The sequence below is a fragment of the Saccoglossus kowalevskii genome, chromosome 14, assembly GCF_978046115.1.
Source record: "Saccoglossus kowalevskii chromosome 14, keSacKowa6.1, whole genome shotgun sequence".
Taxonomy (NCBI): Eukaryota; Metazoa; Hemichordata; class Enteropneusta; family Harrimaniidae; genus Saccoglossus; species Saccoglossus kowalevskii.
This window is the reverse complement of record NC_140654.1, coordinates 15126143-15270321: the sequence shown is the minus strand read 5'-3', so window position 1 is coordinate 15270321 and position 144179 is coordinate 15126143. Positions and strand designations below refer to the sequence as shown.

Here is a 144179-nt window from a genome sequence, read left to right as displayed (position 1 = left end):
ATATACAGTCACCTTGTTAACGGTTAAGTTGATATGTTACATTGTCTTCGATATGTTGACTGGCATTACCAAGATAATTGCTCGTCATTTTACCACTATGTTGAGATTGAGATGTACGATCATTCTGACTCTTTTTATTCCATGAAAAATGTGCTGAGGACAACTCGATTGCATTATACTCATAATCAGGTTCCATGGTGTATGTTTGGATTTCCTCCGTCAGCAATAATTTCTTTGAATGCACTTGAATAGTATATTAACATATTTATCTCTGTGCACATATGTATGGGGATGTTACATTGGCTGAAACAAAACTTATTTGCATAAAATAATATTCATAAAAATCGTCTTTTCAGTAAAACTGTGCCAAAATGCTTTCCGATAGCTAACATGGTAATAATTCTAACTTGTATCGTCACGAACTGAATTTTTTTTTTGAAACGCAAAATTTTGAAAGCAACTACCCTCCTTTCCTGTTACTTGATCATAGCAAGTTACAAAATTCACGGATTTACCAGTGACAAGTTACCTAATTAATATACATTTCGACAATTTTAAACGCAATAAAAAGACGTATATAAATCACTCCTGCACGAAACTAGTAGCACCGAACTGGTTGTTGGTTGAATAGTCTTGCAATAGACACAATTTTAATGCATGTTCTATTTTTGTTTATAATTATTCTGCTAATAAAATGCAGAAATGACTGCATATGTTGGTAAAAGTGACGTTACTGTTGCGATTGCCTACGGACGACTGAGCTCAAAATGTACCAAACCCCCGCGTCCGATTGGCTGAATGAACGTTTAGAGTGTACAAACTTTGTGAAACTTACTATATAACCTACTATATGTATATAGAAGATATGCTTTTGAATAATGAGCATAACTGGTCAATGCCAATTTAGATGAACTATTGCTATTTCATTGTATATTGAAATAAGTTGGTATGTCTAGATCAATTACCGATGTAAGCCTGTTGTCATAAAGTTTATTAGTAAAGCCTCATATTTAGTATAAATAAAACATATTTTTTAAGGTTGTCACAGGTTGGAGTATTCTTATTAAAAATGTCATCAAGTTATTGGGCCAATCTGACCCAATCATAAACTTATAAACTCTCATTTGCGAAAACATTATTACAGTTAGCTAACATTTAGTATATATCCTATTATATGGAGTTGTCTGTGTGAATGCCTTTGTGTAGTTTGAATGAAGCCCATTTCGTCGTCATCTTTTTAGGGATGTATACTTGGAAAATTTGTGTTTACTTAACACAACACACTAAATCAAATAACTGCAATAGAGAGAGATGAGTCTGTTGATCTATAGTCACATCCTTTATCTTTTTGGTCAATTAGTTGTTTCGTTTGTATGTGTCCTTTATGGACTACCGGACACGTATATGTATGTATACATATAGCGCCAGAATAGAATATGCCATTCCGTAAAAAGCCGTATCTTAGTTTAAATTGGACGCAGAAGCACTGTAGCGTGAGATTAAAATATAATCCCATCACGCACGCAAATACTCACGTGGCTGGAAAAATTTCTCATATAATAAATGAATAGTTACCGGGGAACGTTTTTTACTCTACTCCCTTTGATATTTACAACTGGATCTCTTCTATCAAAGTAATGTTGTTGGTGAGGAATAGACGGTCAAAGTCATGGCACTGCAAAGCTTCTGCAAAAAAGGTTCGACGATGATCCATATAATGATCTGGAATAGCATCCATGTTTTCATCCATTGAAATATCGTATTAACAAATCATAATTAATTCATGCTTAATGTAATAAATAATATCAGCATAGGTCTGTAAATCAAAATTATATACAGTTAATAACATACATATCCAATAAATAAAGACATTATATTTTGAACTCTGGGAGAGAATAAAACCCCATTTACAAGGCTATGATATATTTATTGTCTAGAAATGATTTTTAGACCAATGTGTATATGGGACTTTGCATTATGTTGTCCAAGATAATGCTCATTCAATTTCGAATTATGAGCATTCATTAAAAACAATGTATCGTATCAAGTGATCATAGATCGTCAAGTAAGGTGTCAAATTGGGGCCTATGTAAATAAAATAATTAGTTAATAAATAAATAAAAAACTAGAATTTACTTTAGAGACATTGCAATGTTAGCAGTCCCCCATGCTAGTTATTAGTTTACACCAATTATACTGAATACATTAACCGGGTAATTCTAAAACTCAAACTTAACCTATTATGCAAACCAGTGTCATAACCAGTATCTTAAAAAATATATCAGCTAAACTGACATGCGCGTATACAATGCATACAAACCATATTTATTATATACTAAAACAAGTTTGTAGTGGCATATTTTTCACAAATAAACTAAACATGATTAATTATACATTTTATATTAGATGTGATCTTCCATGTGCAGATGAATATCACCACTGCAGTAGTTGTGGAATGTTCCTAGTTCTTCTCAATATTTGGATTCAATACAAACACGGGTCTCAGTACATCACCTAACTGTGTAACAGCTTCTACGGCAATGTATTAGTGGAAGACATTTTGGATACATATCAGACCATGCTTTGGTAGGCTGCACGTTAATTTGTGTTACAAGGATAGATGTGTTGGTCGCAACCTTCCGGGGTATTTGCTGATCTTAAAAAGACTCTGTAGCAGACATCATTGAGTCAGCAGACAAGTTTTGCACTTTTCCCATTGTCGTATCAGTTACGGTACCAACGCCAACCTTATTTAGCAAATTATCATATGCTTCGAAAAGTTTCCAAGTGAACGTTTGACCAAGACAACAGAACTGTCATCGTGTTACTTCGTGATATGATGGCATTTTCATGGGAATTGCATTATTTATCTTGATTCCATATAGTAAAACACAATGTTGTTTATTTGCTGTTGCTGTTGATGGCTCAAGGATTTTGAGAGGTCAGCTTTATTTTTATCTCTGCAAGCAATTTTGCGCCGAATTGGCCTGCTACCCCTAGCTTTTCTAACTCGTGTAACATCTTTTATTGTATTTGGATTATCATGGTCAAACACAACATCTACCCTGGAAGAAGTACCAATAAGGTGATCAAGCACATCTAGTAGGCTTTGTCTGTTTGTTGCAGCAGCTCCAACGTAACGGCTGGAACTAGGAATGGTGACAGTTCTTGACAGATCATTTGATTCAGATCATCTTCAGCAACAGCATCTTGGTATACTATTAAACACTGGACATGGATTTTGCAGGGTTTGACTCTTGAATTATTCTAAATGGAATTCTGTGCCGAGTTTTCACAAAGTGATTAATCTTAACTACACGACGAATGTGCAGTCGATAATAGCAATTTTTAAAATCGCAATATCAAGTTTATCCAAACGCACTACGTCTTGGTTATCTTTGCTGTTAACGCCAAACCTTTTTAATATTCTGCACATTATGGTTGGTTATCACGTTTTGTTCTGGAAGGTCCACCATCGTTCATTACAGGTGAGTATTTAACATCTTCTGCATAAATCTCATCAACAAAACGGCTCCGCAAAGTATGTTGTGATCTGGTTATTCAAACGAGGTCACGTCCGACCTTGTTCTTATTTCTGTACATGTTCTAGTGCTTGGTCAATTGTTAGATGACTAAATGTGTTTTGTAATTGCTTCATAACAAGGTGGTAGCACTATGTACATCTGATTGTGTAGTTTCTAGCAGCATTACACTACAAGAAACACTGATACAAAACCATTTTTTGCATAGAAGTAAAACCTAATATTGATTTAACTAAGGACAGCACAACTTAAAAATTCCTTCATTTATTTATTTATTTATTTATTTAACTTAATAATATTGATCATTACCTATCAAATCTAGCAGCGACGAATGGCCTAATATAATTGACGCCGAAAAACTCAAGCCTAGACAATTCAGTAAAATGGTATTGTGATGAAAATGCTACTTTACAATACAGTGGAAAGGTACGTATAAGAAGTATATGGAAGCTACATTGACTGACTGAGGGGACATTTTTCATTGACCTTATAAAACTGCCCATTGGTGACAGTATGATAGGCTACTACCAGGAGTACATATACATTGATTATCAAGGGTTATATCCAATTATCATACTGCTCCCCCGTGTACGTGGTTTTTGAAATTAAAGGGGTCGATTCACACAAACAAAAAAACATGTTGAAATTGCCTCAACCATGAATATCAATAGGTATACAATATAAAATCTAAATCCCATTTTTCGGACATTAAATGATCAGACAGACTGGCGAGACATAAAAAACAGTGCAACCATGCGAAAGTGTTTTATCTAGTTTACAAAGGTATGAAAAACGTTTTCAACTTAACTAGCAACTCATTCTCGACACATAACGTCCATAATTACACTGTTGATCATGTTATGAATACTTATTTTCGGGTCTACACTAACACCTGACCAGTACACCTGACTGACAGCCAATGGTTTTGAATATGTTTTGATTTAGTCAGGAGAATTTTCCCTACAGCACAATGCAATAGACACGTACTGCTACACCATGTCTGACAATGAACACAGTATTATGGTGTTTCTCGCATTTCTCTCATCGTTACTGCGAACTCTTTATAAAGCACAATGCAGATCGAAAAAACCGGATAGTACCATAGTTTTATTCAGCTGTTAAAACCAAAAACGTCTTTGCCAATTCATAGACTTCAACACACCGTATTTCTTACTTATATTTACTTATTATGTTTGCTCATACCATGTTGACTGAAATATAAAGAGTGAGCTCGTGCTGCATATCTACAATTGAGCAGTATTCGCAACATGTTTAAACGTGCCATGCTGGCTGCTATGTTTCAGTCAGTCTTGATTAATATAGTTAACACAAGTAATCAAGCTAATTTAAACTGCATATTACTTACTTGAAACAATAATCATATTAATATGAATTTACATAACATACATGAAAGCTGTAGAAAATGGAAAGGCTTATGTTTATTTGTATCTATGCATAGTAGTTTATATTATTCCTAACAATTCGTAGTTGTCCTGGTATATATCACAAGGCACACATATTTTTTAGTTATTTTAACTGAATTTGTGAAAATTAGATTTATTTCATTATTAATTTGCTATTTGAATCAGTTTGTGTTACATGGATCTATAAATTTGCCTCGTGTAACAATTTTCTTAAATAAATATCTAAGTTTAATAACAAGTATCCTGAAATGTATAACAAATATTGTGTTCACTGATTGCGTAAAAAATACGACAGAGACAGCTGAGTTGTATCTACAAATGTCGTAATTATCCGTAGCTACTGTCACAATTCAATGTAAGCGTTCATCATATCCTCCAGTTTAGAGGCTATTCAGTTAAATAGTTAGATATCATAGAGCATGCCTTCAAACTGGCGATTTTTAGCGCGCTCGACATTTAACGTTGACTCGATATCTTCGACGTTGGATGCATGGAATTACATTATTGTAACCACCTTCATGAGGTTGATATGAAATTTGATACGATTCCGTCACAAAATAAAACACTTACCTTAATACAAAGATTAAATCACACAGAGTGTTTAGACTATGTCAGTTTTCTAGCGTCGTCAGGGGTTTTGCATAGCCAGGTTGTATTCCCATGATGGTATGCAACTTACATTCTCTTAACATTGAGGGCAGTTTACCGATAGATGGAATTTCAATTTTCGGCACATATGAATAGAAACATGAAACGCGAGACTGGAACTCATAATTTTGCACATGTGAATCGTCATTGTGAGCAGATTCGCTCCCTGTTAATTACAACATTACATTGCATATTGTCACACAATGCATTAATTGCCAATTTATATAATATCTAACACTAAAGTTTGTTGGAACTGTCCACGGATTATGAAATAATAATGTTCGCAAAATAATTAGATAATAGTATGCAATTTCTCAGACAAGACGAATATATGTATATTTAGAATACTACACTCCAATCTACAATATTGACATGCACGGAAAACCTCCCCACTACCTGACTGGTTAGTATGACCAGATTATTGACACAACATAGCGAGAACAGGATAATCACACTACTACATGATCACATCAATAACAATCAGATACAATCAGAAAAAAAAACTGTTGGCAAAAAAGGCATACTTAATTATTGCAATTATCATTTTTAAACACTGCCAACTTTAAAAACTCCATCACTAATTTAGCGGTGGTCTATGAACATTATTATTATTTCTAGAAATGTGAATCAGTTACTTTCACATTTACTTTCAAATTGTATCTAATAATATCAAACAAGGTCATCGATAGTAGTGATCAAAATTAGAGCATGATCTCAGAAACACAAATCCATGAAAAACCTGTTTCGTGAGCACTCCATTTCTAGATTGGCCACCTTGCCTAATAGGCTATATCACAGAAAATGACTCATGGACGCAATATAATGAAAACTTCATCAGCTTTGATTTTCTGAGCAATGCCTTTGCTAGCACAGTGATTGTCTTTCACCAACGGAAAAAAATGACACCATTTTTAAAAACAGAGTCATTCAGATTATCTTCTAGTTTTCGCACCAACATAGTAAATATACATTATGAGATATAGAATAGCACAACCGAAAAAAAAAACATTTTTTAAATTACTAACAAAATTTATCTAGAAATTTAATAATATTAACCTTATTGAGAATAACCTAACATGGAAGGGTTTGACTCGTTCTTTAATACATACTAAATTTACTAAACTATTTTTGGGACGATATTATTTTAGAGCCATATAACAATTATATTCATAGCAACTCACAGTACCTGCAACAATTCACCTTTCTAAAACGGCAAATCACGCCCTCTTAGTTACAGTTGCTACGTCCGACATCAATGTTAACTTATCGGCTATGGTGGGCGCGGGAGAAAGCAGAGAGCTTTATCTATTTATTGATAGCCTTGTCCATGTACCAAATGATATTTCCATCATATATATTGTAACTGGGAAAGGGTGTCTAAAAAGGTCCAAGAAAAATGATTGAATTATTTCGAGCAAGGTTATGTGCACGATATCAGGGTAAACGGCGAAGGTTCAGTCAGTGCGCGATGTTGGAGGTCAAAATGTCAAAATCGAAGCCTCCGCATAGAATCACCATGGATATAGGTTCCGACAGACGACTTGCGACTTCCTACTGTTCTTGTAAGGCTAGGTAAGTTTTGTTTTTATGCCGTACATTTGTGAATAATATTTAAATTTGCCAGTATTTAAATCGTGAGTAGCGCCATCGAATCAAAATCATGATCTATGACTTTTGTATAGCGTCCCCTCGGGTAGCCAAATGTTTTGTTTTTGTTTTCAAGATGGTTCAACCGAATTGTTTCATTGCTAAATAAACAATGTATTTTATTTATTTATTATCTTTTAAGTGTAGTTTGTATTGACTACGGCCTAAAGTGATGTATGTTTTTTTTATTTCAGCTTGAGGGGACATTGCTCACAAGTTATTGGGTTTAGTAAAATCTTTACAAGATGCACAATTTGTCAAGGGTTCCACAACAATGGAATGTTGCAAAAGGTTCTAATATCAATGCAGAACCCATCAATCATGTAATTGTAGCTAAACCATCTGAACAAAGAAAGAGAAAACAAGTGCTTTGCCAGATAGACAGATGCAAAGTAAGTGTTGATTGTCACTAATTATAATAAGCATTATGGGTAAATACAACAGAGGAAACTATATTTAACTTTGTCACTTCTTTTTATAACTACAGAGGTGAAAATTCGAAATAAATTTACATATACAAAGAGCCATTACTTTATAGTTTTTAAACATAAAAAAATATGTGTATTTTGTTCTGCAGACTTCCAAAGGTCACTTCAGATGATATTGAAACTTTGAAAAAACTGAAAGGTACACCTGTATCATACATGGTATCAAACAGCACACCAGTGAAAAACACTCCACTAAGTCAAGTGCAGCTGGGGTCATTATTATCTTATCAGGTTGGTTCTGCTAGCTGTAAATTAGTACAGCAAACAGATTAGATATTGTTAATTTTTTTGAAACAGTTGGTACAATTTTGAAGTTTTTCACTTTACCCATAACTCTTTCTATGTGGATCCTATGCTTTGCAATTCGTTGAACTAGTTTAGTCTCAGTAACAGATATTTGTTTTGAAGATGATACAAATGATGGAATATTGAGTCTTAAACCAAGCGCTTCCAACCCATTCTGAATAGTGAACCCTTTGTCTTCTATAACAGCATTGTGAAGTTTGTCACGTAATGTAAAAATTGTTGTCAATTCCAAGCAGTATATTTGAACCTACAAAAACAAAATGGAGAATAATTATAATGCAGATGCGTCTGATATTAAACTCCTGAATACCTGTAATACACATATTCATACAACATCATAACTTGAATGTACAGTTGATAAACTTATTTATGGTCAATAATAATAAACTGGTTCGATTTTGAATGCATTTACTTCATCTGTTGACGAATTGTATGCAGAAAATATTATCTGTTATTTTATTTTCTATTTGAGTATGGCACTCGGCCTGTTTTTTTTTCGTTTTTTTTTTCCACTAGTATATTATATTATACATCGCTTCATATATATGTCATTGCCTGTTAAACTTACGCATGTTCATCCAGTCACTCTGAGGGCGCGTTAATTAAGACATTGTTTTGGAGCCGCTTTTTGAGATTGTGACTTTGGCGTACTGAAGTGAATGTATACTTGACAATATACCTTTCTGTGTTTGTAAGTTTCGTATTTCTATAAAACTTAACGCCATCGGTGCGTCTGCCGCTGCTATTGCATAAATGCCGATCACTACTAAAATACATTGTAAGTTTTACATTACTTGTTTCATATGTGCTTAAATATTGTGTTCGGCATCACCGCTAGTTCGTTGAAACATACTAGAATTTATGTCAATGCGTATCTTCTATCTATTCGTATGCAGTGCATTTTGCCTGAGTATTTGAAAACACTACATGGCCGTTAAATGTTGGCCCCTGAAAATGTATAGAATTCCAGATCAAAAAAATAAAAAAAAATAAAAAAAAAATTAATAAAAATCAATATATTAAAAATGTGTCCATATGCTGAGTTTATTTTCAGCAGCCTTAGTAAACGAGTCTAATTACACATGGCTACGTGATGTAAACGGCTATGTTCGTGCTCACTTCACCGCCTTTCAGTTATAATTCACTGCTAGAGGGCTATTTCCACTGCCCCAACAACATTGTTGTTTTTCATTATGACATGTAAATGTCACATGGACTTTAGATCACACATCATTCATATCGAAGATACATCACGGTGTATGAATCATATAATCATCGAATGCCGTGATTTATATACATATTTATCGTTTTTTGTTAAATATGAAAAAAATTGGTTTTATGCTTCCCTCTATGTTTTATCAGTGTTCATGATGTGTACTTTCGTTTTCATCGCGTGGGTCATGCCTATGAATCATAGAAAATACGTGGACCGTAGCCCCTCAAAAATGAGTCCGGCTATTCAAATAGTTCCCCTCTAATAACCTCGAAATGTATTAAAAGGCGTTTGTTTTCTGTGTAATGGCTGGTGAGGGTTGACTACATTGTAATATCAAGCAAAGGCGTGCAGCTTTTGTATTACTTTTCACTTTGTCATGGATATTGGCGGATTGGTACATCTTGGCAGATAAAGCGTGCTTCAAAATATGACGGCCTCTTATGTAGGAGTTGCATTGTTCCAAATAATTAGTTTTCACTTGGAGTGAGCTAGCTTACACAATATTTCTAAGCCAAGTATGTTTGCATGTATGTATGCATGTATGCAGCAAGTACAATTGTAGATACAATTTTCTGTCAGGTCTTATTCAATAATGTTTAGGTCTAGTAACGTTAAAATCAGTCCTGTATTTTGTTTTTGTCCGAGTTCAATGTGATATTAAATATGTTGTTGTTTGGTGTTTATATACAGTGACTGCTTGTGAGTTTTATCAATGTCAATTCTGCGAAAATGTTGCTTTTCTATGTCTTAATTGGAATATGTTATTTTGGTGGTGTCATGCTATCGAGACAGAACTTACAATATGTGTGATAACAACATGGACACATGTTTACGTGAGTTAGTTGTCAGCTGAAGACATTGACCTATATATGTGATACATGATACCGGCTAATTATAATTGTACATTTTATTCATGGAAGCTAGTGACTGAATACCTATTCATATGGGTAAATATTGTACAGTATGATTTAGCTGTAATGAAATGATTTTCATTATACTTACTTAGTATTTTATTTGAATTATCTAATAGTATTTTCATTGCATGATTTGGTAATTTTGATATTTGTTAATCTGAAATAAAATTACTCTGCCATTTTACCATGATTTTCATCTATTCCCAAATTAATCAGTGGATTCTTCAAAACTCCCCGCTCTATTGTTTGATTAAATTAGCTCTGACAGTTAAGTATTATATTCAAATTTGAATCACTTTTAAATTATGCATGCATTATAGTTAAGGTTGTAACTGACTGACCAAATTTAGATTTTAATTGTGTATGCAAGCTAGGGTTCTTACACTTTTGTCCGATGGGCCATGTTTGCAATCCCTCGCTATATGTTATAATACGTCTCAATAAATTTTGGGTCATTACGTAACTGACCGCCGAAATTAATTGTGTATGCAAGCTCGGGTGCTGACCCTGTGTTTCTTTTTCTGAGGGCATGCGGACAATGTTATGAGCATTGATTTTCGTCACAAAAATACTACAAGATATAATCAAGTTACTAGAAAATATTAAATAATAAACATCTTGGTTAGTATATCGCCCTCTGTCACCGCAACGTTATAAGTTACAGCGTGCCGTAATGTTGCGGTATTTTACTGGGTATTTTAATCCTACCATATTAGGAAATGCGAATTTCATATATGGGATGAGTTTGCCCGTAATTGTCCTCTAATAAGAAAAAATAAACATTCCTGCCACGAGTGTTTGACCGGACTCCACGCAAAGAAGTTCGCTGATTCTGTTCTAAACTTTTTGAATTTCGGCATTCCCATGATGTACCTTTGCATAGAATACGTATAATATGAGGTTATTACAAGGATACCTCAAATTATGCTCTCAAACAGTACACTGTCGAATCTGCGTCGGTCGATACTCCCTCTGTACTGTCATATTTTGAGGTATCCTCGTAATAACCTCATATTATATATATTCAGTAGCAAAAAAAATACGTGTTATGTCTCGCAATCCTTGGACTCTAGTTGGGAACATGCTAAAAACGCAAAGGCTCATGGGTGGACGTTTGTTTGTAAACAATGACACGCTTTAAATTGCATAGCCAATTATTTTCCACAAAGCTAAGGAACGATTCTTCAGTCATTTTGATTAGTCCGTAAAACTATACATATCACAAATTAACCACACAGATATCAGTAAAGGAGATAAAGAAGTCACGTGTCTTCTTACTGATGCTTCTCCATTTCAGATTATGCCACATTTGAATGTACCTGCCATCATGCATTTCCGTGATGTTGACAAACCTGAAATACTGTATATTGCTTTTTTGTGTTTTGCCATGATACATCGTCTCGTTATTTCGTTTTGTATTACGGTGTTACGAGGCAGCACAGCGATATATTGCAATAGTATGGTCGTTAAATATATGACTCAACCAATTTGACTCTTGGGCGTGTATATCTGTGTAAATCTATTCAGTTTCAGGAATTGAAACTCGAATATTGTGTTGATGCAGATAGACGTCACAATGACTACATTACATTCATGCAAGGCAGCATGAGAAAGACATACTTTAACACTACGATAAAGACTTTCCGTTTTGTGAAATTCTTTCGTTTTTTATGGGAACAAATGATTTTGAGAAGATAATTCAGAAATTTATATTAAGAATAATTCATAACGAATGCATCTACAAATATTTGTCATAATTACCAACTCGTGTGTGAACAATAACTTTGATATATATGATTTTACTTGGTAAAAATACTGTATCTTCTGCATAAAAACGCAAGAATTTTAAAATGTCGAAAACGGAAACACTTTATCGCAGTCTTTTTAGTGGTGCTGTGAAAACACCAATGAATATAAAATGCACATCCAATTATTTTTCTTACAACTCATAAACGATTCTCCATTTCCTCTTTATTAGTCCGTAATAAAATAACGCAATTTGCAGTATATTATTTGTCATGTGCCTACCGACATATATATCTACATGTTTTTTTATGGAATAGACATATGATAATTGCAATGAAATCACCTTCTTCTTCAAGGAAAGAGCGTTGTATTTCAATATGCAAGAAATTTACTGGAAGAGCGCCATCTGTTGACAATATTTACTGATGACATCGATATCTGACTTCCCTTCATTGCTGAAAATAATTTTAAGTGAACTAAACACATTATTTCACCCAGGCTAACATCGGAAATATATACGGTAAATACCTCATTAAACCCCGATGATATTATGTACCGCAGTTCCGTCATATCTCAACTTATCCTGTTCTAGTTACGGTGTAGAGAAGACGGTCTATAAATAAGGCGGCAACAAAACAAACCTAGAGGTACTGAACTGGTATTATTCATATGAGCGGGGAGCAACTGAAGTAACTGAAATAAAATCACTAACACTCACACATGTTTCAGGGCAAAAGCGAATTCGTATTTAATTCGCTTATGCAAGAGCAAGCGATGAGTAGAGTCATGTGGCGTAACACTCAGTAAACACGTAATATATATTGAATTAACCACGCATGTTAGGTAGAATGTCACGTTTTCAGAAGTGTGTCCAACTGATAAAATGTTCTTTCCTTTACAAGATGACACCTTGGAATCCACTGGACAATGTAAATTTCTTCGATATGGGAAAATCTGAATATATTTATTTGTGTGTTTTTCTATGATACAACACTTCTAAATCGGTTTTGTATTACCGGACAGCACAGTGGTAATGGACAATTGTTATTGAGTCTTACAATGTCACCTGACCGGATCACACTTCTAAACAACTCAATAGTGTTGTACGTGTACATCTGTTCAACCAACACGTTGAACTAAAACTCAAATAATCTGTCGATACAGAAACTCACCATATTCACCTTGCTAACCAGACAGCCTCCTTTGACATACACAATCCTTGTTTCAAATCTAAAACTTCATTAACTGCGTCGATTAGGGACCCACTCAAGCAACACATTTTGTTCTATTTTTAAATTCAGTATGCGCCTCAGAATGCACAGTTATCGTGTCATTTATCAAATATCGCAATTCAAGTTTACTGTCATGAATTAGTTTTCGCGTATCTGTTGACCGACTTGAATATTACACTAGCGTGGTGAATAATTTGAAGATTACACAGAACAGATAGTAACAATAATGTGTTCAGTTGTTATGTTTTACTATACGTGAATAGTTCAACTCAAAGAGCAGCATATATATATATATATTAGAGGATATATATATTTTCCTGAGGAAACAGCAATAAATATAAATTTCACGTCCAATTATTGTCCTCGTAACTTCTAAACGTTTCTTCCGTTTTCTTTATTAGTCCGTATAAAATAACACAATTTGTAGTAAATCATTTATTATGTGCAAGCGGCATGTGTATCCTGTTTCTCCGTGGAGTATATATACATGCTAATTGCAGTTAGCTTACTCTGCATTTCAATATGCAATACAAGTATTGGAAGAGCGCCATCTGTGGACAATATTTGCAGATGACATCAATATCTTACTTCTCTTCATTCTGAAAATGGTTTTTAGTGAACTAAAAACATTATTACAACCTCAGTAACACGTTTAAAGTAGGTAATCTATACGGAAAATATCTCCTTTAATCCTGGTGATATTATGTACAGCAGATCGGTTATATCTCAACTTATCTAGACCCCGGTGCAGCGTAAAGAAGCCTGAGTCTATAAATAATCTAGCGACAGAACAGATCTAGAGGTTTAGGTCTTTTCAAAACTGCTCTGAGCGCAGCACAGGATGTAACTGGGGTGTAATTACTAACACTAACACAAATGTAACGCCTTTAATTGGCATATTTAATAGCAAGCGATGTGTAGAATCATATAGCGTAATTATTAGACCCGTGGTATTTTGTAAATTGTCACGTTTTCAAGGGTGTATCTACCCGATGTTATCGTTCTTCTCTTTGAAAGACGGAACCTTGGAATGCATCCGCTGATGTAAATTTATTTGTGTGTTTTTGTTGAACCTCGACTGTTAGGTCGATGCAAACAACCAGTACTCCGACGTCACACTGACTACATTCATCTTGCCAAGCAAACAATCTCTTTTGACACACACACACACGCAATGCTTGTTTCAATTCTAAAAGCATCATTAACTGTGTCGATTAGGGACCCACTGAGGCAACACAATTTCTCTATTTTTACATTGAGTTTGCACCTCACAATGCATAGGTTTCCTGTCATTTGTCAAATATCGCGATTTCGTTTTATTCAAGACATTTCCAATGTTAAAGCCATACCCGATATTATAGTAGATCCTAACACAGTAGAGTAATGATAATTAGACTAAAAGTAAGTACAATACGACCTAAAAGGCAAACATGATTTTTTTTACTTATTCTCGAGAGCAAACATCTGGGCATTTTCACCACCTGGCAACCATCACCGATGAAAACACCCTGGAAACACTGCACCGGTCAAAAACTCTCTGAAAGTGCGCATCGTAATGGTTGTCATGACTAACCATTATACCACTACGTGTGCACATATACCAATTTGGTTTCTCAGAATTACCTCATTACAAATTGAGTTTGTGCTATTTTCTCGATTTATTTAGGAAATAAATGGTGTGTTTATTATCACATTTGAAACATTCTTGTCAAACACTCCATAGGACGTGGTACAAGAATCTTGCTCTAAATGTTCATATAGGTCTGACGTTGGTTTACTAATTTACTAGATAGTTGTATCCTTTTTGAAACATTGAAGTCAGACACGTAGACATAGCGTTGCCGAAATATACACCCCATCCCTACAAACGTGTTGAACATCGACGGATTTCTTCAGATGCATTATTGCTATGTTCATAATTGTGCCCACATTCATTGTATTTAAACTCTAATCAGTAACATTAAAAAGACATTTCTACGTGAAATGTTTGGTTCTAAAACCAGACTGATCAGAGGACAATAGTTTATTCACACATAAATATTTATTATTTTTACTGGCGATCCGCTCCGCTAGGATTGCCCTTATAATCACTTTTGTCGTTTTGTGTGTGTGTGTGTGTGTGATTTCCAGTGTTTTCACGTATTATTTCTTCTGTGATTTTTATGCCTTGGCCGATTTCTTTCAAACTTAGCAGGTAGGTCACACCTTCACCCTAGTTATTAGGAAAAATCTGAAAACAATCTTTGGTCCACCGTTGCCATAGCAACAGCCAAAAAAACTGATTTTTAGATAGCTTTGCGCCAAATATATCTCCTCCTACAAATTTGGGATAAAACACAGACATAGCTCATTCTACTCAGATTGAGTGTGGGCACAAAGTTACTTTTTGAATTTTTGATATCTTTTTTTCATTACCGAGAAATTTCACCCTCAAAGTTGGGGTAACTTTTCACCAGCAACGGCTTTTAACTCCTCTGTGATTTGTTCGGCTCGGCTGATTTTGTTCATACTTCACAGGTAGGTCGTGCCGTCACTAACTTGAAAAAAAATTCTGGCCCACCACTGCCTTTGCAACACCCAAAAACTTGTTTTAGAATACTTTCGCCCCTACTGTATTACCTCCTACCAGTTTTGTACACAGTCAACTGGCATCGGTGTCGCTGGGTGTATATGATAAAGGAAAGTTGTGCAACCAAATTTGCCGAGTTCGCAGTTTTTCGCCAATAAGAAAATAACTAAGGCAAAAACTCACGGTTTTTCAGCATTTTTGTAATAAAGACATTATTCTCTATCAATAATCCGCCCAAAACAAGAACATTTATACTAATTCTTGTGTTTTTTCGACGTTTTTCGAAAAACCTGCGAAAGGCTGCGAAAGTAGACATTCCGGATGGGGTGAAACGGAAGAGCCAAATTAAACGCGTAAAAATAGAACGCGTATTTTGACCTCTATGTGGCCAACCAATGGCTGGACACGATACGTTTGCGGTCGTTGCCAAAAAGCCCCGCGTCCATCGCTTTTTGCAAACTTCGTATATGGGCCCATTTAGTTATAAACCGACGTTAGCTTCACGTTTATGTCACCATGGAAACAACCAAAAACATGTTGCTTGTTCTTGAGCGGAGTCGATCGCCAACCAGCCTACCGGCTTGTACTTATTACAATTCACCGGCCACAAACAACACGAATTTTGGTTTAAAATTTTCCGGATTCATGATTAGGGTCGTAATTTTGGCACATTCTTATTCATCCCGGAGAACAGTAGTATTTAATGATAAGTCATGAACCATTCCTTTAAATGGTGTGATATCACGTTTTATATACTCTCTCATCGGGTCCTGTGACGTTCAACCACGCATCGAATGACCGGAACATCAAGAGTTCTCTCTGTAACATCCTGTGAGTATCACTTCCGCGTGATAAATATTTTGAAGGCTGTACGTGACAAATATTGACATTGATGTTTAATTGTTAATTATTGCTATTACACGAGAGTGTTCAAGAAAAAAAATAAATTATGGGGCGTATATTTAGCCGAAAACGGAGCTATAAATCTGTATTACACACCCAATTATTCACCACATAACTCATAAACGATTATTCCGTGTTTTTTTTATTAGCCTGTAATAAAATAGTTCAATTCGCAGTAAATTATTTGTCATGAGCAAGCTGAAAATGAAAGTTATCACTCGATCAATCCAATACACGTTATTATATTAACTTTACGTGTTTTATTGCTATAATTATTGAAATAATTCAAAAAAGAGCAATGGTACATTTCATGGTTAATTAAAATGCCACAGTCTCGATATGGTACATGTTTACAGCGAATGTAACAAAACACGAAATATCAGCGGCCCGATACACGCAGACTTAGGATTTACTAAACTAAATATATACAAGTTCATAGTCTGAGTAAATACCTTAGCCAATAATAAAAACAATGAATACATATCATACACTGTACACAATGCTTAACTTGTTTTATTTATTATAGAACCGTTGATTCAATATTATATGATGGAAAAAATATATTTTTGTTTTGTTTTTTAGCTTTAAGATTAAATTAAGATATTAAATTCAGCAATATCATGAACGCTCATAAAATCTAATTACTATAAAGATTTATAAGGATAAAGAAATTCACACCGTTGAATATACATTCAAACACCATTAGCGCTATTTTATTATTTGCAATAATACTTTCATTCCAGAGGTGACGATACAGAGACGGACGATTTCTTGAGTAGAAAACAATAACAAGCACAAATATACATTATTATGTTTATAAGGTCGTAGAAAATGAAATAATACCCCATGAGTAAAAATCTATCCCACGAAATATACTTTCCTCAACTTCCATGCATTTATCCATATCACGTTATTGAATTCTCGCGACCATTGAAGATAGTTTCATGCAATATCAGAGCAGAAAAACCTTTATTTACCTAAGCTTCCATATACTCTGATTGCCGATGGACCGCTTCAATATTGACAAATTTATTCATTTAATGAACACCACTAATGTGACTGTTTTTATAAACCTTGTCAAATTTATTTTCTATGCAACAAAGAAACGTAATTCAACAAGTTAGATTGTTAGTATTATTGTAATGCAAATTTCTGTTTATTTGTGTTCTGGGTTGTTACCATGCAAATTGTAGCACAAACAGTTATTAAGCGCTCTGTGATACATTCTTGAAATACGTTACGGTGGCCTCTGTACCTTGAATAAATAAATATAATAATAATATTCCATTCGTGACAAATTATGTTTTATGTAGCTCACAATACCTATATTTATGAAATACACATTTCAATTGCGTCAGTAGGTTGCATAATAATCTTATTCGTTTGAAATCCCTACACATGATATAATGCTTACTTTTTTATGTCGGAGATGTGTATTGGCTTTCACTGAATTCTAGATCGTTACTTGCCAAGCCTGTTACGTGTTTACCTTATTAAAGTGATAACAAACTATTCTGTGTAGGTGATGGACTATTGAATCGAAAGGTGTTATGACAGCTAGTTTATGACGCCAACGGTCACCACGTATCTTTTCTATCAGATGTTTCATTTAATGATATTTTTATTCTAATACCTTTCACCGTATGTGTCTGGCAGTTAGGTTTTAAGGTGAACAAGATGCAAGTTTTCTCCATCTGTTCCATGCATGTAATAATAAGTCAAAAAATACGTTTATGGGAACAAATGAGTAAACACATGAAGATATATACACGATAATAACATGCGTAATAATATTAATTAATATGCATATTGTAGCTGTGTCGATGAAGTTTGCGCATGCGCAGCATGAACATCGCAAATTTGTTGACCTTTTACATGTAACTAATATATAGTGTAAAGTACAAATGTTCAGGTAACAGGAGAATATGCCTGGTACACATTTCCTGACCAGTAATCCTTTCCTCGGGGATTTCAGATTTTGCGCTGTAGTTGTTCAGTGCCAACTTTCTTATATAAATATCAAGAGTCATAATGCACACAGTAATTATATTAACCCAGATTCTTTTGTGTGTAATCGGGATATACTTTGGCTGCATGTTTGATAAGTCACAGAGATTGTCCTATTTGTGACATACTCATTTCGATCTCATGCAGTTTTATGAATAAGCACTTTTATTCACCTAATCATTCCGTATAAATGAAAGTAATTGTATAGTAGTCTTACCAGTACGCTTGTCTGTTATGATTTTCTTCGAAATGGCAAAACGCCACACAGGTAGCGTGGGTCGAGTTCCCGCTGAAAGTTCGGAAAACATCATATGCGAATATTTTTTTATGCCCTGCATGCTTTTTCAACATTTCAAATATATTATGAAATCAAATGTCACTCTTCGTATTCTTTTCTCTTACCCTTTCCTTGTAACTTTACAAATAAAATATTCCTTATAACAATGACCTTACCAACTATTGAACAATTATAGTGCTTACATTTTCTGAACAAGTCACGGGGTTCTCTTTTTCGCAAAATGTCTCTTGTTGTTGTTGTTGTTGTTATTGTTGATGTTGTTGTAAAGAGTTGTAAATAAGTAAAGAGTCTGAATTCATCAGTGACACATCCCTGTTCCGTTTCCAGGCAACTTCATCTAACCTAGTTAATAATTAACAGACTATCTATAATCCATGGAAGTGCCTCGTAATATTTTAACTATCCTTTGGTTATACACGCAACAGCTTAAATCTAAGCGTAACTAACCATGTTAGATTATCTGTTAGAACATGTTTGTTCGCGTCCGGCGTGCCTAATCCATATCACATGGTATATACGTGTGTGTGAAGCCCATTCACGCTTACTGGATGTGATCATTGTCCTGAAGTAGATATTTACCGGTACCATATGTCAGCCAACGCAGTGACTGTTTTCTGGTACATCTAAGCCTAGCGACCGGAATTCCCATTACAGCATCATATCATACATATTTTATTGGTATTCGCCATTTCGGACAAGAATATGTACCCATCATAAGTGTTCAATAAGTTTGAGATACGAGGGAACTATTTTATTTCATGATTCATTGAAAACACAGTTTTAATGGCTATAATTATAAGAAAATCATTTGGTTCGGTGAATCTACATTTTAATGTGTTTTTTTTAGGAACAGCATGAAACAAAGCCATATGATGGATGTCCGGGAAACCTTACGAGAAGTTTAAATAGAACCCAAATACCTTAATCCAGTTGGTATTAATTTCAGTCATAATTTTAGTTGGTATACTGAAAGATGAAGTTAGTTAACGAGTTAAAACTAAAAACGAAGCAAGATAGTTATGGAAATGCGTTCTAATGACTAATTAAGTAAAAGAAGACGAGACTGATCATTTTCACACTGATGTCTCAGCAAGTATTGACAACCTTACACTATTTGCTTTTTTCATCACACCGTTTCTGCCAATAAGTTTTCCGACTTGACAATCGCATTCTGTCGTTATTTGGGTAGCAAAAAATGAACCGACACAGGGCTTGAGTAGGAATTACACACCTGCAGGTGGACGAACAGATCTTGATATAAAATATTAATTACGCGGGCACGAAAACCTAGTTGTGAAGCACGTGGTCATATGGCTGACTTTATTATGACATATTCTTGTAGAGACGAAGTCTATTCAAAATCTACCCCAATCACACACACACAAATGACGTGGTGATATGTCATCATAATATGAGATATGTATTACGAAAGTGCTTTTCCACTGCCTTGTCAATTGAGTGTTCTCAATCATCAATAACACGGCAATAAAAACCTCCATAGCCAGGTAAATAAATAATCACAACGATGCCATTAGATGTTGCAATAGTCTGTTTGATATCGATTGACATATATCGATATCACAAGCCACGAGTGCCCGTTATGCCGTTAGTGTATTCATGTCAATTTCCGGTGAATGTGTGTCTGTTATTTTGAATATAATTATTCACAATTCATCTATCAAATGTTTGGGAGATCATTAGAAGTGAAGTTTTGTACACCGCTGTGAAGATGTGGATTCCATACAACACGGTTAAATGTACTTTTCCTGAATGCACTACATTTACACGTTTAAATCTGTTTTAAATATTTTGCCAGACAGTGTTTGAAGCAATCACATGGTATCACAAAAAAGCATATAAAAGCCACTCTTCACTGGCAGGTTGCTCAAGTGATGGTTTAACGATGGCTTCAATTTCGGCGCTGTTTGTCCAAAGCAGTAAACTCGCCTGAATCAACTAATGTGCAGTTTTCGGCGGGCATGTTTTATCTTCATTCATTTTTTTTTGAACAAATCGTTTGATAACTTTTGTTTATCCTTAAAATAGATCGGCCGTGTTGATTTCTTCTTTCCGTTGACTAATGAGCGTCCGTGACATATTTTGTACATCAATTATTCTACCCTTGTTCAGGATGTATTATCGATATATTTATTAGTGTTTAACAAGTCCCGGAAGTCACTGGCTGGTGAATAAATCACCATTCCAATTACATACATAGTCTGTTGTCCATTAACTCCTCGGGCATGTACGTTGTTGTCGTTTGATGTTAAATTAAATTGGACTGGTCATTATCAGCTGTTAACCTACCAGCGTATCCGAGTGGAGGCAATTACACCGCACTTCTTTCATACGCACGCTAGGATCTGTTGTCAGTATGCATTTGTTTCTTTCAACATTCGACAAGTCATCGGCGCGACTAACGTACAATTCTTCCCCCTTGAGAGACCATTAATTGCAAGTCAGCACAGTGGTCTGTCGTTTCTTTGGAGACTGTGATTGGCTGCCGCTCATGCCTGACTTGCCTTGCCTTTCTAAACACGACTCTGTTATGTTTCCTGTGTATACCCAATTGTACTAGTAAATGCAACTTCATTTTGTGAGTACAACATTAAGCAAACTGACAAACATTTTTCTTCTGTTGTGTATCCTACAATCTTCGCTTCCAATTTTATGATAATCGTTGATTATTCAAGTTAGCCTCAGTAATGGCTTCAACTTAACGCAATTATAATTCTGGCCCAGCACTGCCATTGTGGGTTGGAATGAATGGTGAATTTTATCCTTTATCTTTTATCCTATAAACTTTTATTTTCATGATTGCATTTGTGCTCACGATGTAACACAATCTTAAAACCTCCACCTACAACACTTTATTTTTTTCAATATGGAATTATTTTGTCCATGTTTATTTCATTTATGCACGAAATGTGTGATAATATAGTATTGTGATGATAATATAGCAGGAAAACGTATTATCGTGGGATATTTATATTTTTTTGGCTGTTCATTCAGTTTACCACTTCATATAATATGAATTGAGGTCTCGAGCATTACATATACGTCTCAAATATCGAAGGTCCTAATCACATTAGTCGATTCTTCAATTGGTGCATTGAGGATGAATTGCCGGATGTGGGGGTAATTTGCATTACATCAAGGGGAGAGTCGAGTCACGAAGGTGTCTTTTTTTTTTGTTTTTTTTTTGTGAATTGAGATTTTGGTTTTCAAAGGGAGTTTTAACATATGAATTGAACGGACGGGCTGACATATTTGGACGGAGTTGACATTTTTCATATAGCATATTAAAATGGTTAAGCAAGTCCAGAATTCAAAATGATAAAAGTCAAGTCAACTGCACTAGTACTTTTGAATATTGTTAAGGTTTCTACTCCGCCCTTTATGTGTGAATTCACCATAATAAACTGGTTTTATTCCCTTAATTTACAAATATATGTTAATTGTTTCTCTTGTATAATATTAAAATACGGGAATTACATTCAACATCACCTAAAATGCATGCTCCTATGCTTAACGCACTCGCGTATGCTAAATCAATACAAAACATACACAGAAGCAACTCGGCAGGAATACTGTGAGTGCGCTATGCTAATCGCCTATATGAAATATATAGTGTGATTTCATTTATCGTAATACGAATCCATGGACGCGCAAATATAATGAAATATTCAACAGTTCTGTAAGATTATAGAAACCCTTTTTCAAAAAGAGTAATAACATATAACTACAAAATCATTTAGTGTATTGTAAACTTAAAACCTTATCCCGTATAATGAAAAAATTAATGAATATCACATAAAAAAGTACGCGATCTGTGCTATGTAATTTTATTGTCTTTGTACCGGTATGGAGCAAATACTTAAACAAATAATTAAAATTAAAATATGTAGGAAATCAAAAATGTTGCTATTACTATATACCAAATCGGATTATGGTTATGCTGCGTTTCGCAGGACACACCGAGTAATCTGTTAAATGAAAAAGCAAATCCCTCAATACGCATGTGCAGTGATCGTTAATTTAACAACAGGTGCGCATGCGTATTGGAGAATTTAATTGTTTCATCGAACCATTTGCTCAGGCGTGTGCTACAGAACAGCGTTGTAAGGTCATAATAAATTATAGCTCAATGTATTTATTAACATAAAATACAATAACAAAAACATTGTTATATTCCTTGTCACACAGATGTGTACGCTATCTGTATTTGTTGGTCTTCTGTATAGAAAATCACGTGGCAACTCAGTGCTTTTGCAGCCGTATTAACATCCCACATACTAGATCAGAGATACCCGAGTCCCAAAATTATGATCAATTTGTAATGGGGGATTGATTGCGTTGAAGATTGCATTGGTAAACATCAACAATCTTAAAATGTTAAATGTTAAATAAAAACTGACTGTTTTTATTTAATCACACTGCAGGACAATATTACTAGTAATTTAATAAAATCCCCCAAGCGTAAAATTGCTTTTTTTAAATCATAAATATCATAACGATTTAACAACTAGACTAATAATAAAAAAAAAACACCTAAGCTTAGCTATGTAACTAGAGAATACAAATCTATGTACAAATATTTAGTATGTAATGATACATATTGAATCAGTAAGCTGCTAATTACAATTCCATGATTTAATCCTAAAACCGGACAACAATTTACACCGGTAATTAGTTCGAATTCGTGCATAATAATTCACTGAAATTAACGATCTAATCTATGGCGCTCATTGGGTATTGAACAGATTGTAATTAAAACGACAGTAGACACTCTATTGCATGTAGATCGAATTCAAATGAAATATGATTCAGTGGAGAGTTTTTAGCGTTATTTCGATATACAGTCAATGTGAGTTTGGTATTTAGTCTGAGACAATACCGGTTATTGTATCTCGTTTTAAGTTCAATTGCAAATCCGGGTGGCGCCTAGTGCAGAACGCCGTCGCCCAGAAGGTAACAATTTAAGTGAATAACACGGTAGTACACGGCAGAGCAAATACTACTTTATAATCAAAGGAAAGATTTACTGAGTGCATGAATTGAACCGCCCAATTCGCCGAACCATACGTCAGGACTCGGCACGTCTTCCCTATGGCCGCCGGGCATCCTCCAAAATTGACTTAATTACCGAGCTTATTACGTGCAGAAAAATGAAACCCATCCATCTCACATAGCGCAGCGTAGTCAGATATTGAAAAAAAAAACGCCTTCGGATCTGGCTGCAAAGATGGTGAAACTCGTGTAATTTATGGTGTAGCATTAGGTACAGTAAAAGAAACAATTATGAGCTCATTGTGGTTCATAAGTAAACGCGGATATATAACACCATGGGACAAAGAGGTGTGGTGAAAACGTAGTCCGCTTTACGATTTCACCGCCAAAAATAACCCCATCCTCTCAACTGACAGTTTTAAGCCAGCTGCTGTAAATTTTGCATGAGGAATTATAGCCAGTAAGACCATGGTTTGTCTCTAAATAATGCACGAAATTCCCAGCCGGAATCCGGTCGAGGATTGGCTATTCGCACTGTCAATCATTTGGTCTGTGTATAACATCGAATACAAGGCACGGTAAATATTTTGGTAAATCAGAGAAAGCATCATCTAGCCAGCTAAGGTTGAATTTATTCAGCCGTCGTCTCACCATTTTATCGTGGCAGGAATCCCACTATAAAACTTTCTTCACTGTAGACGAAATCGAACACAACGGCGCCTGCTCTGGTGCGTTGCCATGGCAAAGAAGCACCAGGTGAAACGTTGTGACGCGTTTCAATTTGTAATCCAACATTCCACGCATGCGCGAGATATATGGGTCTTATATAAACAAAGATGGCGACTTTGAATGTTGCGCAGATCAACTAGTACAACCTGAGACGTTACCAAGCTTTAATTCGATATTTTTAGATGATCGAAAGGTATCGAAGGAGTCATCGACGGTAAATACTGCAAGTCGCGCCATGGTCTCATACTTGTGATTCCATTAGAATAGCGTATTGGATTATGGGAAAACGACGACCACCACCATTTAATGTTGAACCCGATCTACATTTTGGGAAGACAGGATTACAAAAATTGCAAATGTTCACTCATTTTAAATTGTCTGTCTTGGTATATCGATTCTGTAATGTTCAGTAGATACATTGATGTTAAATAGATAACGTTTTGACACGTTTTACCACATTCTATTTCATTCACCTCAAAAAGAAAAAAAATTCTAAGACACAGAATAATATTTTCTTTAAAAAACAGCGTACTATTTGTTGTCGAATAATGTCTAGTTCCGAGAAAAAAAAAAACAGGTGTACACCCTAATCGTAAATTGAAAGAAATGCTTGCGTTGACTGTAATTCGTTTATGGAGTCTATTCACGCAATAACAAATGTTGAATGCTTCATTGTTACCGTAGCATCCAATGACATATTCCATATAACCAGATTTATGGGCGGTCACTGATGAAGTAATACCCGTTTGTAATACCTGTTGTAATACCTGTTTGTTTTTTAGGGAAGAAATAATTGGTGTTGCGGAGGAAAACAATATAGATGATTGTGAAGGAAGTTGGTTGAAATAATTGGTGGCGATGCCAGACTATGGCTGTGGGGGGATCCATTGAACAAGAAGTTCAAAAGGTCATCTCACTAAGTGGAAGTGTGTGTAGATGTAGATTGAATCATATGCCATAGACTGTGCCACAATTTGTCAATGTCAGCAACACTGGGAAAGTGGCCCACAGTTTACAGTATGTGGCATTACCCTTCTGAGATCTAAACTTTGTACCAACAATACCAATGCACTGTCTGGCATGTATTGTGCAACACATACAATCGAACTGAAGCTTTCACAGTGCGTACACAATATGATAATAACGTTAATGGGTTTATGACGTAGGTGCAATTATTAATAGAAAACATTTATTATGAAACGTCGCAATCACATATTGTCGGCCTTGGCCACCTTCACAAACTAGTCACCAGATTTAACAAGACTTAGTACTGTTGCGTCTTACACTATGAGTCTACCTTTTAGAGCGACTTTAAAGATTTTAAAACTATACAGCGCCCCCAGTGCCTGTTCCAGGTTCTATGCGTGAAAGTGGTACTGTGATACAAAGCACACAAATTCAACATCTTTATTCTTTGCAATACAAATATTAGTAATTTGATCAATTCGTGCAAGCAGAATAAACGACCCCACAATGCTGCGACATCTTTACCTGTTTACACTTTTATATTAAATTCGAATATTTCCGTTCCGATATCAATAAAGCCGAATACACCAAAACCACCATTTGTTTCGTGACTTAATAGCTGATTTGTTTCATTCATGTCTAGTGATCATCTCTCACTGACTGTGTGGAGTCAACGAATTCATAATTGACTGCAAAACCGTAACTATATTCGCGACTCCAAAAGTAAACATAATATTTTTCAATTACAAAGTATGTCTAAACTGCTCATGTGCCAACACGCTCCATGCTTCCATAGACAATTACAGTAAGACTCGTGTAGTAATTTTCCATTTGTCTCTGTATAGACTTTAACCATAATTGTCATCAAACTCAGCCTAAACATAATTTGTACAGTCTGAACATTAAATTACATTATTTTCTACAACTTATCTTTAAGCCTGAACAACACGTGCATTTATTGTCACATCGTTGTGAAACTGGAACAGTCACACTGATGGAATTCTGATATGTTACCTTATTAGATATTTTCTTCTATTAAAACACACTTAATCAATCATAACGTAAGGCACATGCCACTATCAATGCACGTAAATATATATCAGGCTTGTGTACCGTCGTGCACGCGAAACACTGCGGTATTGTAACAAGCTTTCTTGTAAAAAAAAACAACAATATAAACGTAATTATTTATCCTAACTACCAATGAATCCTCACCATAAATGTAATCTCTAATACTATTACACCAATATGATAAACGTAAGTACATACTCAGGATGCCAATAATTGATAATCAATTTTATAATCTGTGATACAAATTGTGGTCGATTTTTTTTGTATGTACTTATGTTTCTCATTATAGTCGGTTGTATATGGTCGCTGCATACACCCACACATAGCATTGCCAATCTGTGAAGTCGCGATCAAAAGCTGTTTCATTCATTTAGAGTCTAGCATTGTAGCTAATTGTACGAATCACAATGCTACATATTTCAAAGTTGAGCATATCGAACTCGGCAATGGGGGATACTTGTTAAGATATAAAGACGGAAAGGTCCGCGCAAAAGAGAGCATTATTTTTTAACTTTAAAGTTTGAGAACAGATCTAATAATGACATCATTGCCAAGACTGTTTATCCGGGTGATACTAGTATGTGAAATCGATATATGACCGATTATGCCTGGAAATGTAGTAAACGAAAACAGTCTCAATTATCCGGAAATGATACAACAACTGAAAGAGTAAGTTAGTCTTCGACAAATAGCTCATGTTATTAATTGCAATTTAGTTTATCCCGTGGTAATAACTTATCGGGAACACTTTATTCATATACATTATTCGTTATTAATTCATTTTATTTTCGTTTTGAGTCACAGTATTGTTGTATTCCTCTGAAATTCCATGTACACCTGTGGTAAGCTAACACAACCTTGACTGTTTCGCGCTATTATATAGTGTATCAATACTTATTTATTTACATGGTGTGAATCCTTGGCTATCTATATACACTTTGAATCGATGTAATTTTTAAGTTGTTTCAACCTGAAGCCACGTGACGCATTTCATATTCCCGAATATTGTGGCTGCACAATACTGTCTCTTTGCCACTCTGTCTCGTAACTGTATAATATATATACACTATCAGACTAAATTTCTTGTGCTGAAGTGTAAGTTACAGCTTTCCTGTTTGTTAACTTGATATAATGATTACATTTATACTATTTCTTCAAAACCGGTGCATTGCACCCTTTTAATTAGATTTACGTCGAAATGCAATTTGAACTTGAAGTACCACGGTCTTAATGGGAAATTGAATTATCGTATGTTTAAAGCACAGATTCAGTAAGGGTTGTATTACACGGTTCTACATATACATCACTATTAATTCTGATTGTAGCCTCAGAAATTCGATTTTTCGCGCAGGATTAAGAGGTAATTTGTGTCTAGGTTGTTTTTTTGTCAAAATGAATTTCTCTATGCAAAAAGTTTACAATCGCATTATTTCTAGTGAACTTCGTATATTACATTCAACGGTCTGCGCTCGATTAACGAGCACATAAGCCAAATATCCAAATAATGGAATCCAAATAAGTCAACATAACAAAATAGAAATAACTACTCCGCTATACCGCACTGCAATATGCCACATCGCACATGGTATATCACAATGACGTCACTGAAACTACTGTGCAACGATGTTTCGCATGTCGTTCTCTACATTGGGGCTATTCCGCCGCTGTTGCTTTCGGAGTGGCTTTCGGTGATTTGGAGGAACTTTAGCCATCAGAAATAAATTGAATAGAATTGATATTAATTAAGATGTTTTGATGTTACGGCTATTCTTTATATGAAGCAAATATGTACGACGAAGCCACAGCTGAAGAGTTGCACGCGTGATCGCCGCGGCGCGTTCTACGCTGTAAGTATTTCTACGCGTTCCACGTTCTAAGTGACTTGCGAATAGAAGGTGTAGTACGTTTGTACGTAAAATACGCAATAAAATAAAAATAGGCGCACTTGTATCGACAAACTAGGCACTGGCATAGGAGTCCAACTAGTCTAGTTTGTAAAATATTACCAATTTAAAATTACATTAGGACCATGATTTGAGCGGTACTTTAGTATGTCCTATCTGTGGTAGAACTCCGAAAAGTCAATAGTTTGCCGCCAAGATTGTCTACACAGCCAAATAGAATGCATTTTGATGGCCACAAAAGCAAGCATAACGCTTAATTGTATGAACAAGGTAAACACTTTTTTTTCTTTCATTCAGTTTGTAAAGACAATATATAAACATTTACTTCTTTTACATTATTCAAACATTCTGTTGAAATATTTGCATACGATAAATAAACAACAAATATTTGTCTGATTTTGTCAGTCACAAATTTTATTGGATCCAAATAATATATACTCCCCACCCCCTGAACAATGTTCCTCATTGTCTTAAGGGTTTTCTAATTTAATATGCAGCCAATAGAAGAAATGTGTACACACGCTTATTGCTGATAATATTAGGCGTATCTACTATCAGAATAAAATTCTTACATAGTCATAATAGTTGCACTATAAACAATGAGAAGTTATCTCCCATAATTCATTGTACACTTACAAAAATAAACCATCAGCAGAAGCTTGCCGTCCCGGTGAACAAATCAAATTACTGGTAGCATCTTGCCATTTATAGTCAAAAATATTTTTTTTTCCAAGTGAGCATTTAATGAATAGAATGTTAATACTAAATAGCCGATGAATCAAATAGACATTCATCATTTGGAACCACGTACTAATGATTCACCAATCAGCATATATGCACCAGTGCTTGATTGCACAGAATCTCGTGTAATTAACATTTATATGTCAATGTTTTGTAACCGTAAACAGGTACGTGGAGAGCGGACTGATTATATTTACCGGCCATGTCAACTCCGACTTTCAAATTATTGACGGCTAATTGCGGCTTTCCACATCACTTGCTACTATTGTCCGAGGACTTCATATCATTCGCCATATTTATTCAATCTTATAGGTTTAAAAATACATCATTTCTCATTTTTTTGTTTTCTATCCCATCACTACATGTATCGTTGTTGTAGTCGCTGTGTATGTGTGCACACTGGGCGGTGGAACCTTGTGTCTCATTAATCAACTGCAAAAATCTCACAATTACACCACATAAACCACATTCATCATTTCATGCCATTGTTCTCTTATTTACCCTAATTCAACAAGTTGTCATGCAACGTACTAGACAGTCGATGGAAATCATCACGTTTGCCTCCCTTGTTGCTAGGAATCAAGTCAGACATATAAATATTAACCGTGATAGGATGTTTCGAAGAGAAGGTAAAAGGACAAGTAAATATACTTCATACATACAAAACATTTTCATCATTTTATATAGGCACTCTCGCCGATTAATGAATTTCACAACTGACAGTTCAATTTTCGGCCGGATTTCATTTCTGGTTCCTGCCAGAAATCAAATGGCGAAGTATAGTCTATATACTTAATATATCTGGGTGATTACAGTTACTCGTGGTCCATTTCACCTGAATCGCCTGTAATACTAGTTAACGTACAGTGAATGCTCTCTATTATATAAGGCATATCAAAGCGGAGGATTAATCCGGATAAGTGATGCCACACAGTTCATCCATTTTTGCGCACGTTACCATGGTGACATCAATATGCACATACACACGTATGTAACACACGTCTGGTTCAGTATTATTCAGGTCTAACAACTTGCATGTTCAGTGGTGACAATTTTGTACTGATTTAGCCTTATAGACACACCCCGATATGCAGGCGATCGTGCAAACGGCTGCTGCCATATTGGTCGATCACATGTTTACTCTGTCATACCTAAGAAGTTTATTGGGGTTTGTAAGATTTAGTAACAGAAGGGGGCAGCGAGGCGTTAACTCAGTTAGTGCATGGTTTTGGGGGATAAAGCTGGTCATCGAACTAATGCGTATTCATTTGGATCAAAACTAGTATCTAACCAGCGTAAATGTTATCGGCAAAGCGACTGTACTTTTTACACGCTACATCTTTTCGCAGCACATTGACGAAGATATGCGCAGTTATGACGGTATTGTACAAATAACGAACAAATTGGAGACCCTAATTTCCTCATAATACCGTGAGATGTCAAATAATTATCAGTACGTCTAAGACGATTGTATTTAGCGTACGCGTCTATAGAACATATATTAACGAACAAATAACCAGCGAAAGCACATTAATCATTGAATTTATCCTATGGTGAAAGTAGCATGATTGAGTTATTGCTGAATCTATCTGTTAATTCAGACACCACTAATTCGTATTGATCTTGACATTGAGCCCAGGCGCCTCGCGTGATATGAATTGACCAATAGGAAAGCTTCATTTCAATAATCGCCAGTTTTCGCTCTCACAGATCAGAAGGACAGGAAGAGGAGGGTCATCTATCGGGGAGATTTGGCAGATATTTTTTAGTCAATTTTTATAGAAAAATATATGCTGCGGAGAATATAAAGTCGGGAATTAAATCATTATTTTAATACCTTAAGAACATATTGTGTACAACATTGTAGTTTTCTGGAGGTTAGCACAGAAACAGAGAAAGTATATTACGGATTTTATTAGGTATAGCTTTTCTAGGAATTGTTATAGCCATTAAATGTGTGTTCAGTTGGAACAACACGTTTCGCCAGCAATTGTGAAGTAAAGATTATATTTTCATCACGCCTGACGAAGATAAAAGTAGTTGCTTTCGTCATGCTATCTCGAAAACACAAGTTTGCATGCGTCTTAGATTTATTTTTTCGTCCAGGTAAATTGAATGGAATGATATTATAGAATAAATCGCCCAGGTACATTGCCAATAGCGGAAATCATTAAATTCTTGTGTTATAAAAATATGCATATTCATTCACAGTATAAAGTGGAAATTGACTGTAGTGCAGTCACATGTTTGGTTTCACAATGAATTGTTTGACAAATTTCCTACACCGTCATACGATACTTTTTGTTTCAACAAATGCTGTTCCCGAGTCATATGTCCGACTGGTCGCATTCAAACTTATATATATAGTTCTCATTTGACGGACCAATTCAAGATGGTGGACTAACTATGTTAAGGCACAATAATACCAAACAGTATCCCCAAAATTGATCTCGGTCGTGCATAGACATATATCATTCCAATGTCTTTGTATAAAAAAAATGCTGTTTCATAGTGATATATCTTTTACATTCTTAACTGGTCACATTCAAAGTTAACATCTAGGTTATACATTATTGTTTTTGCATTTACAAAATAATATGTTGTTTATTTTTGCATTCAGAGAGTGAAATCTTTAGAATGGTCGAATTCAAAAAAAAATACTGACGAGGTTATTGTTCATAATATAACATATTCACAATCGATGAAAAAGTGGAAACAATCCGCGTCTGCCGAGTTTTATATATTCAATTAATTTGTCATTGTGATGTCAGAATTAAAACAAATATATATACTAATTTGCATATCAGTATCAATGTATAGTGGTGTTGCTGCATTGTTTTTTTTTTAATTGTCATTAAATGCTATCGTCTGCGGCCAATAATTCGACATCAAGTAAAATGTAGTTGATTGTTAAGCATCTAAAGATGTTCTAAAATTATTTTATACTGAAAAGTACGATTTACTAATTATTTAAAATACATGCAAATATGTTAATTTAGTCATCATGACATTATTGACATAATTATCATATAGTTATTAGATATACACATATGTGTTAAAAATCATTTTGATAAACAAGTGGTAAAAAACTCTACTACATCTCAAATCTGTTCTTGTAACAAAGAAACAGATCTAATAATAACCTCTAACAACAAATGTAATCAAATATATTATTATACATCTGTCATCGTAACGCCATAAGTTACAGCGCGACGTAATTTTTACAAGGTATTTTCATCCTACCATATAAGGAAATGTGAATTCCAAATATGGAACGATTACGCGCATAAACGTTCTCGAATAATAAAAAACAAACATGGCTGCAATCGGGGTTTGACCGGACTCCACACAAAGAAGTTCGCTGATTCTCTTCTAAACTTTATTGATTTCGACATTCCAATGATGTATCATTGGAAGGAAAAGCTGTATAACAATAAGGTCATTACGAGAATACCTCAAAGTATGCACTCAGACAGTACATCGCTGCGCGTCGGTCGATACTTCAGCTCTACTGTCTTCGTCCATTATCATAATAACCTCATATTATTATACATCATGACCATGACAGCCAATCTGATTCGCTCATTACAGGTAGACATATTCGTGTGTCGACCTGCTGTCGTATTTGTATGTCTAACTCCATCATGATCCGGGTTCCTTCCTATTGAATTTACCTGATTCACGCCAATAACTCGTAAGTGGTACACGATACGCGGCAACAATCATGAACTGATTAGTTTGCGTTCACTATTTGACTATCTTATCGGGGAGAAAACTAGGATTCTGTAGCGATATCGTGTGATTTTTAATTGCGCTTGCCGTACGTTTCGCCGACACGGTCAGATACGCGTGGGTTTGCCTTGTGATGGTACCGTTTTGTTAGTATTTTGTATGTTTTGACAGTAAATCGACATATTATGTACAATGTATTTATTGAAAGAGAATGGTTTCGACCTGAACCTATACTCAAGCAGTGTGCAGCTTCGTGTGCAGTCCGTTTCAGTGATCTGATGCGAACTGGAACGCAGTGTAGCTGCATGCGCACAGAATGGCACCTGATGTGTTTGTAAAAATAAATTCTTCGTCGGAGTGAAGCCCTTTGAAATTAGGTTTATCAAAATAACCATGAATGTAAAAAGCATTCATAATAAAACTCAATACAATTTAATTACTGCTTTTGAACTCTTTAAGTTTCAACTAGTATATTTGTGACCATACATGCATTCAGCTCTATCAGTGTGACCTTGAATTTGTGACCAGTGTGACAATTTCTGATTTATTCGGTATAGTAATACAAATGGTGACCTCATCAGAGGTGGACATACAGTTGTAGCGACCGGAATAGCCCATTGTCAACCGTGACGAAGCCGAGCGAGGTTAACAACTGTCTCTGAGTGGAACATTTGTGTAATATCAACCATAAATGAAATAACCCCTAACCACAAATGTAATAAAATATAATAAAGACCACAACCATAATAACCATAATTTTAACTACTAATCACGATTGTTTCACTGATGTCTTATGCTATTAAAATCGTCTTAATCTTTAAACACGTGCGTATAATTGTACTCGTAAGCCACCGACATTATAGCTTAGCCCAAAAAAATGAAAAGAAATCTACCAAATTAAATCAGTTTAATTGAGACATACTTGTTTTTAAATTAGTTAAATGAGCACAGAGATTTACAAATTAAAATTTATTTTTCATCTTCAGACTGTATTAATTCTAGTAATGAACGTTTCAGCAAAACTTAAAAAGAGAAAATGAAATACAATAATCAGTATATTCAATATAAATGCTTCCTTCTCACGTGTCCATCTGTGCAATACCCAATTGATATTAACCGCGCCCTCCAGCGTCGAATCTCCTCTCTGACGTCAAAATTACATAGATGAAATAAACAATGCTGATATAGACAATCCTGTTTAATTGTGTAGTTGTGTATCATTTATTTATAGCCAATCTTTCTAAACTCGGCATTTTTTTTGATGGACAAAAATATCGAACAGTGTCTCTTTAGCATTTACGTCACAGAAGGGATTCGTCGTCAAAAGACGAGGCCCATAAGAGCAATACATTTGATTTTCAAGTTCAGTATCGACCTCGAGTTCGAAGTGTTGTCCGATGATAAAGAAATGAGGTATATACTACAAAATGACGATGAATCAAGGGTGATATATCTCAGAGCAGTGAAACAGAAGTTCTCAAAGCGTGATGTGTGCCGGTTTTGCAATAGTGTGTATTTGTTTTGATGATACAAAACCTGCAACAACAAAGTTGTCTTTAAATTTAGAAGCGGAGTATTTTATCATTCGACATTACAAGAACTGCTATTTTGTGTGGTACTGTCATAATAATGCTGGCCAACCCGACAACGCATTATCAAATGAAAACTATGAAAGAAATACAATACATTAGATTATAGTACTGTGATCAAAAGAAAATACAACGTTTGGGCAGTGGACGTCGTTTATAATCTAGTTCTTTCCCAGACAAACATTTTTCGTGAAATATAGAGAGTAAAAAACATATGCGAATGTCATACCATTAGTGAAAAGTCGGAAGTATGTAGACGGCAAAGAAAGGTTCTGATTTGAATCGAAATGCGGGCTATTATTATTTGTTGCCAACGTTCACACAATTAAACGCTAAATGAATGAATTATTCCATTACTAGCGAAAAAAGTGTACCGCAGTAATTTTAGAAAATTTACATCTATTGAGTAAATAAGTATACATGAACTACCGTTTGCTATTATAAAAATGCGTACTGAGAGAAGAACTATCTTAAACAGCTGTTCTACTTTTACCGGATTTTTTTATTGTCTGGTGTAATTATTCAATCACCATGGGAACTAACTACATATATCCAACGAGGTTATTTTCATAGGCTGATTCTGTGTCAGCGCATGCCACTTCTTAGTGAAATTAAACGGCATTCATACGCCTACAGCTGCGCTCACGGAAATGATGTAATATTCATAAAAACTTCACCTTCTCAAAGTACGTGCTGCGCCGGCTGTTGTCTGTACACCTTTACACCGTATGCTTTAATTATAGTATTGTGCGTAAAATGATGTGAAGTGAGAAAATGAATCCATAGGAAAAATGGTTATCGTTTAGATATTATGTGTTTTGTTCTATCTGAATATTTGTTTATAGTGACACCAGTATATTACGTTGAAGACGCCATACAGGAGTGGAAAGAGTAATCGAGCCAAACGGTCAACTTTCTTGGCCATCCTAGCGTATGAACACGTTTGAACCGCCGGTTTCTCGATGAACGGTCGTGTTGAGTCCACGTCTTTGACCGGGACGTGAGTTGTAAAATTTCCGTCATTGAGACCATCCGCGTTGTTTCCAAAGTTCGTCTTTTGGGTTAATTCCTGTGATGAAATCACATACAGACGGAATTAGGTGATTTTCCGATCACTGCGAGATCTCGCGTATTGCGCGAAAGGCGCGGACCTAACGCCTGCCACAAAAATTGTACGATTTGAATTTTGATATCCCTTTTTATTGCGTTGAAATACCATAACTTCATCAAATATGGCCACCATCAAATGTGTGTATCACATTATTAGGCGTGAAAATATCCCCCAAAATATTTTCGCGTTTACTGAATCTCAGGCGATGTTTTGACGTCACTGCAACGCTTAGATTTTTGTTTGTCCTGTTTTTGTGTTTGATTTCACACATAACGCGGGATCTCGCAGTGAACAGAAAAATTCAATTACTCCAAGGCTTTGAATTCTAACGAATAACAATGATTTGGTAAAAAAAACACATACAGTAAATATATAAAGATGAGAAGAATCATGGGACACCTGCTACTACATACGTTACGATGTCTGAGCATGTTACGTGTGTATACCATAATTATGATACTAATCGGAACACTCTATGAAGTTACGGTGCAAAAGAAATTCTAACATTAATAAAAAGAGAAATTTCATGCTGAATCATGCATAACATATCACTAAAGAGAGTGAAAACTTACAAAATGTGGTCTATAATTTCCCTGTACCTGTGGTTCAATTCCGGATACGTGCTCATTTATCTTGGACTTGCGATACATATACAAATAGTTGACAATAGCGAACTCTATCATAGCACCAAAGACAAAGAACATACAAGACGTCATCCATACGTCGATTGCCTACAAGTTGAAACGATAGTGCATTTGAAAAAAAATATATACATGTTAATTTAATAATGTTAATATAAATGCATCGGATATTATGTTGGACACGTATGACAAAACTAATAATCTACAAATGGATATATATTTGCAAAGGCATATACCATAGCAAACAACAACAAACACTATTAACTTGGAATACCGTGAGTCTGGGATAACATGTTTAAAAGGTCAGCATGCCATTCTTGAAAATAATATGAAAACAAGCATTTAACCATCGCCTAAGAAAATTCTCCACGCGTCTATGCAGAACACCGTGTAAATCAAATAGACTATTCCAGCGAATTTCTGCCACGTGATCACAATACAACCGATAAGTGACCGCTGTGAGTATATTATCTTGTTAGTAGTATGTCTATATGTTACGTGAGCCGAGAGCAGAATCGAGTAATGATCGTTCAATCGGAGACACCCGATTGCATTCAAAATACTGAATCACATACATAATAGGACAATTAGTGTATCTTTTAATTTTTAATTGCAATTAATGAAATGTTTTGTTTGTATGTCTTATTGTGACGTTTGACCTATGAATGGATCACTATCTTTGCGTCCTTCCCGAAAGTAACATCTACTAAGCTTGTTTCTGCACAGAACTCAAATCAATACAATGAATCAACATATATCTAACGTTTCAGTATTGAGTATATATATAAGCTCCGCCTTTTTAACGAACAAAAAAAACATACATTGTAAAGATCATATCACCTATGCCATTGTGTACGTAATAGACATGTTTTTAGCTTTTGGACTTGCTATTTTGCAATCCAGTGAAAAATATATCGATGACGTATTCATCACAGTAGTCATTTTCGCCGATTGACACTTATAAAAGTCAAAAATTGAACTTATTAGAATGCACAATTTGTATCAGACACAGGTGCTCTCATGGAACATAACAACCGCAATGATTTGGATTGGTAACGTGATTAGGTTTACTCCAAATGCATCTATAACAACTGAAGCACATCATCAAGTCTCGTTCATTTTAGCCACATCAAACTAAATCAAAACATTTTTCTGCAGCCTTAAAATTATCATTCTCAACGTGGTCAGTCATATTGACCAATGCCTCTTACCGTTGGGTACGACACTTCGGGTAACGATTCCCGAGCAATGGATAACTGTGTTGCTGTTGTGAGTACTGTAGTAATTCCAAGAGCGACCCTCGCTGCCGTAGCATCGAGATGTAACCAAAACGACACCCATGATAATATTACTAACAAAGCACTCGGAATGTAGTTGGTCAGTATGTAGTACCCCATTTCCCGTTCAAGGTAAAACACTACTTCGAGACAAGACTTGTTCGGCACTGTAGTGAGTAGAAGAGATAGTGGCACACTTAACGTTGAATTTGGATATATAAATCGACATACATTCTATGCACGGATACCAGTTGAGCTCCAAATTTTAAAAACTAAATTCATTGAATAAATTCACATATCTGTGAAATTCTTATACATATCTTCAACCCGCCGACTACCCCGATACACATAAATCATCCCCCTTGCATTCAAAGGTTGTTGAGATAAAAATTACACACACATAAAAGACTTAATGACAAATATAACTTGTTACATTTCTCTATGTTTGAAATATATACCACGCAAACAGTTGCATTAATACTTTTCATGAACGATTGTTGCGCTGACAAAGGAATGATGTATATTTATTCAAATTGGGGTTTCATCTGATTTTGAAACAATCGAGTCAGTTTTTACTACCTACCGATGCAAGTTCGGGATATTAATGAACAAAATTTGCTTACGGATTTGTTCGGAAAAACACGTTAGCAGGACAAGTTCACACTTTCATTATATTGTACCTACTATTAATTATGATGAATTCATCAATCAAACAATTTACCGACAGTATATATGTTGTTAATCTAAATTTAGCATCAAGGCACATAATATTTTGTTTTATATTTCACCGTCATTATATGCTTGTTACGTATTCTAAATCTTGTAAATCTTCAAAGATCACGAGAGTTACGGTGACGTCAAAGCAAATGTGTATCGGAACCTGACTGGACTAAATATTATTTTATTCTTATTTCTAAGAAATGGTATACTGCTCGTACCATAGACTGACATGTAGGCGCGAGTAGGCCCTCACCGGCCGAGCGGCATCAGACCTCAGTAGCGCTTGACAGATAGTGTATATCTCGGCGGCAAGATCGATACTACGAATTCGTAAAGTTCACGCCTTCTTGCAATGAGTTAAATGAATTTACATTTTGGTGGTCATGGTAACTCCATCAATCAAAGCTTTGTTTGCATTGTCGGCTGAAATAACAGACTGTTTTCAACAAGATAATACACATTGGACGCAAATTTGCCAGCACCATATCACACATTATTTCAACAAAACAAATACACTCTGTGGTGGCTGTCTCTATTAGATGTTCCTGCAATTTGATTGGAACCGACAACAAATCGTCGGGGAAAGTGAAAAACTACATCCTTCTATCAGGCTTGTGTTGGGTTTGGAGCACGCGGAGGGCACAACTCACGCTACCTCGTCAGGCTACGCGCACCACTGCAGTTAATAATCAGTAACCAATGATTTTGTGCGAATAGAAGTTCGATGAATATATTCGTCAATCAGGATTTTGTAAGCAATAGCCAAAACGTAGATCCACATAGAATAAATCACGGAAATCCTATTTAATGCTAGGCAACAACCCTGGCATAAACGTCAACAATATTGCATTGTTTATATCGCGTCTGTTCTAGTATCCTACACATGCATTTGGTTCTAGGTCGTAAAGGACGTTTTTAATTATGGAAAATCAGTAAAATAATATTAATTACCTAATGCCAAATAATATAATACAGCGATACCTATTTTCTATATCAATTGATTAGTATCAATTAATTCTAGCACTGTAATCTGCGTAGGTAATACGTCTCATGGTGCGCATGTGCACTTGATGACAACATTTTGTTGTACAGCTGGGGAAAATTCAATAAAATGCAGACGTATACTTACTATGCTTATAAGTCCTTATTGATTCCGTATAATCATATTTCGTGAGCGTGAACTGTGGCATTTGATTATCGGGAAATAATGCTACCGGATTAAAATCTCTCCACTGCAGAATGAGATTGTTTGCATCGTAAGCATCTATTGAACAATAATAATGGATTTCAGTTACACTTAAAAAAAAAAAAAAAAAAAACAATCGTCGATCATTGACCGGAATACGGACAAAATAAAATAACTCGATATGTCTAATGGATTGAGCGGACATGTTACTCATACTGACTGTTATTACACAGTGATTGCATAAATTAGGGGTACATGCGAATCATATACATATTTTATTTGACATGTTGATATAAAATAATGTGAGCACCGTTACATCATGTGATATAACTAATTTGTCTCCATGATTTATGCTATCATACAACATCGTATATTAGTTGGTAACCAAGGATACACTACTATTATAATAAACAGAGTATTTAATTTTCAGTTTGCAAATTCCCAAACTGTCGCCACTTCGCGATTGTTATCTTGTACGGTACGGTACGCTTCAGCATATTCGTCTTCGGTAGACAGTGTGAAAAATGGTAAATAAAACACATTTTTACGTTAAGGTCAAAAACTAACTAACCGTGAAAATGACTTTTAATTATATATAACTTTCAGTGGTCTTCTATTTCACCATGTATCTTGTGTCAACGTGCTCAGAGTGAATTTGACTTAAACTGCTAGAGCGATCACCTTCTGGGATATTATAATGGTCAAATATCTGTTTTATGGGGCATATAAGCATAGCAAGCATCTCTAGTGAAATATTATCGAGCTAAATATTGAGTCTTATACACGGTCGTGGGATTACGTTTTACAGTGACAGACAAGCTGCTTAGTTAGCTTGTGGCATGGAAAGCCGACTATGTGTTTCGTTTTGTGTAAGGCGCAAAATAAAACATACATACAAACCACTAACTTAAAACAAGAACAGAGTACTCACAACTGAGCATCATCATGTTGCATCTGTGGCTGTCCATCGGAAACGCCTGAAGTCTCATCTGACAGGAAAGCGTCAAGCTGAGCCTAAGTAATTTGAATGACAGAGAGTAAATTAACATCAGCGTTATTTCATTCGATTCTGTCAATGCCAAATGTATACTGGTCTATAATAACAGTATGAAATTAAATTGTTATTTCGACTCCAATGAAATATACACCTGGGATATTGAAATAATTAATGTGTTTTAATTCCTTCAAGAATCATTAGGTTTATAGAATCTATTAGGTAAATACATTGACCTAAACACTCTAAATACATGCAAACTTTATGCTTCATGATCAGGGCTAGTCTGCCTAGTGCTTGTATGTATACAAAAACATACACACATTCGCCATACTATGATGAATATATTTATTAGGTTTAAATGCAATTTTTCAAATGTAAGAACAACGTTTATTCACGTCGGAAAGTACACAGTTTGAAGTGTTATAAACAGAAATAGTAAACTACCAAGGCAACCACATCAAATAAAATGCAGTGGGACGATCATCATACTTCAAAAATATCCGCCATCTTGGATTATTCCACATTTAAAATCTCCTAATAAGGTAGGTTCAGATACCCAGTGTAATGTGTAATATGTATGATAATATTTATCATTATGTATATAAATATTTATATTTATTATACATATTTCTTTACATCGTATTGCAGCGTTATAAACAATAAAGTATAATAAAACACAACATATACCGGTAATACCTGTTAAACAAGAACAAAAAGTATTAGCTTCCAACTGTTGTCATAACGATGTCACTTTGGTTTGGAGATTAGCGCAACGAGTACATGGGTAACGTTTATAAACAAGCGGAACATAAAATGTTATCCGCGTCAGAGTAATGTCAAGAGTCAATCTACAAGTACTGCCACAGCCTTACACCAAAAGTTCTCAAAGCACCATGAATGTAATCACGGTTGCTATGCATTATGGCAACGAACTGTTTTGTTGCTATATTGCTCGATCTGCAATCTTGCCCATTCAATACAAGGTGTCCATGCTGCGCTATAAGACACATATCGACTGACCTTTTACAGGTACAGGTATACGCATGCCCATGGGCCTTCCAAACAACGTTATCCTTCGGTCAATTGCCTTGGGATAAGTGGCTTGAAAACAATTTCTATCAACAGCAATAGTATTGTATTGTATTGAACATCTGTCATAGTTATATTATATACAGATTCTCAGTTGAGGCGTTAGATGTGGTTGTGAATTGGCGATTTGTGTTCAGTGTTCAGGCAGTATTACTAAGCTGTCAACGTGCATTAGGATCCCCGGTTATTTGTATATTAAGAACCTTATATAAAACACATATTATGACTCGTTATATTGAAACGGGCATAATAAAACACGAACGTGACACATAAGGGTGTGATTATAACTGCTGCCTCACCTGAGTCCATATGTGATGTCGCCTTCGCTACCCAGCTCTAATGCCCTATTATCAGTTGTCACTTTATGATATTCCCCTTTCTTTTCATTATCAAAGTAGACATCTGGTCTCCATACAACATCTATAAACTCGGGCGAATTGAGGGTTATAGGTTCCGTGCCATTATGACGCAATCTCTCGTCATGCCAGCGCATTTTCAAATAAATAGCCACAGAGTATTCCTTCAAAGAAAAAAAAGAAAAAAAAAAAGTATTTCGGTAATATATTCTCCCAGAGAGATGTCATATGATGACATGTACACAATAGTGCCGATTATTAAGTTTTTTTTTTTTTAAATTATGCTAGCTTGAAATAGCTTGAATGCCAATTGAAGAAGCATTGCGTACATTTCGGTAACATTCATTTATACATTGCGTAAATTACTAGAATCGTCAGGGTACTTATTTGTCATGTACCACACTGTCAAGTATTGTGAACATTAAGCACTTTGTAACCTTACTAGCCAACATGAACTCAGCAAGCTTTTTGCAATTCAGTGACATGGATTGATTGTGTTGTTTATTTGGAGCTGTTTTGTGTTCGAATATACATATAATTGTTTATTGCATATTTGAGAAAAGCAACAGGGAAAATTATGTAAATTCAAAATCAAAATAAACCACTATACTTTGCTTTGTAAGAAAATCGGCCACGAAAAATGAGTAACAGCACTTAAAAGTTCAATGTTTCCCAATAACTCGTTTAGAGACCAATCGCAAATCAAATTTAATGTGCGTCCGTCCGTAATCTACCAAATGGGATGGAAGGTCAAGATGGAATAAAAGCTAGCTGAGATGTTGACGATTATGTTTTGTGACAAATACAACAATAATGTCTACGCACGTGCCTAAAATGACCTCAGATACATGATCAAACAGACGTACGCATCTAAACATGACAGTCCAATTATAGACAATGTCTGAGAGGGGAGTAACAGAGATGAACTGTGGCGACGCCCATTATCATTGTTATTATTTTTGTCATTCATGTCAGTCCTTTGTGTTGTGTTCTATACAACTTGCGTTCAATCATCCATGGTTTTGTATTTCATCATAAAACAAACATTATTAGTGTGGGTGGAAAGTGAAATGTTGACAACAGCAATGATGCAAAAAGAGCTTTCATGTAACCAACCAAGCAAGGAAAAATGAATGTTCACGACTGCCCCAAAGTTAAGCAGTAAATATGACTCATCTGGGAATATATTGTCGTGTTCTTTATCAATCTGTATGTCTTTCATATACAGTTCGCTGATTGAGTGGTCGGTAGTGCAGTTATGCAAGACGTAATGAAGGAATACATAATAAAGGTACAGATAGTACCAGCAGATATCAGTACCAGTGTTTTCATCACTCTTATATTTACATACTAGCAAAATCGATTAGTTTAGCAACTGACACCTGACAGATTTCATTTTGAACTGCAGTGAGATACATCAAGGGCATAATATATGCACACATTGTACGCCTCGGAGGATACCGTTTGATAAATAGCGAATTTAGTAAAAACGTGTACTGCTTCGCGATTTATAATTTTTCTTCGCTTCGATGTACCCATGATTTATATAAATAAATATAGTTAACGCGGTGTATAGTATGGTATTTTATTTATAGTTCTTCGCTGACAAGGTATTAAACGCCAATTCGACTAAGATTCATAAATAAAAAAACTGTATCTTAAAAAATATATTTGCACACTAATGAAATATACATTTAACATTAACTCAATATCCGAGATACGTGCCAGAGACAATGCTTTTATAGATACAGGTTTTTTAATATCGTATAAAGACCCTTGATGCCCCTGTTTTAATTTCCTTCAATGCCTGTACCCATTTTTTGCGTCGTCAAATTTAATAACAACTGTTGTTTCATATATAGTTGTAAGATTAGGAGTGCAGATGAATCATCTAATAGGAAATGAATTTAAAGTAAGCCGATACCCCAATGTCGGGGCACGCTAAGCGGCATGAGCAGGGTCTGCAGAAACAAACATCTATTAGCTATGAGATACAAATATACACTTGTATAACAAAAGTGTGTTTCCTAGCCCTGGGCACCAGAATACATATTTATTAAAACGTACCACACTAAATAGAAAATGAATCCCCGCGATTTACTAATGTTCATTCACTAATGAGTTATTCAGTTTTGTTGTTAAAAGATTATAGCATATATACGTCGAATTTTCCAGATACCTACCATATTTACTTCTTTTACAGAGTGAATACTGTTGACATACATTTCACAAGTTACATTCACCGCATGAGCTGCAAAAAAAAGTACAAATACATTTACAATACTAACAATGAAATATATTTTGAATTCCCGTAATCCAGTACATTCACTCCAGCTTAATGTATGTACCATATGTTATAGATCAATACGCAACCAAAAAACATGGCGTGAAATGTATTTGTCTGCATAATCTCAGTTTAAAGAAATGGTATCTCACAAATATGGAATAATGCCAGCAGGACGATTGCAAATGATCGACGTTGTAAGTTGACGTTGCAAGATTTTGCATGTAAAATATAAAGCAATATTCACATGTAAATAGTTGAGTGACTTATACTGTACAAAAGAACATTTTACAATGAATGTGTAAAGAACTGATGTTGCTTGAACTCACCAATTACAAGAAATTCCACAAAATACAATAATATATAGAAATGGGCAAAATGAAATTATTTTGTTGAAATAGTTTGTTTAACTTTGTTAAATAAATTACCATAATTAAATTAAATCAAATTAGGCATTTTTTTCGCCGGCATATTTTTTTCAAAGATTAGAGTGGAAGTGTTTTTTTTTTTTTTATGAGCGCACGCTAGGCTCCATTCACACACCAAGTTAACAATGTGTATACAAGCGCTAACTAATTAAATATTCACATTCATTCAATCAACCTGCACGATAATTTATTGTATATCGATAATAATGTCATTGAAAATATGATTTTTCAATGCAAGCTAGATTTAAATTTTTACGCTCCGGCTGAATATGTTTTTACACTATTTTTGGTAGGTATCTGTAATGAGTTGCAGTAATTCGAATATCTGTGGTGGTCGGGTGTTGGCTAAAATGCTTTTGAGCTATGAATATACATGATACATCCTATCCAGACCTCGTAACGTCAACATGTCTGTTCAGCGTAAGACTGTTTCACTCGTGTCTACTGGTGTTTCATCGTCGCAGCTGTGGAAATATCACCGGTTAAATCAACCCACACATTATGTTAGCAATATATCCCCATAAACCTTACGTATTGATGACTTTACAAATAACATATTCTTCACTCGCATGAGGCTAAACTAACGATAATAATTGACGAAATGACTCAGAAGTCATTACATTACAACGTACATTCACTCATGAAATACTGGTTATATATTCCGCGTACGTCATTATTACAACAATACCAAGCGGATTCGCGGATTATTGTGTCAATACAATTATCTATTTTTGTCTGAACGATCAAGAATTATGTCAGCTGTCCGGGCTATGCGGCTTTATTAGTGAAGACTGTGACACCGTGGCTTTCCTGGTCGAGTTGGTGGATATATTTACAGTTTGCCTCCAAAATGGTAAAACTTATCTAGTAAATGTGATATTTTATGTTGTCCGAGTCGTGCGTTTCTAGAGCATACATTTGTTCAAAGCGGATACTATAAAAATATCGGATAGATCGACGAAATGCTGCAGTCAGTTGTACGTTTTCCAATAAGACAGATGCTATACACATGACATATGCCGATTGTTATTATACCTAAATGCTCATAAACAATTTTTTTTATATCAATGTATACGTTTTGAGTATACTTATACCACGAAATTCAGCCTGCATATTTGTTTGAACGTGCAATATTTTTGCATCATCCATTCACAGTGAGTGTTAACCAGGCGCACCTCATACAAGCATGTCATTAACACCCGTAGTTTTTATCCCATAAAACTAATAGCCCGTAAATAATAACACGAGAGAACCTATTTTGGATATAAGTGTACTATTAACACTTTTAATCTCGAGGGGTGTATTTGATTGAAGAAAATCAAACGTCTTTGACCAAAGTGTTTGTTCGTTTCTAATTTTGACAATTTAGGAATCGTAAAAATATACATCAATATTTTTCACCCGATTTAAATAATTGTATTTGAGGAGCTGGCAAAAATATAAATAAAGGTATGACATTTTACGGTTATACTCTTTTCATACAGAGCGATAGAATGTAACGTGCACCGACAATTGTCCTACGAGTTTTTTTCAACCGATTTCGACAGAGTAATTACTTTCCTCACTTTCCTGATTCCGTTCCATGTCGGGGATACCAGCAATAATATAAAGAACATATGGCCCTGGTGAGCTCAGCTATGTTTAAAGAAATGTCACCGCAACAATTACCAGCAATGTAAATAATCCAAGAATGTCAACGACCGGTAATATTCCTGTGCTAAAACCAGCTTCTTTCCTAAAAGTTGCTTGATTTTATAAGTTTCGCGCTTAACTGCGGGCAAAGTGGTAAGTCTTCTCTTCTATATCAATTTTGCACAGTGTGTTGTACTTGCTAAATTATATAAAAATGACGATTGAAACTTTCTTCTTGTATATTTTAATCGTATGCGAATATCAAGTATTGAACGTATATTTTCTGTATATTTACTAGGCTGACGGATAATAAAAGTTTTAAGATGAGCTCCTGTCACGCTGTTGGTCGAAATGATATTGAATGACGCGAGCGGAACACCGCGGAAAGACGATTTTTTTTCTAATTAAGTCATTCCGTTTCAAATCTAAAATACGAAAACGAATGTGCGTACCAGCACAAATAAACAAAACATATGGTTGTTATTAGTTAAGCGATGGTTTAGGCAATGTCCTCGCAATTACCAGCAAAATAAATCATCGGGTTTCCAGAACTGTCAACGACTGGATACATTCATCGCATCTATATTGTTCGAATACCTACTACCATATATGTTCAAAAGGTGCACGGTATTATCTGTACAATAAACCGCTAAAGTAGTCGCTCATATTTGCAAACATACACAATTTGTGTAATTTTTCAGATTTTACCCAATACTGGATAATTTTGTCACAATCTTCGTATTTTGTGAATTTGTAATGAGAAGAGAGATCTGGTGGTGAAAGGGTTAAACAACAGTACTGCTAAAGCTACGGCTCGCAATAATTATCCTTCAAATGAAAACAAATCACGACTTTATCGTTTAATTGAAATTAAAGTAAAACACACTTACTTCCGGTGTTGGGTCGTAGGGCACCGATTTCGAAGACATTCATTATTTTGCTAATAATAGCACTGTGTTCCTTTGTGTTCGAGTCTTTGGGGTCGGATTCTCCGCCCGATACCATACTGTAAGTAAACATAAACATAAGAGCTTGTTACACTTGAATTATTGTAAATAATTATTATTGATTCGAATATATCTGGTTCTTTCAGATGTCGGCTATGTGACGCATCACCCATAAAGGAGTCTTCTCAAATTCTCTTAACCCAATAGTCATAGACAATTGAAACGAAAAACATTCTCAAGAAATCAAGGGACGCAGCGTTTTCCATGGTTTCAAACATACCGGGAATGGTGGGCAAGCATTATGTAACAGTCCCGCATATATAAGTGTTATTCCATACATTTGGGTGTATTACACACTTTTGAATATATTCCAAGCCCGTTCACGTGAATATACGCTTTATAATCGAAATACCATATTTTAACTTTATATTAATATGTAAGTATAACAGTACATAAGCCTAGAAAATATGCTAAAATCACAAAGTGTAGTTATCATTATCTTTGTTTTTAATTTGTATAAAGCGCATAAAAGCACATAAAACAAATCAATGTGCTTTACATGAAAATAGTTATACAAATACTTATATTTAGAAGAATAAGATACAAAATAAGGAAAAAACATGATATGGTAAGCTATATGGTAAAGAAGCATTTTTAGTTGAGACTTGAAAGCAGAAGAAGTGGGTGCAAAGCGAAGTGTGCTGGGAGCTTGGGTGCAGCAATCGAAAATGCCTCTTTCCTTAATGCTCTTGTTTATAACTGGGTTCAAGTTGTTGTTATAGTGGAGAAAGAATAAGTTTGTCTAACTGGAACTTGAATAGCAACGAGGTCGGACAGATAAGATGGCGCTTCATCGTGTAAAATCTCATACACAAACATGAAACCTTAAAACTAATTTTGAAGGCGGGCAATCAGATAATCAGGAAGATGGATATTAAATACAATGTCACGATAATATAATCTAGAGGTTCAGTTCTATCGGTTGATGGTGTTCGTTGAATTGAGTGACGGTGCGAAATATTGTGTAAAGTGTCAAATGTATTATATTGTGCAACTACATACAACTGACAGTCGTTTTGATGAGAAAAGTACAGGTTTTACAACTCTCGACAATACTCTTGACGTGTTGTGTATGTAATATAATGCTATCTTAGATCCGGATTATCTGACGCCTTGGGGGTGTTAAGTGCGAAACATCCTATGTGATCCGATCATCTGGATAAGTCTTAATAATCTGCGCACATGGATTATTAATTGATGACTAGAGAAGTATATTTGTGCTACACACATTGTGGATTACTGTCAACGAATCGTACCTAACCCCTATTCAAGAAAATACAAGCAACCATAACAAAACATAATACATCGGGATCATAACACGGCGTTTATATGTATAGTACTTTAAGTATTTGTTTGCCATTGATATTAGAAATATATATTATACATTATTATTCCTGGTAGACTTCGATGAAGCGCATTTGAATTATGTAATAATATTTGGACAGACCATATTGTATAAGATATAAATATATCAAACACTATCAATACATCTGCATTCAAATATGGTGGCGATTTTTAGTGTTGTATACGGACTCATATTGTGGGAGAAAAGGTGAGAACTGGCTTTGTAGCTCTGACACGACGCTTATAAAGCAGAACTATGCACAACAAGTCAGGCTGACGTAACTGAATTTGTCATCACCAAACAAAATGCAATATATAACAAATTATCATATTATTTCAGATTATTGACAATAACTCTCACTTCCTTAATGATGCAAATCGACACCGATATTGACTAATTGCCCATGCGTTTTAACTGTTATGTGATGTTTACTATTACTTTACGGAAACGTTTATTGTGTACAACGCATGACAAAGAAAGTGTTTCAGAAAGTAAGAGTAGTGATACGTCTTTGTTTGCAGAATATTTCTAAATGCGCAGAAAACGGTATTGGGATTGGCTGACTTGAGTATAATGCATGTGATGAATGGGCAGCAATAGTCGCTGGTAGGAGGTTAAACGAAAATACATGAAATAAAAATAGCAACTTACACAATCGAAAACAAGAAGCACAAACAAACCACAATAAACAAATATAACGATATATAATCTTTGAGGCGTACAACTATGAAAGGGTGAATATGTTTCGAAAAGGAGGAGTTCATCATTTTTCTAATAGTTTGAGTGATATAAACATTTGACTCATACTCTGATTTGTTCATATTATAATAATAAGTTGTCACAAAAGTTACTTCACCACATTTTGAGATCATACCTTCATCAGGTGATACCCTTGACTAAATCAGCGATTTAGTTATCATGGATAAATACAATTGTTTTACTGAAAACCATTGTATACGAATTCTTAAAATAATGTTTGTGAGGGTTGCTCCTCACGCAATAATCAATTCATTAGACCTTGGGAAAGTCCTGGATCTGGCTTGCATAAAATCAATAATGTTTAGAAAGATTTTTCATGAAATAATGTAAACAGTTGTTTCTGAAACTACAATCAATCGGTTGAAATGTGAGAGATCTAAATTTCGTTTCCATAAAAAAAATCAACAATTGCCTATGATTACTTATGAAAGGCTGTCTGTAAAAAGAAGAATAATACTTAGATTTTAGAAAAAGATTTAAACCGGCTTGGCATGAAAAAAGAAATATTTTACAAAACTTTTCAATATATTCAAATAATTATTTGCCTGATTTGTAGATTGAATAAACTACTCAAGACTGTTTTCCTTGAAAGCATATCCCAACAATATAGATGTTTTTTTTTATTATAAAAGGTCCTTAATAACACAGAATAAAGGCTGACTAAGTACTTTGAAGCTATAATAGATTCGTTATTGTCCGTGTCAAAAAAATTATAATGTCTAATAAAAATGTTTGATTACTCACCATTCAAAAGGATACCTTAACTTAATTATAAGATTAAAAAAAAATATGTTTGAAACGTAAAACACACAAATTGAAACATAAGTATAGAAAATAATACGAGAAATGTATTATATAGTTTACTGAGAATTTCCGTGAGGTCAATTAAGTATAGCATAACAGCTTAGTTCAAGGACTCTTCTAGGATATAAAAGTCTACCTAAGACCTGATACACTTAATGCATAAAAAATTACATGCAAAAGCAAAATCACCGCCTCAAACCATCTAAAGATGTATTTTTAGGGGATTTTGACTTCAGGTCGGTCTTATCAACAATTCTGCACGAATTCTGTTCTGTGAAAGGAGGCCACGCCTCAATTTTTTAAATAGAATATTTTATAAAAGTCTTACATTGATGACTCTATACGTGAATGTACACGTGTGCGTAGGCGTTGACCTTTCGGAATGTGTAACTATTGTTATCGCAAATTATCACACTACATTTCGGCATGTCTTCAATATATTCAAGTGTTGTATAGTGACAAACTTATGATAATTCATGTTCAAACCCGAAACATCGTATTGCCCGAACATCCACGACTGACATCGAATCTGTAAAGCTCTGTCTATCACATCGTCTCTTCGGTTAGCTCTGAGCGCTAACCCAACTTTGATGGTTTCTGCTTAGCAAAGCATAACTTGGTCAGCGATCCCTGAACTCACAGGATCTATAGAGAAGTCGTATGACAGTTTATGTGAAGCATGTAAACATTCTAGAATGACAGGATTTGCCTTAAAGAAAACAAGATTTGCAGTTTATGTCAAACTCTGCATAGGTTGGTATCAATGATAATTATATATAAATATAAATATAGAACGTTTCAGGTCAATATGTTGACCGAACGTAACATAATATCAGGATGTATTCTCCTCTTATTTTTCGTTGTAGCACATCGCACAACGTTTACTGCATTACATAAATGACACAGGATGGAGCAACTACAAAAAAAAGTATTGTGGCGGCATTAATTTAATATTTGCGATTAATCTCTATGGTAACTATAATCGCCTTATTGTCGTGATGTGTGACACAGCTGATAAAAAATGCAAACTCAGCTATAGACTACATGGTCTCCGTATAATTGATTCCATAAAATATTTTGCATGTCCTCGTTCACGACCTATTTTTTTTATCATATGTGCGTATATGTTTAATCGTGAGTTGAATCCAGAGAAATGTCTATTTTTCCATTAGTGCAGACAAGAGACTCCATTGGAAAATAACATTTCTTCTATTGTTCATTATAATTTTACGACACGTATTTTGAAGTGCACATTGTAGAAAAAGGTTTTAATGCTGAATGGCGCGTTATATTGTTATTAATTAATGGCATTACCGAAGCCGTAAATGATATTTAAGAGAAGTGTGTATTTATTTATTACTAACCCATAAAAAGAAGAAAAGCCTGGTATATTGTTAATTTACCAAGGAGGGTATACATTGGCAGGTTTGTTTGTTCGAGATCATTTTTTTAGAGGAATATGGATCAGTTTGAACAATTCGTGTTGCCAGATAACTATAATAATGGACAAATCAAGGTTAGGTTTCACAGAAGATGGAAATTCTGTCTCCATTGAGTTTTATATGAATTCTTGCATTCAGATAACCGCAAACGACATATTACAAATTAATATGATGTTTCATGATTCAAACCAAGCTTAATCGAGTATAATCTGGGACGGATATTTATTCAGTTGCCACGAAAACAGCACGTTTCGAGTAATTCAACCCTACATTCTAAATGGGTCAGTGAATAAATTATTCAAGACTTAATTTGGTCTTTTTATAAAAAAACTGGAATCTTCATATGTTGATGAATTAGGATAGATGGTTTGTCATATTGCTTTAATAGAGGTGTTGGTTAAGAATATGTTAATTCAAAGAAGCACTATGGGAAAGAACGGAGGTCGGTCTGCTTGCAGAAAGACACAGTTTAGAAAGACGTCTTAGAATAAGCATCTACATAATATCTGTGTATGTTTAATAGTCCTTGTAAATTCACTACACACCAAAGGTGTAACGAATTCACCTAAAGTCAACATCGTTCAGTCGTGGCAGTCACGTGCACGCTATATCTCCGGACGGAGAAAATGCAATTTGAATGGAGGTAAATTTGTATGCCACGCACTGGTGTTAATTTACAAAGCCTGGTGGACTTAAGGTAGGGATGTACAACGAGATAGTTCTGCAGCTCAAATAACACAATATAGGAACTCGCAATGGAACCAACAAGCGATTCTCGCTATCATGTTTGTGCAGAGCGCGATCGACAGAGTTCAATAACAGCAACAACGAAGGGAGCGATCTGTTTTACATTAAACCAAATAATTTATCACTTTCGTGATATATTTTGTGTCCGATGCAAATAAAAAAGTAACAACATTTATGTTACGAAACAAAAAATCATTACTTTTGAAAAAACAAGTGTACGATCATTGCCAAAATCCGACATTTGACATAAACAATAGTTTCAGATATCCTTAGTCGATTCACGCCCGAATCTGGAAATTTATATTAATCTTCTTTCTGCCGATATCTCTGGTTCTTGCACCAGCTACAATGGTTTGAAAGTCAGTTATTTATGACTGATCACTGATGAATTGGGCAGTCAGTGATTTCCGATGTTTTACCATTTAAATTGTCATGTAAAATAACGATCAACTGTGTTTCCATTAAAACATCGATTAATATTTTCTAATACTTTTACAGCACATATCACGTTTCAGGGATTATATACCTATAAGCTGGGGGTGATTCTGTCATGTAACCTTAGGCGAGAAAAACGAACACCATTTTTATTTTTTATAAAATCCTTCCCGGCGAAACCGTGCTACCCAAGCACACACAAAAACGCAAATTAATTCTTGAATGAGCACAATATTTTTACTTATATAACTAATGACAGCGGCATTACCAGTATATTCGTGTTTTGTCTGTACCCGGATGTCCTGCGACGAACAACGCTTACATTGGAAGTGAAGAAAGAATGCGTATAATTATATTCATGATTTGCCATGTCTAAATGTTAATGTTAATCAGATGTTGACGGTTTGTTTCAATGTTATATCATTCTAATCATACAAAATACTTGTAATTTAATTTTTCTTCTTTTTCAAATGCACCTCAATTGCCTCGGGCGTAGAAAGTGAGTACTCAATCACTTTGATTTTCACAAAGATTTACTGAGTGTAGCTTAACGAAACCATCACAGATTATATATCCGTTCAGGAGATTATCTACAATGACCCTAGGAATCAATAATTTGCAACGTTACTAGGCTTTTGTCAAATGATCTTACTCTTTGAATATTCAAACTAGTAGCTGATATATATGTTGAATATCTTTACTGAGAATAAAACAAAAACACAAAACTGCTGGATATATATATATATATATATATATATATATATATATACATATATATATATATATATATATATATGCAATTTGACGATGTCAACTAAATTGTCTAAATTACGATGGCATGGAGATTTACAGCAATTACATCATCGATAAATGACCAGCTAGGGTCAAACAACTGAGTGGCAATATATTATATTGGTAATGTATGAATTCGTTACTTCCGTTATCAAGTCCATTCAATAAAAGCAATGTAAATATGTAAATTGAACAAAAACATTGTATATATGTTAAAGTATTGTCGCACATCTATACAATATACCCACTATGTAACAAGTAATATGTAACCGCGACTGAATTTTACTATGTTTTAGATTTATTGCATTTAAACTCGACAGTAGTTTTTGTTATCGGTGAATATCACACGGTATACGCGGCCGAACATTAGGCAATCTAAATTACGCACATAATGTAACGAATGTATGTATTACGTAATAAGTATCACTATATAAATACACCTCTTAAATGCGACTCTACGTGATTTGTTGTACCTGATATTGACAATATACATTAAATCACACACTCTGAGTGGTTCAGGCTGCGGTACCCAGGGGAAAAGCATTTATTTGTTTCAAGGGACACTTATTTATCGGCAAGTAACTAAGTACATTCATCAACATACAATCCGTGACAGTTTCATTAATTGTATTTGTAGTACGGGTATGAGAGTCGATGTTAGCTTGATGCAGTGTATACACAATAATCGTTAATGTACTCAGCTAAGTAAATAAACCAAAGGTACTAGACATTAGGCAATCGATACCCACTTATTATATGAATAAATATGTCATTATCTACTGGTAACGATTATTTCAATAGGTTCTACATTTCTGTAAGTCGGAAATAAACATTGCAAGCATGATGCACTCAATACAAATTGTTTATACGAACTTAGAAAAATAGACACATACAAGGTTGGCACATTTAAGTCAATGCTAGTATCAGCACGGAAAAAAAAAGGTCCACGTTCACCCAGGAAAACTGACAAACCAAAGCGAGGCCGAGGTAAAAAAAATCCCGGAAACAAACATGAAACGACCGCGGGCGAGGCCAAAAGTTTCCAATGACTACATCATGCAATATCAGTTTATAAACAAATAAAACGGACGGATTTTTGAACCAATTGTATTCAAACCTATTACGTGTAAATGTAAGATATAAAGTAGGTATACGCTTTTGGTATTACAACGTCACCAACAGGTGCTCGCTCATAATGTCTAAATTATAAGTCCAGGAATCGTACAATGTTTTAGTCAAGAGAAAAATGCAACAATTGTTTAATTGGCTCTCATACTTGGGAGCAAATCTCGAATAAATCCATCGACTCGATCAAGAAAACCACGGCATGAAGGCTGGATAGTCTTAAATGCTGCTATACGTTTCGTTTTTTTACATCGTTCAGGCGGTTCATGCATGAACATATTGACTAGCTAGTCTGATTGGCTAAGACGTTAGTAAGTTATAAATATGCAATACCAGCATAAGCTGGTATGATAAAACGAAAACGCTGAAGAAGATAGGTTATTATGGTGTTCACTGCAACGTCATTTGATCTTTTCTATACGTAAGTTTTGTAATCCGTTTTTTGTCGTGCAAAATATTCACAGTATACTTATTGTTCCATTTTTCATATAATAGTGCATGCACTGATTTGCGAATGAATATCGACTAAAATAGATATCATATTATTGGTACGAATTGTCCCATATTTTAAGTTTGTGTTCGTGTTTTGAAATTCATCTATTCAACATTTCGCGTGAGATATAACGTTATTTTGTATACGTTGTAGATAAAGAGACCCAACGACTTTTTTTTATCTCATCGAGTAAGGAGCTTCTCAATGACTCTGGATAGCTGGAGTTTCAAATTTTATTTTTTGTAAATGCACTGAACTACATGCCCTTCAATTTCAGTTACCCTTGACTTTTGTCAATCAGGTTTTTTTTTTTTTCTTTTTTTTTTTCTTTTTTTGGTTTTGTTTGTTTGGTCGACTTTTTATCAGCCATCCAGTTTTAATTTTGTCCCCCATTCATTTTTTGCTCCATTTCGCTATCCTACAACCAACCCCGTTGATCCTATTTATGCTGTGGCGTGCATTTAAAAAACATGCGGCTAAACAAAATAACCAAAAACGCATCAATGCTATCATAGTATACACGCTATTTGCTACAGTTCGCAACTATAGCAGTAACCCGCATAGACATTGGTACGTTGTCTAAAATAAGCACCATATGTGTTGAAATATGACTCGCCGTTTTTTCTTTAATTTTTAGCTGAAATATAAATAGCATTATTAACAGTTTATTTTAACAGTTATTTTAACAGTGCGAGGCATTACGGTGATAGTACCAGTTTATTACAACTACATACTCGATAATATAAACACCGTTATACACGACGTATTGTTTTAAAGCGCGGTGGTCGTCGCGCAGCGCGTGTTCGAATTTTATGTAAATAAACAATGTATTTTACATGCGTTGTATACGTCGCTGTGGGTCCCATATCGAACAGGTATAATGGTTTCCCGAAAACATCGTTACAGACTGAACAGCAGAGCCGACAGTTCAAGATTTGTCGAACACAATACTGCAAAAACAGCGTTTGCATAGAAATATGGCACGGGGTATCTTATTTCTATATTTATTATCATGGATACAACAAAATCACTAAAATGCAATAATTATTCAAGGTAAAAAAACAGTATAGGTAAGTGATCAGTGTGTAATCTGGTGTAAAATACATTAATTATATAATTTGCTTCGTCTTTGTTGTCACGGCAACAATAAAATCGCTTGAAGCAAAGTGAATGTAGTTAACGCCTTGTTATTCACAGTAGAAAAACAATGTTGCTAGCAGCATGTTCATCACAGATTTATAACAGAGGCAATATATTATTCAGCAGATTTGCATATGCTTATTCGACCACGCAATATGATATCTTTAGGTCAACAATAAAGTGCTAATTTGCATAAAAACCGTCATTATGTGTCGGAATATGTTATGTAAATGATATAGTGAAAAGATATGCATAGAAACAGTATTTCTGTTAATTAGGCGTGACTCATGTAAATAATAAAATAATTACTATTTGTTTAAATAGAAGAAGTATTGTTTTGAGTGTTTTCAACTGCAAACATGTGACTGTGCCACGTGACCTTAAATACTACCATGCTCACCATTATCACAATAGATCAAAGGATAACTCAAACTTTCTTCTGCCAATGAAAAAGACAAATTTGGGTCAGTTTTCAGTCGATTACCAGGGAACTAGCATTTTGAATAGCTTACCCCCGGATATCCAATTGATTTGAAGTCGATCAAATTTAATAAAAGAAGTGAAAGACTACTTAATCCACTGTAGTCATCCTTAGTTATATTCCAATATGTATATATAGAGGTATACAAATATGTATATGTGTGTAAACAAACCATTGTCAATAGGTTTATTCTGTCTACTTGATTGCCCTTTTTAATTAATGGATATTTAAAAATATATTTTGATGGGAAACAGACTAGACTAGCTCTGCATCAGCTAATTTCTGTTTCCCAGCCATAGATGAATATTATTATTTATTAATATGTATTAGTTATTATTATTATTTATTAGTTATTATTTATTTATTTCTTTTATGTAATCTATGGCAAATAAATTATAATTATTCAATAAATTATTAATATAATTAATAACACTGATGTGCATACTTCGAGAAGTAAAACAGTAGGTTTGTTATCAAAAAGGTCCTAAACAGATACAGTTCAATCATAAACTAGATCAACACTAACACATGAATCATGTGTCTAACAAGATATAAATGAACGACGTTTTGCCGGATATATTGAATTAAACGTAGGAACAACAAGCTAGTCGTTATAGTTTAACACGATATGAGTATTTAAACTCGCTATTGGGGTGTGAACTACCGCAATATTTCATGCATATGGTGGACAGCCCAAAGTGATTGAATAATTTTACCGTTGATGCTACATTTTAATAAGAAAAAAAATATATAATGTATACTAATATATACTGATTTTGCATCATCTAATCACACAACTCAAATAAAAAAATAAATAAATAAATAAATAAATAAATAAATAAATAAATAAATAAATAAATAAATAAATAAATAAATAAATAAATAAATAAATAAATTTTACGTAACGTATGTAACTTTTCGCGTCTTTGATCTACTATGCAGTCAAAATACAATAAATATTGTAACATGCGAGCTATTAGTTCCCTTGAAAGAAAAAGCACTCAGACAATACGCCGTCCGTCGATACTCTTGCTGTACTGTCTTGGTGCATACTTATCCTCGTAATCACATCATATTATTATTATTATTATTATTATTATTATTATTATTATTATTATTATTATTATTATTATTATTATTATTATTATTATTATTATTATTATTATTAAATGAACAATCAAAAGTAAGAAAACACAGAAGCAAGGCGTTTCAATAACCAATACGTTTAAAAATTGTCTTCTAAAGTATAATACCTCGTGTACTTCCTAAGTAAAATTGCGTCATGCTCATATGACCTATCCTTGAGAGGCGCCTTTAAGGTAGGATTCGTGTTAATCAATTGTGCATCAACATGAACAAATGAAACTTTGCAGTAAACACTAAAAAAGATTCCAGGATTTGAAAGCGTCTCCTCCTCCGAAAAAAAAGTATTAGAATATCGACTTGATTGAGAGTTATGAATAATATTTTTTCAAACGTAATTTACGTTGTCTGTTAATTTAATTCCAATTCCTTAGCACCATCATTTTAATTTGTGTTTTTTTTTGGCTCTCTACCTTATTCTGCCCGAAGGCGCTGAGTATATATTTTTTGTAATGAAACACTGTTTTGCATTAAAAAATATCTAAGTTAGTACTGATAAATACACGTTTGCCCGCTTGTTGAGAAAAAATAAACGATATCCTGAGACAGGTTTTACCCCAGCGTTACAGCATAAGTAGCTTCAGGTACGTATCGGGTAAATAATATATCCAGCAATAACATATCAATAACGTATCATTATAATACCGTGCGCACGTGGCTATATTATGTGCGTCTTCTCGCAAGCTAAACATGTATTTATATTTTCTGTTGTGACTCATAATTCATCCCCATAGCACTCCATTCATGTTGATTCTCGTTAATAGACTATGTATATAGTATTGTGGTCGAATGGTTTTCTGGCTGCTATTATTATTATACACTAGTGCACAATTTGTAAACACTACATGTAACGATTGAATAATAAAGCGTATGCACTGAATCGCTAAAGCAATTATAAGTATCAATTTATCAAGCTGAACTTTTACAGTCTATTCTTTACGAGTATCGGAGAAAATTTACAACGAGCACATATTTTAATTTACTCATGTGTTGTCTCACTTGTTGTGGTTAGGTAATACAGTATCCGAACAATTTATTGCTGAGATATAATTACTGATTTTCTTGTTTATGTTTAACATCACGCACAATTAATTTAATGGCGTTTTTTTTTAAACTGATAGTCGACAGACCGTGTAGCCTATTGGCCAAAGAAAAAAGCAAAACCCTGCAAAATAATCAATGATTATTATTTTGCTCATTATAATGCAACTGTAACAGTGCAGTGACTTTAATTGAATATTTTAGGATTAATATGAACACACATAAAAGGGTTCACAAAGTGTTGTGGGAGCATGACCTGGGGACACCATTCACAATTCCTTGTATAATTGCCACTTGTGACTTGTTACTGAAAACCCATATACTATATCCGATGATGTGAAAGATCATATTATAAACAGGAACTTGACATGATGGTGAATTCAATTACCGTCTTGTCGACTCAGTGGGAGAAAATGGAAATAACACTCCGTGCAGTCGACTTCAGTAAAATAAGCGGAATAGAAAGGGCAATCAACTACACCCGCCCAGGGCAAAAACCGTAAAACGCAAAGGTATTACGTTTATTTTAAGGACCTATTCAAATTAAAAACGTACATCATTTAAATGGGGATACGATTACAAGATTTGAAACATCATCCATTACAAAACATCAGCTCTAGATGGCGACGAAATGTAAAATTGTCTTTGTGAGCGATATGTTCGCATCGTGGAACGCAGTAGAAAAAAGGTATACACAGTTAACAACATAAAATATGCCCTGCCACAAATACACATGGTTTAAATCCGTATGGGATGTATACATGTGTCAAATGTATTTCACCTTAGGTAAGAGAGTTTTACACAAACAACGTTGAATACGAATATATATCGACGGATGAATGCCCAACATTTAATGAATATTCAATTTTCTCGAGACAAGAGCAAAGTCGAAATGGTTGTTGGCACACATCCCTAGATTGTGTTACCCGTGTTTCCCCTTCTGTTGCAACCGCGATATACATCGGCGGGCAAGTCAGTGCTGCAGATCTTTACGACCTGCCTTTGGGATTTGCCTTCCTCGCGGGATTGAATTGCTGGTCGTCGGAACAATGTAAAACAAAATTTATATTGCGAGTAATTTTCGTCACAAAAAAAATCCTAAAACAATGACGGTGATTTAGATGAACATTGTAAGGACACAAATAAATCGTTCGTATTAATATAAACTACACCATGTGTGTACATGTGTAATACATTTACGTACCTCGTAACTAATATTACGACCATGAAAATACTTAAATGCAATAAGCGTGCTGTATAATTGTCGTCGGACATCATTTCCCTTGCCAGTGCGTACACTTTCAAGTGTTGTGGGTCTGGATTATAACTGCTTTGTCTCTGCGAGCGAGTACAATCTCACAATAGATCGAATGGGCAGCCACGCTGTATTATAACGGCTGTGCGGGCGCCTTTCCTCCGCAGTGGGTGCCTAGAACTGTTTCACTGACAGATCTACGATTGGTTGAATAACATCTCATTTACATAATATAGCGTGCTGTCTGTCGACATATAGGTACCTGGTATCTGCAAGGACAAAAATACACAATGTTAAAGCACTAGTTTGAAAGGCATAAGAATACTCAGGTGAATAATTGGTATATAGCGTGATCTCGAGGTTAGACACTTCTGCTGTTCAAGCGAAACGAACAGTATATTTATTGAAACATGTGACGCATGTGAACGAAATATCGTTAAATGGTTCGGCGCCCTATAATGCGTAATAAGTTTGAATATATGTAAATTTTCTCCAAATCTTGAGCGGATATAGATAATATCTGTTCACCGCGATGTAGATATATGGGATCTGAACCTCCCTATCCTTGCATTCATACCACTAGCGTGCTAACAATTTCTGTTTTCACTATGGCATGTGGCGTTGGTTTTTGTGCAAAGCCATTCAACAATACAATCACATCTGCAACAAATATGGGTACATATATATCTTCCATATGTGTAGAAAATGTACACGTAACTGTACATGTGAAAGCGTATACATGAGCGCACAAATCTATTAGTAAAGTTGTATTGACAATGTCACCCCACCCCGCCGTCTAGACGCAGCATGACTACCAAGACAATATTGCCCCCACAGTTCATACGCATATTTAATTTATCACGCGTGTCTATAAGCATTTACATACGTACACACCACGTATATGACATTTCAAACGAATAAGTACCTGGTATTGAATGTGATGAGTTAAATGTGTTGTTCTTTCGCATGTCTACCTACATCAAGGTTGTTGCCATATAATCCCATGCATGCGCCCACAGTACCGCCCATGTTCACAATATTAAGTACAACGCACCAACTATCACCTCACAATGATAGTTTTCAATTACATTCTCGTGCAGCGTAACACTTCCCGCATGATCGAGAAAAAATAAGTCCATTTTTACAAAATGAAAAGTGTAGATGGCGCTATTGTTCGACGATACTAAAAACTTACTCTCTTCATAGAAACATTAAACACAAGGGCGAATCTCATCATCATTATCGACTGGAAAAGCAGCGATGTGCGTGTAATATTCAAAGGACGTGGCGCTGAACCCACCACCCCCTACAGGCACGGGGATATAAAATCATTTAAATCACTATCAGTATACCATTAGCTAGGTTAAATAATTGACAAGTAGTATACGTCTATATATTTCTATATTTACTCAATTTCCATTCGTAGAGTTGATTAGGGCAGTTACATAAGTTTGAGTTTGCATTGACAGAACGTACGTTCGCTTGAGTAATTGGTGCACCCAAGGCATGTACGTATAACACATCATTAGTACCCACTACGACCTTCAGACTATTAACTCTCTTCAATCACGACTAGGAGTCTGGATATTGTTGCTGTCTGGCAACCATGCATTTTTTTTGTGGCCCAGATGCGGTGAAAGATAACTAAGTGTATAATCACCTTATGTGACGCAATATTCGCCTACGTGGTAACTGAGATAATACGGGACTTGCAATCTTATCAGTATGAGTTTTTCTATAATTTGTCGGCACTCTTTGTAGCATCCCTTGACAATCAAACGATGTTAATGCCGACAGCAGCGTCGGTGGAGGTATCATGCCACCAGGCGTCTCTACTGTTAACAGCGCATATGCGCCTGAGTGCGCAACCGGATAAATGTCGAAAAAATCATTCCAACATTCCACAGAGTCATAACATCTTATTAATTGGCAGTTTTTTCACAGTTACGCTTATTTTGATGTAGATGATCACATCCCCATAACATTCATAAGTTTTTTTTTAACTGTTTTTGTGCCAGGTGACAGTTCTGGACATTGAGTGTCACTGATGTCTCTACTGACTTTTTTTTTTTTGCGAATGCTGGTGCTGACACTTAGTGCAGTTTTGCCATAGAAGTAATATTCATTATAACAACAAGTAATATGTTGGGACTACATGACAGGGCTGTGTGGCCATCTCTATGTCACGTTTAATGCGCTATCCCGGCGTCAACCAGGCTCAGTCGAACACAAGCACCTGCGGAGCTTAACCAAGGTTCCCCCAAAGTCGGTCAGTGGAATTGCTCTTCCATTGAGTCTGTGGCACACTCACTCAGGTTAGGGATCGATCCTTGTATGTTCAGCCTAAGATAGGATGTGAACTTGGGTCATAAGTCTGATGCGACAGCCACTATGCTACCAATGGCCGGTCAACAAAAACACCACATGTTAAATGTGAGTCCACTATGCTGACTCGCCCTATATTCTACATATTCGTAAATTAATGAATATTCATCAGCGTATTCATACCTCTGTTGTAAAACAATGCAAATTGATAAATATCCATAGAGACCAGCACAAATACTGTAAAACATATTTAAATAGCTACACGCCATTTTAGCGAATTTGACTCCATGCATATATTAACTGAATCTTAATTTAGCTAAAGTGTCAACAGTCTCATCGTGAGAATATCCTTTATTTTAAATTTGTGACATCTTGAATTAGCGAAATTAGCTATAATAACATGCTAGCTAAAAAGACATGTTTTACAGGCGTACAAACAAACTCCACGGAATATGTGAATGCCTAAAGCTGTTGAATTGTCGTTCTTGAAAATTGTACTGGTGACTTGTGACTAGCAACTCGTGACTTGCAACATCGTAGTGTATATTTCCAATGTCTGCACCATCACCTATGCAATCAATGTGCGTTTGCGAAACACAAACGAGAGTAGCACATGCGTCTGAAATATTCTGACTGTCTAAACTAATTATTACTGTAGTTGACTACCATGAACACACATTGCTCTACCTACCCGACTCAATAGGAAAAAAACAAACAATGTATCATTAAATTAATTAGGCATCCATTAAAATGGTGTTTTTTTGCCGTGAAGGTGGATATGCCTAGTCTTACATGTGACGGAAACCATTATTGTACATTCTCAATACTAGATATGACGACTTTTGTTGTTTTGTTGGAAAACAGTAAAGTTTTTTTGTCGAAATTCATACAAAAATAAATTATACTAAGTGGTGTCATTCAGCAAATTAAAACTGTTCACAATGATAAAAAAAAGTATCTGGATATGTCGTGTATTCTGATGTTCGGCATAATTCACGTTATTGGTGTATGCTTTACTGTCATTTGCTTATAAATCTTCGTTGCTATTTTGGGCATAACAAAATAAATTTACGCAAACGCAAACGACGATAAAAACTTTAATGTTGTCTGCACCGTTTCCCTCGTGAACCGGGAAGTACCGTCGATTCCCTCAAAGCAATCTCCGTATTCTAGTTCCAGGACTAGTTATTTCTGTGTTTTTTGTTTTTGTTTTTTTGTTTGTATTTTATAATTACCTATAGAATAAGGTTGGTAAATTATAATAGGCATAACTATTAGATGCGAGTAAATAACTCGGTGTTGTTAAAATATCGTGGTATACCCGCAAATAAGGGTGGTTACTTATTAAACAAAACTGTCGATACCATCGGCCTACTTCCCTCGTGCACGACTTGCGCTATATCGAGACTTGCCTCATATAGAATAATACGTGTTTGTAGCCTTATCAATTGTGTAAAAACCTATATCTAGGTTTATAAGCTCCAAATAAGTATTATTTCAGTTTGCTAGTCAACTGAAAGCATAATAACAAAATAACATCAAATTGTGAAAGTGAGTTAAAATAACAAAATGTCTAAAAAAAGTACATATCATAACTAACCTTTGTTCAATAACCCAACCTCTTCTTAAACCAGACAATGATGGCAGGATACAATATTTATAAATATAAATCTTTCAATAATATTGCATAGATTTACGATAAAATCATCATATTAAGGTATAAAATACAGGGAATGTGACGGGCTCTTCAACTTTAACTCTAATATATGTATGCAACAAGCTGATAAAAGCCTGTTCCTCTCCCAGTCTCACAGAATTGTATGAAAGTGACACGTTGTCAAAAGTAACTTCAATATGTTCTCGATGATTAAGATATTCATTCCGGGAAGGTGACGAAATACACAGCAACTTAATTTAGATAGATCTGAATTTGACATGTGAATGTGCATTTTAATTGAATAGTTTTTATCAGAAATGTTTTCTTACATTTGCATCGATAAGAATAGAGACGTTATCGTTCTCAGTAATATATTGAACAATGGTCATATATGCACCTTATTGCAGCATAAGCCAGCCCGAAACAAAACTAAAGAACTTATTTATCTCTTTTTGTGTGGGTGGTGCAATTCCCGAAGATCTATTTAATCACCAAAAATGCGGGCAACATAGAGACGTAAATAGCTCAATTTACGGGGGGGCAATGCATATGAGCAATGAGAGTTGTCGCTTTAAGGTGTACAGGTCGGATGAGTTATTGATGGTTATTGCGAATAATCGCTCTTTTGTCTTGCTCTCCGATCCGCGACACACTGTTAGTGTTAACAGCCATTAGTTTTGATATAAAGTTTACTTTACACTTAAACGTCACTTAAACGTCGCGGGTAGTGAGATCGTGGGAGCAGTGTCCAGGTTAACCGATTTCCTGTGATAGGTTGTGCAATGCTTCAGTCTTGTGATCGTATATCTATATGTACAAGGCCGGTATATATTCGTTGCTCCAAATGTTTATCCGTAATGACAACATGGGAACGACAAGTGCAGCTTGTTAAAATCATCAAACCTGACACATAATTATTGTGTTAGCAAAAGTGGTGCTGATAATTTCTTAGCTACATACATTGGGCTCATTAATCGAGCAGCAAAATTCGAGTTAAATAAAATGTGATGGACAGCGTAGTAAACAAGATTTGAAATAAAAGTCATTTGCGGAGTTCAAACCAAATATGCACATTTATGAACGCGAAGGTTAATGTGTACTTGAGAGACACCTGGGGATGTCCTACGAAATACGATTTTCAGATCAAATCTTCGTTGTTTACGTGCGGGTACTTGTGTCCAAATGGCAGAGCTGATAGCGTGTGAATGTCCCTGCCGCCCAGTTTTTTTTTTACTTTCTTAGTTCGCCGGAAATGAGTAATTCGAAATTATTTATTAATGACTCTTTTGTTGAAGACTATGGCGTCGTGATAACGCATCTACATACATGATTATTGAGCACTTATTGCAAAGTAAAAGTTAAGAGCCGAAACGTCTGCGAGAAAACGACACTATTATTGTCTTGTTTGTACATTTTTATGTCATACACACAATGCTGCAGAATGTCATGTATTCTGAACGCGATATGTTCATTCTCGTAAACGAGTTTATTTCCCACCAAACCTACACATTTTTCACGAACGGTTTCACTATGTGTTACTTATGAAATAAATGATTGAAGACATGTCCGTTATTTGATTTTACATGCTCAATACATAAAAGCACTTCACAACCCTTTCTTTCTGGTGACTCTACGATTAATGTGGTACGTAATATCTGCGTACAGTATTAAGTAAACCAGCTTGTCAAAGCGATTTTTTTACAACACCAAGAGGTACATAAAAAAATGTATATACATAACGCCAACGCCACGGTGTGTATAAAAAGCTCCATACCTCCATGCACAGCCCCTGTGCTGCATGGTACGATTTTATAAGAGAAGTGGGCAGCGAGACGTTACCTCTGCTGGTCGTTTGGATGAGTGAAGCTATACTATCTGTAATGAACTAAAACGTATTTATTTGGGTCGAACCTGGTATATCTACGGTGTAATTGGCCAAGCGAGTCAAACTTCCCCAAGCACAATATTACTTTTGTGACAGTATGATGTTATTGCAAGAGTATCGCGATTCCTATTGCGTCTGTGTACAAGTGTGTAATCTTGTGATAATTGTTTAGTAGATGTTTTTTCAACTGTTAGTAATTGGTGAGAAGATAACAGCTTAAGTGGCTGCAAAAACGATATTCGTGCCTGCACGGCTGTTTGCGTTTAGTGATGGGATTCTATTTCCGTCGCGGGATACATTGCTACTGGCTCCGGTGTGAACAAAGAAACTGAAAACTGTCCTCAATGTCGTTGACGGAGATTAACCCTAACGTGGAAGTAGTTTAAGAACCGCACCCTAAGGTTGTAGAACTACTGAGTTAAAGTTCTAGGACTCATCGCATGATTCACTCATAGAAGTCTAAAAATTAGATGCAGCTTTCTCCTCAATTCTTCAGAGATTCATTTTTATTTGCTATTCCCAAGAATCCAAAATCACTCAAGCTTCAATGACTAAGATAGGCGAATGATTGGTGAAGAAATGCGACAAGTGACCAGTAATACATGAATGCCTGCATCAGGTGTGCTCACTCATCATTCCAAAGTTTATCTTCACAGGCAAGGTTACACAACTCATAACGTCTGTGTAATTGAGTATCATACATTGGGAACAAAGAGCAGTAATACAGCCCTAATTCGTACGTACATTTCACCTAGTCGTCATATTTAAAGCCTGTGATTTCGCAAAAGAATCAAAGATTATGTTAGTTTATTGTCATCTACAGGATTAGAAAACAACGAAAACAAGCTGGTGCAATGTAAAAGATAACAGATTTTAATTTACCAAAGCTAAAAATACCTTAGATAAAATATTCGGAGTTACACTTCTCCTACTTTTTTTAACTTTTTTGGTTGCAAACTACGATTGAGCTGTAAAAAAGGCTAAATCCCATAAAACCATGGTCAATTTTAGTTATTGTATCTCTCCTCATTTGTTAATGGAAATTTGATGGCCACTTCATGAGTCTCGGTCAGGTAAATGTCCATATTTATCTTATACTTTTACAGACTTGCTCGTTAATTACACTATTGAAATGTGGGGTCATTATTCGCAGGGAATAACTATCAAGTATGGCGATGGTTTATGTAGCAGCTCTCGGAAAACCCTGAAGTAGCTCTAAAACTACCTCGAGGAAGTTCTGAAACACCTGAGATAGTTAATGAACTCCTCGTTGAATCCATCCGGACATCTCGCACGATAAAAGTTTAAAATTTTTAAGTGAATTTTTGTTTGTCAATAACGGGAACTCGAATATTTAGCGTTTAGATCAGAGTTATGAAGGACCAGCTTTGTTGGGTAGTGCTTACCTCTTAATCGAATTATTTATAGTTCCGCTGGTCTGGTGTTTTTGGACGCAAGTGTAAAGATCTGCATCAATTTGTTTTTGTTTATGTTCCAGCAGTTTTGAAAAATAGTATTATAATATTGCAAGCAAAACAGCGTTGTATGTTGCAAAGTTGTCGTTTTATTTATGAAACGAGACTAATGACCCAATGGCAAGTACGGTTGTAATATAATTGAAAAGTTAATTGGTAGAACACTGCCGCTGAAAAAATCAATTGGAAATATTGTAATATGGATAATTGAATTAGGCAATTTATTATTATTCCATTAAAAGTGTTGTTTTACTCTTCCTCAAAACTAATTAATATACATAGTCAGCGATGACGACGTTCGAATCTATAACCCAGTGCTCCTCGAATATCACGAGGATAAATCGCGTCCTATCGTATCATACTCAGTGCATTTCCATGTAAAATATTGCAATGGTGATGTCACGTGGTACCTAGATTGTAGTGATAAAAAAAGAATTGTCTGTTGTACATGAGATATTTATTTATGTAATTATTTATTGAGCTGATAACAGCTCATACCGATAGGTAAAATTTATAGCCAGCAATTGAGCGCATATTTGCATACAGACTTACTGGTATCTGGGTGATGAATGTACAGGTGATGTAAACTAAATAACAATTGATACAATGACTGTGTGTGTGGATTCATGGCTGGTGCATACTTTTCCGTCGGGTGTTTTTCGAGGTTCCTGCTCATGACTTTAACTGGCGAAGAGAGTCCACGCTTCACCGAGAGAAAACCCAGAAACCCGATGAGAAATCAGATCCACGTACTACCATGGACTAACCCGACAATTAACATCGAAGTCCTAAGTCCAATGGAAAGAGAAAGGAAATCCGATGATGCAGTTGCGAAAGTGCATTCTCGATTCAGAAGACAGTAAAATGGCATTCACTCAGGTGACATACACCGCTGGTGGCTATATTGTTCTAACATCACCACGACATGACACTACTTTGTCCTGCGCTGTCAGTTATTATACCATGCTTGTTAATTTATAGAATCTATTATTTTCCTGCCCAGTTTATTTATGTGATCACTCCCTCTTTTGTTTTTTTCATGACCGACATGACTGTGGAGTGTGTCGTATATGTTGTCACCTTCTACTCTTCCTAAACGTGTATTTGCGTTGGTGTCTGGTGATGACCGACTTTAACACTAAAATATTGCCATACCAAACATAATTTTTGTTTTAATTATTAAACTGTCATAATGGTTTAACATAGTTCATGCGTGGTGTTGTATGTGTAAAATTGGACGGTTTTCTTTCCTGTTTTTTATTTATATAATATGCATAATTGCATTGACCTATATTGGTGTCCGTCAGGCTGAATTATTCCTCTGTTACACAAATGTATAACTTTAAACTAGTTAGGACCCCGCACACTAGCTGTTAAATTATTGTTTTAAATCTATTTGTGGCAGATTTAAGATATGCAATTTTTCCTCATGAACTTCCTGCCAATTCATTATGGCTATAACTTCGTTTATCTTCGGAATAACTCGTAACAGCAATTTATCACATGGTGATGCCTGGTAGAATCATATTAATGCTCAAACGTTGGCGTATTATTTTAATTGCTATACTCTCACTTGAACACTCATTGTTTCAGTGTTCTACTGTCGCGACGTGTGTGCCATGGTTAAGCTCGCACACAAAAACAGTTTGCAGCTAAAGAAAAGTAAGTTTTATTCTTAATATATTCATTTATTTTTGTAGAAATCTGATGTCTTTATATATAATATGAAGATTTGGAAGATGGTCATTAATATTTTTAAACAAATACTCGGTTGTTGTTTGTCAATTTTTATTACATTTCAAACAGTCTAGACATTCCATTTAATGAAGTTTTATGAAACACCACGATGCATGCAATCTGTTTCTAAACTACAGACTTCCGTCATGAAACAATGTCTCGTATAACAGACGGATTAATCAACTCGTCTGTACTGACGTCTAAATTAGATATGTCAATAAAAAAAAATCGCTTCCATATTTCGCGCGACAAGGACTTGCTTCCAAATTGTGGATGGGTGAACGTCATCGTGTGTGCATTCGTGATGTGAGCAGAAACTGATTAGCGATACAAGGACCCTTGACATGAATCCGGGGAATTAGGCTGAATATGCACACTATTCTCGATATGTGAATTATTTAATGCGCTGATCGATATGTAACATTAATTGGCAGATAATACATCAACAGTTCATATTGTCATGCAATAACAAAAGTCAAATTTGACATTGTTTAAATCTTACTTACAGTAGTAATTATTATTATTATTATTATTAATATTATTATTATTATTATTATTATTATTATTATTATTATTATTATTATTATTATTATTATTATTATCTGTTCATTGCAGGATATGCAATAGAAAAGTGTAGATGTGGTGAACCGCTGTTTATGTAGCTGGGTTTACGGTACAGAACATAACACTTCGACATACAAGCGTGTCAGGTGATAAAAACACTACAACAATCTTATAATTACTTTTAGTAAGACGGATATTGAGTGAAAAAGCATGTTTCGTCAAATGTAGGTAAGCTACAGAAGACACACATACCACTAGCACTACATTCCCATGGCAGCCCATATGTAACACGGACATCATAAATACTTATTTATCAATACGATTATGTTGAAACCAAAGCTGTGAACAATACATGTTAGAACAAAAGGTTCGAAACAATGTAATTTTAACATCGCTACTGCAGCTAGGGAAATTGTCGAAGCTCTATATTGGCTCTGCCGTAGAATAGTCGAATCTGTCTTTTTATCTCCCCATCATCCATACAATTATCAGTAACAACATATCCTAGATAAACATGCTCATGGAAAATGTTAAGCTCAGAGTCACCAAGATATACGGGCGGAATTATACTGCTTAAAAGAGCACGCTTCAAGGAATAAAGTAGACATTCAGACTTCTTAGGATGGTAGATGATCAAATTACAGCACGTAAAACAAATTAGCTCAAATTTATGCAAATAACCAAGATCACCAATCACCATATGTGTACCAATATCCTTGAATATATTTGAAATTGATTGTTTTCAACAGGGAAACCAAATTATACTAAACAAAACACAAATGCAATCATTAACGTTTTATTTGTGTTTGGAAATCCTGTGGCGCGATCGTTATGTTATCGACAATTCGCCTTATTACTGTAAGCATACAACAAAACCATAAAACAAAACTACACTTGACAATATTGTGATCGGCCGCTTTCTGTGATCCATCTGTATTTGACACAGACCACATTTATTCCACGTAGCTAATGGCAAGTTACTGTCTATCTTAGCGCTCATATATGCATGTTGTTAATGTAATTCTAATAACACAAATTGTTTTTATGAGAACCATGATCAATTAAACGCTTGAAACTATCCCTACCTTACCGTGGGGAGACCATGATAATGACTTTTATAGATTACAAACTAAGTTATGACCCACTGATCAGATTTATGTCATCTTTGTACACTTATTTAGGCAAAGGTTCGTTAGGTAGTAGTCGATTTTATCGCTTTTTTAATGAGACTTCGAACTTTCCCAGATGCGTCAAGTTGCTGCCTCGGCTCCAGAATTTCTAAACACTAGCACGTACATCTAAAACAAAATCAAACACAGTCACCCATTTATTGAAGCATTTTGTATTACATGTGCACGTATTTTGATGAACTTAACCTATTGCGTATATCCGCTATAAGCGCACTAAAATACGGTTTTTATTTCTGTCTCGTACGATTTTCAGTGCGACCAGCACTCGTACAAAAACGTGTCAGCATTCATTTGAACGTTTACATTTACCATTATTTGGGGCTTGGAGCGTAAAACCGTTTTTGCTTTCACTAGGTATAGGGAGGTGTGTTTTCATCTAGGAGTGGTTTTATGGCACTACTTAAACAAACATACCATACCCCTCGTTGCCTTATCAGCCAATCAGATCCGCGCGGTCGATTATTTGCCTATTGACCTCTCAGTAGTCGAAGACGTCATAAATTGGCTGTAATTTATGAACAGATCGGGTCATATATATATTTCTATAATATTGACTTACAGGAATGGCATCAAATAATTATAATGTCATTTCCAAAAATGTCCACTGAGTGTGCAAATTAAAGTGATTGTTGAAAAAAAAATAACGATGATATTGTGAATTTCAACGCACAGCCTGTTGCCGTGAAATAAACGGGTATCTTCGGACGACCATATATCGTTAATAAATTCAACCCGTGTGCTTTTCCTATGAACCTTGTTTCCGATGCAACAATTGAATTGACCAGAACATTTATTTTTAGTGGATTAATATTATACATCAATTCATTCATATCGCACATTATCAGCACTGATGTATTGTTTCCACCCAGCGCGTAAGTAGTTGCAAAGGTGGCCGGGTCAACGCCATCGTTTAATTCCCACGATTTCGCCGGAGACGAACATTCATGGCGGTCCCCACGAACCTGTACGTGATAGTGACTACAGTTAAATTGAACTTGAATTTAAACCAATACATTTTTCCATCGTATATCACGTCATAGCTTAACCTAAAAACTCGTTCAATATCACATGGAAACGCGTAACAACGCTTGACTTTGTGTTCCATTTACCCATTTACCATTGAAACGCACCAGAGCACGCGCCGTTGTGTGGTTGATTTTTTCGACTACGATGAATACAAGTTTGCAGTGGGAATTCTGCCAAGGTATAATGGTGCGGCGACGGCCGGATAACTAAACCTTGGCTGACAAATACTGATCAAGGCCAGATCATCGAATTAGTGCATGGCTGCATTCACGCGCAGTGTTCGCTTGATTCTGATATACAGCGAGGGGTAATCACTATTTGACCTCGGGTAAAATCTTAATGATCTAATCATTAGTACTAATGGTCTTGTATCTTTTCCATACAACCCCGTGCCTACATAAACTGTGAACCTCTCCTGTTTTCGAGCAATGTCGTTTTTTTGTGTGGTTATATTGTCGGACTGTCAAGTAATTTCATTGGAAAGATTTTTTTTAAAGAGCTCTTATTGTTTTTTACTCCAAGCTGTCTATCTGTAGAAACCTTACATATGGGTAAGTATAATTGATTTCCATTCATTCATTCATTCATTTTAAGTTATGTTTTATTATATGAGATAATATATGAGATTCCAAAATAGCCCTCTATAGTTCAGTTTTCAACGCATAATCCTTTGCCAAATCCAATATGGTGGAAACACATTGCTATCCCATATAAATAATCATCAAATGATTCGATTTCTGTAATTCTGTAAGTTATTTCACAATTTACATTAACACACACAATTCGCAATCTATTATATCCTGATTCGTTATCACAATAACAGACACAGAATGATTTAAATGCATAGTTGTCCTACATTATCATTAAATGCATTTTAGATTTAGTTGTGTATCTCACATGTGTTGCCCCTCGATTCGCGACTTAGTATATACATATCACCAGCACATGCTATTTGACTGGTGTATTACCCAACACATCAATTTGTTGTCAAAAATATGATCAATTTGAAGTGAATCAAAGAGTCTCGAGTCCTGTATCGACAAATAAAATCAATGATATTGAATTATGTATACATATATATATATATATATATATATATATATATATATATATATATATATATATATATATATATATATATATATATATATATATATATATATATGTGAGTACTGTATATGTCCTATAAAATTTGTATAAATTAGTTGATTTCACGCGTTATGATAAATGCGTGGTTGTGCAAAAAAATTGTGTTTGCGCATCTTTCTAAGCACACAATTTACATCCATAATAATATTATACCCATATATGTATATTAAATTTGCATATAGATATATTGATGATTTCACATGCGTGAGCAACATTGTCAGATTTACTCGACGAGTGCAGTAATTTTCGTTTTATTTTTTTTTCACACCTTTGGCAACGAAAAATGAAAATTACTATATGTGTGTAATGAATCTGATATTGTAGTGTCGTGCATGGATGCCGATCACCGTTAATTTACCCTGTTGCGACTGAGAAATATAGTTATTGTTACAATATCACTATATTTACGGTTTGGCGAATGCATTGGTCACGTAATTACGTTTTTTTTTTTGAGTAATTCTAACCGTGCTCGCTTCACAATTTTTGACAAATCGCCCGCTAGATATGAATGAAACACATTTATATGCGCGGAGATGTTGAGGTTGGCAGAAATTTAAAGTACGTCTCACATAAATGCGGCTGTATATCAAACGTGTAGACCTGGGAAACACCTGGGAATATTAAAATTAATCTAATTGTTATTGATAATTTTAGAGATTTTTTGTAAAGACAACAAAATGCTATTAGCTGACTTAGAGATAACACACATATGTCATAATAAGATTGACGGGAATTTGATTACATAGTATGGAGATACAGAACATATCACATTACGTCACAAATTGTATTTTCAGCCTTGTTACAACGAATACAATAATTTTAGACTGTAGGAACAGCAATTTTAAACATCTTTTGTTTGCATGCAAGTTTGTATGCAATACAATGGTATTGTGGTTAAATATTTTTAGAAACATCTAGACGGATGTGGCGTTACAGAAGCTCTATAAATTAACACGAAGTAACATTTTAAACAGATATGCGTATATTCCATTAGTCAAAACGATTAGTAATTGTAAGCGAAATTCGGACGTAATTTATATTTTAGACAGTTTCGTTTCTTTTGTGTGATAAAACTGTACGGTTAGGTTTGCCGTACTAACCCGGCCTTCAGTTATATTACTGTAAACAGTAAATGGCATCTTTTCAAAGTAATATCATCTGTGCGGTTTTTTTTATTTCTGGAAACATGACAGGAACAAGGCTTACGTAAAATGATTTAATGTATTATTCACGATACTCTTAATAATGAACTGTCGGCCAGTCTGACGGCTGTTGTTTGGCGAATCAAATAGTGCTTAGTGATCGGATGTAATTTTTACGTACATCAGAACAACAGATTTCAAAAGCTACATGAAACGCTATCCACAAGATATCAAGTGTACCAGCATTCACCGGCGAAAACACCTGCAGATGACTGTACAGCATATATAGTGACTGTGAATTGAAGACAGACATAAAGCGAAAACATCGTTGAATCGTATTTCAGCGCACTGTATTTCTAAATGTCTCTGTATTACGCGTCATCTATAATACCGAATTTCGAATACTTGGGGTCAAGTTTCTATCCTGTTCATGAAACATTTTCCCATTATGGTATGAGACGCTCACAGACATAGACCGGCTGCTTTTATTCAGATGAATCGTCTTTCAGCCGAACACCTAACACTCCGATCAGTATATGCACATTTCAAATAAAAGAAAATCAAAATCAGTGGCTACTCACGTCGCCTTGTGGTGGTTCGCTCACACGGCGTTGTTAACTACGGACAGCGTCGAGTTTTAGGGAGTGTAGCTTGTATATAACACAATACACGCGCTGCGGAGTGAGCTGATTAAGCTCGTATGTCGGGGTCGTGGTTGGTTTATGCCTTTTATGAGCGAAGCATGCAAATACTCTTGATTCATGGTCGTATGAGCAAGAATTCAGCAAGAGCAATAATGAGCATTTCGTCAAAGAGGGCGCTATTCAAAGTTGAATCTCCATACTCATATCACGCAGATCGCCGTAAGCGTTGACTGGGAGCAAGCAAAGCTACAAGGAAAGATTATTTTTCCTATGCAATAATTACGCAATAGCAGATAGTGAACGGGATCGTTCGCTTTAATAATGAGCTCGGCGTATTAAAAAAAGTTGGATATACGCACATTTTGCATTTATTTATTTTTTTAAATCAAATAAGCTTGTATGTTAGTTACGCATAGAGCGTGAAGCATACAGTGACATGCAGACCACGTTCATGGGCGAATTTCCAGGTGATTATTGGTATGATTATAGTGGTTTCCAATTGATCCATTTGTAAGCGCCAGCTGTAACACACATTCAAAAATGGTTCGGAGTGTATTTTGTTAGACTTTTAAACAGTAGATATTGTTTCGCCTCTATCTATGAGACAACATTGCTTTGGATAAACTAGATTTCAAATAGTGTGAGACAAGTGTAATTGAATTAATTAGCTGGATCATTAGATGGGCATAATGGCCGCGACAGGTTAATTAAATCTTGCTACACGTATCGCATTATAATCCTGGTTCAAGTGCGGATAGGAAGGTGATAGACCATTGTAAACACGTTTTGCAATAAATATAAACGATCTTGTGTATTTCTGAACACCAATATGACATTTTGTTTTATATTGGTGTGATGATATTCTGCTCGTTTGCTTTAGAAAGCTATGTTCAAAGCACACAATAAGATGGATATCTGTATCACTTTTTCGGATTTGACTTCCTTCGCCATCAAATAAACGATATATGTTTGTTTCTATTCACCGCTCCCATACCACACTAAGCTAGTAAGTGTCAGCTGTCACGTGCTAAAGTGCGAATACAACCATAGAGGGACTGTGGTACAACTATTGACGAGCGTGGGACCGGTTTATTCACGCTATAAATGATAATTACCTTCTTCTGACTTAAAATTACGCGGTGCCTATTTTAGTTAAAGCGGGGGGAGTCGTCACCTACGCATGCGTCAGGTGGCCGTAGCGTGTCATTGTTTACAAACAAGTGTTTTTCCACGAACCTTTGCGTTCTTAGCGTGTGTTGTTATCGTCGCTTGGGATTCCCGCGTGTGCGCCGGTGACGACCCTCCCACTTTAAATGACTACTACGTGCGACAATACCACGTAAATTTAAACATAACTTGTGGTCGAATACGCGCTGGTCTGTCGTTAAGCACCAACACACGATACACAAGCAAGTCGTCATTTCGATCGGTACGCAACATTCATGTCTATTATTCTAATTACCCGGCCTTTCAGTCTCAGGATTTCGGCGGCTTACCCACAGCCCACTTGTTCATTGTTCTGGCTTACACATATGAAATCAACATTCGGATTATTCCCAGGAACCATAAATCGACCCGGACCGCGGAAAATAATGTTCCTCTGCATAGATTGTCAATTTTAGTCGTATTGTCTAAAAAAAGTCACAGTTACACTGCATAGATATATTAACTAACCTGCAAGTCGACAAGTTCTGACTTTGAAGATAGTAGGCCATAAAACCATGTGCAAACTGACAAGCTATTTACATAACAGACATGCAAATACACATAATTTACAACATTTAAGCCGAGACTTGAAGACGTGATCACGGCTAGCGTCCCCCCACTGTAAGCAGATGTGTTCACCACTGATTCAGGCTGACTCGAGCATGAGAATGATAATACAGTAACTAAGTAAGTGGAATCCTGAACAACACGAACAATATGCATATAACCACCTAACTAATATAATTCTTGCAATCAGGAAAAAAAAAACCTACACACGTAAGATTTCCATCGTGGACAAAGTATTTAAAAACAAATTTAGATATGTGTACACTAAAACTATATTTAAGAAAAAAGCGGATCGGCTTGTCCACCACCGAAACTAAAAACCATCACCATCAACAGCATTTGAGCAGTTAAACGATTGTTTGTGCGCTGTTCATTGCGCAACTAAATTGAACACAAACCAACATATATCAATTCGAAAACAGTGACATATTAACGTGCAGGAACGTACACTCTATTTCGAATTACATGTATCGAGCGTATTCACATCCTAGCTTACGCATTTGCTCACTCATAGATAAATGATTCAAAACGTGTATACCTAAAGCACTGAATTCTTAAATACCAACTCATCCTTGGATCACGAGTGCACACAGTATTATGACGCAAAACGATAATTAAAACTGTGAAGACACTGACGGAAACTCTCACGAATACTGAAATAATTGTAAAAATAAATAATTGTCAAAAAATGTTTTTTGATCAGCGATCCGGGGAACGCTAAACAAGCAAGTGAAAACAAAACATATATATATATAATACTGCACAACTTGAACCGCACGCTCACATAAATCGAAACTACGACGCTGTAAAAAAAGGCGGGAATCGAACACCCGACTATTTGTATTTACTTCACTTGATAATCTTTCTCTCGTCTGTCTTTTACATGTGCGAGCACGTTAACATACCTAATTATACCATATTTGACAAACTAAAAGTCGACATAATAACAATCAAAAAAATTTCAACTTAATTCTTAATATTACCTGAAGGATTAATCGCAGTGGCGCTTATTAGGACGTAAGCTGCAATGTACATCATAAGCGATTGAATAATAATTTTGCGGATACGAGTGGGTGTAAAAATAACCGTCTACTTACTTGATCTCTCTGTCAGAATTTGCGACAAACTGCGATTGAAACGGTCTATTTTATACGTTAATGCTAGTCACAGGTGGCGGATTTATAGATTATGAGTAACTGAGAATATAAAATGTTATTGCATTTGGCAGATAAACATTTTGCTAAAGGCATTTTAAATATCGTGTTTATTGCCTTAACTACTATAATGTGTATTTACGAGATATGTTGATCGTCTCTGCAGTATGACCGTTGCTCATAATGTACTGCTGTTGATTGTGTGACTGTTGATCTGTCACCTACTGGAGTTTGTGGCTCACAGGTGACGCTTGGTAATGACCTTGTATGTACAATGAGTGTGAAGTGTCAATATATGTAGCAGGTTGCGTTAAAAATAATACCGATGCAAGCTAGGCGCATGCATTATCTGATTGTGTAACTGGGACATGTTAACACCGTGAGCCCGCGCCTAATCTATTCCCTGTCTTACTAAATACGTGCGATGCGCGATGATGTCGTCATAGGCATCCACTTGCACATGAATCAGTTATATACATTTCTATATTCTATATAAGTTTAGAAGTGAACTGTTGAAATACAAGTGAAGTATAGAAATCTAATTTTTTAAATCTCAAACATAGCTTACATATTTAATCGAAATTAAGTACGATTGTTTATCACTTGAACGAATAATGATGTATGCGAACAATAAACAATCTTAATAGCTTTATATATTCAAGGAAATAGTAATGAAAACTACAACAAATGATTTTTTTTAAAATTTTTAATGATATTCTACTCGGTCATTTAATGTCTTTTGTATCAGCGATATAATTGATTTTGTTGGAAAATAATGAAATGTTTAGCGAATAATTATTTCTTTCCATTGTAAAACACTGTCGAAGATAAATGACTCGAAGCGCACGATGCAAAAGTGAACAAAACGTGAGATTGAATACGACGCAAATCAAGTGCCCCATTCGTTGTGGACGCGTACCTGGTGTAGTTATTAAACATACGCCCAACAACTTATGCTGCTAATTCAAAAGTACCATGTAAAACTTACACTTCGCATAATTAATGGAGTAACGATTATATATATTTATTAAGAAATGTTTTACTTTGAGCCGTATGTGAGTTCAGAACGTCACGTGTCACTATGGCTGGTCGCCAGCGTATGTCCTTTCTCGATCGCATCCAATTAGAGTTGATCGATCCATTGGCCCACTGGGACTCAGATACTGTTCAGAAAACGGTGATTGTTTCAGGTGGGAGTCGTAAACGCAATACCGGTTTACAACTACTAGGTCAAATTCATTTCTTCCCATGAAGAGATGTAATTAATACTTCGTGTATTCAAACGAGAAGATTTGATTCACCTTGAACTGTTAAACCCATGAGCGGAGTGCATTGATCTTGCCATATGAATATATACAGAGATTTGTAATGACCATATATGTTGAAGAAATCGATAAGAGCACATTTAATAATTTGGCTGCAACTCAATTCAACCAAGCTGGGGAGGGGACGATAACATTGACATACGCATGCGCTCAACGCCCTTAAATATCTTATGTGAGTAATGGTACTGGTTATCTGAATGGATGGCAAACTAACGATGCCGGGATTTTAGGATATGAAATAAGGTTAAATGAAATTAAGAATTGTTACCCACGTGTTATGAATCACAACTATCAGAATTAAATGTTTTTTTGCGGTTGGGAGTCTTTGCTGTCTGTGCGTCTGTGTGTGTATGTATGGGCCTTTCCACTGAAAAAAAAAAAACTTCTCAGAAACAAATTGTCAGATTTTAATGAAACTTTGTATCTATATGCAGACCTAATTAGTTTTTAGTTAACAACTCGTGCATATCAATTACCTAATATTCATATTAATTAGCAAATATTATTATTAGCCAGTTATATTTTTAAAGGCTGGTTTTGCTCTAATAGAAGCACATGTGCTAACTGTAAATATATGGTATTTGATTTTTGTACCCCGTGTCTCTTAAAGCTTCAGCGTACGCTTTGACTGTAACGTAGCTTTACATTGTCAAACGCTAATGTAAAACATAACTCTTAAATAAATTCAATTAAACGAAATACCTCTATTCGTTTAATTCTTTTGGTGATGTTTCATAGCAACAATAATGCACCCTCCCTGAATTCCTGTACATCCGGAAAAACATTTAGAATCACATAGTTTATTGGCCACCGACTCTTCTCTCCATTCAATATTGCGCTGTGGTGAATTCATTAAGGTTTAAATAAATTGGACGAGGACTAGTATGTACGCAATAATGAACGAGACACAATCACACAATAATAGGCAGTGTGGATTTCAATTATAATACTTCGAAATGTTGAAAACTGAAAACACGTGCAGTTGTAGGTTGAGAATGAACATAAATCGATAGCGTTCTAGTGCGCACCTGTACACCTGCAAACGACATCTAAAAACACAAAGGTAAGATCATTCTAGATAAAAATGTTATTAAGATTTATTAACGTAAACTAATAACGAAAGGTTTGTTTAGAAGACTCTTAATAATTTTTGATTCACATATACTAGTAGTTTTCTTTGTATTATGTGCATTGATTTCAATAAACCCAGTTATTCCTGCAAGTGGTACCGATTGACCAATGAGAACATAGCGTTTCAATAATGGCCAGCGCACAGTATTACAATGAACAATTACCCCAGTTTAAAATGAGACATTTATTTTTCCATTAACTTTCCTGTTACGTCTTTCAACAAATATTTATTCTTTTACATGCATCCTTTCAATTTGCAAAATAAAATTTGTAAAATAAAAAAAAGTAGTAATAAACTTATGAATATATTCACTAAATAAATAAAGATATTGAAGATACCTAGTCATTCAGCATTTAACTTTCATCGTACAACATTATCCGAGACTAGGTTGTATTTATACTGGCCATAAATCGTCTCGTTTTAGCAGTATGTGAAAAATGCAGATAATCTCTTTAATTTCGCAATTCTTTTATGACAAAACTAATCTCTCTCAATTCAACATCATCTTAAAAATACTTGGCTTGTTTATACCTATAGATTTACATTATATCTGGAATAAACCATATTGAAATAACAGCACACCACATGTAATCAGAGCCATATGACTGCAGTTTTATATGCGTATACAACTGAAAGATATGTGCGCATACACCTGAGAGATATCTCTGTTGGGGATATTACAAAAAAGGCAATGCGGTTCTTTCAAGATTCAGTAAAAATATGATACGCGTGATGTGCAGTGAGATACATATATTATTTTGTACTGATTGATGTAGGATAACTTTACGACGATACCTTAGAACCGGCAGAAAGTTAACAGTAAATGCCGTTTAATTCGTGTTTTGTTTTTTTTAATTTTAGAATGTGGGTAAACTTTATTTTTGCCACGCCATGCGAGTTTCAATGATGTTTACTTTATAAAGCACCTACATTGAGTAATAGTCTATATCACATGTTTCTGATCCAAACTCTGCATTGCTCAAGACAATAATATTTATATTCTGCATTTCTTGTAAACACTTATCAACATATCCGCTGCCAGACATTGTGACTATTAAGAAAAATATCGATGAGTGTGTAATATTGCAAATGTTTGGCAACTAACACAGCTCGAATCACAGAATATATAACTCATTTTATGCGATATTGCTGTATTTTTTAATACGTCACGATCTAAAACATAGTGAAGAGTGTTTGATCACGAAATAAACTATTTTTCCTTTAAACACTTCCCAAAATAGGTGCAGACACTTTTTCAACACACATCAGTATGTTTATTTCACATTACAAATTGCGTCTCTATCAGAAGCATTTTTCAAAATGTGTGTTTAAGAAAAGCACTTTCAATTATGGAGATTGTCATTATAAACACTTTAAGTGCGGGTAAACCTATAAACAGAGTGTCTTATTGTCAACCATTCGAGATTTCAAATACAACATTTTGTAAACATTTATGAATAACACATGTCCAGGTCCTGTCCAGACTGTATAACGTGCACTCACTACCACAGCAGGATTTCCTGACCAAACCAGGAAAAAAATACGTCGCATGATATTTGTTGGGAGAAAACATGTATTAATGCATATATGAAACTCAACACGTCATGAAAGTTATCTTCGGTTACTGTACTGTGTGCTGAACACGCTGACTCACAAACGCTTATATCTTCAGTAGGATCTTCCCGTATCTCATACATAACTATTCGCACTTCTGTTCCATTATACAGTGGTTTATACAGTGCTTTTTGTCGGCGATAGTGTGTACAAAATGTAATGCCCGCTGGAATTCATTACAGATTCTCCCAATAGAATAATTCAATCCCGTTTTTAGAATAATAATGATAATGCAGACGAATATTTTCGTCGTGTCTTACGCTTTATCAAGTGACACGCTGTAGTTATCCACCGTAAATATAATATGTAAGGTGTAAACCACCACCACCGTTGTCGTGTACACCACGAGTTATTGTACAATTCACAAATTACATGCACGAGCCACATGCGAGCACGTATAAGGATTACCGATTTCGATGACGGTATATTACTCTTATGTTATACCATTTTTTTTTTAAATGAAAAGAAAAACATATGTACAAAGACGATATAGAATCTAAAGCAAGGCTGACACATTTTGGGGCACGAACTGGGAGGCTCGCGCACTGTTCACGACTAGTTTACCAAGAGTTCATGAATAGTTCACGAATGCGTGCCTATCAGTGTGGCGATCTCTGGAAAGACGAGTAGCGTCCAGGAGGCCCTATATATCCCCCTGCATCGACGTGAGCGCCACTGTCGCGCAGTAGTCGTGAAGTTCTCGTGAACTCGTCGTCAATTACTCGTGCCATGCGCAAACTGTTTGTCAAGTACGTAAACTAGTCGTGAACTGATCGTGCCCTCAATGCGTGACGGCACCAATTCGGGAACATGTGGTGAACTGCTCGTGAACTCGACGTGTGCAGTTCGTGAACCATTCGTGGCATGGCGCGCTGTACCACCAAAGGCACGACAAGTTCACGACGAATTCACTAACAGTTTGCGCATAGCTCACGAACCGATCGGTAAATTTTGTCGTGACCAACATTTTGAATATTTCAAAATTCTCGTCCCGACATGGGACGCAGTCCTGACGGGTTTACTCACACGTAACGCCAGTTTACGACTAGTTTGTGCACTGGCACGATTCAAGCCGTATTTGCGGTATTTAAGGGGTATTTTCATCCTACTATATAAAGAAATGCTAATTCCAAATATGGAATAATTACGCGCGTAAAAACAGACATGGCTGTCATCAAGTTTTGACCGGAATCCACACAAAAAAGTTTGCTAATTCTGTTCTAAACTTTTTGGATTTCAGCATTCCCATGATGTATCCTTTGAAGGAAAAGATGTATAATAATACCGTTATTACGTGAATACCTCAAAGTACGCACTTAGACAGTACACCGCACATAGATCTCCACTGCACGTCGGTCGATACTCCAGCTGTACTGTCTCCTTTCATACTGTGGAGTATTTTCATAATAATCTCATATTATACTGTCTTCTTACTTACATCGGTTTACTACGTTATTTTTAAAACTAACACCAGGGAGCATCTTTAAAACATATGTCACAACTGTGTATTCATGGCAGATATGAGGTAAATCGGTACAGACTTGCGTAACGCTTGGTGATAACAATATATTATGTACGCATCAAGCGCATTTATCTTACAGTTATATCACGAACAAGTTATCCATGGAAACACAATGGATCATATTGGCCAACCAGCCTCAGACTTGTGTCCATTATGACCATGTTAATAATTATAACGTGTTTTAAATCATGTACGGACAAGGTAAGGCTTCGAGGAGCCTGCGCGACGACTACGAATGGAAAGTTTCTTGGTCACCTTTTAATACACGATATACTTCTTCTTAAATTCTTTTTTTTAGTAAGTCGAAAGAAGATACATCTAATATATATTGATTTTGCATCATCTAATCACACAACTCAAATAAATAAATAAATAAATAAATAAATAAATAAATAAATAAATAAATAAATAAATAAATAAATAAATAATTTGACATTTTATTGTTTGTTTTTAAATACACTTTATGAACAAAATATGCACGAAACAGCTTTTAATCACTGTCTCGTCTTCTCGTTTTGCCTCAGATTGTTAAACTACCATGGGTGTACAATAAATTGGATACTGTCACTTCGTTTTACCAAAGTAAAACAGATCGCCTCATTTATTTCCGCGTATTTTTCAAGAAAAAACACTAACGCCCCGGGCTCATGCTCTGTCAATGCCACTTGTGTTGATGGTAATGCACGTTTTTCAATTTTAGTTTGGACACTAACAGCGTGCATGGCACTAAGCAACTGTTTACATGATTGTGTGTAAATGCAGCAGTGGTCACTGATAGCGAGGTTACAAAACGATATGCTTTCTACTCGCCGATTAAATGCATCTGTGCAGACTGCTTCATCAAACTGTAGACGTCTCGTAGAGACAGTTTTAAAAGCATGTCAATGGGTTACTGTTAGTTGCTGTTAGTCATTTCGACAAAAAACCCAACAACTGAAATCCATGTGTAAATACCTCCTGCTAAAGGTCACACCCCGCTACGTGAAAGGTTTTATACATCTGTGTTGTGAGGAGAACATTTGAAAAAATAATTCAAAATTAAATTTGTACGTATTTCAATATTAGTTGTGTTATCGTGTTTAGTTATGTACTGCTTTGATATAGGTATAGGTTACGTTATTGGTATTCGATTAGTTGTATTTAACATATAGTAAAGAATGTGCATATGGCCCTTTCTGTGTTTGATCTGTTTTAGGGCAGTATTTAAGCTTATTTCACTAATTCACAAATGACTACTCACAAAAGAGAACAAATCAAATTGCGATCAGGAAACAGATAACAAATAATCCAAAATAAATGTCTTAACATCATAACAAAGACAATGCTGATCTTACGCTTGTTATCGTCGGTAACAGTTAAATTTCATGTACGTCTACATCGGCTACTTCGTTCAGTTCGAACGAAGCCGCCCGTAGTTACATGCAGGTGACATATGGCTTTCAACTAATGTGGAGATACGTTCAAGCATTTTCAAATATATAATATGCACAAATCGATAACCACCTTTTCCATATGCAAACACGTGAATGGAATTACACGTATTCATTGCATGATAAAGTTACAGATAACACTGGGTTTCTAAGATCACACAATGCCGATAAGTGAACTCGAACATTACACTGCTGCAAACGATTTGAAAGTATCGATTTTATGTTTTGTTTGTTACTCCAGGTGACCACGGCCAGGTGATGTTATGGTTGCGAGCACACAAACCCCAATTGACAACGTCGCGGGTTGCTGCTTGTTTTTACAAAAAGCTAGTTTCGCACCAAAAAGTAATAATAGTCTATGGCAACAACTTTGCATATCTTCCTTCTTATATAACACAGACGCGCTTTAAATTACTATCGTTTAGCGTTTATATTTTCGTAATCAAAGCATATTTTAAGCTTCGTCACACAAAATTTTTCTATAGATGTTAAGTAGCAATATTAGCCATGGAATGTATAGTTACGAATAGTTTAGTCTACTATGAGGTTATTACGAGGATACCGCATGGTATTCACGAAGACAGTACAGCGGAAGTATCGTAATAACCTTATTATTGTACATCTTTTCCTCCCAGGAATACATCATGGTAGTGCCAAAATCAAAACATATAGACCAGATTTAGCGAACTTCTTTGTATGGAGTCTGGTCAAACCCTGGTGGCAGCCATATTAACAAAACATACTTATAACATATTTATCATAACGTTCACACAAGTTTCTGTGACTACAAGAGTAGTAAACATTCAACTTTTTCTCATTTTTTGTTTAATAAACAGATAAAAAAATATTCTCCGAATTACACATTTATTGATTCAATGTACTCATGACTCTGGCAAACATTTATTTTAATTAACACATTATTTAAAGAGGGTAGGCCAATATACAATGAAGTAATTTTCATTGGGCCCTCTGTTATACTACGAATGTACGTTTACAGTTGGATTGGTCAGGTGATTGGTCATCACATATTTAAATCCTGACGACTAAGGCGGTTAAGTTATCGATATTCCCAAATTAGCTTCTAATTAATTTGAGTTAGCGTCATATTTGCATCCGTGATGTATATTTACAAGATTATTGTATTTCATATGTAATAATATATATATTATTACATTGAAGTACTGAACTATTTCACTTATGTTAAATTGTGTGAATCCGCGCAGAAGCCTTTGAAATTTAAATTCGATCAAACAATGAAATGGAATGGATAGTCTAAACGATCACGGACATGCAGATGAACTGCAAATCATTTGGAATTTACGTTTAGGAATATTCAGTCCATCAATATTTTACATACTAGTGCCGTGAATGCAATAAAGCGGTATGACCTAAGAGGGCAACTATTAACTGACAGCATTTTGTCTGTTGCGGTTGATTGGAATGGAAGAAATCCGCTTTGTATAGTATAGTATAGTATAACGTGGTGCTGTCTCTGACTCAATATATAGCCGACATATACAGCTCATGTCTGCATGTCAATGAGGCACGTTAATAGTTCATGTCGATTTCAAGACATCGATCATTGAAATCATCAAATCTGATTATTCTTAAACATGTTAGTTGTAAAGTAGAACAAAATATAAGCAGAACAAAATATAAGCAAAAAAACATATGACCAACAGTTTATTTTGTTTTTGTTTTTTTATTCATTAAAACAGATTGTTGAGTTGTGATACTGAAACGTACCATTAAAATATTGATATATCGAGGAATTGTCAATCAAAACATATTTGATACAGCGTTTGTTACAATTGACGTCACTGAGCCTGACATTCTGATTAATTATTTACTGCACATGGGTTTTGTAAAGTAATAAGCGTGATACGCATAGTTTTGCAGACACGATCAACCAACCTGGATTTGGAGTCTATAAAAACGATTCCTTAGATTTTGGTCCTTGAGACCATGCACTTGATGAACTTGGAGTCTATAAAAAACGATTCCATAGATTTTGCTCCTTTAGATCACACACTTAATGTCAACCTTGGTCAAATTTTATAATTTGCAGAAATTCAAAATGGCCGCCTTAATATCATAAATATCCATACCTATGATTCACTCTTATTTGTATGTTAAGTTCCTACACAATTATATTTTGTATGAACCTAAAATGGCTGCAATAAATACCTATTACGAACTTTGATATGCATATGTATACCTTGTACATGTAATGACAACCCCTGAACAATGTTCCAATAACTATTAAATAAATATAGGATATATACTGAATATAGGATATATACTGAACGTGTAAGACAAATACATTGATGAAGAACTGTTGTTTTATTAATAACCATTTCTGTCACTGAAACATCTCAATCAAGGAATGCATAAACTGTATTTGGTAAACTTCAAAACTGGTAAAAAAAAACATATGCCACCAAGAAATATACTGGTCCTATTATATTGTTATTGGTGGAAGATCTTATTTTATCTTATCTACTTAATCACCTATCTCTAATTAAAAAAATGTCTTACATCCATATGGGAATAAGTACTAATAAACACTACACTATTTTCTTGTGTGATACGCATTGTTATGAATAAATGACTTTTACATCAATGTTTACAGATGCAGGGTAGGTAACAGGGTACAAGGGAATCAGGTGACTGATACAATCTACAGTATAATAATTGAAGAGGCAGATTGTAACAGTGTGGAACAAGCAGTAGTAATCGTGAAATACGAAATTGATGTGATATAACATGTATACAATCTTCGTGTTTAGTGAAGGTACAAGATAATCATAACATGGCAACATATTAATTAATCAGTATTCTTGGATTAGTAAGTCTGATGATTCAGTCACAATAAAAAAAGAAACTACACACAGTCAGCAATACAGTTCAAAGGCATTACCAGAACATGTTCACTCACAGTGGGTTCCCCTCCCACAATTGTATTTTGAATTGAAATTTAGTCAAACACATGCTGAACTACGGTTTATAATTCAACAATTCAGTTCTTTGGAACTTCCAACTAAAGAATTACAAGACAATACTGAGTTAAAGGTGTGTTAGTCACATTAACTGATATCATGGAAGAGAGGATGGTAATTGCTATTATTAAATTCGGAATTTTACTACTGCCTGTACGCACAGACAAACCAAAATAAAATAAAAACAGTATGACGTAAAAAGATGCAGGAAAGGTTTTCAAAGTGTGGTTATCATTTTATCTCCTGATCCTTCAACATTTCTCTTCATAAGTTTGCTTTCTATTCTAAATGATGACATACTCAGCGAACAAAACTAGTGTTTACAAACTTCACAAGCAAAATATAGATTACCCTCTGTGTTGAGTTTCCAAAAAATATTTGCTTTGAATAATTATATGAACAAATCAGAATTATTTGGGGTAAATACCGTTTCGAAGTTTAATATAGGATGGGAAAAAATATTGTTATCCAAGTTTGTATACACGCTATGAAACTATGTATATAAATATTCAAAACTATTAAATACTCCGTTACGACATTACAATGTATGAATAGAATATTCATCTAACAACTCCTTTTTGATAACAAAAAAAGCACTATGGAGTCATAAAACTATTTTTTCTATGACTACGTCTTTGAAATTACACAGAGCAGCTGGATAAGTCAGGAAGTAATTAAAATCTGCCATTTCATTATAGCAATGAATTATAAGCGGTGGAAATCAAAGGAGGCGACAGGCATCCTAAGAACTATGGTATGCATCATGAATTTTATAAATGGGACTGCTGCAATAGAAAAACGCTTCAAAAGAATTCATTAAATGTTATCGATTTCTAGCTCAATGAACATACACCAAATAATAACTGAACAGAACACCAAGCAATGTTTTACATTGACCAGTCTTCTACCGTCTTATAAAATGGAAACGAATCAGTTTGTAATAGCGTTATTCATTCGAAAGAGCTACACTGTGTTTACAGAGAACGCGCAATTGTGCAGTTACATTCAAATGAGCTGATTAGATAGACTTGTCACTTTATGAAATCAAATAGAAGTTTGTGGGATCGCCATCATCAAACATATTTTAGTTTAATGACCAGAAGGCCGCGCGCCACACTGTTCTCCATAAGAAAAGTCCAGAAAGAGAGGGTGCGTAGACTTATGTGAAAATACTTATGTGAAACTTTCCATTCGATTAGACAACTTTACATTTATGAATTATTCAGGGAATTTCGTGAGTTTAATTAATAGAATGTCAAATATGTTTTAATATAATTGGAAAATTGAATAATGTCATTTTAAAGAGACTAGTAATTATTATCAAGGCAATCCCAGCACTAAATAAAAAAAAACGACTGAAATTAAATTTACAGTGTTTTTTTTTTTATTAATTGAAGACTAAGAATATATCTATCAGGCGCCAAGTTTTTTTCTCTCTATGGATAAAGTGATGAGAAACATGGTTGCTTAGGCACTGAAAATAAATACGATTAACAAACTAGGAATTTTTCGAACATTCCAACGCATGCGCTAATCTAGTAAACTTTTATTTGTTGACGGTTGACCTAGCTAAATACTTAATAATTAAGAATTAGGTAATCTCTTTCTAAATATTTATGTCCATTTCATATATAAAGCAGTGTAATACCTTGCTATACTCGTATGGTGTCATAAAAATCACAGTAATTTGATTGGTTAAAACTAGTTGATTACAAATTCCACATTTGTAGAACGAATGTTAAATATTATATGTAACTGAATGTTTCTGACACGTTTATTTGAAAGATAAAACGTATATATCTGGGTGTATGCTGTACGCGTATGCAAAAGCTACATTATGAATGAACTTCAAAATTATTTTTTGCGTTATTAATGAGTTATTTTCCCTGATTGCATGGGGTTATTAAACAGATATCAATGTTAAAATAATGACGGCATTTTTAATTCCTTTAAATAAAAACATAAACATGAAGATATGAATTAAGAGATCCAGCAATATTAGATCAGATAGTTTAGTATGATACTGCGCTAATTTATATTATCATATAAGCAACTATAATATTTACGGTGACTTATTGTATTTAGCGGCGGCGATTTTATACAGTATTCGCTCCACAGAACGCGTCATCTGTTTGTGTCTGTGTTACATTTAAAACATACATACAAAATGTATAGGCAATATATTGTTATTTATTAAGAGTAAAAAAAAATGCTAATATAATTATAACACCGCTTTCAATGCTCTGCATTTTGTACTTGTGTGATTCTAATGAATGCTTGAGAATTGGCCGAACACTGAACGTGGAACTCCCTTAAACTTTGTTCAATTTCATTAATATTTAAAGCAAAATGGTCATAATAATAAACAGATCATAAAAGTAATAATTATACAGCAACATAAACGTTTTACAGCAATTATTGTGCAAAACATGCTCGTTTCCTGTCTGGGGATCGAAAGGGTAGTTTTATTAAAAACGTTTTTAATCGCGATTACTGTAATCACAACGAGCAGCCATGATTTTGTGCGAGTTTCTGACCTATGACGTCCCCTGTCTGAGTAGATGTCGTTGCAATTCGTTGCAGATAAACGACGTTAGGTAAAATATTTTTAAAAAATCCGAACATTCCACGACTCGTTCACACTTCACACTAGGGCACGTTCATTTCACGGCCACGAAATCAAAAGAACGTTTGATAGAAGTAACTGAATCAAAAAATAACAATTGTGTAGCTGTATATGGATTGGTCGTCATACCTTATATTCCAATACGAGATTAATTTTATTACGTCATCACTGATTATATTATATTGTTGTGCATCAATTGTTGCATTAGTAGTAACTGTTTTTTTGTTTTGTTTTGTTGTATGTCGTACTCTAAACACTTTGTCAATATATACTTTTATACTTATATATGTTATGTAAAAATTGTAGTCTTACTGGGAATCTTACATAGTTTACGTGGCGGTTAGCGTACCGGCGCAGTTTATTGCGTTAACGCGCAACGCGCGTACCCCTTTTTAGATGGATTCGTACCGGTTAAAACTCTTGCTGATGCAACTGGTTTCCGGCGACAGCGCGTGCATTTTTGTAGTTTTTAATTAGCCTGTTGGGTACCTCTGTCGGAAATAAATTTGTTGTGTCCTTGTTGAATATCGTCGGGGATGTGATTTCGCCTAATGCTGCCTGCTTTATACTATAATAATGTCGTAAATACACAGAAAGGCGGCATTGTCCTTTGGTTCAAAACACATCAACTTTATCGCTTCGCTTTTGGGCAATTGATTATTATTCACAATTCGAGAGTATTTGAGACCATTTCTCATAGTGTTGACGTGAAAAACTATGTTAATATGCAATAAAGAAAGCATATTCTTAATTTGATGTCGCATAACAGTAATATTTTGGTTTATTACATGGAATGAAGATTTGTATTCAATTTCACGTGATTGAGGTCTAATCAAACATGGCGCGAGTAAACATTCATGGTTCGTCTTTCTTTTTCTTCAAGAACATCGCCAATTTGCTCTGTTGCAGATTGAGAACATTAACCAACTCTGTAAGACACGTTGTTACCACGCTTTGTTAATGGTAATATCAAACATCACTATCCTATGATTGGTCACATTTCAAATGCTAACATTAATCAGCAAACAAATAATAAAATAGCCTTTTCCATAATTTCATGCACATGGATAAACGCTCCATAAGCGATGTTAATACTATCGCTACCAAGCGAAATATTTCACTTCTAGAAATATTCATGCAGGAAATATACAGTGAAAGATTACATAAATGTGATGTTGTGAACTTCTCTAAAATGTCATTTATACTGATGTGCGGAAACAGTATTTCGTTAGCAGTTACCGCTAAGTTAGTTGAAATATACTAGAATTGCTGCTGGCATCACGATGGGTAAATTATGGATTTTGAAATAGATTAGAATGCAAGATAAACATGAAAATAATTATATATCGTGATATAATGCAAACGTGTGTATTCATAGTAGTTTTTATTATATTTGAGCCAGATCAACTTGCTTATGTCCGGTTATTATCTGCGACCAAATATTTTAATATGCCTCAAAGATTCCTATATTCGCTAACAAATACTCTCGTTTGCCATGTATAACGTCTGAGCGTCACACAGCACCATCAATGTATATGTTTAGTAAACAAAAATACCACAACATAAAATATATTATGTTTGTAATAAGTTAAATATGATACTTAAACACGATGCAAAGAAGAGCAAGAGAACAACAGACTAAGCTTCGGAGGTTAATTTCATTTACTACTGCCAACAGTGAGTGTAATACATTCTGATCCTGCATCAATTATTTAAAGAAAGAGATTTCATTCGTAATTGCCTTGTCAGGGGATGTTTGTAAGGGGTAAGCAAAGGTTTATTGGGAACTTGCAAAGCCCCCATGAGCTTAAATAACATGGTTGAAATAAAGCCCCTGACATAATAGACTTGTATCTGCGTTCACCTCGGTCGTAATTGGTAGTTAATTCTAATAACAGGGTTCAATATTTTGTCTAAAAAATCATTTCCAATTCACATCGAAATATATACTCAAAATTTAAAACCCGTCAAACATTATGTGACACTGTGATTCTAAAAAATATAAATATTAACAAAATATAAGTAACATGCCAGTAAACATGTACAACCACCTCGTTATTATAAATACATTTATTTGAGGGACGATACTGTGTTTATAGCATTGAATCTGTAAATTAATTGAAAACTAAAACAATGACGAATGCTCCTTCACGCTGCCATTGCTAGTACATACATCATGATGATAAATCACTGCCAAGCTCGGGGATTTAACTTATAATGTTCTTACCCACAGAGCCCAATTTACTGCTTCAACGAAAGATCAAAGTTTATGTTCAAAGCAGAGATTAACTTGACATGACAGGTTTTTAATTTGCTACATTATTTTGCGGGGATTGAAAGGCCCTTATTAAAATATTATTTTGAAATAATCTGAGCAATATATGTTTATTATTTTTCATATTGAACGTATAATTAAAGCAAAATTACCCAGATTACAATCATTGTTGATGAATAATTTGTTATTACGAATACGGCAAATATTTATTGAATAGTTTCACACAATTTTCAAAATGTTACACATATCCCAGTTTAGAGACGTTCCGTGTGGTAGTGTTTTGTACAACCGAATTTAATGCAATTTGGTTGTCTCTTTCATTATGCAAGCAATCAGATTAAACAGGTAGAACAATAGAAATTCCTGAATAAGGTATGTGAAACAGCATTTCTAAACAAAACAACTGATTATGTGTCGCCTAAACAGTCAATAGTATGAGGTTATTACAAGGATACCGTAAAGTATGCACGAAGACAGTGCAGCGGTATATATAGACCGACCCGCAGCGGAGCTCGATGCGACAGCGTACTGTATGAGGATGAAAATACCCCGTTACAGAAATATGGTTGTGTTGAAATCAATAAACAAATATTATTTTTAGCAAATCAAGTAGGCTTTTTCTCGACAAAATGCACGAATGATAAAGGGTGACAAGGGTAATTCAAAGTTCTCAGAACAATCACAGACAACATGAATTTTAAATAGACGCATACAAGTTGACAAAGCGTGTCACCTCATTCGCAGTCCAAATGTCAGGATAGATTAACATATAAGCTGTGGAGTCCCAACTCGAGTGAGTTCCCATATACACACCTTAATAAGTCGGTAAGCTATCTTAAATGAATGAATTTCCAAGTGTACTTTTCAATAATAAGGATCTACATATGTTGATCTTGTTAACATGGCAGTGTGTGCGTTGTCTTCCATAATCACTGCTTCGGTTTGATTGATTCTTAACGGCGACCGTGATACCGCATAATATAAATTAAACCAGTTTGATATTAGTTTTTTTTTTTTCTGTTACATTACGTTGAATAAACATTTTCAGACGGTCTATACTAGCGACTGAAATTTTCAACACAATGATTTTAATGAAAGAGAGTGTTCATTCGCGCCACTTCTCAATGTCGATTTTCATAATACACATACATAATTAGGTTACAGACGCAAAACGATGAGGGCGTAATTTGTATATAATTACACAATTCAGAGTTGTGAAAATCAAATAAGTTTAATTCAAATGAGTTTACGACTGATATGTCACCACTAACAGCATCGATTGTGCGATTGATTGTTAAAAATAATATATCAGTGATATTATTCCGTATTCTAGACATTCTTGCAAAGCATTAGTTCCAAAAGCATCTTCGAATCATTTTTTTAATAGTTGAGGAATAACTTCACTATGGCAAAGTTGCAAAGTATGGTCAATTTCAAAATCACGTACTGAATCCTATTTAGTTTATGGGAGACTTATTCATATTCTAATGGTAATTATAGATAATTACAAAAGTTAGGAATATCACCGTCAACTCATAATGATTATAAAAACATAATTACGAAATTTAAAATATTTTATAACGTATTTTGGAAATTTGTAATTAATTACTGTTTTTTTTAGATGCAAGCGCGGCATTCCTTTCATTGCAGGGTAGACCGTCGTCTATGCTGCATTGTTAAGAGAATGGACAAAACAGAAGTAAATGACTTTCATCGTTTTTGATCTTACAGTAAATACATTGTCGTAAATGCAGCGGAATTACTAGGCAAGAATAGCGTCTCTAGAGCAACACAGTCTGGTCAGTGTACACATCAATTGCAAAGTAGCAACAAAATACGAATACAGTGTCCACTACTGTGCATAACACGACTGTAGTCCTTGCGGAAAAACACATCACAATCACTCACTTGCTGTTGTTCTATTCTAAAACAAAATTTAAATAATAAATGTCTAATCTGTGTTACCCTGCAGTGTCCAGAATACATGCTCTATGATAACGCAGTGTTTTTATTTTTATATTTTCAACCAATATTAAATATGAATATGAAAACGCTCCAAGTAAATGAAATGGTGAAAAGCCCACATAACAGTAATAACGTGCATTTGAGTTTACAATTTCAATTCATCGTTTTCATATGGAAATGCAACGTTTGAATGGAGACAATTCGGATATTGCGCCACTATTGGTCATGTGACCTACTGTCTAGTCCGTTACTTTTTTTTCAGTATTTTTACCTCGCCGCCCGCTTTACATTTGTCGCTATGGCACTCACTTTTCTTTTCATATACATAACAGTCAAAACCCCACAGTGTCATGCGCATAACAATCACACCCAACATTGTCAGGCATTCCTGAACATAAACAACTTGGCTAAATGCCAAAGTCTGGATCGTTTAAGGAAAAAATGGGTTGTATATCTATACTATTGGACACCTTGACCACGCTGGATTGGGATCGTGGTTTTTGGTATTCGGAAACAGTACCGAAAATCCCCTACTGTAATCTATTGAAACATACATTCGATTTGCTTGATACGTATTGTTTCAATTTAGTCCATTGAAAATCACTGAATATAACTCGTTGTATCCATGACAGTCGTTAATCGCAATTATTCTTACTAAATATAGGGACTGAATAAATGTAACATGAAACAAGAGTGGTATAAATATTCCTATTCTGCGAAACACCTTGTTTGGACATGGATTATTCTAGTGCAATCTGGAGGCCTTGACATAGCTACACAACATGACCGGCTTTCTTTTTGTTTTATACAAATCTTGGTCATGTGTCCCGTAGTTATTGTAGTGTTTCGTTGTATTTTTTTTCACACACATATTTTATCTCTAAGCGGTTCAAACCAATATTATTTTATGGTGGGAGCGCAATCTATAATAATTATTATATTAAGAATTTTTATTGAGAAGAAAGTACAATGGGGACTTATGATTGAAGAATTCTTTCAAATGATATAACATATACAACTTTATTTCGCGTTTCAGTGGTAAATTTCGGCTTTGTGACATTTACAAGATTCTTAGTATTAATGTGACTATTAGAATAACACACCACAGCACCACACCACGGTATTATTAACTACACGTGCATATACCTCACTTGAAATCAGAAAATCAGAAACGTTTGATACTTCAAGTTGTCTTGCCTATTCAATTGACTTTTCAAAACTCAATGTATATTTCAGTTTGTTCCCAACATCACTAATGTTCAATATCATATTTGATCACATACATTACAGAGCACATAAACATCACCCATGATGGATGTTGTAAAGTCACAACATAATAAATTGAATCAGAAGTTGCTAATAATATTACACTTTTTCAAGTCTCAATCACAGAGAAACAACCGAAAGAGGCAACACAAGTTTGCATGATGACGTCAAGCAGCACCCTCTGGATCACTTTGAGTCACGAAATAAGTGCAACAGGATCTGTGTTATTTTTTCAAATATGAAAAATCTATTGGAGATTAGATACATATGAAGTCAAATAATAATTTAGTTGATCGTGCACAGCATAGAAATCGTATATAAGGATGCATTGAATGCAATCTCTCATTCATTCAGTCATTCGCTAATCATTCACTCAATCAATATATTATTGAATAAATGAATCAAATAATTAATTAATCAATCGATCGATCAGTCAGTAATACTCCACAAATGTTTTACTTGGCTTATTAAGAATATTTGATTCTTCGAGCCCTGAAAATGAATCGGTATATCGAGTAAATCTAATGGGTTGTTTTATCCTGTTATTTGATTTGACGCAAGTGTATGATCTGAATTTCTACGTCGTCTAACCGAATTAAGCGGTTTTAATCAATGACTTTCTTCAAAATACACCCATTACGATTTCACTGGATCACTGTGAACACGTGCTATACTTAAGTGATTACCTGCTGTACACGCCCACCTAAAATGCGTCAAGTTGTTGACGCCCTGTTATAATAAATTTGTAGCCCAGAGAATATAGGACTGACATTGGTGTAAAGAATATATCTACTGGACAATATGATTTAGATACAATATCTCCACATTGGAAGCAATCGTTTGGAAAATGCGAGGAGGACTTATTAGGTGTTCGATCAAATTCTAAACATAAATACGTGGTAAGCATAATCAGAGTTCCATGTACGCAAATTCACATCATTCTATATTTCGTCAAACCCTTATTTTAAATAACGCTCACACACAGTGTAATAGATATATTATTATGTATGCAGTTGGCATTTTTGAAAGTATACATCAGCATCGCATTTGAAAATATTTTACTGCAAAACATCTAAACCTACGAATATAGGAGAACAACGCAAAATAATGTTTAAATACATTTTTAGATAAAATTATGTTGCCAATCTCATAAAAACAAAAGAAAAGTGCATCTGACATTTCTGCATATACAAAATATTCCTATATAGAAAAATATATCTAATGCGTATGATATCTGTCATCAAGGGAAAAGCTTCTATAACATAATTCACAGACGCATAACTCATATAATCAAAATTCAAAGCACGTATGATGTGGAGTGACGTCAACTACAAAGCAAAGCGATACAATACACATGGTAAAGCAAGATAGATCAAACTTGTTTTTCGTTCACGAGTTGAAGAGAACCGAGCATCGGGGTTAACTGAGTTCATCGCATTGTCGTGTTTCGAGTAATGAAAACGCGTATCATGTAAGAAACTGATACCAGAAGATATAAAGCAAACAAAAAACCATGTGGTTATTAGACGCCTACGCGACTACGATTCAGGAAACATAGATGATATGCTACTGTCTGACATTTCACGTTAACACACTGTTCTCCCAGGGACCCGTCGCATTCCGGAGGCAGAATAAGGAGAAAAAAATAATGTTTATTTATAGGTCACAGACGATAATAAACGAAGATATACTGTGAAGAAACGAAATAGACGTAAAATGCATTTTATGTAGCTTCAATGGCTGACAAGAATCGCCTATATAATTATTTATTATTCTTCATTTTTGTTTCGTATGCTAATGGGTCATCCCAGCGGGAACCGTCAATGTATAATATAATTCTTTTTACTTGTTTATTTGTTAGTAAAAATGTAATGTATTGAACCATGGTAATTCGTCTAGTCTATTAGGGCATTGAACCTGAACCTGGAATGTTATTCTTCATAGACGTGAATACATAATCGAAATCATGCAAAACTAGCTGTCAATCACTTATAAGAAATCAACAACAGCTAAAAAAAATGTAAATACATAAAACATTTTCATAAGTGTCATAAGCTATGGAATGTAACTAACAAATGCATGTAGTGTTTGGTTGGCACACCTTTTCATTACGGTATTACAAAATGTCCTTGTATGTGCATGTACACAGTGTGCACTCAGCATTCATAGTACGTAATTTTGTTCCCAGTATGGTGCTAAGCTAGTGCAAGTAATATATTTAAAACAAAGGTATTATTTAAGACACATGTGTTAAAAGACATCTATGGAAGATATATACCGTATATAAAAAACAATATAAAATTGTCGGGACAGGACAATGTAGATATGTTAATAATTAGTGTTCTCTTACATAGCTTAACTTTCTCACACATCATTGTTTGGCATTATCTCCCTTGTATTTACTTACAAATTTCAGTTTTGTATTTTAGCTACTAAGTCTGACTACTTGTTGTAATACTAAAATGTACGCGTCTCATTTTTTAGAAACGTTAAAATCAAAATTATACAAACATAAGTTTTCAAATTTGAGAAATACCTACTTATTAAAACAGCTGAATTTGAGGAAAAACATGAACCAAATATTGCTCGTTAGCTTTATCTACTCAATCATATGAGGTGTGTATCAACCAAAGCAATGAATAACTGAATAGTTCACAGCATATACTGCCTGAATATTGTGACAGGTCCAGAGATTTCAGTTTTTGACGACTACAAACTCGGCAGATATGAAAAAGTTTATTCTTGTGATTTGAACGCCAATTCATTGTGTTTCCTCTGCACATTTGCACCATTATGTTTTTATGGTTTAGATATATGCAAATAAGCTAATTAACATATTGTATGTTAGAAATGTGGTATCCTAATGTGATTGTACAGAACATTCTGGTACAAACGTTCATTATCATGTAATTATAAATTATTTAATTATGCATTTGACATAGAATTCATACATTTTGCTACCAGTATTGCTTCTATGCTCCATTGTTTCCGTGGCACAGTCGAAAATACGATGCCTTTTTGTCTGTTTTCTGTGTATGACATGTACAACACCTGAATTTTCTGAAAATGTTGCACTTTTGTCTAGTCTGTAACGATGTTTTGGCTAAGCTTCCAAATAGATTGTTATCCCTCTGGGTTTAATTTCATCAATCAAAATCCGTGGGATACATGTCTAATATAAAATAAAACTGGTCATCCACCCCGGAAAAGGAGGCATACACCTCAATTACGTATAAATAACTATTCCATGTATGCACATTGTTTACTACCTTCCGACGATAATTCATTCTCATAAAAAAGCAGTCTATGCATATAAAAAAATAATGTGCAAATGAAAAAATTGAAATGTTATCATGGCAAACAAAAATAATTGAAAAAATGTATGTGTACATATTTCCTATACTAAAATTGAAAAATAGAAACATTTTCAATTTCACAATACTTTCTCACCGCTTAGTATGTTAGATATGTTTGCTTTGTAAATCCATACTGCGTTCATTCCCCATTACTTATCATATATGGGGGGGGGTACAAGTGAATAAGCAGTGTGTCATTTGTAAACATGTTTTGGAATTTCTAACCTTCAATGTGGAACAATAGGATTAATTGTATACCTAGAAGAATGAGAGATGAATCAGTCAAAGGTTCAAAGATTTACGAATAGCTAAATTTAAAAGAATGAAGCGAATATATTGTTAATCATGAAAGACAGCGTTTTTCCCGTTTCTTTCAGTCCACACGGAATCGAGATAATGTTATTAACTGCAAACACGTTTATTCTTCCCAATTGAATACTTATAACGTCGTATAGTGTACGTAATGACTAGTTGTCTGATGTACGTATTGAGACGGTTCGGGTGCCGACCTATGATTCCCTATGCGTTCCACTTGTAATTTCGTCAGAGACCGCCACTGTACAATTGTTAGATCCTACAGACATTGATCTATGGTTCAAGTTGCGTGGCGTGCGTATTTCCTTTCCAAACTTACATTGACGCGTATATTAGAAAAATGCACATATTTTAACATGGCTAAGTTTAAATCTCTATATATTTCACCATAAGATTGAAGTGATATGCCCTCATTTATCGGAGTGGGTGAATTTCATCTCTTATCAGCCAAACATCTTTGAAGATCATACTGCATAAGGTGTATGTATGTAATATTGACATTTCACATGGGTAGCGTTTTTTTTTTTTGTTTTTTTTTTTGATGCACTTTACAAATATTGAACATAATAATTACTAATAAAATAATTATCGCCACATTAACAAATAAAATATACGGTAAACAATGAAAATGCGGGAAATTAACTAGAGAAGTATGCAGAGTAAGCAGACCTCCGGCAGGCTGCTCATAACTGAATATATTGTGATATTTACAACACTCAAATCCACATCTCTATCTGCATTTAATAGCTTGGTCATTGCAACAAGGGCAATCTTTTCTGACATTTTTCATAGCAACCATATGCCAACATCAAATTGATCGGTTCGTATCAAAACCAACATCCCAGAAAATTGTTAAAAAGATATCAAAAATCATTCCAAAAATGGTGTTACCATGGCAATTCTATCCACATATGTATCGTAATCTAATCGATTGTTGCTAGTGTTCATGGTAGCCATCTTGACAATTTCATGAGAATCCATTAATTACTTTTTGAGTTATGAATAAAAAATCGTCTCCGAATTGTTGGTTCATGAGTAACCGTGCCCTTATTTATAAGCAGGTGTAATTAGTTCGAGCTTGTATTTAGTGCAATTTTTATGAGAATCGCATATTCTTTAGAGTTATGAATTAAAAAAAAACAAAATTGGTTGTTTCAATGCTAATGTACCGATATTTGTTCAAATATGTAATGGGTTCGCGATTGTATTCAGTGCAAACCCTCCTTGAAAATGTTTAAGAATCCGTCTATACGTTTTTTTTAGTTATCCTGCTCACAAACAAATCAATGCTACCTTAAAACACAACCTTCACGGTGGAGGTCATCAGCGTAACAAACCTTGAGTTACCTCAATTAAACAAATAAAATATATCCATATATATCGAACATATTTAATGTTGTTTGTGATAAGTATTTAGTTACAGTAGAAAATAATTAAATTGATTGCATTTTGTAGTACGGGCGATTGTCGCCACTGCTTGATTGATGAAGACTAGCTAAACGCATCCACCTCCTTTTTTATTAATACCAATTTCATGTTGTAACTTAATAATTTAATGTTTTCACGGAGAGTATTCTTTTAAACAAAAAACCCTGTTTACCTATAAACTACTATTGTCGACATTAAAAAGAGGGGAATTTAAATTAAATCTTCCACCATAAAAATTTCAACTGCACACTCAGAACTAAGTGTACACTCACGTTCAATTATAACTTTGAACATGAACATGAACATCGATAAACTAATTTTAATTGATTCTTACTCTGAAAAAGATAAAATCGCGAATGATTGATTGTCGTTGCTGAAGGTATAACATGTTTTACTTTATTTAAATTCCAATCGTTATTGCTGGGGGAAAAGTAGACAACATATTCAAACGTTGATATAAATATCCCAAGAGGCGGGACCAACGCACTCAACATATTGCACCAACACAAACTTTCTAACAAGACACCACACCAACATTACACCTACACAAACTGTAATTACAAAACAGAACGTTCGGGGTGAACACACTTCTTCAGAAAATAAGGACAGGAACAATGGTGCTTTAAAGAACTGACGAGTTTTATATAAGATACCGTGAATTATATTATGTATGTATCTATTCTAATGAATTTTGAATAACATTTGCTCAGGTACATACCCGTCTGACCAAGACCTGGGCACATATTCGCTTCGTCACGTAAACCACTTGTCTGCTGCTGTGTAGTTTGTAGCCTGTAGTTTGGATATAAAGGATTTGCGTGAAATACCATCAGCAAAAACGTTCAGATGAACGTCGAGTAAATGTAAATAAAACTACAGGGCTCTTGAATATTTGTGTATACCGTGTTTTGTGATGTACCGCGGACTAATAAATCATTGAGCAGAGAATGATTTATTTGTTTGAGCTCTTTGAGCAAAAACAACTTTTAATTGAAAATGAGTAATCAGTAAATTCAAGCTGTGTCAACGCAGTAGATGAAATATCACCGCCTTGTAACGGAGCACCCTTTTAAGAATGCTTTTGACAGTCAACATGACGTTTGCTCCCTACTCTTTCGATCATGTTGTCAAATTAAACCGCATCGTATTACCTACTCGCGGTCAGTTCACAGAAATCAATTCTCGGATATGTCACATACAAAACGCGGATAGCTGTAAGCAGGATGCAACTAATCTAAATGTCAGCTTCAGAATGCACATATTCAAAACCTTCTTTTGTTAATGGGGTGTACTACTGGCACATGCTATAATAATTGTTGTGGTTACTGAACAGTGTATCAATCACTATAACCCCAGCGAACGAATCGATCATTCATTGAGTAATGGAGAAGTCAAACCATTACGCACTTTTGATAAACAATAGGTAACATCAACCACATTTGCATTGAAATGTCACGCTCATTCACATATAACAACATTCAAACAAGACTATTTCCAATACGATCTATTTTTATGTTTGTTGAAACAGTAAAACAATATATATATGTATAATGTATATATATATATATATATGTAAACTATATAAGGCCATTTCATCGACAAACACAAATGTACATAATTGAGATTACACAAACAATGGACAACAAATGAACGAATTACAAAACAAAATTGAATACATGATATAATCAGTGAAAGAAAGAAACCATAAACGATGACCACTCTTGTTCAATAGATTACTACAGTATGTATGCGCAATATGACAACTATTTAAGATAATTAAAGAAATAAAACATATATATATATAATAATAAATAGGGGCCGGTGTATCCCTATCCGACTTTTGTTTAATGATCTATGATTGGATATGCTATTTCAACTTTCCTGCATTTACTTGCACTTTTCCCCGATGACAAAAATCTCTACTGCGTGATTACATTTGGCTAAGTAACAAATGTCCAATTCGTTTTTTTGTTAATCATCAATGATTCATATTTAGAAATGAAAACGCTACTCTACTATGAGTTATCTTTGATTAATTTCTATTGAAACGGGCGTCATACTTTATCTTATATTGTAGCTGGAATGGAGAATTTTGATTGCAGTAATATCGATTTAGGTTGTCCCATTGGAGGATTGTTTTTCATTCATATGTTTTAATGGAAAGTTGAAATCAATACGTACGTGGGAGGCCGAAATGAATAATTGCGTATTTTTATTGCTTGACTCTTAGTATCCAGTCTAGGGTACGATTCGTATGAACATGTTACAGTTAACGTTTATTTTAAATAAGATTATATTTGACTTGAACAACTGACGTTAAAAGGAAAGTGAGAGAGGAGGGGGAGAGAAGGGCAGAGAGGGGATATTCAATATGTTAATTTACCTCATTGAAATGCAATATTATTATAGTTTATTCCCTTATAGTGAACGTGTTCTGAAATTACAAACATGAGACACATGCTGGTTTTCCATATTACTGAAAGATTGAATATTGTTTTCTATTGTAATGCACTTGAGCACACTTTAATACTTTGCCGGAACTGCTAATTATGCACAAAATCTTACAAACCATATATCAACAACAGCAGAATTACCAACGATTCCTGATAAATACTATGAGGTTATTACGAGAATACCTCAAAGTATGCACGACGACAGTACAGCTGGAGTATCGATGCGCGGCGTATTGACTGATTAAAAAAGTTTAGAACAAAATCAGCGAACTTCTTTGTGTGGAGTCCGGTCAAACCTCCATGGCAGCCATGTTTGTTTTTATTATTAGAGGACGCTTACGCGCGTAATCATTCCATATTTGGTATTCGCATTTCCTTATATGGTAGGATTAGAATACCCTGTAAAATACCGCAAAATTACGGCACGCTGTAACTTATGGCGTTACGGTGACAGATGTATAATAATATGCATTATCATCTATTTATTCCAAAATTTACACTCGAAAGTTAACTAGATCAATTAGATCATGATTCACTGTGCAACGAGGTGATTACGATTGTATTTAAATGTTCATCAGAAGGACGTCGTCAGAAACAAGACGAAGGTATCATGTATTAGCTAAATATTGATAATTGAGAATTTTTCTGTATACATAAGAAGACTATTATTTAATTTACGTTAATACGTTAACATAATTTCATGATATTATTTTTACCATTTCTTAAAAGTGTAAGTATGTTAGTCGTTAAAAACACTGAAAAATTGGTTAGAACTAGACTGCACGCCTGGAGTATAAACACACATTAATTTTGCATTACATTTTTTTTTTGGCATCTGAATTTCAATGGTTCGGCCTAATTAATTACACCACTTTCTGAGAGTCAAAGATTATCAATTTCGTTGGTGTAGCATGTATGAAGTACGTTGAGTAAGATTCGCAAAAACGTTAGCGGTCAGAGTCGCCATTTTTAGTTTTCGAAAAACATTTCAACATCAACTAGTTCTCAACCGCTTGTTGAAATGGAATAACACTTGGTACATAGCATCTTCAGAGCAATCACGTGGATTGGTCGTCATCTTGGATTGTGTAATTTGTAGAAATTGACCAATTTCTTCAATCGAAATGCAACTGCATGATTAGTATTAAAGAACAATTCCAAAAAAGTCATTTTGTTGGCAATTAAACACACTACCTATATCCCATGTTTCTGTTCATATATATCTGCAATATATTAAGCACTGTTGTAAATAGGAACTTGGAACCAATGCTATAATAAAGGAATTTATTGTAGAGATAAGATTAATAAAAAAGGCTTTTGAAAGCCGTTAATCGTAGCTAGTGCCAACATTTCGTTTACATAAAACTCGAAGTGCTAATAACTCGTACCTCCAGGGGCACAGGAAAGCTAAAATCATTTTTGATAGAAATATTGTATGAAACATCAACGTCAGAAGATAGTCAAAGCTTGATTGGTCCTCAAACGTCTTTTCTACAAGGCATGTAACTTTTGCAACTATATTGGATCCACTCCAAAACAGTATAAAATGCCTACAATTGTTTTTCCCAGCATCTGGGCACGAAGTGCATTATACATTACACACATTATTATGATTACACATATGATTTGGTTGCCATATTGGATTACCAGAAAATTATAAAATGCCCAAATGCACTTATTAATCAACCAAATAATCTAACATTCAATAACGTTTACTCAGTAGTTCACTTCAACAAAGCACGATTATAAAGTCATGTGCTGTAATTTCCAATTTGGATTGAATACACATATTAAGTACTCCAGTTCTCGAATCGCCCATTGCCATACTGAAAACACTGCGATGAAGTTTTTTCTTTATCGACTTTGCGAAATTCTTTATGCAAAAAATACATATTTATAAAAAAATACATAAGTTTTTGAACACACTACAGTGTTTGTCATTTCATTCAGCTTCTTTCAGTCATAAATCAAGACAAATAAAAGGCAAACATATAGAGAATATAGCAAATTTGTGTTTTTTCTGTAACATTCAGTAATTATAACAATTATATATTATTTATACGTAGGAAATTTCGTTATGAATCATTTTTAATTTAAATTTCTGAATTATTTTGTCAAAATAATTGTTTTCAGGTTTTTTTTCACACAAAAAACGAAAGAATTTCACAATGTCGAAAACGGAGTGTTTGCCTTCATCGTAGTGTTTGCATTGTGGCAAAAAATAGTAATTATATTTGCATCATCCCCGACCGTGACCTGTTAATTTGAAAGTAAAAGCCAGTGCGGATGGTAATCAGGTAATTGAATAATGCTCAGTTTACGGATAATATCGCGTACTGTTAGTGTAATCTAGTGACACCATCATCAGCGATGCATGTCACCCCCGGGGGAACACGTTTAATGGCATTCGGAATAGGCTGGCGCACATTCACCAATGTAAGATCCGGCATGTCGACAAGAATGTCACCATCTACACACAACCGTGTGTAATTACTAATTTACTGATCACAGCTAAAGTGTTACAAATGTTTCAGCGAACTGCATGATGTCAGATGTTAATTTCCGTTCTTAACTTCCTGCATGAATTGTACTGAATCGACAACATAATTGACACAATTACCGTTTCACACTTGGTCTGCGTACGTTTTCCTTAAAGATGATTAGATTACTCATGTTTGAGTCGTTTCACACTGTTCGTATATTATTTCCTGCCGATCTCAATAATATAAATAAATATATATTCGACGTTAATGCAAAGGTGAAAGTATCGTAGTTTTGGCAATTTAAATGGGACAATATACTACGTGTAAATAAGGTAATTTAACAAAAACTTTGAGTATTTGAATCTTTCATAGTACACGAGACTTGCAGAAAAAGAAATAACTCATTCAGAAAATACCTAATAGAATCGCTATAGAATGTACACAGCTAGCCATTGAGACGAATGCATAATTTATCCTAAATTACCACGTATGTAGGTTAGTGTGTAAAATATCATTTGTGAAAAGGCATTACGCGATGAAATATCTTTCACACGCCAGGATATCATGACATACCCATCTATCTATGCACACATGTAAGGATTGTAATTAAATGGAAAACAAATAAAAAATGCGTTCCCTGAATCATCAAAATAGTAATTGAAACATATATCAAATAAAAACATTGCAAATATCATTATGCAATGATAACAATACATTGTGGCAGAAGTGTGTGCATCTCACTTAATCGCGAACGCCAACGCGTCGGTTATTAACGGTTATTACTTTATCGCAGTGATAATAACACGTCGTTCGTCTCTATCAGCGAGTATATCATCGAATCGGGGAATACGATCGTTACTAAGAAGAAATTATTGTTCATTTATGTCTTACCTCGTTACCGTGTAATTTAAAGGATCGTCGATAATAAATGTACATGTGTGGATAGGATAGTCGCAATAAAACAATTTACGTTCAAAAACGCGATTGGTAGACACGACCATTTTACGCGTGCACTTAAACAGATATATGGTATGTAGCAAACGTGTCTTACATACGCGTTACTCTCGGACACAACGTCTTATGAACACATTGGATATCTGTTATGCATTTAATGAATTTGAAAAACATACTTTGACATTTGACAATGCATTTTGCAGGAATAATAGAAAACAAATTTAGAGACGCTGTGTACTATCATTAACAGAATAACATTGGTAAACTGCTTTGCAAAAAGGCACAGGATGTCTGAGAATACACGGTTCGAGCATTGATATGCTAGTATTCTTCATGCAATACATTTGTCAATGAACTTTTTGAACTTCATGAAACAATCAGCTGTGTAGATGTATCTGTTACAAATAATCACAGTTTGAACCACGAAAAATAAATAACTTGGTGATATGTCTATTCCACTGTGATACAGATTAAAAAATTGTAATAATATCTTAGCAATGAAAAGTCGAAACTAATCTAAACTAGCATACAATAAATTATAAATTGAATCGAGTAAAATCTGACTCAACACGAAATACAATCTGTATTTGCCTAAATATATGAATGTCTTAAATCGGATTTGAGAAAAAAAATATCAATTAATTTACCGATTTAAGGCTGGTTAGTCATCAAAAAACACTGGACTGCATTCGCACTGCAAGCGCGGTGTCTAGGACAATATTGGTATGCCCCTTGATACATCAGGTAAAATATTCGGCATACGTTTTATGTTAGTAGATTCGGATTCAAGTAAAAAACCTTGACACTTCTCATGGGGATTATTGATAAACTATACACCAAGAGAATATCTGTGCGAAATAGCGATCTCATAGCGACTGTCGATTGAGGGCGTAAAATGAATATTTCATTCAGTCCAGTAGTCATTGTCTGTGTTTGAAATAAAGGCACGTTTGTGAACATCTCCAGTATGCACATGCATTTTATATATTCCCCCTATTCGCTTTTTATTCTTTATTTTTTTTTCAACATAAATAAATTTGTTAAAAATGAAGTTTTAAGATAACTTAAGAGGTCTAGTTTAGGTTTAGTTTCCTGAATGTTTAGGCAAAATAATTAAAAGCAATTTTTTATGTCGATATAACTTGTGGAATGTACTGTGATACTGCGCAAATAAAAGTATATAAAATAAATATCTTGACCTCTTCTCAACTTGAAGTGTGCTTTTACTCTGCTTTGTTGTACACATCAAATACATTATTAGATGTTTTGGTATAGTGTAGGAATGTTTATTTTTTTATATCGGATATGGTTTTAAAATTATTGAAGCTTTCTTTCAAAAGAATATATTCAATACCTAAAACTTTATGATTGTTATTGCATTGTACCGAGCAGGGCAAGTGGACGACACATTTCTTTTTTCACTTCTGAGTGTGCAGTCGACAACGGACGTCGAACTAGTAATCCCATCTGATGCTGGCCAGACACGCTAACTATTAACCCTTCCGCACATCTGGGACAATGTTGAACATGTATATTGCTGCTGCGGCACTAAATATTCCTAATACCAAAACAAATTGTAAACAATTGTAAAATAAAGGTCGAAAGATTGATTTATCTAATTTGTATTTGTTTTATGAATATATGGATTCACACATACCGAGATGAAAATAAAAGTATGTATATAACTACCAAATTCAGTTAAACATTCAAATGAATAAATTACCTTAAACGTCTCAAATGTTCATAAAAACGCACACGAACATCCATTACATGTTCACTACATAGGGTAGGGGTGAATGCACACACAAAATATAATTTCCACATTAGTTTACGAAACTCAAGATAACTTTTTTTACGGCTTCCGCGTCACAATACATTGTAAGAACAGAAGCATGAAGCATAACAAAAAAAGAAATTACCTAATAACAATATTACCTTAATGGATGCCATAATCGACTGTAAAATGGCTATAAATTCATTCAACCAAATAGCTAATAAGGTTATTGAATTGGTTATGTCAGCACGTCGAAAGATGTGCCGTAAACATTTATGATATCGATGGCTTAAATAATAAAATTGGGCCAACTGAGCATATATCGACAATGTAGGAGAAAACAATGCCATGCCATGTATACTTGGTACAGAGAAATACACTCAATTATTACAAACTACGAGTACGCCTTGTGTAATATTGATGTTTGTTGTTATCTAATACTCCTTTCTCCTGTGGGAAGAGATGAATATACTGACTAGTTAAATGACCACTAAGAAGAGACTGTCAAGCTTTCCTTTATCTATATCAAATGACAATTTAATACGCTATCTTTGCTAGGCTCAAGCATACAAGCATCTTGGAACCTTAATCATTGTTCCCCCAATGTCGCATTCGTTATTGAGTGAATCTCTGACAGTGGGATTGCCTTCCCATTGAGACTATGGCAACATTCACCAAGAGTAAGGGTCGACCCCTTTATGGTGTTCAACCTAATGTAGAATTGGAACTTAGGTCTATCGATCATGACCATTATGCTACCATTCTTATTTTAAACAACCCTGTTAGTTCACGGTGACGTTTGCTGCTATTCACAAATAGGCCGTTTCATACTGGTAATTACCTGACTCGAATGCCAGACTTTATAGCTCTAGACTAAATACAAACACCACAAAATATTCAATAGTCATAGTCATAGTCAACACAGTTTGTTATGCATAGCTTGATACGGTACCTGTAGATATCAAGATTAGACTATATGTAGAAACCATCAATCAATGACAGGTGATTTGCATCTTTAATGCTAGGGTCAAATATTTATCACGAATACAAATTAAGCAAAACAAATTATTCGAGGCTACGGTGTGATATTACATTATAAACGCAATCCAATTATGCCAAAGTTAAGGTTAGAGAAATGCAATACATATTCCTCAAGACAGACACATTTAATTCGAACTGAACTCAATTTAGAATAAAAAAAGAGTATGGATTGAATTTTAATTACAACAGTGTTCAATACCAGTGTCTCTCCGTTGAGCCGTATTCATAAGCAATCGAATCACCAAAGCATAAATTGTATTTGAACTATGTTATTCAGAGAAAATTTATTCATTGTTGTTGTTTGATACAATAGGATATTTTTAAAAGATACAATATTCAGTGTGGTTATTTGTTTTTGATTAGGGTTTATGTCGTAATGACGGATAATATCTAGTTTGTTTCACTTACGAATATGGTTCTACCTAATAATGAGAGTTAACATTAAAACCACAATTTTAAATTAAGCTAATGCATGAAGAGATGACATTTAATGAATATTGTGTTATCAATATTCAACAAAACAGCACACCACGTATACTGATAAAATTCTAACATTAAACATGACAGGTTGTATTTTGTATTAACGTGGTGTGTTTCTACTCTGAAAAAAAAAGATAGTGATGTATACTCTTCTGGAAGTAAGGAAGAAAGTTTTAATAAAAGTGAAAATAAAAAAGGGCAACAACAGAACCATCTCATTTCTTAGCAATGATTGTCAGTACCTTCTGAACATTCCTCCGAATAGTTCACAACCAATTTGTTGTTGACATTATAATAAAGAATGCATTGAATTAGGCCTCTCGTTTTTGGCAATGTAAATCAAGCAAAAATCATATATGTCTATGATGTATTCAATATAAAATAGTGTATACAATATTATCACCAGTGACAACATTACATTTGAGTGAGTGTTTTACCTAACCATTAAACATTGAATAACAAAACAGTCTAAAAACACTATATTGTATTTGAATTCAGGCTGTTTAGATTTGTGATATTTTCATATAAGACTTGAGTATGCTATTTCCAAGAATGTCTGTTATATCAGAAACTAATTCATAATAATTTACCATTCAACAGTTGTATGACCACGTGACTACTGCTTCTGCCCAAAAAATTAATATTGTATGATTCACAACACTATTCAGACCATATGTTTTTTAATGTCGCACGCGACAAAAATTAACAGTAATATTTGATGCACATTTTTAAACAGATGACATAAAATTACACTTTGAAAGCACCATATGTTTCAATTGACAGTATAATATGCAAACAGAAATACAATGATTTATTAGTATTATACATTGTAAGGTACAAGATAAATGTGTTCAATATGCCAAAAATATTCTCGAACTAACATTAATAAAAATATACATTCTTCCGGATTACAAAAATGAACCAGATTAGAACATTTTATGGAACATATTTTCTAAATCTGACGGCTAACATGGTTGTGTGATTGTCTGACTAGAAACAATTCAATTGAAGGTATATGTCCATTCGTATTATTTTATACAGCGTCTTCTACAGTATACACACAAGTTTAAAGTTTAAAGATTCATTTCATGCATTCCAAACTAGGGTCACGTATTTCTTTCAATTGGTTTATAAATCATTTTACAACCACTAATCCATTGCAGGAAGAGTATTACTGTTGCTATTGTTGTCAGTGTATACCAAATCTACTATGAACTTCGATTAGTTTACCTGCCACAACATTACTAGTAGACGTAGTCTTGAATCAATATATTGAATAATAAACCAGTGGTAGAATATATTAATGTACATAAAACTATACTGAAACTAAATATTCGTGTTATAACTGTTAGTTAGAAAATTCTATTTGAATTCACATGTTTGGCATTCCTAAATGCTTAGTTCTATCACATCATGTCCCTGTTCCTGTCCATCATATTACACTCGACCCCCCCCCCTATTCGAGGGGAGAAGACATCTACTTGATAATATGATGACATTTTGGCTATCAAAGTAGAAAAAAGGATTAAGTTGTTGCTCTAATTAGGCACTGACAGAACCTGCTGGCAAAAATCAATCATGAAAAGAGTTTTTCAAATCCTGAAAGAAATCCATCAAACATTGCAGTGATACTAATGGGCTGGGGCTCGCCATCTCACTATTGATTACCTAAGGCATTTTCAAATTGTCGTTTTTCTCTGCCCTTTTCAATTTCTTTTTTTTTCCATTTCAATTTCCTGTCTTCTCGCCTGTGTGTCTTGCATTGTGATGGAATGTAACTTTTAAATGTGTCAATGTTCTCCAAAGCTTCTCATGTATTCAAAAGAGCTTGGGAATTAGATATATGTGCCAATGCCTATAGTGTAATTCATTTATGCCATGTCCCAGCTTATTAGGCTGCTGCTTGCAGTTTCTCACACATGACAGTTTATTAATGCCATGTGCCGCGTAATAATAGAATTATTTAGGTTTCTTCTGAAACAAGAAAATATGTTGAACAGACTTATAAGACAAAAACGCCTAAATAGTTAGATAAATTAAATGCATTCTAGTTGACCACACAACGGCTTTGTACAACCTGCACATAGCCATCTATCCAGTTCGTCATGCTATTAATTCCAAATTAAGATATAAACGTCTGCCTAATGTAGCAGACAGTCAATAGCAGATGTTAAACCAAAAACGAATGCGGCTAGTAAGTACTTCTTCCGAATTATCACGTAACTGCGCTAAGCGGAAATATGATTACGTGTGTGTCCTTATATCAATTGCTCATTATCCGGGATACTCATATTACCATTTCATTCGTACTTTTAACATGTTTGATAATTCTGGATATTTGATTGAAATTGATTGTCATCAGTATGAATAGGAATATATCAATATGTGAATTGGTCTTCATTGATTGTCCGGTATTTTTGCAGCAAATTAATGCTAATGGATATGTCAATGTACAATGCATCATAATTTGAAAGCGAGATATCTTGCTTGAGTGGATAGGCTACGTTTTCTACAGTCGACATGATTGACAAACACTCATCAGACAGCCTTGTTACCAATCCCTATGTGGTTATGAGCTAAGAATTCAGTATAATCAATCAATAATTTATGTAATTGCAATTAGTGTGTAGAATAATCTCATCATTGAACTGGGTGCACTACTATAATTATGTAGAATATGTTATAAGAGAGAATGCGCGCATGTCGTAAGATTCCTTCCCATGCGGATTCCGATTTTTTATGGATGTTGTTAGAAACAATAGGCTATTTTTAAAACATACAATATTCAGTTTTCAAGTGCTATCCAGTAAAATACATGCCCGAAGATTGAATAATCCGGAAATTTTGACGATTCGCATTATCAAAATTAACTCGGCCATTACACTCGTTTTCATTTTCTATTAGATGTTTAGCCAGCTTTATTTAGAAAAAAATTGAAGTTAGAACGTGTTAAGAGGTTGATATAAACCTAACAATGTTCTTGCAATTACATTCTATAATGCAACAGCAGACGATTAGTATGTATGTATGTACGTACGGTGTGTGATTGATTGAATTAACCGTACACACTTCGAACTATTTAGAGATAATAGGATTTTCTGTTAATTATAGTAAATGTAGTTAAATCTTCACAACTTCCACAATCAAATTTGCAATTCCACCAGTACATTATAATAAATCTATAATCAAAATACTTTACGTATCTGTTTAATGTTAAATGAAATGTTCATTTAATTTTTAAGTTGTTCTGCATAATGTAGAAGACATAACAAGAAACACGCTGTTTAGAAAAAAAAAATGTTTATATATTTTAGAGGGCAGTAATAAAATGATATTGTAGACATATGCTTTAGGCAGTAATGAGACTATATAAATTTGAGAGTCATAAATGTTAATAACCATGTTTTAACGACATCATATCAATTTTAAAGGCTTCGCAATAATTTGCAGAAATTTGCAAAATAAATTGTCCAAAAATGATTCCATTATTTCTATATAATGTGTTGCATAATCAATATACATTAAGACAACACAGCTCGATGGTTCGGCTATTTCCTTTCCTTTATTAAAGACGTGGTGATGTGATTAATTATTCAAAAGTGTCGGCTTTCGGCAAACGCAAAGGGAACTGTCAGACTGATTTATTTGCATTAAGGTTACAATGAGTAAAATTACTCCCTAAGGGGCAAAGCCACACATTCAAATCGTCTGCAGCACAGCACATGGATTTGTAATAACATCGTTTTGGTCTGCAAACATAGCATTAGCTGCAAGTTGAATGGTTAGAAGATATAGCATAGCGCCCCATACAGCCGAGCCGTAGCTATTCACTAGAGTATACACTGGAAATCCCCCAGTCCCATATCTCACACATTTACTGAAATGTATATGGCCACAGTGTGACGTCACGTCTAGCTCATAATGTAAATTCGAAACATATACTGAGTATACACTATTTTTTACAGGTTGGAGGGGGGGTTCTTGTAGAAGTTAACTGTAGATGTACCAGTAACTGTTTTATGCTGTTACGTCATCAGTAACTGTTGTTTTTCTCGAAAGGCTATCCGTTGTTATAGATACTACTGCGAGTATCAGTGTGAGTGTTGCCTTTTGACTTAGTATATGTGGACAGCAACACACCAACCCCGCCCCACCCACGTTCGCTGAGCGCAAGAAATACGCCATCGTCGAATGCCTGGTACTGTTAACATCTACGTTGTTTTTTGAACCGTGGTGATCAGATAATATGAACGCAGTCAGGGTCACATTACGTCATTAGCGTCTACTCCGGTCATTCAATGTGTCGTTAGTTAATATTCCATCTGTTTTGCCACATGTAGACATTTGATATTTTTGGCACCGAAACAGATAGATTGATTCAGGATACCGGGTACAATGTTTTTGCTCGTACAAAATGGGTAAGTGTTAGATCCTCAAACGCGATACAAAAAAAAACAAAAGCTGCGTGATAATCACCTACCACCTTACACGTGACTTTTGAATTGAACAAGTATATCTAAAACAATATAACGTACTCACGGCACCGGATTTGTCACATAGGAAAGCCATACGTTTACTTTTGTGTAATGTGGAATGCAGACAGGAGTTCATTAAACTACTGAATGTTATCGGCCAATTATGTCGCTGATATTTTCAACCATGCATCGTAGCGTTAGTTCGCTTAGATTCATGTATATTTACATTAAATAGGCTGTCCACCGGAATCTATAAATTCTAGAACATTGAGAACACAATGGATTCCTCCATTTGTGGTACGTACCTTCGCAATAATGTCACATTACATTTTTGTGCACAGTCTGGTATTTCGACAAAATACAAAAACAGTAAAACATGTGTTACACTTAGAAGCATGGAGGTGTCGAACGTAGGGAACACAACTCGCTTGGTAATTCGAACAAAAGGACACACATATAGGGTTCCTCAAATGTAGTTCATCTTTATCACCTACTGACCGTTCGTTTCGAACGCGAGTTCGCCAACTCCAATCAACCGCACCCCCACCCACCCAGTTTCCAGTTGTGTTACATTTCCGTACAGCTTATCACGATATAGCAGCGAGGCAATATACGCAAACCGCTGACGCAGGGTAGCAATGCTCATTCGCGATACATAAGTCAGAGGATAAAACGTTATGTTAATAATTATAAATTTAACGCTTATAAATATGGCATAGTATATGCCCAAAACATGCGGCCTGCTGAAAATGAGAAAGCCCATATTAATGGACTGACAAGTGTTCCTATGTGCTTTCTTCCAGACAAACAATGCACTTTCACTATAGTTCGCGCCATATGAAGTTCGTCGTCTAAATATAATAATTCTTAAAAATCGGTATTTGCTTTTGAACTACTGATCAAAACAACATCCACCCTGCGTTCCGTTGCATCCCATGGTTCACAATACGCCACCCATGACTGTGCATATTAGAGTGCATTCCGTCACGCCCTGCGTTACACACAGCCTGTGTATAACCTCAATAATGTCTTTGCATACATTATTGTCATATACAGTATCATAAATTTCTGTCCGGAATTATAACGTATGTTCTCGAAAGGTTACTTATTATCTATCGGGTCAGACATAATGTTAAACGGGTATTATTGATGCTTGTAAAGGTCCACGAACTGCGCTATAAATAAATACAGCATTCGTGTGGTGAAGCAAATGTAAACGTGGTGCATAGCTGAACGGGTAGTCATTATTCCGAGATACGCCAAGCAGCTATACAGCTGCGCTGGTTGCACGGTGAAAAAAACAAAAAAAACGTATTCTAGTATAACGTACATGCCTCTGTGGAACCCAACAGCACACATGCAATAAAGCTGAATTTTACTACTCCCTGGCCGGTTTAATGCAATTTTATGTAAACATTTTATCATGCATCGATGGCTTATAGAAGTAATTATCAGCCATGACGAAACGACTTGTGACACGAAACACATTGCGATTGAGACATTTCACGTACTACATAATACCTTGCGAACAGATATAAAGACAATAGTAGGCTACATTCCATTAAACAAACTACTAAATATTTAAGAGGACATGGCGTTGTAACTACTAAATATTCAAGCAGACATTTTGTTGATATACACATTACTTACTGAAAACATCCGACAATATGGAATACACTAACCTCAGTAACTATGTCTTATGTGTGCTATGTTCTCGTGCACGTGGCCCCATATACACGGATAAGGCGAATCACCCAAACGCCAACAGTTTGCTATATTCCTGATGAATAAGACTTAGTATGCACCGACGAGTCAACTGCGAATTCGCTACTACAGTATACGTCACGCTTGCTGAGAAAACAGGTGTAGTGTGTATACCTAGCGTCTAACAATGTACGGCGCACCAACTGTCAGAGTTAGAGAAAGAATGAGAGGGAGAGATAATTAAATATACAACGCCTCTCTCCTGTACAGCTCATGAATAATTCATGAGCATGGCCATCAATGATGTGTACACACCGAATGAAATTATACTTTGCTGGAAAAGGTCTTCTTGAACTAAGAAGGTTCCATTCAATGCATGCAATTAAAGAAAATGTATTTTCTTATGCTGTGTCTTGTATCCGCTGTAGAGACAAAGGCGCATTGATTAAAAATCTTTCCACGTTACGGTAGATAATGAAAAAATATTCGTATCTAAATCGGTTATCAACTATATTCTTTATAATTTAAATCTTTTATATTTATTTGCTTATTGGGAGATCGTGGTATCAATCGTAATACATGCATGCTACACAAGAAATGTGTTTATATATATAGTTAAATTTAATCATTCTGGCACGCGATGATGGTATATTGTATTGTAGTTGTGACGGTTACTTTGAAATATCACAATATGTGGAATTAACATTAAATATCCGAAAGTGGGGTGGAATAATATGAGATTATTTCGAGGATGCTTCAAATTATGCACGACGATAGTACAGCGAAAGTATCGACCGACGCGCAGCGGAGGTCGATGCGACGGCGTACCGTCTGAGTGTATACTTTGAGGTATCCTTGTAATAACCTTATCGTTATACATCTTTTCCTTTTAAGGATACATCATGGGAATGCCGAAATCCAAACATAATCAGCGAACTTCTTCGTGTGGAGTCCGGTCAAACCCTGACGGCAGCCATGTTTGTTTTTATCATTAGAAGACGCTTACGCACGTAATCATTCCATATTTGGAATTTGCATTTATTTATGTGGTAGAATGAAAATACCACGTGAAATACCGCAAAATTACAGCACGCTGTAACTTATAGCGTTACGCTGTAACTTATTGCGTTACGGTGACAGATGTATAATAATTATAATATATATTCGTGCATATTTATATTTCGTGTTCTCGTATAACCTCATATTATTACATATGTACTGCAGATAATTTTGATTCGTCCCTGAAATCAAAATTGGTTCTGAAGGCAAACAAAGTAGTTCCTCCAGGAGTACCGTTTTTCGAAACATAGCAGAAATAAACAGTATTTATATATATTTTTTTTCCTTTGGGGTACATGAATATACTTGCCGAGTGAAATGACATTTGATCAACAGTAATTGTACTTTAAGGCAGTCATTTATTTTGACTAAAACTAATTTGCATATCACCCATGCAATAATATTTTCGATATTTCACGGTCGATATGCAAATTAACAAGTTATTTCCATTGGCAACCGAACTTTTTTTATTTTGTAAACAGATACTCGTCTGATATTTTTATCCGGTTCAAATCGTTCATCAACATTTTTGGCACATTAGGTGTACATCACTTGGAACTCTACGATTGAGAGAACTTAGTGTATGTTGACCACCTGGAAAATGTGTTTTAAAAACCCTGAAGGGCCCTCTGAAAATCCACCCGCAGTAAATTCAGCGATTGCTATGGGGCAGCAACCATCAACATCGAGGTACCAGGAGGTTTCTGCTGGCGACGTTGCGGCGTTACTCAGTTCCAAATAAAGATTACCAACGCCAAATGAGCAACATTTAAATCAACGTGCAACTCAGCGACGACCGCTGTCGACGAAAGTAAATTGTGTACCATGCTGCAGTTGCAGTTGCATTCTGTGGAGGAACTTTTTACTTCAACATAAACTGTGTATTGCAGTCGTCCGGGTCAAGTTCTGGTTCTGTGGTGGCTCCAACTAAACGTCAACGGTTTATTTATTCGGACAGTGACTCAGATTAGACGTCTGATTATTTTATTTTCACACAGACAGTGACACGCGCTCTGGTTCACGGACCATCCTGGTTTGTTGCACGTTCTTTATATAATAAAAACAAAATCCCACACCCTCCTTGTGGCTCTCGTTGCGTATGTAAGTAATTTTCATGAGTGATGCGGTGTATCCCGCGGCCGTACTTTCACGAGCAAATCAAGTCACGTACTCCTAAACATGGAACATTGGTTCGGCGATAAAATTAACTATAGTATATTTCCTTAAACAAACACAACGATTAAACGCAATGTATTTCAGTGCACGATAAACGACGTGAACACACCTAATATGGTAATATCAAGCAATGCTATGGCGCAAATAATACCACATTTTGTTGAAAATCAGTGAAATCGTGAATCCAGACATAAAGTAACATAACAATATCATTAATGTAATTATCCATAAAACATAAATGAATAAATGAATGAATGAAACAAAAATTATGTTATTTTATGAGATTATCACGAGGATACCTCAAAGTATGCACAAAGACAGTACAGCGGGGTTTCGACCGACGCGCAGCGGAGGTCGATGCGATGGCGATTGTCTGAGTAATAATTTACATAATAACTATAATTTAGCTATGTAATAAAACAACGCACTATTGGTTTAACTCGTCGCGTTAAATCAATAACGTAAACCAGAATTATTTATCTAAGAGATACATCATTATCAAAGTCAATTCGCCGATTGCCTTTATATTATTCACACGTTGACCTTGAGTGACAAAGTTTATTGTGCGATATTTGTTAAGTAATATAATCACAAATGTAAACCAGCAGCGATTGCTATCTGCCAAAACGGTTTCTTGTTTGATGAGATGTAAATTTAATTATTATATTACCTCGGTTGAATAAGAGTGTTGCTACGTGCATAGCAATGGTAATAAGATTGCCGCATTGCATTTATTGCTAGGAGACTTGTACTGTATTGTGACTGATCAATCAATTTTAGATGTGACATTTGCGCGTGAAATCCCAACGCCTAAATTTCAAATTAGTTTACCAATATACGAAATCGCGCGTGTCCAGTAGATCGAACTATATTACTGAATCAAAATGCTCATGATGTTTCCCATTTCAGCAAAATAATGTCAACTGTGACTCCCAACTACTCAACATAGCCACTACAAATGTTGAATATATTACCATTATTACAAATCTGAAACGGAATATGTTATCAGGTACTTACAATCTGTTTAATCAAGAAACAGAATCAACATCTGCGGCTTTAAATTGGTTCATCGATTAATTCTGTGGGTCCCGCTTTTATCAACGTGCAATTGAATACACCCGAAATATAATTGATTTCGTCTAAGCTGCCAACTCTTTCATTATATGTCACGTTTCCATTATATATAATTCCTACATCTAGAGAGGTTGCAAACATGTACTGGCGTCATCAATAGCTGCGACCGAAATTTGATTGTGTGTATATTTTATGTTAACACTGATAAGGTATGATTATATCAAGTTCCAAAAAAATATCTCCGAATGAATCAATAACAAAAAAATAATAATAACCGATCGGATTAAATCATACACTATCGAAATGAGATTAATTGGTAATCTACTGTTGACAGTATAATTCGGGTCTAATTTTTGTGTGTCACATGGCAACGTAATAACTGCCTTTGATTTGACGTTGCGAATTTTCTGTATTCACACTAATACCGGCGTAAAATTAAACTCTCACGGTCGAGTGAAATGAATGATGTGGTTTACCTACAATGCAACGTTCCATTTTATTTCATTTAATCGTAATCCGCCACAGCTCGGTGCCGTGGCTCAGCAATTGTCATTGTATAATAAGGTTAGTACGCTTGTTAAATGTCAGCGATTATGTTAAAACTCGTTCGCTGCATTTCAGCTAGGAAGCAAATCATTTGTTTTACAGATTTTATTAAAATACATAGATGTCTAGGATGCTAGGAAAATTGATCTAGAAACCCATAGCATGTATACCATATCATTATTTTATCGTTACCCGGAACACTAGATAGTAGTAACTGACTAAGACATAATTAAGCACTACTTCATATATCCGAATTGTTACTTTAGATAAATTCTGAAGGTTGTGATATTTAGAAAACAGATGATATCAAATCAACGAAAGCAATAGCATACTCACGATGGAATTCAAGCCTGTACACAGATGGAACATCAATGAGACTACTGGGCTTCACGCGACAATATCTTGTTTTAAATTGTCATAATAATTGATAGACACTTAAGCCAGCCTTTTATTATTCCTTGTTTCGCGAACCCGCCGAATGAACAGGAGCCGAAAATGAATTAAAAATAAAAATTTATTTCAGCGTAATTTCTCGCGCCCGCCAAATTGTACATGCAAAAAATTACTAAAAAAGATTATTTTAAGCACTGAAGTCTCGCGCAGATGAGAAACAAGATTATACATGGAATAAATTTTATTTCATTTCTTTTTCCCGATCAATGATCTCACTTACAATTCTTTGAGAATCACACAAATCTAATGGAAACAAAGAATTAATTAATGTTGTTTCCGCTCTCCTCAAAAAATTATATAAAAACTCGAGAAACAAGGAATAAAAAAGTCTAGCCTTAATGGGCGTGATCAATGATCTGGTATCCACTATTGGATGATGGGATACTATTGCAAACAGTTTTCTTTTTTTAATTATTATTAATAATTTGTTTATTAATCTAATCCTTTCAACCAATTTTCATTGAGATTATGATTACCATGGAGACGTCCTATCTATTCTGTTGTTTTTATATGATATTGCATACAACATTGATTTTCGCATTATATGTACTCTTCTTTCATAGACCTGTAATTTTAATATAAATTCTTGTTCCGGTTGTTTTATTACTAGTATGTTTTATTTGCTATTATGACACTAACCATTATGTATCGAAAAATGTAATCAAGTTCAACACTACACCAATGTCAACAAGTTCACAAGTACTACTCTTACATGGGAGTTGGATTCATCGTGGTAAATACGAGACAGTCGCGGGTACTGACCTACATTTTTTAATAAATTATTTGTGCAACCCTTGGTTAATGTTGCACTCAATTGTGTTCGAAGGATTAAAAGTATTCGGCATTGACGAATCGCCACAGTTGCCCTGGTTACTAGAAAGAGCATCTTCAAAAATGTATCACTCCGTCAGCCTGTTGTTCTCTGCTTATTTTACGATGCCGTTTTTTTTTCTGATTTGTCCAATGGCTAATTTAAACTTAGAAACACGTGCACATACGTTATGTCGAAGGTGTTAACATTAATACTAGAAACTACAATATTATTAATATAGATTTTAGCCATTTAACAAAATTTAACCAAATTATTCAACTCTTTCAATGAAATTGACAAGGTTTTTTCAAAATTAAATATTCCCATCATAATTTAATAATTTCAATATGTATTCTCACTGGCTTTAATTTGAGCTTTTGAAAGAGATTTTTTAGTAAAACACAATTATTTTATAATAACGGTATATTTGTATGTGTTTCCATGTAAAATACTGATGTGCATGAAAAGTGTCTTAGGCCGGACAAAATTAGGATATTCGGTTTGTATTTACATACTAACGTTAACTTAAATCCACTGCCGAATGGTAATATGTATAGTTGTTGAAGGGCGCATTAGATGCATTCATAATGTGATGCTGAGTATATCGCACGTACATACTGAGTGAGTCACATTACACAGAGATATATCTGTTCGGTATAGAACAGTATATGTCCAGTATATATTCAGTAAACAAATACCGAACTTACAACCGTCGAAGACTACAACAAATACTTAATTTTCATCGAAGCATTTTTTTATCTCTTCATCCCGAATTATAACACGTCCTCCCAAATCTGTAATTAAATAAGTGAATTGGCATATGTCAGTCCGTACATCTCACGGTGCTATCGGTAATGTAAATATGATAGGTGATCAAACGAAATAACTGCTGTATGAAAAATGCTTGTACCACAATGAGACAACAAGGACATACGCGATCTATATATAGAGATTTGTCAATGCGGAATACCACACGCGACCGCCTCACACCCGGTGAATCGTGACGGCTTAAACTACTGAAAAACAGTTATAATGTCGCCTACTTTTATTTTTTCCCAGCTTGACGTCAATATAAGTTTTATACTCAACACAATATTGTATAAATAATTCTCATCTAATCCATCCAAAACTAAATATTCAGAATAAAAAAAAATATGTTGTGATATTTGACAGACAGCTCAAATAAATTCAGGTGGCAAACCTTTCCAAACACAATTATCTTCAGATTAAACCATTTATGTTTTAATCTGGTATACAGCCACACATGGGATGGTAGAGTCACCCAAGTCGACGATTCCCACACCTGAATTCTCATCTCATTTAAACGAATATGATGTTTACACTGGCTTGAAATTACACAAATTCCGATATAGATAGATATTATAATTGCACATATTGTAGTGTGTTTATAATTTTAAAACACAAAATTATACATAAATAAATATCTACTTCTGTCTTTCTATCTTCTGCGGTTAAGGATATTGAAATCACATTTTTTATCGAACTTGTTGGGAAAATTATATTTCCTCGTCTACTACGGAAGTTCATTCCTGGTCAGTTTAATATCTTCATATTAATAACCGTAGCGATTTAAGATCGGAATATGTTGAAGGGAACAAGAGTGAGTTTACAATAATAAATTGCACTGCCTGCGCATGAACATGCATTAAAGTGGTATAATATGAATAGAATGGGGGGAAATATTTTGTATTGAGCAAAATAAAACATACAATGGATGCATGTGCGTTTTACTCCGCCTCGGTTTGTAATGTATCATTAAATAACCAGGGTTTGTTTCTTTCAGCTATGAAATAGTATTCACATCGATGTCACTCAGATGATGACAATGTAACGGCATAAAAAAGCTGCGAGTCGAGTGAATTGCGTCATTTACATATGCAGAACCACTGGTGATATCCGCAAATTCAGCTTCGAATTCCTGTTGTGTTCTCTGTAACGAATACTACCATCGAAGTCGTATTTTTGTTATATGCTGATGCCATGTTCACAACAGTGCAATATAGTTTGGCAGAAACACGTTCCCTTTCTGGGCAACATAGGCCGAATAATGTCCACTTTGTTAATCCATATTCGCCTAACTAAATAAAAGAAACGTGCATAGCCGATTTGATTGAGACATGTTTAATAACATTATAAATCACATACGTACGAGTAACTTGTCCTTTAATCTTCTTTTGCATACTGGAGGTTATTTATTTTTAAAATAGGACATTCTTGTACCTAGCTGCAACGAATTATTCAACTATACAGGAATACTTCACATATATGAGCACAAGGTAAAATAACAAAGAACAGCTCAGCCAAAATACCAACACATACGAATGAACATGTGGGTGTGTTCAGCTGTATCAAATGCATGTAAGAATAAATTTATATTAAGTTAAGGACGAAGATAGTCACGTAGGGCGTTTACATTTCACGCAACAAAACAATATAGTGTACACGTATTCTGTGAGACATATTTGTCTCATTTCGCACGGCAACAAGTCACTGGGTTTCATGTTGCCGAGATGTCTAATCTAACCACGGTGACAAACATGCCTTGGGGTATCACCAATGGTATATTATAATAACAATAACTCATCAACTCATCACAATGTAACACATACTGATGGTATATCATAATAACAATAATGAACTCCTCACAGTGTCACACATACTGATGGTATATCATAATAACAATAATGAACTCCTCAGTGTAACACATACTGAAGGTATATCACAATAACAATAATGAACTCCTCAAAGTGTCACACATACTGATGGTATATCATAATAACAATAATGAATACCTCAGTGTCACACATACTGATGGTATATCATAATAACAATAATGAACACCTCAGTGTCACACATACTGATGGTATATCATAATAAAAATAATGAACTCTTCACAGTGTCACACATACTGATGGTATATCATAATAACAATAATGAACACCTCAGTGTCACACATACTGATGGTATATCATAATAACAATAATGAACTTCTCACAGTGTCACACATACTGATGGTATATCATAATAACAATAATGAACTCCTCACAGTGTCACACATACTGATGGTATATCATAATAACAATAATGAACTCCTCACATTGCCACACATACTGATGGTATATCTTAATAACAATAATGAACTCCTCACAGGGCCACACATACTGATGGTATATCATAATAACAATAAAGAACACCTCACAGTGCCACACATACTGATGGTATATCATAATAACAATAATGAACTCTTCACAGTGTCACCCATATTGATGGTATATCATAATAACAATAATGAACTCCTCACAGTGTCACACATACTGATGGTTTATCATAATAGCAATAATGAACTCCTCACAGTGTCACATATACTGATGGTGTATCATAATAACAATGATGAACTCCTCACAGTGCCACATATACTGATTGTATATCATAAAAACAATAATGAACTCCTCACATTGACACACATACTGATGTTATATCTTAATAACAATAATGAACTCCTCACAGTGTCACCCATATTGATGGTATATCATAATAACAATAATGAACTTCTCACAGTGTCACACATACTGATGGGATATCATGATAACAATTATGAACTCCTCACAGTGTCACACATACTGATGGTATATCATAATAACAATAATGAACTCCTCACAGTGTCACACATACTAATGATATATCATAAGAACAATAATGATCTCCTCACAGTGTCACACATACTGATGATATATCTTAATAACAGTAATGAACTCTTCACAGTGTCACACATACTGATGGTATATCATAATAACAATAATGAACACCTCAGTGTCACACATACTGATGGTATATCATAATAACAATAACGAACTCTTCACAGTGTCACACATACTGATGGTATATCATAATAACAATAATGAACTCTTCACAGTGTCACACATACTGATGGTATATCATAATAACAACAATGAATTCACAGTGTCACACATACTGATGGAATATCAAAAAAACAAAAATGAACTCCTCACAGTGTCACACATACTGATGGTATATCATAATAACAAAAATGAACTCTTCACAGTGTCACACATACTGATGATATGTCGTAATAACAATAATGAACTCTTCACAGTGTCACACATACTGATGGTATATCATAATAACAATAATGAACACCTCAGTGTCACACATACTGATGGTATATCATAATAACAATAATGAACACCTCAGTGTCACACATACTGATGGTATATCATAATAACAATAATGAACCCTCACAGTGTCACACATACTGATGGTATATCATAATAACAATAATGAACACCTCAGTGTCACACATACTGATGGTATATCATAATAACAATAATGAACTTCTCACAGTGTCACACATACTGATGGTATATCATAATAACAATAATGAACTCCTCACAGTGTCGCACATACTGATGGTATATCATAATAACAATAATGAACTCCTCACATTGCCACACATACTGATGGTATATCTTAATAACAATAATGAACTCCTCACAGGGCCACACATACTGATGGTATATCATAATAACAATAAAGAACACCTCACAGTGCCACACATACTGATGGTATATCATAATAACAATAATGAACTCTTCACATTGCCACACATACTGATGTTATATCTTAATAACAATAATGAACTTCTCACAGTGTCACCCATATTGATGGTATATCATAAGAACAATAATGATCTCCTCACAGTGTCACACATACTGATGATATATCATAATAACAGTAATGAACTCCACACAGTGTCACACATACTGATGATATGTCGTAATAACAATAATGAACTCTTCACAGTGTCACACATACTGATGGTATATCATAATAACAATAATGAACTCTTCACAGTGTCACACCTACTGATGACATGTCGTAATAACAATAATGAACTCTTCACAGTGTCACACATACTGATGGTCTATCATAATAACAATAATGAACTCCTCACAGTGTCACACATAGTGATGGTATATCATAATAACAATAATGAACTCCTCACAGGGCCACACATACTGATGGTATATCATAATAACAATAATGAACTCCTCACAGTGTCACATATACTGATGGTATATCATAATAAAAATAATGAACTCCTCACAGTGTCACACATACTGATTGTATATCATAAAAGCAATAATGAACTCCTCACATTGCCACACATACTGATGGTATATCTTAATAACAATAATGAACTCCTCACAGGGCCACACAAACTGATGGTATATCATAATAACAATAATGAACACCTCACAGTGCCACACATACTGATGGTATATCATAATAACAATAATGAACTCTTCACAGTGTCACCCATATTGATGGTATATCATAATAACAGTAATGAACTCCTCACAGTGTCACACATACTGATGGTATATCATAATAAAAATAATGAACTCCTCACAGTGTCACACATACTGATTGTATATCATAATAACAATAATGAACCCCTCACAGTGTCACACATAGTGATGGTATATCATAATAACAATAATGAACTCCTCACAGTGTCACACATACTGATTGTATATCATAATAACAGTAATGAACTCCTCGCATTGTCACACATACTGATGGAATATCAAAAAAACAAAAATGAACTCCTCACAGTGTCACACATACTGATGGTATATCATAATAACAAAAATGAACTCTTCACAGTGTCACACATACTGATGATATGTCGTAATAACAATAATGAACTCTTCACAGTGTCACACATACTGATGGTATATCATAATAACAATAATGAACACCTCAGTGTCACACATACTGATGGTGTATCATAATAACAATAATGAACACCTCAGTGTCACACATACTGATGGTATATCATAATAACAATAATGAACTTCTCACAGTGTCACACATACTGATGGTATATCATAATAACAATAATGAACTCACCTCAGTGTCACACATACTGATGGTATATCATAATAACAATAATGAACTTCTCACAGTGTCACACATACTGATGGTATATCATAATAACAATAATGAACTCCTCACAGTGTCGCACATACTGATGGTATATCATAATAACAATAATGAACTCCTCACATTGCCACACATACTGATGGTATATCTTAATAACAATAATGAACTCCTCACAGGGCCACACATACTGATGGTATATCATAATAACAATAAAGAACACCTCACAGTGCCACACATACTGATGGTATATCATAATAACAATAATGAACTCTTCACATTGCCACACATACTGATGTTATATCTTAATAACAATAATGAACTTCTCACAGTGTCACCCATATTGATGGGATATCATAAGAACAATAATGATCTCCTCACAGTGTCACACATACTGATGATATATCATAATAACAGTAATGAACTCCACACAGTGTCACACATACTGATGATATGTCGTAATAACAATAATGAACTCTTCACAGTGTCACACATACTGATGGTATATCATAATAACAATAATGAACTCTTCACAGTGTCACACCTACTGATGACATGTCGTAATAACAATAATGAACTCTTCACAGTGTCACACATACTGATGGTCTATCATAATAACAATAATGAACTCCTCACAGTGTCACACATAGTGATGGTATATCATAATAACAATAATGAACTCCTCACAGGGCCACACATACTGATGGTATATCATAATAACAATAATGAACTCCTCACAGTGTCACATATACTGATGGTATATCATAATAACAATAATGAACTCCTCACAGTGTCACACATACTGATTGTATATCATAAAAGCAATAATGAACTCCTCACATTGCCACACATACTGATGGTATATCATAATAACAATAATGAACTCCTCACAGGGCCACACAAACTGATGGTATATCATAATAACAATAATGAACACCTCACAGTGCCACACATACTGATGGTATATCATAATAACAATAATGAACTCTTCACAGTGTCACCCATATTGATGGTATATCATAATAACAGTAATGAACTCCTCACAGTGTCACACATACTGATGGTATATCATAATAAAAATAATGAACTCCTCACAGTGTCACACATACTGATTGTATATCATAATAACAATAATGAACCCCTCACAGTGTCACACATAGTGATGGTATATCATAATAACAATAATGAACTCCTCACAGTGTCACACATACTGATTGTATATCATAATAACAGTAATGAACTCCTCGCATTGTCACACATACTGATGATATATCATAATAACAATAATGATCTCTTCACAGTGTCACACATACTGATGGTATATCATAATAACAATAATGAACTCCTCACAGTGTCACACATACTGATGGTGTATCATAATAGTAATAATGAACTCTTCACAGTGTCACACATACTGATGGTATATCATAATAACAATAATGAACTCTTCACAGTGTCACACATACTGATGGTATATCATAATAACAATAATGAACTCTTCACAGTGTCACACATACTGATGATATATCATAATAACAATAATGAACTCCACACAGTGTCACACATACTGATGATATGTCGTAATAACAATAATGAACTCTTCACAGTGTCACACATACTGATGGTATATCATAATAACAATAATGAACTCCTCACAGTGTCACACCTACTGATGATATGTCGTAATAACAATAATGAACTCTTCACAGTGTCACACATACTGATGGTATATCATAATAACAATAATGAACTCCTCACAGTGTCACACATACTGATGGTATACCATAATAACAATAATGAACTCCTCACAGTGTCACACATACTGATGGTATATCATAATAACAATAATGAACTCCTCACAGTGTCACACATACTGATGGTATATCATAATAACAATAATGAACTCTTCACAGTGTCACACATACTTATGATATGTCGTAATAACAATAATGAACTCTTCACAGTGTCACACATACTGATATGTCGTAATAACAATAATGAACTCTTCACAGTGTCACACATACTGATGATATGTCGTAATAACAATAATGAACTCGTCACAGTGTCACACATACTGATGATATGTCGTTATAACAATAATGAACACCTCACAGTGCCACACATACTGATGGTATATCATAATAACAATAATGAACTCTTCACAGTGTCACCCATATTGATGGTATATCATAACAACAGTAATGAACTCCTCACAGTGTCACACATACTGATGGTATATCATAATAACAATAATGAACTCCTCACAGTGTCACACATACTGATTGTATATCATAATAACAATAATGAACCCCTCACAGTGTCACACATAGTGATGGTATATCATAATAACAATAATGAACTCCTCACAGTGTCACACATACTGATTGTATATCATAATAACAGTAATGAACTCCTCGCATTGTCACACATACTGATGATATATCATAATAACAATAATGATCTCTTCACAGTGTCACACATACTGATGGTATATCATAATAACAATAATGAACTCCTCACAGTGTCACACATACTGATGGTGTATCATAATAGTAATAATGAACTCTTCACAGTGTCACACATACTGATGGTATATCATAATAACAATAATGAACTCTTCACAGTGTCACACATACTGATGGTATATCATAATAACAATAATGAACTCTTCACAGTGTCACACATACTGATGGTATATCATAATAACAATAATGAACTCTTCACAGTGTCACACATACTGATGATATATCATAATAACAATAATGAACTCCACACAGTGTCACACATACTGATGATATGTCGTAATAACAATAATGAACTCTTCACAGTGTCACACATACTGATGGTATATCATAATAACGATAATGAACTCCTCACAGTGTCACACCTACTGATGATATGTCGTAATAACAATAATGAACTCTACACAGTGTCACACATACTGATGGTATATCATAATAACAATAATGAACTCCTCATAGTGTCACACATACTGATGGTATACCATAATAACAATAATGAACTCCTCAGTGTCACACATACTGATGGTATATCATAATAACAATAATGAACTCCTCACAGTGTCACACATGCTGATGGTATATCATAATAACAATAATGAACTCTTCACAGTGTCACACATACTTATGATATGTCGTAATAACAATAATGAACACTTCACAATGTCACACATACTGATATGTCGTAATAACAATAATGAACTCTTCACAGTGTCACACATACTGATGATATGTCGTAATAACAATAATGAACTCGTCACAGTGTCACACATACTGATGATATGTCTTTATAACAATAATGAACTCCACACAGTGTCACACATACTGATGATATGTCGTAATAACAATAATGAATACCTCAGTGTCACACATACTGATGGTATATCATAATAACAATAATGAACACCTCAGTGTCACACATACTGATGGTATATCATAATAACAATAATGAACTCCTCACAGTGTCACACATACTGATGGTATATCATAATAACAATAATGAATACCTCAGTGTCACACATACTGATGGTATATCATAATAACAATAATGAACTCCTCACAGTGTCACACATACTGATGGTATATCATAATAACAATAATGAACACCTCAGTGTCGCACATACTGATGGTATATCATAATAACAATAATGAACTCCTCACAGTGTCACACATACTGATGGTATATCATAATAACAATAATGAATACCTCAGTGTCACACATACTGATGGTATATCATAATAACAATAATGAACACCTCAGTGTCACACATACTGATGGTATATCATAATAACAATAATGAACTCCTCACAGTGTCACACATACTGATGGTATATCATAATAACAATAATGAACTCCTCACAGTGTCACACATACTGATTGTATATCATAATAACAATAATGAACCCCTCACAGTGTCATACATAGTGATGGTATATCATAATAACAATAATGAACTCCTCACAGTGTCACACATACTGATTGTATATCATAATAACAGTAATGAACTCCTCGCATTGTCACACATACTGATGATATATCATAATAACAATAATGATCTCTTCACAGTGTCACACATACTGATGGTATATCATAATAACAATAATGAACTCCTCACAGTGTCACACATACTGATGGTGTATCATAATAGTAATAATGAACTCTTCACAGTGTCACACATACTGATGGTATATCATAATAACAATAATGAACTCTTCACAGTGTCACACATACTGATGGTATATCATAATAACAATAATGAACTCTTCACAGTGTCACACATACTGATGGTATATCATAATAACAATAATGAACTCTTCACAGTGTCACACATACTGATGATATATCATAATAACAATAATGAACTCCACACAGTGTCACACATACTGATGATATGTCGTAATAACAATAATGAACTCTTCACAGTGTCACACATACTGATGGTATATCATAATAACGATAATGAACTCCTCACAGTGTCACACCTACTGATGATATGTCGTAATAACAATAATGAACTCTACACAGTGTCACACATACTGATGGTATATCATAATAACAATAATGAACTCCTCATAGTGTCACACATACTGATGGTATACCATAATAACAATAATGAACTCCTCAGTGTCACACATACTGATGGTATATCATAATAACAATAATGAACTCCTCACAGTGTCACACATGCTGATGGTATATCATAATAACAATAATGAACTCTTCACAGTGTCACACATACTTATGATATGTCGTAATAACAATAATGAACACTTCACAATGTCACACATACTGATATGTCGTAATAACAATAATGAACTCTTCACAGTGTCACACATACTGATGATATGTCGTAATAACAATAATGAACTCGTCACAGTGTCACACATACTGATGATATGTCTTTATAACAATAATGAACTCCACACAGTGTCACACATACTGATCATATGTCGTAATAACAATAATGAATACCTCAGTGTCACACATACTGATGGTATATCATAATAACAATAATGAACACCTCAGTGTCACACATACTGATGGTATATCATAATAACAATAATGAACTCCTCACAGTGTCACACATACTGATGGTATATCATAATAACAATAATGAATACCTCAGTGTCACACATACTGATGGTATATCATAATAACAATAATGAACTCCTCACAGTGTCACACATACTGATGGTATATCATAATAACAATAATGAACACCTCAGTGTCGCACATACTGATGGTATATCATAATAACAATAATGAACTCCTCACAGTGTCACACATACTGATGGTATATCATAATAACAATAATGAATACCTCAGTGTCACACATACTGATGGTATATCATAATAACAATAATGAACACCTCAGTGTCACACATACTGATGGTATATCATAATAACAATAATGAACTCCTCACAGTGTCACACATACTGATGGTATATCATAATAACAATAATGAATACCTCAGTGTCACACATACTGATGGTATATCATAATAACAATAATGAACACCTCAGTGTCACACATACTGATGGTATTTCATAATAACAATAATGAACTCCTCACAGTGTCACACATACTGATGGTATATCATAATAACAATAATGAACACCTCAGTGTCACACATACTGATGGTATATCATAATAACAATAATGAACTCCTCACAGTGTCACACATACTGATGGTATATCATAATAACAATAATGAACTCCTCACAGTGTCACACATACTGATGGTATATCATAATAACAATAATGAACTCCTCACATTGCCACACATACTGATGGTATATCTTAATAACAATAATGAAATCCTCACATGGCCACACATACTGATGGTATATCATAATAACAATAAAGAACACCTCATAGTGCCACACATACGGATGGTATATCATAATAACAATAATGAACTCTTCACAGTGTCACCCATATTGATGGTATATCATAATAACAATAATGAACTCCTCACAGTGTCACACATACTGATGGTATATCATAATAACAATAATGAACTCCTCACATTGCCACACATACTGATGGTATATCATAATAACAATAATGAACTCCTCACAGTGTCACATATACTGATGGTGTATCATAATAACAATAATGAACTCATCACAGTGTCACACATACTGATTGTATATCATAAAAACAATAATGAACTCCTCACATTGCCACACATACTGATGTTATATCTTAATAACAATAATGAACTCCTCACAGTGTCACCCATATTGATGGTATATCATAATAACAATAACGAACTTCTCACAGTGTCACACATACTGATGGGATATAATGATAACAATTATGAACTCCTCACAGTGTCACACATACTGATGGTATATCATAATAACAATAATGAACTCTTCACAGTGTCACACATACTGATGGTATATCATAAGAACAATAATGATCTCCTCACAGTGTCACACATACTGATGATATATCTTAATAACAGTAATGAACTCTTCACAGTGTCACACATACTGATGGTATATCATAATAACAATAATGAACTCTTCACAGTGTCACACATACTGATGGTATATCATAATAACAATAACGAACTCTTCACAGTGTCACACATACTGATGGTATATCATAATAACAATAATGAACTCTTCACAGTGTCACACATACTGATGGTATATCATAATAACAACAATGAACTCACAGTGTCACACATACTGATGGTATATCAAAAAAACAAAAATGAACTTCTCACAGTGTCACACATACTGATGGTATATCATAATAACAAAAATGAACTCTTCACAGTGTCACACATACTGATGATATGTCGTAATAACAATAATGAACTCTTCACAGTGTCACACATACTAATGGTATATCATAATAACAATAATGAACACCTCAGTGTCACACATACTGATGGTATATCATAATAACAATAATGAACACCTCAGTGTCACACATACTGATGGTATATCATAATAACAATAATGAACCCTCACAGTGTCACACATACTGATGGTATATCATAATAACAATAATGAACACCTCAGTGTCACACATACTGATGGTATATCATAATAACAATAATGAACTTCTCACAGTGTCACACATACTGATGGTATATCATAATAACAATAATGAACTCCACACAGTGTCGCACATACTGATGGTATATCATAATAACAATAATGAACTCCTCACATTGCCACACATACTGATGGTATATCTTAATAACAATAATGAACTCCTCACAGGGCCACACATACTGATGGTATATCATAATAACAATAAAGAACACCTCACAGTGCCACACATACTGATGGTATATCATAATAACAATAATGAACTCTTCACATTGCCACACATACTGATGTTATATCTTAATAACAATAATGAACTCCTCACAGTGTCACCCATATTGATGGTATATCATAAGAACAATAATGATCTCCTCACAGTGTCACACATACTGATGATATATCATAATAACAGTAATGAACTCCACACAGTGTCACACATACTGATGATATGTCGTAATAACAATAATGAACTCTTCACAGTGTCACACATACTGATGGTATATCATAATAACAATAATGAACTCTTCACAGTGTCACACCTACTGATGACATGTCGTAATAACAATAATGAACTCTTCACAGTGTCACACATACTGATGGTCTATCATAATAACAATAATGAACTCCTCACAGTGCCACACATAGTGATGGTATATCATAACAACAATAATGAACTCCTCACAGGGCCACACATACTGATGGTATATCATAATAACAATAATGAACTCCTCACAGTGTCACATATACTGATGGTATATCATAATAACAATAATGAACTCCTCACAGTGTCACACATACTGATTGTATATCATAAAAGCAATAATGAACTCCTCACATTGCCACACATACTGATGGTATATCTTAATAACAATAATGAACTCCTCACAGGGCCACACAAACTGATGGTATATCATAATAACAATAATGAACACCTCACAGTGCCACACATACTGATGGTATATCATAATAACAATAATGAACTCTTCACAGTGTCACCCATATTGATGGTATATCATAATAACAGTAATGAACTCCTCACAGTGTCACACATACTGATGGTATATCATAATAAAAATAATGAACTCCTCACAGTGTCACACATACTGATTGTATATCATAATAACAATAATGAACCCCTCACAGTGTCACACATAGTGATGGTATATCATAATAACAATAATGAACTCCTCACAGTGTCACACATACTGATTGTATATCATAATAACAGTAATGAACTCCTCGCATTGTCACACATACTGATGATATATCATAATAACAATAATGATCTCTTCACAGTGTCACACATACTGATGGTATATCATAATAACAATAATGAACTCCTCACAGTGTCACACATACTGATGGTGTATCATAATAGTAATAATGAACTCTTCACAGTGTCACACATACTGATGGTATATCATAATAACAATAATGAACTCTTCACAGTGTCACACATACTGATGGTATATCATAATAACAATAATGAACTCTTCACAGTGTCACACATACTGATGATATATCATAATAACAATAATGAACTCCACACAGTGTCACACATACTGATGATATGTCGTAATAACAATAATGAACTCTTCACAGTGTCACACATACTGATGGTATATCATAATAACAATAATGAACTCCTCACAGTGTCACACCTACTGATGATATGTCGTAATAACAATAATGAACTCTTCACAGTGTCACACATACTGATGGTATATCATAATAACAATAATGAACTCCTCACAGTGTCACACATACTGATGGTATACCATAATAACAATAATGAACTCCTCACAGTGTCACACATACTGATGGTATATCATAATAACAATAATGAACTCCTCACAGTGTCACACATACTGATGGTATATCATAATAACAATAATGAACTCTTCACAGTGTCACACATACTTATGATATGTCGTAATAACAATAATGAACTCTTCACAGTGTCACACATACTGATATGTCGTAATAACAATAATGAACTCTTCACAGTGTCACACATACTGATGATATGTCGTAATAACAATAATGAACTCGTCACAGTGTCACACATACTGATGATATGTCGTTATAACAATAATGAACACCTCACAGTGCCACACATACTGATGGTATATCATAATAACAATAATGAACTCTTCACAGTGTCACCCATATTGATGGTATATCATAATAACAGTAATGAACTCCTCACAGTGTCACACATACTGATGGTATATCATAATAACAATAATGAACTCCTCACAGTGTCACACATACTGATTGTATATCATAATAACAATAATGAACCCCTCACAGTGTCACACATAGTGATGGTATATCATAATAACAATAATGAACTCCTCACAGTGTCACACATACTGATTGTATATCATAATAACAGTAATGAACTCCTCGCATTGTCACACATACTGATGATATATCATAATAACAATAATGATCTCTTCACAGTGTCACACATACTGATGGTATATCATAATAACAATAATGAACTCCTCACAGTGTCACACATACTGATGATATATCATAATAACAGTAATGAACTCCACACAGTGTCACACATACTGATGATATGTCGTAATAACAATAATGAACTCTTCACAGTGTCACACATACTGATGGTATATCATAATAACAATAATGAACTCTTCACAGTGTCACACCTACTGATGACATGTCGTAATAACAATAATGAACTCTTCACAGTGTCACACATACTGATGGTCTATCATAATAACAATAATGAACTCCTCACAGTGTCACACATAGTGATGGTATATCATAATAACAATAATGAACTCCTCACAGGGCCACACATACTGATGGTATATCATAATAACAATAATGAACTCCTCACAGTGTCAAATATACTGATGGTATATCATAATAACAATAATGAACTCCTCACAGTGTCACACATACTGATTGTATATCATAAAAGCAATAATGAACTCCTCACATTGCCACACATACTGATGGTATATCTTAATAACAATAATGAACTCCTCACAGGGCCACACAAACTGATGGTATATCATAATAACAATAATGAACACCTCACAGTGCCACACATACTGATGGTATATCATAATAACAATAATGAACTCTTCACAGTGTCACCCATATTGATGGTATATCATAATAACAGTAATGAACTCCTCACAGTGTCACACATACTGATGGTATATCATAATAAAAATAATGAACTCCTCACAGTGTCACACATACTGATTGTATATCATAATAACAATAATGAACCCCTCACAGTGTCACACATAGTGATGGTATATCATAATAACAATAATGAACTCCTCACAGTGTCACACATACTGATTGTATATCATAATAACAGTAATGAACTCCTCGCATTGTCACACATACTGATGATATATCATAATAACAATAATGATCTCTTCACAGTGTCACACATACTGATGGTATATCATAATAACAATAATGAACTCCTCACAGTGTCACACATACTGATGGTGTATCATAATAGTTATAATGAACTCTTCACAGTGTCACACATACTGATGGTATATCATAATAACAATAATGAACTCTTCACAGTGTCACACATACTGATGGTATATCATAATAACAATAATGAACTCTTCACAGTGTCACACATACTGATGATATATCATAATAACAATAATGAACTCCACACAGTGTCACACATACTGATGATATGTCGTAATAACAATAATGAACTCTTCACAGTGTCACACATACTGATGGTATATCATAATAACAATAATGAACTCCTCACAGTGTCACACCTACTGATGATATGTCGTAATAACAATAATGAACTCTTCACAGTGTCACACATACTGATGGTATATCATAATAACAATAATGAACTCCTCACAGTGTCACACATACTGATGGTATACCATAATAACAATAATGAACTCCTCACAGTGTCACACATACTGATGGTATATCATAATAACAATAATGAACTCCTCACAGTGTCACACATACTGATGGTATATCATAATAACAATAATGAACTCTTCACAGTGTCACACATACTTATGATATGTCGTAATAACAATAATGAACTCTTCACAGTGTCACACATACTGATATGTCGTAATAACAATAATGAACTCTTCACAGTGTCACACATACTGATGATATGTCGTAATAACAATAATGAACTCGTCACAGTGTCACACATACTGGTGATATGTCGTTATAACAATAATGAACACCTCACAGTGCCACACATACTGATGGTATATCATAATAACAATAATGAACTCTTCACAGTGTCACCCATATTGATGGTATATCATAATAACAGTAATGAACTCCTCACAGTGTCACACATACTGATGGTATATCATAATAACAATAATGAACTCCTCACAGTGTCACACATACTGATTGTATATCATAATAACAATAATGAACCCCTCACAGTGTCACACATAGTGATGGTATATCATAATAACAATAATGAACTCCTCACAGTGTCACACATACTGATGGTATATCATAATAACAATAATGAACTCCTCACAGTGTCACACATACTGATGGTATATCATAATAACAATAATGAACTCTTCACAGTGTCACACATACTTATGATATGTCGTAATAACAATAATGAACTCTTCACAGTGTCACACATACTGATATGTCGTAATAACAATAATGAACTCTTCACAGTGTCACACATACTGATGATATGTCGTAATAACAATAATGAACTCGTCACAGTGTCACACATACTGGTGATATGTCGTTATAACAATAATGAACACCTCACAGTGCCACACATACTGATGGTATATCATAATAACAATAATGAACTCTTCACAGTGTCACCCATATTGATGGTATATCATAATAACAGTAATGAACTCCTCACAGTGTCACACATACTGATGGTATATCATAATAACAATAATGAACTCCTCACAGTGTCACACATACTGATTGTATATCATAATAACAATAATGAACCCCTCACAGTGTCACACATAGTGATGGTATATCATAATAACAATAATGAACTCCTCACAGTGTCACACATACTGATTGTATATCATAATAACAGTAATGAACTCCTCGCATTGTCACACATACTGATGATATATCATAATAACAATAATGATCTCTTCACAGTGTCACACATACTGATGGTATATCATAATAACAATAATGAACTCCTCACAGTGTCACACATACTGATGGTGTATCATAATAGTAATAATGAACTCTTCACAGTGTCACACATACTGATGGTATATCATAATAACAATAATGAACTCTTCACAGTGTCACACATACTGATGGTATATCATAATAACAATAATGAACTCTTCACAGTGTCACACATACTGATGGTATATCATAATAACAATAATGAACTCTTCACAGTGTCACACATACTGATGATATATCATAATAACAATAATGAACTCCACACAGTGTCACACATACTGATGATATGTCGTAATAACAATAATGAACTCTTCACAGTGTCACACATACTGATGGTATATCATAATAACGATAATGAACTCCTCACAGTGTCACACCTACTGATGATATGTCGTAATAACAATAATGAACTCTACACAGTGTCACACATACTGATGGTATATCATAATAACAATAATGAACTCCTCATAGTGTCACACATACTGATGGTATACCATAATAACAATAATGAACTCCTCAGTGTCACACATACTGATGGTATATCATAATAACAATAATGAACACCTCAGTGTCGTACATACTGATGGTATATCATAATAACAATAATGAACTCCTCACAGTGTCACACATACTGATGGTATATCATAATAACAATAATGAATACCTCAGTGTCACACATACTGATGGTATATCATAATAACAATAATGAACACCTCAGTGTCACACATACTGATGGTATATCATGATAACAATAATGAACTCCTCACAGTGTCACACATACTGATGGTATATCATAATAACAATAATGAATACCTCAGTGTCACACATACTGATGGTATATCATAATAACAATAATGAACACCTCAGTGTCACACATACTGATGGTATATCATAATAACAATAATGAACTCCTCACATTGCCACACATACTGATGGTATATCATAATAACAATAATGAACTCCTCACAGTGTCACACATACTGATGGTATATCATAATAACAATAATGAACTCCTCACAGTGTCACACATACTGATGATATGTCTTTATAACAATAATGAACTCCACACAGTGTCACACATACTGATCATATTTCGTAATAACAATAATGAATACCTCAGTGTCACACATACTGATGGTATATCATAATAACAATAATGAACACCTCAGTGTCACACATACTGATGGTATATCATAATAACAATAATGAACTCCTCACAGTGTCACACATACTGATGGTATATCATAATAACAATAATGAATACCTCAGTGTCACACATACTGATGGTATATCATAATAACAATAATGAACTCCTCACAGTGTCACACATACTGATGGTATATCATAATAACAATAATGAACACCTCAGTGTCGCACATACTGATGGTATATCATAATAACAATAATGAACTCCTCACAGTGTCACACATACTGATGGTATATCATAATAACAATAATGAATACCTCAGTGTCACACATACTGATGGTATATCATAATAACAATAATGAACACCTCAGTGTCACACATACTGATGGTATATCATAATAACAATAATGAACTCCTCACAGTGTCACACATACTGATGGTATATCATAATAACAATAATGAATACCTCAGTGTCACACATACTGATGGTATATCATAATAACAATAATGAACACCTCAGTGTCACACATACTGATGGTATTTCATAATAACAATAATGAACTCCTCACATTGCCACACATACTGATGGTATATCATAATAACAATAATGAACTCCTCACAGTGTCACATATACTGATGGTGTATCATAATAACAATAATGAACTCCTCACAGTGTCACACATACTGATTGTATATCATAAAAACAATAATGAACTCCTCACATTGCCACACATACTGATGTTATATCTTAATAACAATAATGAACTCCTCACAGTGTCACCCATATTGATGGTATATCATAATAACAATAACGAACTTCTCACAGTGTCACACATACTGATGGGATATCATGATAACAATTATGAACTCCTCACAGTGTCACACATACTGATGGTATATCATAATAACAATAATGAACTCTTCACAGTGTCACACATACTGATGGTATATCATAAGAACAATAATGATCTCCTCACAGTGTCACACATACTGATGATATATCTTAATAACAGTAATGAACTCTTCACAGTGTCACACATACTGATGGTATATCATAATAACAATAATGAACTCTTCACAGTGTCACACATACTGATGGTATATCATAATAACAATAACGAACTCTTCACAGTGTCACACATACTGATGGTATATCATAATAACAATAATGAACTCTTCACAGTGTCACACATACTGATGGTATATCATAATAACAACAATGAACTCACAGTGTCACACATACTGATGGTATATCAAAAAAACAAAAATGAACTTCTCACAGTGTCACACATACTGATGGTATATCATAATAACAAAAATGAACTCTTCACAGTGTCACACATACTGATGATATGTCGTAATAACAATAATGAACTCTTCACAGTGTCACACATACTGATGGTATATCATAATAACAATAATGAACACCTCAGTGTCACACATACTGATGGTATATCATAATAACAATAATGAACACCTCAGTGTCACACATACTGATGGTATATCATAATAACAATAATGAACTCCTCACAGTGTCACACATACTGATGGTATATCATAATAACAATAATGAACACCTCAGTGTCACACATACTGATGGTATATCATAATAACAATAATGAACTTCTCACAGTGTCACACATACTGATGGTATATCATAATAACAATAATGAACTCCTCACAGTGTCACACATACTGATGATATGTCTTTATAACAATAATGAACTCCACACAGTGTCACACATACTGATCATATGTCGTAATAACAATAATGAATACCTTAGTGTCACACATACTGATGGTATATCATAATAACAATAATGAACACCTCAGTGTCACACATACTGATGGTATATCATAATAACAATAATGAACTCCTCACAGTGTCACACATACTGATGGTATATCATAATAACAATAATGAATACCTCAGTGTCACACATACTGATGGTATATCATAATAACAATAATGAACTCCTCACAGTGTCACACATACTGATGGTATATCATAATAACATTAATGAACACCTCAGTGTCGCACATACTGATGGTATATCATAATAACAATAATGAACTCCTCACAGTGTCACACATACTGATGGTATATCATAATAACAATAATGAATACCTCAGTGTCACACATACTGATGGTATATCATAATAACAATAATGAACACCTCAGTGTCACACATACTGATGGTATATCATAATAACAATAATGAACTCCTCACAGTGTCACACATACTGATGGTATATCATAATAACAATAATGAATACCTCAGTGTCACACATACTGATGGTATATCATAATAACAATAATGAACACCTCAGTGTCACACATACTGATGGTATTTCATAATAACAATAATGAACTCCTCACAGTGTCACACATACTGATGGTATATCATAATAACAATAATGAACACCTCAGTGTCACACATACTGATGGTATATCATAATAACAATAATGAACTCCTCACAGTGTCACACATACTGATGGTATATCATAATAACAATAATGAACTCCTCACAGTGTCACACATACTGATGGTATATCATAATAACAATAATGAACTCCTCACATTGCCACACATACTGATGGTATATCTTAATAACAATAATGAAATCCTCACATGGCCACACATACTGATGGTATATCATAATAACAATAAAGAATACCTCACAGTGCCACACATACGGATGGTATATCATAATAACAATAATGAACTCTTCACAGTGTCACCCATATTGATGGTATATCATAGTAACAACAATGAACTCTTCACAGTGTCACACATACTGATGGTATATCATAATAACAATAATGAACTCCTCACATTGCCACACATACTGATGGTATATCTTAATAACAATAATGAAATCC

General features: G+C 34.6%; 1 protein-coding gene across 2 annotated transcripts; it reads right to left on the bottom strand.

Annotated features, from left to right (window-relative positions):
- Positions 1–34047: 34047 nt before the first annotated feature.
- On the bottom strand, positions 34048–116815 carry LOC100376251 (glycine receptor subunit alpha-2-like). Of its 2 annotated transcripts, none has more exons than XM_078006621.2 (10): positions 116729–116815; positions 60362–60681; positions 47294–47409; positions 44243–44310; positions 42003–42223; positions 40549–40631; positions 39561–39695; positions 37646–37878; positions 36366–36524; positions 34048–35751 (listed from the first exon to the last, which is right to left on the bottom strand). In XM_078006621.2, exons 2-10 carry the CDS (start codon positions 60433–60435, stop codon positions 35506–35508), a joined length of 1335 nt encoding a protein of 444 aa, XP_077862747.1. In that variant the 5' UTR covers positions 60436–60681; positions 116729–116815; the 3' UTR covers positions 34048–35505. The 2 variants fall into 2 exon arrangements, with proteins under 2 accessions (XP_077862747.1, XP_085364083.1); XM_085507957.1 differs by having other exon boundaries at positions 36393–36524.
- Between the last annotated feature and the right edge of the window lie 27364 nt (positions 116816–144179).

Excerpts from the sequence above, each read along its gene's own strand:
- LOC100376251 (XM_078006621.2), bottom strand. The coding sequence starts at position 60,435 with ATGATGTCCGACGACAATTATACAGCACGCTTATTGCATTTAAGTATT. Across the intron at positions 44,311-47,293 it reads CCTACGACCCAACACCGGAA|CTCATGCGGTGAATGTAACT; the intron begins GTAAGTGTGTTT and ends TTTTTTTTGCAG. Across the intron at positions 39,696-40,548 it reads CAACATGATGATGCTCAGTT|ATGCTTACGATGCAAACAAT; the intron begins GTGAGTACTCTG and ends ATTGTTCAATAG.